The following is a 144,179-nucleotide window of genomic DNA, read 5'->3' as shown; positions in this document are numbered from 1 at the left end:
ATGCATTTATTTTTTTAAAAAAGCTGTGTCCAAAGATCTATGCATCCTGATGGAGACACAGCCCTCCCTGACCCTGGATTTCACATTCCTTCTGCATCATAAGATCTGTAATTTATTACACTCTCCAGGACAGAGTTCCCGTCTGCAAAGTGATTTCGAGAAACAAAGCTGATATATTGACAGGAAAGCAGCTTTCACAACAGCAGTTCTGCTGCCTCTGCTTCCTTAAAATCCTTTTTCATTCATTGGCCATACATATTTCTAACTGCCACAGACAGTTCTATTAAATGAACAGGAGGCTACGGGTGATGCACCGTCTCTTGGGCAAAGGGTTGGGGGAAAGCCGACAATTTTGGATCCTCCAAGTTTCTTGCATTTATTTATTGCACCCTCCCTCTTTCCTCTAAGGAACTTCAAGTGGGGTACATGGTCCGCCCCTCCTCCATTTTGTCCTCACAACAACCCTGTGAGGTAGGTTAGGCTGAGAGGCAATGACTGGCTCAAGGTCACCCTGTGAGTATCATAGTTCAAGTGGGATTCAAACCCTGGTCTCCCAGGTCATAGGCCAACACTCTAACCACTTCTCCACACTGGCTCTCTCCAATCTTAAGCTCAATTCTTGGCATTTCCACATACAGTTTGCAATTAAAAATAAATAAATCCTCAGGATAATTAATTGTATTTTAGTGCTAATTTCTCCTAAGAGAAATTGCATGCAATTTTGCCAAATGTACACATATATATTTTTTTTTTTGCTAAAGAATAATAATAACCCCCAAATATAATACAGTTGTGTATGGCCTTTTCATCAACATATACCTGTGTACCCTAATATGCGCATTTTTATAAATGCTGGAGAACTGAGCTGCAAAATTCAGAGAAGTGTGGAGTTCAAAGGATGGCTGTGTTTCATTCTGCATACTGTTTTGGACAGTGAGACTTGAGAAGGGTCTCTTTTAAATACAAGTGAATTGTAAAAAAATAAATCAGCTCCTGCGGTGTCAGACAATGGAGCTCTATGACAGGCTGAAATTCAACAGGCAAAGCTTTCTCTGTGACAATATCTGCGGCAGTAGTGACTTGTTTAAAGGCACAGGCACTTGTGCAGGAAAACAGGTGGAAAACCCTAAAATCAAACAGGCAATTTCCCCCCCTTCTGCGACTGTAACTCTGTAGCAGGGAAATCTTCACCTGTTGAGTTTCAGTGACGTTAAAGGCACAGTCGCTTTGGAACGAGAAAATGTGGCAGCCCTATCAATAACTATTTTGTGTTCTTATATTCATTCATTATCTCCAGACCAGTAGGGAAGGACAAACGGATAAATAAGCCTCTCCCATTTTCCATAGCCAGTCTGTGTGTGTTTTTTTCCAGCCTCCCCCTCAGGGAGGCAAATCAACAAATCCCAAAAGGTGAGTTTTAAGAAGGGGGGTGGGCACATTTGGGGCCAGAGATATCTCCAAGCTAGCTGAATGCCAAGATTAGCATTATTTGCCTCCTATGAGCAGAATGCTGGAAACCATTTTCCTGGAATTATCCAATAAGCATTTTCCCCCACATTCTTCTGTCATTGTTTTGTAGCACGGGGGTCAAAATGCACTCGAAACCTGGAGAGACAGAGAGGTAGAGTAGCCGTGTGTGTCCCATTTTACAGAGGGCAGCCCTCTTTTTGAAAGAGCCCTCTATTTTGCAGCCTAGAAACCCAACCATAGTCTGGTTTCAAGATAACAAAACTCCGGAAAGGGGGATAATGAGGAGCCTTGAAGTTGACCCTCCGCAGTTAACACCAGGATTGAGCAGCCACAAAAGTCATTTGGTTGCAGACTTCCCCACTGTGGTGAGATGTTTTGCATTTCTATTTCAAGAAGAGTCATTATTTCTAAATCTGCACCTCGCCAGAATGGTGCATGCTCTGTTTATCTCTCGCTTGGACTACTGCAATGCGCTCTACGTGAGGCTACCTTTGAAGGTGACCTGGAAACTACAACTAATCCAGAGTGTGGCAGCTGGACTGGTGACTGGGAGTGGCCGCTGAGACCGCATAACACCGGTCTTAAAAGACCTACATTGGCTCCTAGTGCGTTTCTGAGCACAATTCAAAGTATTGGTGCTGACCTTTAAAGCCCTTAGCAGTCTCGGTCCTGTATGCCTGAAGGAGCGTCTCCAGCCCCACCGTTCTACCCGGACACTGAGGTCCAGCGCCAAGGGCCTTCTGGTGATTCCCTCCGTGCAAAAAGCCAAGTTACAGGGAACCAGGCAGAGGGCCTTCTCGGTAGTGGCACCCGCCCTGTGGAACGCCCTCCAACCAGATGTCAAAGAGAACAACTACCAGACTTTTAGAAGCCTTTTAGAAGCCCAGCCAGATGGGCAGGGTACAAATAAATTATTATTATTATTATTATTATTATTATTATTATTATTATTATTATTGCCCTCCTGTCTTCTCTGAAGGCTTCCCATATAGGCCATTGTGGGGAACAGGTTTCTGGGTTGAATAGGACTTTGGTTTGATCCAGCACAGCAATGCTTTCCTGTTTATGGCAGCCAGCGAAACCCCTTTCCTATCCATTCCCAAAAGCAGCTGAAACGGACTCGCCAGGAAGACGAAAACACACAAGTCTGCCAGGCTGAGTCAGCCTTCAGCCTTCCACCAAACTCATAATTCTTTCCTCCAAGAAAGCTTTGGCAGGCGCCTCTGAAGATTTTGGAAGGAGAGGAGAGCCATCGTAGGCCCCTCATCTATCAAGACCACACAGGGTTCTGTTTCTCCGCTGGATATGGGCATTTGTTTGCCTGCCTTGGTCAGAAGGAATGAGCCTGTTGCTGTGGGTTTGCCTGTCAAACTCGGGGCCTAACAAAAGGGACGAGCCATTTTTAACGGCTCCAGCCTTTGGAATGTGACAGCCGTCAGAAATTGGGAGAGGGACAAAGAAAGCTAGAGGGATGTTTGGGATGTGCGTGTTTACAGTTTGAATTTAGACAGAGGCTTTGGCTCAGATGCTGAATTTGCCTAAAGCCAAGACCTTTCTTCTGCTTGAAGCAAAGCCCATTCACTCTGCTGCACTGCAGGACCAGCCCTGCTTTTCCTGATCTCTAAATGATGGCTCAGATATTTTGAGGGTATTGCTGCGGACTCATAAGCTCCCTCTTCCCTTCTCTTCTCATCTGTGGATTTTATCTCCCTGATTTCCTCCTCACCTGGAGTATTGTGTCCAGTTCTGGGCACCACAGTTCAAGAAGGACACTGACAAACTGGAACGTGTCCAGAGGAGGGCAACCAAAATGGTCAAAGGCCTGGAAACGATGCCTTATGAGGAACGGCTAAGGGAGCTGGGCATGTTTAGCCTGGAGAAGAGGAGGTTAAGGGGTGATATGATAGCCATGTTCAAATATATAAAAGGATGTCACATAGAGGAGGGAGAAATTTTGTTTTCTGCTGCTCCAGAGAAGCGGACATGGAGCAATGGATCCAAACTACAAGAAAGAAGATTCCACCTAAACATTAGGAAGAACTTCCTGACAGTAAGAGCTGTTTGACAGTGGAATTTGCTGCCAAGGAGTGTTGTGGAGTCTCCTTCTTTGGAGGTCTTTAAGCAGAGGCTTGACAACCATATGTCAGGAGTGCTCTGATGGTGTTTCCTGCTTGGCAGGGGGTTGGACTCGATGGCCCTTGTGGTCTCTTCCAACTCTATGATTCTATGATTCTATGATTCTATGATTCTATGATTCTTTTCTCTAACCACAGGGCCGTCTTAACCATTGGCGCTAGGGGTGCACAGCACCCGGGCACCGGGCTCTCAGGGGCACCAGGCTGAGAGTCCGGGGCTGAGCATTGAAGTCCGGGAAAGAGCCGCCGGCAGCTGAGCGCAGCAGAGAGCAGCAGAGCCCATCAGAGCGCTGTGGGCTCTTCTGCTGTGGGTGGCTCTTCCCCAGACTCCAATGCTTGCCCCCAAACTTATGCCAAGCCCCCCGCAGCAGAAGAGCCCGTGGCACTCCGACGGGCTCTGCCCAGCTCGGCTGCTGGCTCTTGCCCCAGCTGCATGGCAGCTAACTGTTTCAGCGCCACGCACGGAGCACTGTATAATGTTGTGAGAGCTGTGCAACGCATCCTGTTGCATGCGCCAAGCTGTGGGTTCCTTTGCTGGCTTTTCCAGTGTCGGCTCATGGTCCCAACATGGGGTGCCAGCGCAGAATGACAAGGAATGCAAGTGGCAGTAAGGAAACATCTCTGGACGGGATCCGCTGCGTGCCGACAGTGCCAGCGGCAGCAACAAAACCTGACGAATAGGAGAGCATGGATCCTGTCCACAGATCTTTCCTCCACTGCTGCTTGCATTCCCCATCGTTCTGCACTGACACCCCAAGTTGGGCAGCGCTGGGAGCATGTGCTGACAGCGAAAGGCAGCAAAGGAACCCGCAGTTTGGCGCATGCATCAGGATGCATTGCACAGCGCCCACAACATTACATGGTGCTCTGGGAACCACGTGTGCAGCCGAAACAGTTAGCCGGCATGCGGGGGGGCAGCGGGTGGACAACGCGGCGACTGTGCCACCTGACATTTTGTCCCACCCCAGCATGGAACACGCATCAATCTTCGTATGCCCCTGTGTGTGGGGCGCTGGCACCCCCGTTGGTTGGTGCTGTGAGTCCCTGCGTGCCGCAACCGTTCCAAAGGTAAACAACTATTTCCTTTTAAAAAGGTTGACAACTCTGGGCAATCTAGGGGTGCTGGGTGGATTTTTGCACCCCGGCACTGCATATTCTTAAGACGGCCCTGTCTAACCATATGAAACCATACCCTCTAACACGTTCAGGCCAAAAACTGGGACACATGTCACATGATCCACACAAGATCACAGCCCTGAAAAAAAGCACTTTTTTGAAGGGGGGCAAGATTGTGGCACCCAAAATGGCTGCCATGGTTTTGCATGAAAAGAAACAGCATGTCCTGGTTTTCCCCAGACAGTTGAGGGGTATACTTTAAGCACAGCATGCAAAGGGACAAACTATGCTTAGCTCAAAGACGGGAAGGCCTCTAGATGTTGTGCTGATGGGAATTGGGGTCCAATATCGGGAGAGCTCCCCCCCATTTTTGAACCAAGCATGGGTTTGCAAACTGTGGCTCAGAGGCAAGGGACTAACCATAGCTTGCCTGTGCCTTTCTCCTCCAACATTACAAGACTAGAAAGGAACTATAGATAAAAAGCAAATATGTGGATGGGTTCTGTAGTGTGGCTTGGGAGACAGAGATGGGTCTTGGGTCTGGACCAGTTGACGACCCCTGCAGTAAAGGATCTCTGCTGTTTGCGCATGCACAGTAGTGCAGGTTTGCATAAAATGGGATGCGCAGGTGAGATATTTGATTCAGTTCTCATTTAAAGGCAAACCTCCCAAATTTGTACTTTCAAAAACAATACAGTCATACCTCATGTTACATCCACTTTATGTTATGTTCTATCAGGTTACATCCCGCGGTGACCTGGAAGTATCAGAAAGGGTTACTTCCGGGTTTTGCTGCTCGCGCATGCGCAGACGTGCAAAATGATGACAAGGGCATTCGCAGAAGTTGCAAATTGCAACCTACGCATGCACAGATGCACCGCTGTGGGTTGCATTCTTTTCATGTTGCGAACAGGCCTCCAGAACGGATCCCGTTCGCAACCAGATGTACCACTGTACCATAAACCATAAGACAGGCATTCTCTGAATTTTGCAATGCAGCTCTCAAGCCAGATAATGAGTTCCAAAATGTATATACTAGGATAAACTGTGGGTCAAAATGCACCTATCTGTGAAAATAATATTAAAAATGCAGTCTATTGGGGGAAAATTGCTTTGCAAAACTGTGTGTTTCAGGGAAAACAGCATACAAGCATATGCATATTAGGAGAGATTTGCAGCTGAATTTTCAGGAGGCTGTTTTAAATAAAGAAATTTGCAGTCGGGTGAGGACATGATTAAAACTGAGTTTCAGGTGGTTAAAAATGAAAAAAAACAAAAATTGACAAATTTACCCATCCCTAGAGATGAGTCAGGAAGAATGTGCTTGCGGGGGAGATCTGTGAGCACAAACCCCAGCGCTTCCACTTCCAGCTGCAGTTGATGGGCAGCTAGTGAATAACCTTCCAGCTGCCTCTCCTCTTTCCAACAGTGGGAAAACAAGCTTTTGCAGGAACAAGCTATTACATCTCATTACGCCCTGATGGCTTGGCGCGTGCATTTTTTACATATAACCGACATGCAGCCTTAAGCAAAAAATAGAAGTTTACATCCCACGTTGTGGCCACCCTAAGCGAGCCCACACGGTCTTTTCTCGAAGAGAGAGGGAAGGAGGTCTTGACCCACAACAAATAAGGGTTTCCAAGGGCTTGTTTTGAAACAGCTGTTGGACTTTCCACTCAATGGCCTTCTTCGTTAGCTTGGAAATAATTAACAGCCGAAGAGGAGGATGTTTTTATCCCGTGTTCCTCGGGGGGTGGGGCGGGGCTAGCACAACAGCCTTGTTGTTATCCACCCGGTCTCAAATCACCTCTATCAATATTGCGCAGCCATTATAGTGGACTAATTTTAACCCAAATAGGCCCCTTTGAAGCACAGAAGAACAGGAAAAGTCGTTGTGCACAGGCCTCAATGTAAGCCAGGAAACAGACTGGAGTTTTGGAGGAGAAGGTTGCTGAGTATTCCTCGTCGCCTGGCAGAAACAACTCATTCGAACTAATCAAAGCTGTGGGATAGCTCAGTTGGTAGAGCATGATTCTCTTAATCCCAGGGTTGTGGATTCGAGTTGCATGTTCGACAAGAAGATTCCTGAATTGCAGGGGTTTGGACCTTCCAACTGTACAATTCTATGATTCTATAGCTCTGTAAGCACTTGTTTTCCATCTGCTCCACAGGTATACTTGTAAATGAGCCACGTATTACAAAAAGCCACTAAAACACTCCAGAGCTTTCTCTCACAGAGAATTTTGTAATTATTGCCGGGGTTGATGGCAGAGCAAGGGTGTACAACTGTGATATATAAAGCTTCTTGAATCAGATTAAACAGGCTGAACCATTTTGGGAGAAAGGGCATATTTGGAAATCTAAGAAATAGCTGTAGGCGTCACAATATCCCTGCTTCACAGAAGAAAAACTGGCAGTGTTCAGAAACCCACATGTGAGCAGGGAAAACACCAACAATGCCCCCCCCCAATGTAGGAAGCACCCTCCAAAAGCAGGTATTCCCACCAACCAACCAACTCCCCATATCTTAATTTTGTATTTTAGCTATTAAACAGCTGGTCTATGACCGTAATAATAAACTGATTGAAGGTTGCTGTGGTGCCCACGAGCACCATGTTGGGCCCCTCAGATTTGAGCAATTGCCCTGTGTTTCAGGGCCGGCTCAAGACATTTTGCTGCCTGAGGCAAAGGAGAAGATGGCACCCTTCCCCAAGAAAGGTACAGAAGCCAATCTGAATCTTCCTCCAATCTTGGTGAAAGGATGGAGTCTTTCACTGCAGCCAGCTAGTATAGGGGTTATAGGGTAGGACACCAGGCTGTACCTCCCAGCACCTCAACATCTGCTGCCTAAGGCAGCTGCCTCACCCTGCCTCATTGCAGGGCCGGTCCAGCTGTGTGTCTTCTGCTGTGCTAGATCTTGGCCAGTGTCTTGGTGGCAGCTGTCCAAGATCTCAAAGCAAGGGTTCCCACCCCCCAGTGAATTCCAAGATAAGAAACCACAAGAAAAAAGGCATCTACCTGTGCCAGAAGATTCCTTTTATGGCATGTAATGTCTTGAATGTGTACACTGGCTTCACTCTGCTGCCAGATCCAGCACGAGTTCCTCGTCCTCCATGCCCTTTCCTTCATATCTCCTTGCTTTTATGCCCTGATACCATCCCCTGTCGTCTCCACCACCATCAACCATCCAAAGGTCCTCCTTTCTTCTTCAGAGATAAGGAGACAGGAGGCTGTCTTACACAGCCTCAGACCACAGGTCCACGTGGATCAGTATTGTCTCCACAAGGAGTTCCCCAAAGGCTGCTCTTGGAGAACCTGTGGTCTGTGAGCTTCACTCAGGTGGTCCATGGCATGTCTGTGAAGAACACCTACAATCTGAATTCTGTGAATAAGAATAAAACACAGTGAATTGAAGCGGCAGTAGAAATACTATAAAAAACCACACAGCATCTAGCATGGTGCATTGAAGTTACTACAACAAGCAAGAAAATCAGGAAGGAAGTCTGTGGTGGTCAACTCTTCTTGGTTGGAGGTTTTCTAACAGAGGCTGAATGGCCAGTCATCATGGATGCTTTGGTTGAGATGCCTGTATTGCAAAGGGTTGGAAGAGATAACCCACAAGGTCTATTCTATGATGCTACGATACCCTCAGTGTTTTTCAAGTGGTCTGGGGAGAGGGTGGGAGTTTGGGAATTGCTGGTCTACAATGAGTGGCAGAAGCTCTCCGAGATTTCAGGCAAGAGAGCTCCACCCGCAGATGCTAGGTGTTAAGTTGTGGGTGAACATATCAGACAACACAGCGATTCTTCAAACAGCTCTTCTTTATTCACAGGCCAGAACAGAACTGAACTGAAGGGTTCAGCCAACCTGCTTATATAGAGCTCCACTACAACACAACAGTAACCACTTTCTGTAACTATCCAATCACTGAACGTCACTTTCAGTCCCTTATTTGCATATGTGGACCTGAGTAAAAATTATCTACAGTATCCCCCCTGCTGGCCCAGGGTGAGAACTTCAGTACATAACACTAGGAATCAAACCTTTGACATTCTGCATGCTAAGCAGATGCTCTACCTCTGAGCTATAGCTCTTCTGAGACCTCACCTTCTCCCCAGTGCTACCCCATATATCCAGAACTACGTTTCACAACACCTGGGTGGCGCCATCCCTTGCTATCCATCTTTCTGACATTCCTTTCCCAGTGCAGTCGTGGTTGCATGATGGGACTGTGGTTTGCTTTAACCAATATGCTGAAATTCCAGTCACACCAGTGGGCGTTGAGTGACACAACAGCAAACATCATGGGACAACAGGTGTACTTCTGTGTGCAAGGTCAAGAAAGAACCTTATGCAGGTATGCCAGGCCAAATTGCTCACTTTCCACCTGCAATTTTCTGGGTTAATGGGATTGCAAATGGATTTTCCCCCCTCGAAGCGATTCACATGGAAATGAGCACTAAACTTCTGCCATACTCCGCTAGATTTCCAGAGGTGCTTCTTCTAAGTAATGGAAATGTCAGGGAAATGGAACAAACGGCTGTGGGAATGTATCCTTGTGTCAATGCCATTTTGCAGAAACACACCCTTAAAAATAACACCAGAAGCCACCAGTCTGGAGATGGCCTCAGAGAGGTGGGACCACAAAGCACAGCCCTGAAATCATGTGCAGATACTTCAGAAACCAAAACAGCAGATGCTGAATTCGCCATGAGCATGCAAAAGAAAAAAAATATCTGTGGATTAAAGACCTTGTTTCCCTATCTTTAAAGCTTTCGTGTCACATATTAATCTTCCTAGTAAACAAACCTCACCATCACATTCGCGGCTCTGCTCTCCGGGTCAATAAAAAGACTTAGGAATGTACACACCCACACAGCATGTGATGCCTTCTGCAGGAGCCAACAATGGCATCTGAGAGTGGGTGTGCATTCACCATTTATGGAGTCAGGGAGGGGAAAAAGCCTTTCTAGAAAGAGCTTGCAAAACACTTAAGGAAGGTTGAACCTCCGCCCTTTCTTGCTGCTTAGTGGTGCCAGGTATATTATAGCAATTGTAAGGTCTCAAATATAGAATGAATGTTGATAATTGCACAAAGTAAACACACATACGTAAGTATATAAACCACATGTCTCAAATAGTACAGGAGAGCAATGCAAAAGCCATCTTGGCTCTCCTAAAGGCTCTAAATATTTCCTCTGCCCCCTTAATCCCCCTTGCCAGAGAACGCAGTTCCTGAAGGGATTCCTCTCCTATATCTATGAACCTAGTAAGGTAAAGGGACCCCGACCATTAGGTCCAGTTGTGACCAACTCTGGGGTTGTGGCGCTCATCTCGCTTTATTGGCCGAGGGAGCTGGCGTACAGCTTCCGGGTCACGTGGCCAGCAAGACTAAGCCACTTCTGGCAAACCAGAGCAGTGCACGGAAACGCCATTTACCTTCCCGCCGGAGCAGTACCTACCGTATTTTTCGCCCTATAGGACGCACCGGCCCATAGGACGCACCTAGATTTTTTTGGGGGGGAATAAAGGAACAAAAATTATTTCCCCCCCACCCACCCAGGCGCGAGCTTCCCCCGACCCCAGCCCCCAGAACGGGTCCCAGAGAGATGCCGAAGCTGCGTGCAGCTTCGGCATCGCTCTGGGAGCTTGTGCAACTTTCGGGAGCCCGGCACGGCTTCGCGCCAGGCTCCAGTGGGTTGTGCAGGCGGCTCCGCGCAACCTTAAGGAGCCCGGCGTGGCTTCGCGCCGGGCTCCCTAAGGCTGTGCAGAGCTTTCTGAAGCCTGTATTTGCCCAATAGGACGCACACACATTTCCCCTTCATTTTTGGAGGGGAAAAAGTGCATCCTATAGGGCGACTATAGGGCGAAAAATATGGTATTTATCTACTTGCACTTTGATGTGCTTCTGAATTGCTAGGTTGGCAGGAGCAGGGACCGAGCAACGGGAGCTCACCCCATCACGGGGATTCGAACCGCCGACTTTCTGATCAGCAAGTCCTAGGCTCTGTGGTTCAACCCACAGCGCCACCCACATCCTTCCTATGAACCTACTTTGTAATTATTTGTCACTGTTTGCCCAGATGCTCTGCCTTAAGGGAAATCTGACAGGGGGACTATGTAAAACTTGCTAAATTCTCAGGAATATCACACCTTGGCCTACCTGAGCCACAGTCACCCCACCTTAAGTGTGATGTAATTTCTGACTGTTTGTAGAGGGGATGTCCTTCTTCTCCACGTCAAAATGAAAACCCTTAAAAGAGATGTTTCTTCTTGGTTCTGGATCTCTCTTGCCTCCTTGCTAGGAGGGAAGGGAACTCTCTTTCAGTGTATCTGAAGAAGTGTGCATGCACACTGTTAAGTTGTGGGTGAACATATCAGACGACACAGCAATTCTTCAAACAGCTCTTGTTTATTCACAGGCCAGGACAGAACTGAACTGAAGGGTTCAGTCAGCCTGCTTATATAGAGCTCCAGTACAATGTAACTGTAACAATTTTCTAAAACTATCCAATCACTGAACGTCACTTTCGATCCCTTATTTGCATAACTATCTACAGTATCCCCCTGCTGGCCCAGGGTGAGAACTTCAGTACATAACACACACAAAAACTCATACCTATAACAAACTCAATTGGACTCTAAGGTGCTACTGGAAGGAATTCTTTTATTTTGTTTTGACTACAGCAGACCAACACAGCTACCTACCTGTAACTAGAAAAATAAAGATCTGCTTTGCTTTCACTGCATCCTGCCTCCATCCATTCATCCCTGACCAATCATGGACTTAGGGGACTCAGTCCCTTGAGGAGTCAGGCAGCAAAAGCCAAACACCCCTATTTTTCTATATCACAGGCTAGGCAACCTTTCCAGTACTGAGAATCACATGGCAGAACAACATGGGCTGGAAAAGAGTCAGTCCAGGGCTGCCCAGATGTGGTCCAAAAGAAAGCAGGGCATTACATTTGGCACCAGCTTGGATGCAGGAGTTGCTGGAAGGAGGTGTACAAGGTGCCATCCAACCGCCTTGGGGCCTCCACTCTGGATTGGTGCAGGCTTTGCTCCTTAGCCTTTTCATTTTCCAAAGATATTCTGCAAGGCAGCAGAGGTTTAGGAACAGAGTTTTCCTTCTGCTAGATGGGCTGCCTTCTCAGGTATATGAGCCCCATCTGCCCCTCACTAGATAGATGATGATAGATGATAGCTAGCTAGCTAGCTAGATGAGAGAGAGAGAGAGAGAGAGAGAGAGAGAGAGAGAGAGAGAGAGAGAGAGAGAGAGATGATAGATGATAGGTAGGTAGGTAGGTAAGAGAGAGAGATATGATAGATGATAGATAGATAGATGATAGATAGAGATAGATAGATAGATAGATAGATAGATGATAGATAGATAGATAGATATAGATAGATGATAGATAGATATAGATAGATGATAGATAGATGATAGATAGATAGATAGATGATAGATAATAGATAGATAGATAGATGATAGATAGATAGATAGATGATAGATGATAGATAGATAGATAGATAGATAGATAGATAGATAGATAGATAGATAGATAAATAGATAGATAGATGATAGATAGATAGATAGATGATAGACAGATAGATAGATAGATGATAGATGATAGATATAGATAGATGATAGATAGATAGATAGATAGATAGATTAGATAGATGATAGATAGATAGATAGATAGATGATAGATAGATAGATAGATAGATTAGATAGATGATAGATAGAGATAGATAGATAGATAGATAGATAGATAGATAGATAGATAGATAGATAGACAGACAGATTATAAATAGATAGAGAGAATGCTTTTTTCTGGGGGTACGCAGGGGTAAGCATTCCCCTAAACATTTTGTGAATCTAAGTTTGGCCTCATTGAGGGGCAGTATTTCAATATGAGTAGGAAAATGAGAGTACCCCTAAACTTTTTTTTAATAGAAAAAGCATTAGATAGATAGATAGATAGATAGATAGATAGATAGATAGATAGTGCCAGGTTTGGGGGCAGGCATGCAGGGGTCCCTCAAGTCAGGGTGGGAAAACTCCTTAAAAACTTTGAAATGCCTGCTCTGGAAAGGACGGAAGTTTAAACATCTCAGGCTGCTTTACACGTCCAAGAAACTTTCCGAGCGAATGTTGGGGAAGGAGTGTGTGTGTGTTTGTGGCGGCATTTGGCTTCCTTATCACAGAGGCTTTACTGTACGGTACATCTGTCAGCCCATGAAAAATCCAAAGCGAGATGGTAACATACACAGAACCCAAATGTTTACTCTCCTCTCTAAATGCACGGCCTGCTCTTAAGCTTAAGTAGACACACAGGAGATTGCAATGCACTAGAAAGGCCTTTGCGTAGATCATAGGGAAGATCAAAACTTGCCCGCTTGAAGCAGTTTGCACCTTTTTCGGTTCCTAAAAATAAATAAATCTCTTCCCCATTTAGAACTTAGCGAAATTATTTTTTTAAAAAAATATGTTTTGCTTTGTTTTTAAGGAGGAAGAGAGAAATAAGCATGCCCAGCACTGCCAGTCAGGAAATGGCAACAGTAGGCTTCTGTTGGCAATTGTGTGTGTGCCTAAGTGCATACCCCCCAACACTTCTCCGATGAAAATAGGGACATCCTATTCCATAATAATAATAATAATCATAATAATTTTATTATATATACCCCGCCCATCTGACTGGGTTTCCACTCTGCCACTTCCGACATATATAAATGTTGACATATATAAATGTTTATATATGTCGGGCAGCTTCCGACATATATAAAAACATAACAATACATTAAAAAAAACTTCCCTATACAGGGCTGCATTCAGATGTCTTCTAAAGATCTCCTTGGTTCAGGGGGTCACACAACTCCATACCCTCCAACATCTCTCTGATGAAAATAAGAACGTCCTAGGGAAAAGTGGGACATTTTGGGATCAAATAAGAAACTGGGATGGCTTTTGTGAATCAGGGCCTGTCCCTGGAAAATAGGGACCCTTAGAGGGCCTGTAAGTGCTTGCTTTGAAGTAGAGAGGGAGAAAAGGGAGACCTGGAACTTTTCTGTTGTAATTTATCGAGAGCGCCAGTCAGGAGAAACAGAAAAGGCAAAGTAGGAATGAAAAATATGTACTGAAGTTCTCACCCTGGGCCAGCAGGGAGATTCTGTAGATAGTTTTCACTCAGGTCCACATATGCAAATAAGGAATTGAAAGTGACATTCAGTGATTGGATAGTTACAGAAAGTTGTTACTGTTGGTTTGTATGAGCTCTGTAAAAGCAGTTTGGCTGAACCCTTCAGTACAGTTCTGTTCTGGCCTGTGAATAAACAAGAGCTGTTTGAAGAATCGCTGTGTCGTCTGATATGTTCACCCACAACTTAACAAAATAGACTAATCCCAGGACACCCAATATCATAAAAAGACCTTACTGGAACAGGCCAGTGGCTCACTCAGTGGCATTCTGTTTTACAGATGTCAACCAGGTTAGGAAGTCTGCCAGCAGGACCTCACTGCCACCTTACTCCTGAGGTTTCCAGGAACAGTTATTCAGAAACATACTGCTTCGGACTGTGGGGGTATTTTCTGGTGAGCTCTATTCACATACTGTTAAATTCTGGTTGTGTAATTGAAGGGGATTTGGTGTTCTGGCACAACAAACCTGCTTCCTCCCTGAATCAGACTTTTTGCACAAAATAATTTTTATAAAAAAAACACACACACCAGAAGCTTTTCTTTTGGGAATTATATGGGCAGAACTACTTAAATTGTATAGAAATTTATGTACATTACTACAGCAGCAGGAATGCTATTTGCCCCAAAGTGGAAAGAAGTAGAAGTCCCAGCATAGGTGGAATGCATCCAAAAACTTATGGAAGATGCAGAAATGGCAAAACTTACCGGAAGAATAAGAAATCAAGATAACAAACTTTTTATAAAAGAAAGGAAACAGTTTATTGAATATTGACAGATAAATTGCAAACAGATAAAAACATTAGCAGGATTATTGTAACAACCTGCAGTTTCATAAGAGTATATATTTGAAGCAGATAATTAAATAAGCAAATTAAATCAATTTGGATATGCAGAAGATATTTTTAAAAAATAATTTAAGGAACCGCAGAAAGAGGGGGAAGGAAGTCAAATTTTGAAACGTTAAATTGATTGTAAAATTAATGAAATGTATAAACTTGAAAAGTACTTTTAAAAACATTTTTTCCCCAAAGACTTTTTGCAACAAGGTAACAGTCAGGGGAAATGGGATAAACATCTGTTTGATGCCAAATTGTGTAACCTCCCCACAAACCAATGGGACGTGGTGTTCAATAAATAGCCAAAGCCATCGAACCTCCTTGCAAACCGAGCCAGAAGGAATGCTTGATAAACAGGTGATCTGGAAGCTGGCGCTAAAATGCTGATGAATTTTCATGGAGACTTAAAAAAAAAAAAAAAAAATTGCAAACTGATGTGGAGAACTGAGCTCAAGCGTGGTAGAATGAGAAGCTGAAATTGGCATGCCCATCCTATTTCGATCCTAGTCAGCTGCCCTTTGCAATCCCTCTCCTTCTGCATTGTTTTGATATTAGGATCAAGGAAGACAGCGGGGGAAAGCTACAGAATCTGCCAAGGCGGAAATCCTCGATGCTGAGAGGATTGGTGGAGCATTTTCCTTCCAAAGAATAAAGACGCCATTTCGCTGGGAGATTAAAAAGACCCGAGATATCAGCCAGGACTTGAATACTCAAGTCTTTTCTCCTCCTTTTCTTTAAGGGTGTCAGAATATTCTTGGCTCCTGCCAGCGTAGGTTTTAAGTTCAACCTTACAAGAACAGATAGAAGAGGCGATTAATTTTTATGAAAATGACAGGCCTCTTGTTCCACTGCATGCAGAGGAGTTTTTTCCATTGTACCATTTAGTAAACTCCTTGTGCCCTAAATAAAGGGGGGGGGGATGGAATCACAGAGTGCTTGCTCTGAAAAACATCAAAGTGAAATGAACTTTGATTTCGTATACACTGCTCCGAGCTCAAAGACTATCCTTCTTTGTAAGGTACCTGTCTGTAATAACTCCAAAAATCCTGCTCCTCCCCAACACTTTCGTGTTTCAAGTTGAAGGCTTTGTTTAAAGACGCAGACTGCTTGATCCAGACTGTCACTATTTTGTAGGAGGGATTCAGGTGCATACAGCTTGTTCCCTAAGTTTTATGGCAGTCGCACAGAATTTGGCCACCCTTAGTGTGATCTCTAGATCCTTGTTCTCTACCAGGAGTTTTAGACATTGAAGTTCGGACCCATTTAGAGATTTTGTATAACAGGAGTGATAAATGTTGTTGTTTAGTTGTTTAGTCGTGTCCGACTCTTTGTGACCCCCTGGACCAGAGCACGGCAGGCACTCCTGTCTTCCACTGCCTCCCGCAGTTTGGTCAAACTCATGCTGGTAGCTTTGAGAACATTGTCCAACCATCTCGTCCTCTGTCGTCCCCTTCTCCTTGTACCCTCCATTTTCCCAACATCGGGGTCTTTTCCAGGGAGTCTTCTCTTCTCATGAGGTGGCCAAAGTATTGGAGCCTCAGCTTCAGGATCTGTCCTTCCAGTGAGCACTCAGGGCTGATTTCCTTAAGAATGGATGGGTTTGATCCTCTTGCAGTCCATGGGACTCTCAAGAGTCTCCTCCAGCTCCATAATTCAAAAGCATCAATTCTTTGGCGATCAACCTTCTTGATAGTCCAGCTCTCACTTCCATACATCACTACTGGGAAAACCATAGCTTTAACTATATGGACCTTTGTTGGCAAGGTGATGTCTCTGTTTTTTATACCGAGCGTATATCCCCGTAGAAATGGCAGCATAACAAGTGCATATGGAAAATTTCGGTTTACACAATTAAAGGGGATGAAAGCGCTTTGTTGTCCGAGCACAGGGGTAACCAATGTTACCAATAGCACCTTAGAGACCAACTAAGTTTGTTCTTGGTGTAAGCTTTCGTGTGCATGCACATTTCTTCAGATACCCGTATGTAGGTTTTATTTTATTTGTTTTTGTCTTATATTTTGAAAATGTACATCCAGTTTTTTCCCTTTAATTTTTTTTTTTGGGGGGGGGGCTAAGCTTTAGCTTGTTCAGCTTATACATAAATCCAGCACTGGTCTAGGTCCACCCATAGTCTAATCTCTGTGTAAGCAAATCAAGATGAATGTTCAACTAAATAGATGGCCCCTCTCTCTAAACAAGTGAAAGGTTTCAATGTGATGGAACTGTGTCAGCTGCTTTGCTCCTAAATCTCAAGGTGCACAAGGCATGATAGCCAAAGCTGGCCTTCCCATTCAGCAGGTGGCAGTGGCCTGTTTCATGCATCAACATGATGGCGGGAGATGTCCTACATTCACCAACCAGCGGCAGTTTTCAATCTCGAGGGAAGCCCCATGCTGAGTGCATTGCGGTAGTCTAGGCGCAAGGTCAACCAGTGCACGAATCACATTAAAAGGAGCATGCATTGCTCAGGATGTTTCTCTGGGACATTATCGTTTGGGGCAGCCTGTTTCTACTCCTGAAACACATTGTTTTGCTCTTCTGTGGTTAGGAAAGAGCCCCTTTTTGCTCACAACTCAAGGTTAAAATAACTGGGCTGCTTCAGCCTCCAGTATTCAGAGAGAGCAAATGTGCGCCGGAACATAAACACTGCAATCGTGTACTAATAACACTTGGATAATGCTCCGTAATCCTCTGCAAGGTAATGCTTTGGTGCTGAGCCAGATGATCTTAATATAGCGAGCAAAGGAGTGATTGTTTGACTGGGAGCTGAATGAATTGCTGGCCGAGGGTTGCCAGATGTTCAGGATTGGGCTAGAGGGCACTCTGGCATCGACTGCAACGTCAAACGACCTTCATCCCTGATCTATCATCCACAGGACGAAAATAGCAGATTATCTGCAAGACACGAGTCCAAAATAGCATGCAAAGGTCCTGGATCTAAAATATACGGGACAAAAATATGAAGATGAGTGCATTCAGACACGGGAATGATTGCATTAGTTTCCATGGTTATAGAGCAAGAGCTTCTGTCCTGATTTTTTAACATTCCTTTTGCATTACATTACCTGTTGCATTGTGGAAAGGTGGCTTTTGGATTGATTTACTGCCATGTTGCATTAAATTTCATGCACATCAATGGGTATGGTGTGGATATAATTGAACATCTTGCCAACCGGCCTTGCCCTTGACATGCATTGGGCTTCTGTTCCTCCATGTTTTCCCCATGAAAGCAGCAGCAATTACGGTAACTGTATTATTCATTCGTTCATTCATTCATTCATTCATTCATTTATAGAGTGCCATTTATGTACATGGCTCTGTACAGAATTAAAATAGGAAATTGTACCTGGTGGAGGGGGGCAGGCATGCAATCTAAAACAGTATAAACAATAGGATCAAAATTAAGGAATATAAACAATACGATCAAAATTAACAGTTTACCGTAAGTAATTCAGAAGACATTCCACCAGATATAATAAATAGGTGTGCTGGGATGCCACTTCAATTTTCATCCTGCAATTTTTCAAGTTAAAAGGGTTGCAAATGGATCACCCCCCCCCCCCCCCGGAATTAATTAACACAGAACGGAATGCTAAACTTCTGCTAGATCTAAAGGTAGCTTTCCCCCCCGTAAAGCATGGAAAATATCAGGCCAGGAAACATTGGGAAAATGGCATAAAGTGTTTTCCTGTATGTAACCTACACAAATTCAACAAAGCAGAACTCACAACGCCTCCAAAATGTAACAACAATAAATGAAAACAACAACAACAATCTGTATGTTTCCAATAAAATGTGAGGAAGGTCCAGATTACCTAAATAATATAAAGGCCTGGATGAACGTCAAAACGTTCATCTGGTGCCAAAAGAAGACAAGCTGTATATGAATTTCCAGATTCCCAGATCATCCAAGTGTCCCGATTTTCCAGGGATAGCCCCAGATTTACAGAAGCTGTCCTGGTTTCTGATTTGATCTCAGAATGTCCCACTTTTCCTTAGGATATCCCTATTTTCATCAGAGAAATGTTGGGGGGGTGGAATAGGGCGTCCGTATGTTCACCGGAGAGATGTTGGTGGTTATGCATTCCCTGCTGCCATGGAATTATGGCTAGCTTATTGCCCTGTTCATGTGTCATATTTCTGAAAACCTGGAGAGCTGGGTGACTAGGTTGGTTGCCAAACTGCTCTGCTGTACATCACTGACACAGCTAACTTGGTGTGCTTTTCCTTTGCTCTGCTTGTGCAGAGATCCACTGCAAGTCCAAATATTGTTCCTTCCATCCTTCTGAGTGTGTAAATCAAGCACAACACTTCGATTCAGATCACATGCCTTTCTTTCTCTTCATTCTGGTCATAAGTCTGACCAAAGAGCAATCCCAGGTTCAGGTGGCAGCAAAGGGGAAGCCAATTGCTGATTATATTCTTGCAACGAATGACTAACCAAGAGAGAGAGAGAGAGAGAGAGAGAGAGAGAGAGAGAGAGAGAGAGAGAGAGAGGGTGCTCAGCATGACAACGTTTTCTCTACCCATTTTTGTAATCGGAAGAATCTTGAGGAAACGATATGGTTGGGCAAATGTGGCCATCTGAGATTTGATTTCCCCCTCCCTTTAGTATTAAATTCTCTTTTAGGCGCATGCTAGTTTGTTCATTAATCAAAAGAGCCTGCGGTGGAATTAGGGAAAAGGTGAACATTAAACTATAGCCAACGACTAGGGCTTGATTGCAAAGCAAACTGGAGCTGTCACATATCCTCCAACTGTCCTGATTTTCCAGGGATGGTCCCAGAATTACAGAAGCCATTCCTGTTTCATATTTGATCCCGGAATGTCCAGGTCTTCCTTTTCTCTCCCCTCCACATCTCAGAAAACTATTCAAAGTGGTGAAGAGATCAGATCAGAAACCTCCCATGCTTTTTGGAAATAGCAGCCTTTGCTGTGTGTTTGTGTAGCTGCAAAAACCTGTTTATACTGAAAATAAAATATCTGCACCAAATGAAGGAAATGGTGACGCCGACGTACAAAACCCTTCCTATAATTTTGAATTCACTTTAAATTCTTTAATTGCAATGCTTCAGCAGCCAACAATTTTTTAAGACACGCATGGAGGGTATATTCCTTTCTTGTAAACTGAGCCTTTCACTGCAAGCCTTTGCATGTCTACTCAGAAGTAAGTCCCATTGTATTCAATGGAGCCTACTTCCAGGTAACTGGGTAAAGAGTGTGCAGCCCTACACTGCAATTCTAAGCCTTTTTACTCAGAGGTAAGTCCCACTGAGTTCAATAGAATTTAAGGACTGATCATTCTCACAGATTTCATCATCATCATCATCATCATCATCATCATTGTTATTAATTTCCTGTCTTTTCCACAGGGACCTAAGGCAGCTTACAGCAAAAATTGTATTTCATTCCATTTATCTGTGGAAGGTTTGTACATGATTTTTCTTTACAACAATCCTGTGAGGTAGGTTCGGTGGAGAGGTTGCAATTGGCTCAAGGTAACCGATGTTGGTGTGTTTATGACATCTATGTGTGTGGCGAGATCAAATGTGGGAGAAGCTGATGTAGAATAGAGTGTCCTTATTTTCATCTGAGAAACATCAGAGGGTATGCTTTCAGGTCCCACACGACACGCTGCTTGACCTCACATGCAAAGGGGAAATGCACCGGAAAGTGTGGAATAAAAGTTTGCTTGACGCAGCATCATCTAACCTCCCCACAAACGAGCTGGAACAAATGCTCAATAAAAAACACCGTCTAAGCTCCCTGCAAGCTTTGGGCAAACGAATCAGAAGCGATGCCCAATAAACAAGTTGGCTGGAAGCAGCCCCAGTTCCTCCACAGGGCACAAGGGTTATGTTCTGCCCAGGGCCGTCTTACCAATAGGCGCTAGGGGTGCGGGGCACCTGGGCGCTGCGCTCTCAGGGGCATCAGGCCAAGAGTCTGGGACCTGAGAGTTGAGTCTGGCGAAGAGCCTGCCCATTGGTCGGAGCGCCGTGGCAAGCTCTTCTGTGCCGTGAGTTCGGGGGTGACCGAGCCAGCGAGACGCTGAGGCAACCAGCCGGCTCTGCCCTCCTGCACACCTGGGACTGGGCAACCGGGGTGGGGTGGGGTGGGGTGGATCTTTGCACCCCAGTGCCACATATGTTTAAGACAGCTCTGGTTGTGCCTCCAGTGTCAGAGACAGTATTCATCGAAAAATCAGAACTCCTATTAGAATAAACAAGTTTCGTTTCAAATACTGAAATTCTAAATAAGATGGATAGCAATGCGTAATGGAAAAAGAATTATGAAATCAGGTTAAAGGTGTGTGAAAGAAAGTAATAGAAGTGGAAAGAAATTGCAATTGAGTAGATTGGAAGTCTAACACAAAGGTGGGATGAGGGGTGGTGGATGGTGGTGGGAAAAGGAATTATCTGTGGGATTGAGTGAAGGTTAACCACTCAGTGGATTTGTAACTGGCTGACTGACCGAACCCAAAGGGTGCTCATCAATGGTTCCTCTTCATCCTGGAGAAGAGTGACTAGTGGGGTGCCACAGGGTTCTGTCTTGGGCCCGGTCTTATTCAACATCTTTATCAATGACTTGGATGATGGACAAACTTGACATGAGCCAACAGTGTGACGCGGCAGCTAAAAAAGCCAATGCAATTCTGGGCTGCATCAATAGGAGTATAGCATCTAGATCAAGGGAAGTAATAGTGCCACTGTATTCTGCTCTGGTCAGACCTCACCTGGAGTACTGTGTCCACTTCTGGGCACCACAGTTCAAGAAGGACACTGACAAAGTGGAACGTGTCCAGAGGAGGGCAACCAAAATGGGCAAAGGCCTGGAAACGATGCCTTATGAGGAACGGCTAAGGGAGCTGGGCATGTTTAGCCTGGAGAAGAGGAGGTTAAGGGGTGATATGATAGCCATGTTCAAATATATAAAAGGATGTCACATAGAGGAGGGAGAAATGTTGTTTTCTGCTGCTCCAGAGAAGCGGACACGGAGCAATGGATCCAAACTACAAGAAAGAAGATTCCACCTAAACATTAGGAATAACTTCCTGACAGTAAGAGCTGTTCGACAGTGGAATTTGCTGCCAAGGAGTGTGGTGGAGTCTCCTTCTTTGGAGGTCTTTAAGCAGAGGCTTGACAACCATATGTCAGGAGTGCTCTGATGGTGTTTCCTGCTTGGCAGGGGGTTGGACTCGATGGCCCTTGTGGTCTCTTCCAACTCTATGATTCTATGATTCTAGGTATGTTGAGGATATGTTGTAGGTATGTATGTATGTTGTATGAAATGTATGTTTGTATGCTCGTATATTTGTAATATATGTGTATTAATGTTGAATTATTTTAACAATAAAAACTTAATATTTTTTTTAAAGAGACAGTATTCATCTGACTGCCAGATGTTATAAATCAGAAGTATGGAGAGTGCTCTTGAGCTCTGTATCTGCAAGCAGAGACATCTGGTTAGCCAGAGTGGAAACAAGATGCTGAACTACTAGACGGGTCTTTGGCCTGATCCAGCAAAGCTCTCCTTTTCCATGATTGCTTTTATTTTCGTTTTCTGAATCACAATAAGCAATAATAACAACAGTAAAGAAGAGAAGAGTTCCACGCATGGAAGAAAAAGGAATCAGGGAGGAAGGAGCGGAAGTGTGCCAAAACCAGCATGATATCTCCAGACAATTGTCCTTCAGAAGCAAATTATCCAAGAATGTTTTTCCAAAGGAAACTGTGGCCACGAGGCTCTGTTTACGTTCTTTCAGACAGCAGAAAACAAGCCCAGACTGCGCTTCTGCTGCTTCCAAACCTTTTGAATTCCAGACCAGTTTTCCAGTTCATTTGGGCATTGTTTGTCTTCTTCTTTTTTCCCATTGTTTGTCTTCTTCTTCTTGAGCTCTGTAGCTGCAGACAAATGCATTCTTGTAATTAGAAATCCCTCTGAAATGCCTTGCGGTGGGAGTTTTCTAAAGCAGGCATCCCCAAACTCAGCCCTCCAACTGTTTTGGGACTATAATAATATAATAATAATAATAATAATAATTTATTATTTATACCCCGCCCATCTGGCTGAGTTTCCCCAGCCACTCTGGGCGGCTCCCAATCAGTGTTAAAAACAGTACAGCATTACATATTAAAAACTTCCCTAAACAGGGCTGCCTTAAGATGTCTTCTGAATGTCACATAATTCTTTATCTCTTTGACATCTGATGGGAGGGCGTTCCACAGGGCGGGCGCCACTACCGAGAAGGCCCTCTGTCTGGTTCCCTGTAGCCTCACTTCTCGCAATGAGGGAACCGCCAGAAGGCCCTCGGCGCTGGATCTCAGTGTCCGGGCTGAACGATGGGGGTGGAGACGCTCCTTCAGGTATACAGGACCGAGGCCGTTTAGGGCTTTAAAGGTCAGCACCAACACTTTGAATCGTGCTCGGAAACGTACTGGGAGCCAATGCAGATCTCTCAGAACCGGTGTTATGTGGTCCCGGCGGCCACTCCCAGTCACCAGTCTAGCTGCCGCATTCTGAATTAATTGCAGTTTCCGGGTCACCTTCAAAGGTAGCCCCACGTAGAGCGCGTTGCAGTAGTCCAAGCGTGAGATAGCTAGAGCATGCACCACTCTGGTGAGACAGTCCGTGGGGAGGTAGGGTCTTAGCCTGCGTACCAGGTGGAGCTGGTAGACAGCTGCCCTGGACACAGAATTAACCTGCGCCTCCATAGACAGCTGTGAGTCCAAAATGACTCCCAGGCTGCGCACCTGGTCCTTCAGGGGCACAGTTACCCCATTCAGGACCAGGGAATCCTCCACACCTGCCCGCCTCCTGTCCCCCAAAAACAGTACTTCTGTCTTGTCAAGATTCAACCTCAATCTGTAGTTTTGGGACTACAACTCCCATCACCCCTATCTAACAGGACCAGTGGTCAGGGATGATGGGACTTGTAGTCCCAAAACAGCTGGAGGGCCGAGTTTGGGGATGCCTGCTCTAGAGGAAGGGAGAGAGAAAGCAAGGCCAGCCTCAGCTAAAAGGAAGTTTTACTTCCCTCCATGTTATTTTTAACAGGACACAATGCCTATTGTTGGGTCTGGGGAGTGTGTGTGGGCAAAACCAAGTCACAAGCTTGGCTCATTTGCCTGGTGGTTTGAATGCCTCTTTTGATAGAAGTCAAGTGAAGGCAGAGAAGCACACAAGCGATTGTTATCCTTTGGGGCGATTTGAATCTGCTTTGTTGCTGAGTTGTTGCTGGGCGTGTTGCTGTTTTTTTCTCTGCGGAAATGATTGGGAAAGATCTGTATATATTCCTTTAAAGAGCCCACAGATCTGCTACACTCGAAACCACCCCTTCTTCCGTTCGGCACATCAGCCCATTTGTCTAGCTGCTGCTACCAAATGAGACTCGAAAAGAGGTCTTAATGGGGATGCAGGGCAAAGAGACACTCAGGCTGTGATGCCTTCCTTTTAGGAATTCCAGCTGCCGAAATCCCAAAGGAGCAGAAAAGACTATTTATGTATGAGACCACGGCAGCACAGATGTTACTGGCCCCGAGACGGAAAGGACATAAAGTCCCTACCAGAGAAGAATGACAGATCAAGTTGATGAACTATGCCAGGCACCCCCAAACTCAGCCCTCCAGCTGTTTTGGGACTACAACTCCCATCATCCCTAGCTAATAGGACCAGTGGTCAGGGATGATGGGAATTGTAGTCCCAAAACATCTGGAGGGCCGAGTCTGGGGATGGCTGGACTATGCTGAAATGGCTAAAATGACCGGAAGAGTAAAAAATCAAGAACACCAAAATTTTAATAAGGAATGGGAGGAAATTATAACTTATCTTGAAGACCACTGTAAACAGTGAAAATCGTTAGTAGGATTGGAATATCACTTGGAGTTTAAGGTTGATTCTGGACATAATGGAAGAAGCAAAGGGTTTGGATTTTCATAAAAGCTGCGAGAGGAACTGATTAATAATAGGACCCACAAGGGGAGGATGGAAGTCCAGGATTCCTTGGAATCTTGTTTTTATGATTTACCGTATTTTTCGCTCTATAAGACACACCAGACCACAAGACGCACCTAGTTTTTGGAGGAGGAAAACAAGAAAAAAAATATTCTGAATCTCAGAAGCTAGAACAGCAAGAGGGATCGCTGCGCAGTGAAAGCAGCAATCCCTCTTGCTGTTCTGGCTTCTGGGATAGCTGCGCAGCCTGCATTCGCTCCATAAGACGCACACACATTTCCCCTTACTTTTTAGGAGGGGAAAAGTGAGTCTTATAGAGCAAAAAATGCGGTATGTTTGATATATGTCTGTAAAAGTTTAAGCTGGAAAATAAATTATTATTTTTTAAAAAGAAACACTTAGGCTACTACCCCCACCTACCCCAATTAAAAAAGTTATTGGTCAAATACATTTCTTTTCCATAAAAAATTATTGATCTAAACACACACAAAATACAGTAAAAGTAATATGTACAACCAAGATAAATGCATACAGAAATAGAAAAATTAAAATGAAGATACCCTTGGGGAGGAAAACCAAAAAAGCAACTAAGAATGCAATACAACATTCAACTATCTGCCTTGGTAGTTCAATTGGTAGAGCATGAGGCTCTTAATCTCAGGGTTGTGGGTTCAAGTTCCATGTTCCTGAACTCCAGGGGGTTGGACTAGATGTCCCTCAGGGTCCCTTCCAATTCTATGATTCTATATATTTTTTTGGGGGGGGGAAGGGGTGAGTCAATTCAGTTCTCAATATAACGTCTTGGCGTGCTTATCTGCAGAACATGGGGTTTAGTGGGTTGTTTGATCGAGTTAAAATGGGAGAAAAACTTATACCATCTCAAATAAAGAAGATCGGGTTAATAATAATAATAATAATAATAATAATAATAATAATAATAATAATTTATTTATACCCCGCCCATCTGACTGGGTTTCCCCAGCCACTCTGGGCGGCTTCCAGCAAACCCTAAAATACAATAACCTATCAAACATTAAAAGCTTCCCTAAACAGGGCTGCCTTCAGATGTCTTCTAAAAGTTTAGTAGTTATTTTTCTCTCTGACATCTGGAGGGAGGACATTCCACAGGGCGGGTGCCACTACCAAGAAGGCCCTCTGCCTGGTTCCCTGTAACTTGGCTTCTCACAGCGAGGGAACCACCAGAAGGCCCTCGGCGCTGGACCTCAATGTCATCTAGCAGGCTCAGGGGACAGCCCATGATATCATGCGCTGTGTTCACCACCCTCTATAAAGACTTTCTGTCCGTGGCTGTCAAGCCAACGTACCACACTGTGATACAATATGAGAGGACACTTTCTATTGTGGACCGGTAGAAGGAGGTCATCAATTGTTGTTGAACATTGTTCTTTCGCAGGACCCTGAGGAAACAGAATCTCTGTTCGGCCTTCCTAACCACCTGAGTTATATTGTTTTTCCAAGTGAGGTCTTCACTATTAAGGACTCTCCGTTTATGGGTCAGATGTTCTGACAGTGCAATACTTCTGAAAGCCACCGCTCCCGGGAAGGAGTACCGTATTTTTTGCTCTATAAGAATCACTTTTCCCTCCTAAACAGTAAGGGGAAATGTGTGTGCGTCTTATGGAGCGAATGCAGGCTGCGCAGCTATCCCAGAAGCCAGAACAGCAAGAGGGATCGCTGCTTTCACTGCGCAGCGATCCCTCTTGCTGTTCTGGCTTCTGAGATGCAGAATGTTTTTTTTTCTTGTTTTCCTCCTCCAAAAACTAGGTGCGTCTTGTGGTCTGGTGCGTCTTATAGAGCGAAAAATACGGTAAATTTGGACTTCCAATGGGACGCCACTGACAATCTGGCAGCAGCAAGAAGCATTTGAAAAAAACACCTCTCCAGGGTTTCCCCTAAGCAATCAGAGACTGCGCCTGAGTGAAGCTAACTGCTCTCTTCATGCCTCTCCTGGTTCCGGGAGACCAGTGGAGAGGGGAACCTGTTACAACAGGAGGGAGAGACACCCTTGCCTCTTCACCAGCTGGACTCATCTCTGCCTCTTGGCCTCTCCTGCTTCAGCTTCTGTCTCCGATTCTGGACTGCTCTCTGCCACAGCCTCTCCCTGCTCACCAAACACTGTTACAACCTGCATCCAACCAGACTGTGACACTGCCTTCTGCCCCCTGCCCCGGCCCAAAGGTCACCAGCCACCATTGCCTGAAGCCTGCTCATCCCTGCTTGAAGTCATTGCACTTTACGGGAGATTTGTAAATAGCCTCTTCTTGATTCACTCACGGCATCAACCGAGGCCTTCCTTGGATGACCTCTGAGGATTTTGAGGTTAAAAATGCAATTGATTGGGAAACTCTGTACCTTTGCTTCTTATCAGCCTCTTGCTCAGAGGAGCAGGATGTTCTCGATAAGGCACCAGGAAGAACGGTGCATGTAGCAGAGTGGTAAATTGGAATAATCTGTCACATTCCCCCCCTTTTTTTATTAAGTTTGCTTGACAACATTACAGTACATTGTTATACAGTGGATGCTTGGGTTGCGAACGTGATCCGTGTGGGATGCACATTCGCAACCCGCAGTATTTGAAACCTGCATCTGTGCATGAGCAAAGCGCAGTTTAGCGCTTCTGCGCATGCGCGACCACCGAAACCCGGAAGTAACCTGTTCCGGTACGTCCGGGTTTTGGTGGTCCGTAGCCTGAAAAAAACACAACTTGAAGTGTCTGTAACCTGAGGTATGGCTGTATATGGTATTATGAAAAAAGAATACAAATCAGAGACAATTCTATACAATACATTCTTTCGTATGTACATAAGACTTCCAGCCACCCCCAATGTATTTACCTTTTCTATTTTCCAGCTGTATACATGGCTGTTACTTTAAACTAATTATGTAATCTTAAAATTTATTACGAAACCTTTTGCTTTAGTTTTATCTGTCATATATATAGAAATCATTCAAACACTGTCAGAGACGCCGCACCGCTATTGTATTTCATTAAATATTTCTTAAACGTATCCCACTTTTGAATAAAGTTTTGATTTATATTGCCTCTCAGCCTATTCGGAGGCTAAATCTGTCACATTTTTTAAAAGCCGTGTCTCCTTGCAGGGTTGTGCCATTCATGGCTGGGATTCTAGAAAGCCACCCAGTTCTTAAATCTTGGTAGTGGTTCCTGCAACCTCCACTGGCAAGGCGCTTAGCGAACTACTTTCACCTTGCAGTCTCTAAACCCACCAAATTAAGAAACTGCACTGGAAGATGCAGCTGGGAAAAGAAGGCAAAGGCTGGAGATCAGAGCCCCCGAAATCGAATTGAGCCAAAGGTTCCCTGCAGAGCTTATTTTGCTCAAAAGTGAGACGGTGGGGGAAAGTTTCCTATATCTCACATGGGTGGGCAGTGATCCTGCTTCTAGCTGCTGCCAGTACCCTTCACCGACTCTCAATGTGTCATTATGGTAAAGCCATACCAGAGTGAAGGCCACAAGAAGCATTGCCCTCACTCGGATTTGGCTTAATGATGGTGGCACAGAATCCCATGGTGTCTTTCTGATGCAGACGGTGTGAGGGGATTGCCTCTTCTCCTCACACTGTCTCTTTACATAAGAGAACCCTGCTGGCTCAGACCAAAGGTCCATTTGGTCTACCCCCATCCTACCCTTGGTCACTGAGCAAATTCCCCTCCAAATTCCCCAATCAGGATGGGCTGAGTCTTTCGCGCGAAAGAAAAATAGCACCTACACAAAGGAACTGGCTTGGTGCCCTGGTCTGTTTTCTGGAATTTAGACTGTGTTATATAAATATGATGATATAAATCATATAAATATGATGATAATAGCAAATGGGGCACATTTCAAATTATTATTATTTTATTTATTTATTTATTTATTTATTTATTTATTTATTTATTTATTTATTATTACCTTGCCCACTCTGGGCGGCTCCCAACAGAATATTTAAAACACCATAAAACATCAAACATTAAAAACTTCCCTAAACAGGGCTGCCTTCAGGTGTCTTCTAAAAGTCAGATAGTTGTTTATTTCCTTGGCATCTGATGGGAGGGCGTTCCACAGGGCGGGTGCCACCACCGAGAAGACCCTCTGCCTGGTTCCCTGTAACCTCACTTCTCGCAGGGAGGGAACCACCAGAAAGCCCTCAGAGCTGGACCTCGGTGACCAGGCTGAATGATGGGGGTGAATATGCTCCTTCAGGTATACTGGGCTGAGGCCGTTTAGGTCTTTAAAGGTCAGCACCAAGACTTTGAATTGTGCTCAGAAACGTACTGGGACCAGTGTTATACGGTCTCGGTGGCCACTCCCAGTCACCAGCCTAGCTGCCGCATTCTGGATTAATCGTAGTTTCCAGGCCATCTTCAAATGTAGAGCGCATTGCAGTAGTCCAAGTGGGAGATAATAAAGCAGGACATTGGATGGTTTAAAAGGGAGATGTGAGGAAAATACCCAACACCCTTCTGGATGTTTTTCACTTGCAACCCCTCCTTCTGCCCCGTTTCCCAACGCCTGGCTGATGCAACTCCCTAGGCCAGGTTACAAGCTTTCGTTCCCATGTTTCATTCTTGCACATGGAGGCACGCGCACCAGGTACAACGCCAAGGATGGGGTCGTGCTCCTGTGACCCTATGACACATGCCTTAAGATCATTCTGCAATCTGATGCAATCTGCAGAAACAGAGGCTGTCTTCCTGCTTGTACAAGTTTTAACCTTCAATGAATCCTTTAATTGCATATGATCCCCACGTAGCTGTGTACGTTTGTGGGTGTGTTTCTACAGTTCATCTTGCCTCTGGACCTTCTTGCTAATGCCCTCAGAAGCCTCCTTTTGCAAACCGTCACATGTTGGTTTGCTAAACCCCGTTGACTCAGAAATATGTCTGAGGCATTTTCAGCAAGAACTCATTCAGCCCTCGCTTCCTCCGGCGGGGCATATTAACCAACTCATTGAATCGCAGAATTGTCGAGTGAGGTTCCCTAAAAAGGAGGATTGGCAACTAAAGATGACAGGATATGCAGAGTTAGCAGGTCTAACAAGTAAAAATAAGAGAGCGAGAAGACCAAGAATATAAAGAAGAGTGGGGGGAAATTTGTGGAGTATCTGGAAAATAACTGTAAACAAGTGAAAAAGCTAGCAGCATTAAGGTAAATTCAACCGTATCATATATCATAAAGGGAGAATAAGGGGAGAAAGTGATTTAAACGGACATATATGGTATATGCAGAAATGGTGGAGAAATTAAAAGAACCAGGGAAGGTCGATAAGGGAAGTCATTGAATGTTTTTATTAAAAGAAAGATATAACAACAACAACAACAACAACAACAACAACAACAACAACAACAACAACAACAACAATTATACCCCACCCATCTGGCTGGGTTTCCCCAGCCACTCTGGGCGGCTCCCAACAGAATATTAAAAGCACAATAAAACAATTGAAAGCACAATAAAACATTAACGGTGGAAATGTATATTGAAAGTGAATGTGATTTGGAAATGTTAATAATGGAAATTACACACACATACACAAGATTGTCGAGTTAGAAGGGACGCTGAAGGTCATCCAGCCCACTCCAAATAGCACCAGCCACAGCTTCAGGGGAATCTTAAAATTTGCAAAAGTAAACTAAGGGGGAAAGAAAGCAAAGTCCCTGCCAGAGAGGAAGGGCAAACCAAGCTGTTGGACTACACCAAAATGACAAAACTGACCAGAAAGCTCAGGAACCAAGAAAACAAAAACTTCAAGAAAGAATGGGAAAAAATATAATTTATTTAGGAGGCCACTGTAAGCAGATGAAAACATTTGCAGGGTTTTAATCTCACTTGTAATGTAACAAACACTATGGACAATATGGAGAGATACAAAATGTAGATTATGAAATAATACGCAGTTGAAAATGTTGACAAGAGGACCCATGGAGGGGAATGGGGGAAGTCTGGAGATTCAGAGAAATCTCTAAATATGTATTTGGTATTGTTATAACTTTACACTTGTAAAATAAAAAAAAATTATTTCCGAAAAGAAGATACAATAAAAAAAATAGACCGGGGGGGGGAAGCTTTTCAGGGGGGGGGGAATGCTGCTCCTTGAGGAATTGTGCATGCAGGTTGACTGAGGGAGGGGCAGAAAACTGGAGGAGGGGGAACAGAATTGGAGTGTCCTGGAAGAAGGAACGACTGGCACGCTGAACAGCAGCTCTCCACACGCAGTGTTTTGTGCCCACCTCTCACTTAAGGTAAAGGTAAAAGTATCCCTGACCATTAGGTCCAGTCATGGCCGACTCTGGGGTTGCAGCGCTCATCTTGCTTTACTGGCCGAGGGAGCCGGTGTACAGCTTCCGGGTCATGTGGCCAGCATGACTAAGCCGCTTCTGGTGAACCAGAGCAGCGCACGGAAATGCCATTTACCTTCCCACCAGAGTGGTACCTATTTATCTATTTGCACTTTGATGTGCTTTCAAACTGCTAGGTTGGCAGGAGCAGGGACCGAGCAACGGGAGCTCACCCCGTCGTGGGGATTCGAACCGCTGACCTTCTGATCGGCAAGCCCTAGGCTCTGTGGTTTAACCCACAGTGCCACCCGCATCCACCTCTCACTTAGTCTCGTTATAAAGGAGATGGAAAGGCAGGTGATATGGATCTCAGTGTCAGTACGTCTTCATCGCAAAAGTGATGCCAGCTGGGAGCACGTGGCGAAAGCAGACAACTGAAGACACTGACAAGCCAATGGACAGGAAGCCAAGGAAAAGAACAAGCTACATGGAGAGATTCCTCTTGGATGTTATCCCCAATTTAACAGGGTTCCTCTGGGCTCCTTACAAGGCCTTTTTTACCTCCTTTGTTCTTTATCTGCATCCTTCAGCTCAGGTATGAGTTGAGTCTCCCAGTCTGCAGAAGGTATTTTCCTAAGGCAGGAATGGGCAAACTGCGCTCTTCCAGTTTTGTGAACTCCCATCAGCCCCTGCCAGCCTGGCCAGTGGTCGAGAATGATGGGATTTGTAGCCCTATAACATCTGGAAGGTTGTGGGTTCTCCATCCTTTTCCTAATGCACACATCTGAGACAATAAAATTGTTTCTGAGCTGTAGCGCGTCAGACTGCAAGTGGGGTTCCTGGGACCGACTGTCCCCTCTATACGGAAAAATAAAAATCACTGCATGTAGAAAGCTAGCCTGTCAAGGAGATAGGATTAGACATGCTAATTTTCTTAGTTAAGGGTTCCATTCTTTATTCATTTATTTTTGGATATGGAAAAGCATCATGCGAGTCTCTGCCTCTAGTATGAAGTGGTACACAATGTGGCCTAGATTCAGCAAATGAAAAATGGAGGGTTGCTTGTGCTTTGCAACAACAGGTGTATTTATTCTCTTAGGGTGGTGGTTACTTATTAAAAAAAAGATAAAGAAAAAACTGCCCAGCTCTGCAAGATAGGACTAAACGGCCAAGAGAGGCTGATAAGCATCTGAGTTACCGATTAACTCCTTTGCAAGATCCTGAAACTCTAAGATGAATAATCTGAAATGGAGACCAAAACATCAGGCTGTGCCAAAAGGGTTCAAAAGTTTACAAGACAAAGTTATGTTTCATAGATTCTTCACAGGGTGTAGCACTGTAGCTTATTGAAGTGAACAGTGCCACTGCCCTCCATGGGCAAAAATTCGCAGCAGCTGATATTTGCTACCGCAGAGCTGAGGGTTGGGCATCATATTTTGAGCAGGGATGAAAGACCTGTAGCTCTGCAAATCCTTCCTGGACTTCAGCTCCCACCCATCCCTGCCAATATGGTCAATGGCCAGGGATAATGGAACAGGGAGTCCAGGAACATCTGGAGAACCTGGGGTTCCTCAACCCTGATGCAGTGGAGTGGTAAAAAGCAGGCATGTGGTGAGAAATCTGCCCCAAGAACAGCTGCCAGTTGATCCACCCTTCTGGCATGGGATGGGCAGAGCTCACATTGTCGAGTTGGAATGGACTGGACCCCCTTGCAAGTCTGAGCTCATTCTGAGCTTTAACCTGCCCGGCAACTGTTGGCCCCTGTTGGGAGCAGGTGGTGCTGTGGTCTAAACTACTCAGCTTCGTGGGCTTGCCAGTCAGAAGGTCGGCGGTTCGAATCCCCATGACGGGGTGAGCTCCCTTTGCTCTGCCCCAGCTCCTGCCAACCTAGCAGTTTGAAAGCACACCAGTGAAAGTAGATAAATAGGTACCACTGCGTCGGGAAGGTAAACGATGTTTTCATGCGCTCTGGTTTCTGTCACAGTGTCCTGTTGCACCAGAAGCAGTTTAGTCCTGCTGGCCACATGACCCAGAAAGCTGTCTGTGGACAAACACCGTCTCCCTTGGCCTGAAAGCGAGATGAGCGCTGCTACCCCATAGTTGCCTTTGACAGGACTTAACCGTCCAGAGGGTCCTTTATGCATTTGTACTCCTCCTTTGTGACTCCCCCTTTCTTCCATTTCTTATACATGCCCTTCTTAACTCTCAGCTCTTCTGTAAGCTCCTTATGCAGCCACACCGGTTTCCTTAGACGCCTCCCACTTTTCTTCCTTGTTGGAACTGTCTGCATTTGGCCCTTCAATATTTCACCCTTAAGAAACTCTCACCCATCTGTCTCTCCCTTCTCTTTCCGACCTTGGGATCTCACCTTTGGATTTTTGAAATTGGCCTTCTTAAAGTCCAGAGTGCATGTCTGACTAATAATAATAATAATAATAATAATAATAATAATAATAAATACCCCAGCCACTCCGGGCAGCTTCCAACTGAATATTAAAAACAATACAGCATCAGAAATTAAGAACTTCCCTAAACAGGGCCGCCTTCAGTTGTCTTTTAAAAGTGAAATAATTCTTTATTTCCTTGACATCTGAAGGGAGGGCATTCCACAGGGCAGGTGCCACTACCGAGAAGGCCCTCTGCCTGGTTCCCTGTAACCGCACTTCTCGCAGCGAGGGAACCGCCAGAAGGCCCTCGGCGCTGGACCTCAGTGTCCGGGCAGAACGATGGGGGTGAAGACGCTCCTTCAGGTATACAGGACCGAGGCTGTTTAGGGCTTTAAAGGTCAGCACCAACACTCAGCTTTCCCTTGCCTCTGTATTGTGAAACCCAGGAGGACACAATCAATACTTACCAAGTTTTCAAGAACTTCCACTTCATCGATCAGTACTTCCCTGTTGGTGAGGACCAGGTCCGAGTTAGACGATCCCCTTCTTGATTCTTCCACCGTCTGGAAAAGGAAATTGTCAAGAGAGGCAAAGGAGGAATTTGTCTGACCTTACATTCTTGACAGAATTTGAGTTCCAACAAATATCATTATAGGAGGAAATACGAGGAAATTCACAGGGTGGGTATGACTCCTGAGAAAGCCCCTTGCCTGGTTCCCATCTTTAAATAAACAACAAATGTAAAGGGTGGCTGAGAAAATGTATATGGACTCCTTCAAACAATTTTTAAACTGTTCTATAAATGTTTATTATCGTGATCATCATCATGCAAGTTGGTTGATATGGTTCATAATTGGTGGATGAGCAGGCAAGATTGATTTGAATGCAAAGACTCACACATACCCTGCCACAATTTTTCCCCCTGGATGACCTTCTCGGACTTCTGTTACAATAAGGTCCTATGATTAATTGGCATCATTGTCGGTGACATCAAGGCAAAAACAGGAAAGAGAAGAGAGGGGAAAATATTTGCATGTCCTGGAATCCATCCTGTTGTTGCAGGTGTGTCGGAAAGAAGCGATTCAGATCTTCTCATGAGCCGGACATCTAGATGAATGGCGATGCTCGTCTTGTTGTGCAAACAGATACAAGAACAAATGTTCCTCACTCAAGAGATTAACCTAAAGATTTTCCCCAACCAAAGCAGGAAATTTCCGGTAAAAGCGTTCCTGACTGGTGGCCGTTTGGCCTCTGCTCAAAGACCACTACAGAAGGAGAGGCAACAGCTTCCTAGCCGATCCCATCGCAATTCTGGTTCTAAACGCAGCATAAGGGGTCTCTAGTATAGTATAGTACAGTATAGTATAGTGTATTTTAAAATGGGGTTTTAGAGTTTTTAGGGGTTTTAGAATGTTTTATGTAGTTTTGTAGTAGTTTTATGTAGTTTTGTAGTAGTTTTATGTAGTTGTGGTAGTTTTATGTAGTTTTATGTAGTTTTTCAATTTCATTGTTCTGCATGGGGCAATGACAATAAAGATATCGTATATCGTTTAACGTATATCGTATATCGAGCAGTTTGTGAGACCAGATCTCTGCTCTGGGATGAGGAAAGGCCAAACAACAACAACCTATTCATACCCCGCCCATCTGGCTCTGTTTCCCCAGCCACTTTGGGCGGCTCCCAACCGAATATTAAAAACACAATACAGCATTAAACATTAAAAACTTCCCTAAACAGTGCTGTCTTCAGATGTCTTTTAAAAGCAAGGTAGTTGCTTATTACCTTGACATCTGCTAAGAGTGCTAAGAGTCATTAGGAGACCCCTAGAGGTTTATCGGGATGCGGGTGGCGCTGTGGGTTAAACCACAGAGCCTAGGACTTGCCGATCAAAAGGTCAGCGGTTCGAATCCCCACGACAGGGTGAGCTCCCGTTGCTCGGTCCCTGCTCCTGCCAACCTAGCAGTTCGAAAGCACGTCAAGTGCAAGTAGATAAATAGGTACCACTCTGGTGGGAAGGTAAATGGCATTTCTGTGCACTGCTCTGGTTCAACAGAAGCGGTTTAGTCATGCTGGCCACATGACCCGGAAGCTGTATGCCAGATCCCTTGGCCATTAAAGTGAGATGAGCGCCACAACCCCAGAGTCGTCCGCAACTGGACCTAATGCTCAGGGGTCCCTTTACCTTTTAGAGGTTTATCAGTCCATCCATCTTCACTGGGGGGACTCTGGGAACTGTAGTTCTGCAAGTAGAATAGGCCTCTCCTAACATCTCGCAGCACCCTAAACAAGCTGCAGCCCACAGAATTCTTTGGGTGTTTAAAGTGCTATCAGACCACACGGCACAAATGTGAACTGAAGTCTTCTTTGCAAAGCTCTGGTTGAAAAGGAAAGATCCCCATTCTCGTTTTTGAACATGTTTCAGATCATAAACTTTTTTTTGAGGGTGTGTGTGTTGGACAGCGGTGGTGAGGGTGAGGAGGAGGGAGGGAACTGGGTGCATTTCAATAACTCAGACAGAAATAGATTGCAATTGGTTAAATCGTTTGGTGTATCCTAGGTTTTGTTCTCACAAACAGTGAAGCAGGTGAAAATCCTGGGTCCCCACTTCAGAAATGTAGTGTGTGTGAGAGAGACGGAAGAGGACTCCAATGGACAAATGCCCTTCCATAACAAATCAATCAACCCATCAATCAATTTTGCAGCTTTTCTTTCAAGGCAGGAGTCATCCGTGATCAAAGGAGCACAGCGCACTCTAGTGGACACAGCAAAATATGACAACTAGCTTTCGTTTATAGAGTGGACAGTACTGCCCCCTGGGGGTAAAATGGATTTATGGGGGGTAAGATGCATGGGGCAGCTGTGGGTGCAAATGATTCTCAGACTTCAGAAAGCTGGTATCACTTGACCAAGTTCCTCAAGTTGAAATTTTTATATATTCCTTAAATAAATACCAGGCAGAATTCCATGTCCTTTGAACATGCTCAGCCCTCGTTGAGCTGTTTTGGGTTTCCTCCTCACTTCTCCATTGGACCGGATCGACATTCCTAAAACAACTGTCACTGTTAACTGTTTGCTTAATTAATTGCAAGCCATTAAGGTGGTTATCAACTGATCCTAGCTGGCTCATTGATCTGACCATATGCTGAGCGGGTGTTTCTTTGTGTGCAGGAAGGGGAAGCAGAACTCAGCCAACAGCTGTGAACCTTGGCGAAACTGAGGCCAGGAGTTTGCAGCAATAAAACTGCAAGCACCTTTGCAAAGCTAAGCAGGGTTCAGTATGGTTTCAAATTGGATGGGTGACGGCGTGTGCAGAATCCTGCATTGCAGTGGGTTGGACAAGATGACCCTCATAGTTCCTTCTCATTCTATCACTCTATGAAGTCACAGTTACTGTAACATGCTCTGCGTTTTGAACATAGGAATATAGTTCGCTGCTTTATATGGAGTCATACTGTTCATTTATTATCTGCACTGACAGCAGCTCCTTCAGGATTTGAGGTAGGGGATGTTTCTAGCCCTACCTAGAGAAGCCGGGGATTGAATTTGGGACCTTCTGCATACAAAGCAAGAAACTGATGATTCTTGGTGCCAACAGATGTCGGGTAGGAGTCACCCCTGCTTTTTTAAAAAAACAAAACAAAACTGTACAGTTCAGAAAGGCCTTTGGAAAGTGTGTTTTTACAAACCACTTTGATTTTAGTACATCATTATGTCTATTTCTATCCTGCCTTTTCCCCAGGCCAGCACTTGAGCCAGAATCGATAGACGTCAATAAGGAAAAACTCGGTTTGTCCTCTCCCTCTGCCTTACCAATAATAATAATAATAATAATAATAATAATAATAATAATAATAATAAATTTGTACCCCGCCCATGTGGCTGGGTTTCTCCAGCCACTCTGGGTGACTTCCAACAAAGATTAAAAATACATTAAAATGTCACACATTAAAAACTTCCCTGAACAGGGCTGCCTTCAGATGTCTTCTAAATGTTAGGTAGTTGTTTATCTCTTTGACATCTGATGGGAGGGCGTTCCACAGGGCGGGCGCCACTACCGAGGATTTGGTTAATTCAATAAGAAACAATATTATTTTAATATTCATCTCACCCAAAACAGTAATGGGCTTCATTTTATACTATGCTTAAAATCATACTCAGCCAATTTTTATTGTACTTACTTGGTGTGTGGTGTGTGTGTGACACACACACACACACACACACACGTATATATGTAAAGGTAAAGGACCCCTGGACGGTTGAGTCCAGTCAAAGGCTGGGGTTGCGGTGCTCATCTTGCTTTCAGGCCAAGGGAGCCGGTGTTTGTCCACAGCTAGCTATCCAGGTCACGTGGCCAGCATGACTAAACCGTTTCTGGTGCAACGGGACACAGTGCCGGAAACCAGAGTGCACGGAAACACTGTTTACCGTCCCGCCGCAGCAGTACCTATTTATCTACTTGCACTGGCATGCTTTCGAACTGCTAGGTTGGCAGGAGCTGGGACAGAGCAACGGGAGCGCACCCCGTCACGGGGATTTGAACCGCTGACCTTCTGATCGGCAAGCCTGAGGCTCGTGGTTTAGACCACAGCGCCACCCGTGCCCACACACACACACACACACACACACGTTCCAGTTACAGATAGGTAGCCATGTTGGTCTGCCATAGTCAAAACAAAAAAAATTCCTTCCAGTAGCACCTTAAAGACAAACTAAGTTAGTTCTTGGTATGAGCTTTCGTGTGCATGCACACTTCTTCAGATACACAGTGTATCTGAAGAAGTGTGCGTGCACACGAAAGCTCATACCAAGAACTAACTTAGTTGGTCTTTAAGGTGCTACTGGAAGGATTTTTTTTTTGTTTTGACACACACACGTGTGTGTGTGTTTACCACATGGTGCCTTCTCTTTAATTTGCTTTTATTTTTTATTTTTTTTAATAACACCACCTTTATGGATATGCTATTGCCGTTTTTAACCCAGGTTTCTGTTGCATTGTATGTCACACTGCCTTGGTGTATTGTTATTAATTGAAAGCGCAGTTTATATGTAAGTAAATCAGAAAGATGTGTTCCTAGTTTATGGAATTTTCTTCCAAGCCAGTTTAGACTCCATTAAGCAAAGATTAGACAAACTCCAAGGAGATTAGGCCTATCCCAACCATGATAATACAACTGTACTATTCAGAGGAGGTGTATGATAGAAGTATTGTTTTTCTTTCCTCTCTCTCCCCTTGCATATGTGAGAGGGAGAAATCAGTTTAAAAAACAACATATGGCATGATTTTATTTTTTTCACAGGTATTGAGGCACATAGTCACTTTGTGCATTCTGTATCTGCAAATGTCTGGCACGTTTAAGACTATATAGAACTGTGAGGAGCAGGTTAGCAATAAATCACACAGCGCCAGTGAAGGCAACTTTTTATTCAAGGAAACAGAGATGGCTCTGGAAGGTACAGCAACTTGTCCTGGTGGATCTTGCCCCTATTGCGTGGACAGGCGGAGTCCCCCAAACCCTGGGCGCCCCCCCCCATGTGGAATAACAACTCAAGACAATCTGCTATGGGATTAAATTGGCCACAACTTGATTATATTTCAGATGTGGGTAGACCTTGGCTCAGGCATTGCGCGTTTATCCCTCCCAGTCCCCAGCCAGGGATCTAGGGAACATCAAGGTTATCCAGTATGTGTGTGTGTGTGTGGGGGGGGGGAATGGGCCGGCTCTGGAGAACATATGTTCAAGCAGAGATAGCCACCCCCGTAACGCCGCCGTCGCAGGGGAGAGCAATGACGACCTCTTGGCATACGGTCAAAGCCTCCCCTCAGAAAACCCCTTTAACGGGGAACCCTGGTATCGCCGCCGCAAAGGGGAAGGGGGCGTGGGTCACCGCACATGCCCCCCCATTCAGGAAGATGGACTAAAGGATTCCACCCAAGGCCTGATACTGCCAAAGTTGTGGCGCTTTGCTACGGGAAAGGCAATAGCTGCCAATGCAGGGGAAGCTCTGGAGCCAACGGAAGATTCCCAGGTAAGATCCTCCCTCTATTGTGTGGTCAGGTAGACCCTCCCCTAACTGGCCTGGTCTCCTTGGCAACACTTCCCCGGGCGGGATTGGACAACTGAGGTAGGCGGAGACCTCCAGGTATCCCACCTGGGGGAAGGCGAAGCCAAGCCTATGCTAATGAAGCCACACAGGGTCCAGGGGGGCTGCGCGCGTCCACGCAAAGGGCGCCCCCCCCATTTAATGTGGTGAGCGGTCATTCTCTAAGTCTCCTCCTTCCCTGGGTCCTTCTCCAGCAATCTGAGACTTTGTAGTCTTGTCTGTTTCTGCTCCTTGCTCTTCAGACCGCTACTGGTCCTGGGAGACCAGCAGGGAGGGGAACTGGTTTCAGGATGGGAAGACCCCCCTGGCTTCTGCAGCAGCCTGTCTATTCTCTGCCTCTTGACACCCCCTCCTCTCCAGCCTGCTTCTGATTTCTCTCTGCCACATACACCCCCAGCTCACTAACCCCTGTTCATCGCCCTGCTACCAATCCCCAAATACAGTCACACCGTAGATTTGTATAACGGCATCACTATATTGGCAGTTTTCTTTTCAGTTCCTTTCCTAACAACCCATAGCACGGAATCTGATTCTTCACAGCTGCCACACACTCAACGAACAATTTAACCAATTAACGGACCGAAAGCTCCTGCGGCCACCGAGCACAATTTATTTAATCAGACACCGAGTCTAATAAAGAGGCCTTCGAGAGGGATGGGTGATTACAATACAAAAATTTATTTGAAGTCATTTGCATCGTATTGAAAACCTCAACAATAAATAAGATGTCGCCAAATAAAACAAAGTGATCCTTCATTTGGAGAGAGAAAAGTGATCATATAAAGAGTAGTATAAGAAAGATAGATGAAAAGAAGACTTTGACGACAACCCTGGAGACAAGTGTCAAAGAAATTTGGCTTTGCTCAAAACACCCACACCTACAAATAAATACTTTAAAAAGATAATTTAGCAGGGACACTGCAGCGCTATTGGGCAACACCAGTAATTGAACCAGGTATTTTTGTATGCAAAGCTCTACTTTTGAGCTACAGTTCTTTCCTCAAAAGGGGAGCTTGCAGGGTCTGGCACCTGACCCTTGCCCCCACCGACATTTCTGTGATTAAGGTCACCAACTGATCAGGAAACCTATCTAGGCCTGCTCCTCTGCCTTTAACACCCGCTCCACCTTCAAAATAATTGGTGGGTAAAAGCTTCTGTGCAGAATGGAAAGTTGCAGCCAACAACTCAGGCAGACCCTGTTGAAATGGATTTAAATTAGGCAATTGAGTTCAATGCATCTGCCCATTGCCTCCAGTTCAAGTTGTTGTTAAAGGCACAAGAGCACAAGTAGGTGTGTGTGTATATATATATATATATATATATATATACACACACACACACACCTACTTTATATATATATAAAGTTGGTAACCCTCGCTGTGATCATAGCAGGAAGACAGCTATAGAGTGTTACTGGTTACTAGAGTTTTGCTGGAAAATGAGAAAACACTTTTCATTTTGACTGTCATATTAGCTTCCATTTTTAATCAATAAATCACTGATCACCTGGTATCAGAAAAGTGAGAAATGCTGGCTTTGCCGCCTAGAGGTAAAGAGAGACACAGTCTCCTCCTTCTCAGCCAAGGGGAGAACATGCACTTTCTGAATGCTTACGAAAGCTACTGGACTTGAATCTCACCCATTAAAGCAGGGCTGGTCTGTGACCACTGGACCTGCTTGCTGGGAGCCCATTTCCAAACAATACCCAAAGCCCTGCCTGCTTTTTAAAGGCTCAAATGTTGAAGCAAGGGATTTTTGGGTACGTGTGCCTGAGCTGCTTGGGAACTCGCAGCCTTGCCAAACCAGACACCAGAAGTATAAGCAGAATGTAGAAGAAAATTCTGCAAAAAGCAGCAACATGACCCAACAGGGAAGGGAGAAGGGCGAGAAATTATACCCACCCAACAAACACACCTTGATTTAAAAACGATAAGTCAACAAGTTTCTTAAGAGTGATTTCTTTCCTTAAAAAAAAAAAACAATACCACAGGTTCCGGAAGAAGAAGAAAACATTATGGAGGATAGCCAAATAAGCAGCTGTTTGAGAACGTTTTCTTTATGTTCTTACGCTCCAAGCTCTGCTGAGGTGGGCTGGTGAGTAGTTTGATTGGGCTAAGGGTGGCAGTTTGTCTCCGCTTTCTGGAAGGGGGTCTTGTGCCAGGACAGGCAGAAATCCAACCGGGGAAGCTGCTTCTCATCACAACATTTGGGAGCTTAGGGAAAGCTTTCCCAGTTGGACGTCTCCTTGTGGGAAACAAAGGCATCAATCTGACCTCTCACTGAGACTGAGTGAGGACAGTGCAGTCTCTGCCCCTCTCTAGAGAGCAGGGGTTGCTAACACACCCAAACACACAACCTGCAGCCCTCAGGGCTAAGTGAGAAAACCCATAACCGTTTCTGCCTGCTCGGATATTTACAGGGACATTCTGTGATCGGGACATCTGTGTGCTCAAAGGAGATCTCCTCCTTCCTACGAACTTCCACTTTCTGTCCTTCCTTCATTACTGCCTTCCATATGTTTTCATTCTCCCTACCAACCTAGAACTTTTTATCTTTCTTTTTTAAAGAAACACAATACATATATTCACATACTTGATTAAAAAAAACCCCTCAAAATACTGGAACAAGGAATACAGTAAAGGTAAAGGACCCCTGACCATTAGGTCTAGTCGTGACCAACTCTGGGGTTGTGGCGCTCATCTCGCTTTATTGGCCGAGGGAGCTGGAGTACAGCTTCCGGGTCATGTGGCCAGCATGACTAAGCCACTTCTGGTGAACCAGAGCAGTGCACAGAAATGCCGTTTACCTTCCCACCAGAGTGGTACCTATTTATCTACTTGTACTTTGATGTGCTTTCGAACTGCTAGGTTGGCAGGAGCAGGGACCGAGCAACGGGAGCTCACCCCGTCGCGGGGATTCGAACCGCCGACCTTCTGATCTGCAAGTCCTAGGCTCTGTGGTTTAACCCACAGCGCCACCCGCGTCCCGGAACAAGGAATAAATTAAGCCAATTTCACAATTCTGACCCAGTCCCAGATTGTGCTCAGGGTAAGTGCACCACCAAAACCAAGCCATGTGCCTCAGTTCTTTCTGTCTTTGTAGGGAAGGTTTTCCACATCTCATGCAATGATGAACCAAAGTTCCTTTTAAAGGGGAACGGGACATCAGAGACTGAAACTAGAATCTTTCACATGCATATCAAGTGCCTCTGAGCTCAGTCCTCCTCGGGTGCTAAATACAAATTGACTTATTTGGATGTTGTTCCGACCCTATAAGATCAGAGTACGAAGTTGAAAAAAACATTATTTCCAGTCTGTAAAATAGGGTTGCCAATTAATTGGGACAGTCTGGCCTGCTCTTGTGCATTTTGAGCAGTGACCCAGATCTGCAGGCGACGCTTCCCACAATATGCAGATAAGAATTAGCCGCTTGCGGATCATGTTGCTGTGAAAGGCACAGGCGCAGAGGCGGGCAAAAGTAACTGGCAACCCTGCCAGGGAATCGAAACGATTCTGGGGCAGACAATAATATCCTTGCTGCGGCACCCGTTTAGAACAGGTTTTGAACTACACCTGCGCCGTGAAAATAATGACGGCAACCCACTGGGGCTAAGGGTCAAATGGCAAGTTTTCAAGAGGCGTCCTTAAATCTGGCCGCTCTTGTTTTGAGGAAAAAGCAACCATCCTGATCCCCACGTCGTCCCCTTCCTGCTGAAATGCAGCTGGTTTATGCATTCTTATTTATTTAAAAATAATAATTGTGTTTATCCTCGGATGTGGGTTGCCCGTGAGAACTAAAAAGCCTTGCACGAGATCTGTCGGAGAGTTTTCCAGAAAGGGTTTCGCTCTCCTTTTTATAGCGACAATTAAAATAGATACGCACTATTTTTATTTTTTAAAAAAAGGAAATAAGAAGGTAGCATAACCACCTGGATTTTCAGGACAAAGAATCACTCTGACACACACACCCCAAGTCCCCTCAAGAGGTCCCACGACCAGCGGCACGAGGCGACTTTAACGTGGATCTGCCCATCACCGTTTTCTTGAAACCGCCACACGGCCGTCTTCCTCACAGTCTCACAATTAGTTCCTGTGGCAAATGCTTCATTAAGGACGGCTTCCCCTCACTTCATTCTCCAGAAGAGGATGCTTTCTACAACGTTCCAGCCCAATCTCTTCCCGTCACCTTCGCTTAAGGGCCTTGTCAACTGTGGAGATCATCCTTTCCTCTTTTCATTGTTTATAAGGTTCCTGACGGCGCGATCCTTTGCTTGCCTGCGCAGAAGTAAGCTGTATGGAGTTCGCTGGGGACTTACGCCCAAGTAATCCCATTCCCTGGCCATGGATCTCACATCTGCTCACTTCTCTGATGTAGCCCTTGAACAATAGCCTCCTGAGGTGGAGACAATTTACTTCCACTTCAGGACAATTTCACACAGGAGCCACCTACCACAGAAGTAAAAAACAGAAGCCCCCAAAAATCTTCTTTTTTAAATAAAAAAACCCACATTCTTTTAAAATAAGGCAAAAACGTTTCTCTCTCTCATAAACAAAACCGAAACCTGACTGTTGCTCGCGAACCTTTCAAGTAGACTGAAGAAAGCTGTCGATAAAAAAAATGATGACGGTAAGTAGCGTTGAACTTTGGTCAGTTATTTCCCTATATATATATATGTAAAAAAGGTTTAATCGAGAGATTTCAGTCTCGGTGAGAGCCGAACAAGACAAAACGACTCTCCCTTTTATATTCTTGATATTTCAGAAAGGCACATGTCAATGACAAAAATTTATAGAGATATAAAAATAACTTCATTTCTCTGATTGGTAGCAGAGTCGAAAGCGGCGAGAAAGACATTTTTAAAAGGTAAACAATAGTGACTAGTTTACTCCAGCTTCTTATATCTTCATTTTCAAACCCACCCCCAAATCTTTTCCCTCCTTAATTATGGCTATGAAGAAGAGCAAATACATTTCACACGGGGGGGGGGGGGGGAGGGGAAATCCACAGTAATAACTGGAAAGTGTTTCATTCAAAATTCCCAGCTCTTGGCAAATGGAATAATAGAATCATAATATTTTAGAGTTGAAAGGGACCCCCAAGGGCCATCTAGTCCAACCCCCTGCAATGCAGGAATCTCAGCGAAAGCTGGTGTCAATTTTTGCCGGCTGGTGACAAATGCACACTTGATCATAATGCAGTATGGGAGCTCAGAGGTCTTGCAAGGACGCTGCTTCTAGGAGAAGATAAAAAACAGAATTAGCTCCTTTTTGAGGTAATTGTGAACGGAGAGGGTGTTTCACATCCACTGTTGTCAGGAATGAAATCCAGCATTTCTTTCGCTGTGTTTTCGGTCCCAGAGAAAATGAAAGCTCAAGATAGGCGTTCTCAGAAAGACGAAAGGGGGTTAGGGGTCGGGATCTAACTTTAGTTTCCTTTAACTTGCACAAGGCAAGATTTACAGAGTGGAAATGTCTCACGAAAGGGAGAGTGACGAAGCAGGAAGAGGAATCCTGCCACATCCTTCAAACGTTGGTAAAGAAATCTCGGGAACCCAGCAATGCCGCTTGCAATCGGCAACCCGGCGGTCGTCCCTGGCTTTTTCGGCTAAGGCATGAGATACAGTCAACTCCGAGACCCCTTTTGTTTCGGCAAAAGTCTCTGTATTCCCCGTAAGTCAGAAATCACAGCGCTCCCTGTGACCGGGGTCATCTGCCCTTGAAAAAGCGTACTTTGTCGACCGAGGCAAGAGTCAACGTTACGTTGGATTCAAAATCCCCGTCGTGGACGCCCGTCTGGCGGAAAGCCCCGGCTGATGGGTTGTTTTCCCAATAGTGGTGCCAGTTCCCTTTGCTGTCGGCTCCGAAGCCGTAAAGGTCCACCTGCGGGGGACAAGAGAAAAGAACACTGAAGAAGTCTCGGCCTTCAATGTAGAAAGTGCTCTGCTTTAAAGCTCTAAACGGCCTCGGCCCAGTATACCTGAAGGAGCGTCTCCACCTCCATCATTCTGCCCGGACACTGAGGTCCAGAGCCAAGGGCCTTCTGGAGGTTCCCTCACTGCGAGAAGCCAAGTTACAGGGAACCAGGCAGAGGGCCTTCTTGGTGGTGGCGCCTGCCCTGTGGAACGCCCTCCCACCAGATGTCAAATAGATAAACAACTACCTGACATTTAGAAGACATCCGAAGGCAGCCCTGTTCAGGGAAGTTTTTAATGTGTGACATTTTAATGTACAGTGGCAACTCGGGTTGAGTACTTAATTCGTTCCAGAGGTTAATTCTTAACCTGACTGTTCTTAACCTGAAGCACCACTTTAGCTAATGGGCCCTCTTGCTGCCGCTGCGCTGCCAGGGCACAATTTCTGTTCTCAACCTGAAGCAAAGTTTTTAACCCGAGGTACTATTTCTGGGTTAGTGGAGTCTGTAACCTGATGCGTATGTAACCTGAGGTACCACTGTATTTTTAAACTTTGTTGGAAGCCGCCCAGAGTGGCTGGGGAAACCCAGCCAGATGGGCGGGGTACAAATAAATAATGATGATGATGATGATGCCAGAGGCCCATCTAAGTCCAGCATCCTGGCCTCAAAGTGGTCAACCAGATGAAGCTGACCTGAGCACAGGAGCCCCTCCCCACTTCCCAGAAACTAGTTTTCAGAGGTATTGATAGCTCTGTCCTCCACAAATTTGTCCTCTTTTAAAGCCATCCAAGTTGGTGACCACCTGTATCTTATATAGTATTCAATCTCTTTCCCCATTTCCATGGATGGAAGCCCTCTGCAAGCTCATGTGATGAGGGGAGAGCAGGAACGAGCTTCTTGACCCTTCCAACTCCATCTCAACCCCAGCTTCATCACCCTCCCCAAGCAGAGAAGGAGCCCTACTGCAGAGGTTCACCTTCCCAATATATCTCCAATCTCCCCACCACATGATAGTAATTGTGTGTGTGGGAGAAGAATGAATGAATCAGGTTTAAGTCATGTATAGTGGTACCTCGGGTTACAGATGCTTCAGGTTACAGACTCCACTAACCCAGAAATAGTACCTTGGGTTAAGAACTTTGTTTCAGGATGAGAACAGAAATTGCGTGGCGGCAGCTAAAGTGGTACCTCAGGTTCAGAACAGTTTCAGGTTAAGAACGGACCTCCAGAACAAATTAAGTTCTTAACCCGAGGCACCACTGTGCCTGAACAAGTTAAAGGACCCCTGGATGGTTAAGTCCAGTCAAAGGCAATTAAGGGGTTGTGGCACTCATCTCGCTTTCAGGCCGAGGGAGCCAGCATTTGTCCACAGACAGCTTTCCGGGTCATGTGGCCAGCATGACTAAACTGCTTCTGGTGCAACGGGACACCGTGATGGAAACCAGAGCACATGGAAATGCCATTTACCTTCCTGCCACAGCAGTACCTATTTATCTACTTGCACTGGCGTGCTTTCAAACTGATGGGTTGGCAGGAGCTGCGACAGAGCAATCAGAGCTCACCCCGTCAAAGGGATTCGAACCGCCAACCTTCTGATCGGCAAGCCCAAGAGGCTCAGTGGTTTACACCACAGCGCCACCTGCATCCTTGTGTACCTGAATAACCCAGAACTGACATTCAGCATCTATTTTTCCCCTCACCGCAGTGGTTGTGAGGAACAGGTCTGCTCCAGTAGTTTACTATTTGGTCCCTCTTCTCTCTCATTTTCTTTTCCATGCCAAAGGAGGAGTTTGAAAGCCTCTGCTTTTGATTTAAATCTAACCACAGTTCCTGAATCCGGCAACTGTGGTTTGTTTAAATGAACTGCGTGACCCTTGTTCACTCCCATTTGTTCTGTGAGGAGGAGGCTAGAAGCTTTCGTTTTTGCTCGGTTATCTGAACTTGGTTACATCTGAACTTGGAGAATTAGCCCATATTCACATCTCATTGAGAATGTGAATTATGTGCTGAATAAAGTGGCACTATTACTTCTCATGAATTGGAAGCGGTGGTTCTATGATGTCTGCAATGCTCACAAGCTCTCCAGGGATCTGGGCTTGGTTTAGAAAGTGGAAGCTTTCGTTCTCCCTCTTGAGCTGGCATAGTGGCAAACCACAGTTTCCCATGATGTCTACACCGAGCCCTAGCATTGCACCTACCTCATCGCAGATGTGAAGAGCAAATATAACTGACAGGAAGCCTGTTGAGGGGTATCTCCCATGATGAAGCAGCCAGTTATCATAAACGTATTTTATGAAGAAGGGGTGATAAATCAGGATCTGCACAGAATGAATCAACAGGCCTTTGTTAGTTTGGTTGCAGATAAAACACGGACACAAAAAAGGTTGCTAAGACAAGATACAAAATTGGACAAGGTTAGAAGTCGCTGAATTCAAGTGCAAAATTGCAGTAAAAGGTGGGGTTTCAAAATCAGAATTTATGTATTTGTTTACCTGCCTTATCATGTAAAAACCAGGATGGGTCAGAACATTTAGAACACGAGTGGCCCCCGTGGTCCTCCAAATGCTATTGGACTCAGCCTCCAACTCCTATCAGCCCCAGGCAATACAGTGGTACCTCGGGTTACAGACGCTTCAGGTTACAGACTCCACTAACCCAGAAATAGTACCCCGGGATAAGAACTTTGCTTCAGGATGAGAACAGAAATCATGTTCCGGCAGTGCGGTGGCAGCAGGAGGCCCCATTAGCTAAAGTGGTACTTCAGGTTAAGAACAGTTTCAGGTTAAGAACGGACCTCCGGAACAAATTAAGTACTTAACCCGAGGTACCACTGTAAACCAGAGCTTTCCAAACTTGGGGGACACACTTTTTAGACACATATCATTTTGCGACACAGGACGCAGGTGGCGCTGTGGGTTAAAGCCTCAGCGCCTAGGGCTTGCCGATTGAAAGGTCGGCGGTTCGAATCCCCGCGGCGGGGTGCGCTCCCGCTGCTCGGTCCCAGCGCCTGCCAACCTAGCAGTTCGAAAGCACCTCCGGGTGCAAGTAGATAAATAGGGACCGCTTTCTAGCGGGAAGGTAAACGGCGTTTCCGTGTGCAGCTCTGGCTCGCCAGAGCAGCGATGTCACACTGGCCACGTGACCCGGAAGTGTCTCCGGACAGCGCTGGCCCCTGGCCTCTTGAGTGAGATGGGCGCACAACCCCAGAGTCTGGCAAGACTGGCCCATGCGGGCAGGGGTACCTTTACCTTTACCTAATTCAGTTTTACTAGCAAACCGGAGGTTCAACTGACCACATTCCAGCAGCGTTCGTACGACACACCTACACACTGCAGCCGACACACTGACGTGTCACAACACACAGTCTGGAAAGCTCTGCAATAAACGAACTGCTCAAGGAAATGCTAGATGTGCAGTTCCCATCACCACCAGTAAGTGGAGATGCAGCCACGCTACTGAACTCCTAGCTTGGTTCCTGCTTCTTCTTATGGTTACAGGGTGGGAATTTTGAACAGCATCACTTTGCAAGTCCCCTTTGTAACTTTGGCTCATTCCCCCTGACATGATATGGGGTTTGTAGTAAGGATGGAGGGAGCTGTAAATTTTCTTCTGTTCCCCCCCTTTTTTATATGTGTTCATTCATAAATCAATTTCACCACATTTCTACAGTCACCTGAGAGATTAAAAAAAACCCCTGTACAAAAATCCTCCTTTAAAATGCATTTTGTTAAATGTTTCATTGCAAAGTAGGTACTGGGGCTGTGTAGTACGGCATCTGCTTTATTTGAAGAATACCCCGAGTTCAATTCTCAGCATCCCTAGGTAGGAGCTGGGAATGTCCCTTTTAAGGAAACACAAAACAAAAACACAGAGAGCAGCTGCCAGTCAGTGTAGACAATACTAAGCTAGATGGCTCCCAGTATGTTTCCAAGCACAATTCAAAGTGTTGGTGCTGACCTTTAAAGCCCTAAACGGCCTCAGTCCAGTATACCTGAAGGAACATCCCCCTCCCCATCGTTCTGCCCGGACACTGAGGTCCAGCACCGAGGGCCTTCTGGTGGTTCCCTCGCTGTGAGAAGCCAAATTACAGGGAACCAGGCAGAGGGCCTTCTCAGTGGTGGCACCCGCCCTGTGGAACGCCCTCCCACCAGATGTCAAAGAGAACAACTACCAGACTTTTAGAAGACATCTGAAGGCAGCCCTGTTTAGGGAAGCTTTTAATGTTTGATGTATTACAGTATTTTAATATTCTGTTGGAAGCCACCCAGCGTGGCTGAGGAAGCCCTGCCCGATGGGTGGGGTATAAAAAAGAAATTATTATTATTATAGTCTCAACTCAGTATAAGGCGACTAAACATTCTATTGCATAGTGGGTCCAACGGTCAAGAAGGGGGTTTCTGCAGTGTGCTGTAGAGGGCAGTGAGGGGCAGGTGGGGCTCATCCACCTGGAAAGGCAGCCCATCCAGGAGAAGGAAAACTCTGGTCCTAAACCTGTGCTGCCTTGTGGAATATTTGTACCAGAGATCCATTCTTAACCTGATGCATCACTTTAGCTAATGGGACCTCCCGTTGCTGCCACGCCACCGCTGCTTTGTCAGCGTTGCTTGTGCGGGTTCTCTGCTGTTCACTTGTGTGTCTTTAGTGGGAGAGAGGTTGGGGTTGGCGTAGGATGTGGTTGTTCCATTTGTGGTTGGCTGTGGTGGTCTTTGTTTTCATGTGTGAGTGGAGTGGGTGGGAGTTTTGGGTCAGGTTAGCCCTATTGATTTGTATGCTGTTGGTGGATTTTTGTCATTGTCTTGTTGGGTTGTGTATGTGATAAAGGGGAGCCATACCATGAAGGCGTCTTCTTCTATTTGTCCCCATGTCAGTTTCAGTTTATTGGTTAATTTTTCTAGTAAGGCTGTTTCCCATACTATTTGGTACCACTGGTCCATGCTTACTCCTGACAGGTCTCTCCAGTGTCTGGCTATGATGTTTCTGGCTGCTGAAAGCAGGTGGGTTATGAGTTCTTTGTGGTGTAGAAATCGGACCTTTGGTGGGATGGCATCTGTCCTGTGAAATTTCTTCCTGCTGCATATCAGATAAGCACCCCCACTATTGAAAAACTTCCTTTTTTAACAAGCCTTTAAACCGGGGCTTTTAATCCCACATTGTATCCATATTGGATTTGAAATCATTTTGATATAAGAAATTATTCTATGTAAGTTTTCTACTGCTGATACTTTTATTGCTCAGTTGCTTCAAGGTGTTTCCAGGGAAGTGATGCATAAATGGAACTAACTTTGTGTTTTGTGTTGTGTTGTGTGTGTGTTACAATTTAGAATATTCATTTAAACAACCTTAAAATATCAATGACTTCCCTTCCTCTCCTTCCATGTTTCATTCTGCATAATATAAATCCATATTTTATATAAACCAAACCCTTCAGCATTCCATTATTGCATTCATTAAAACATATTTATACTGCTGAATTTATCTTAATGCTGCCAATGTTTTCAAATGTACACAAAATGGAACTAACTTTGTAAGCAAGCACTGCAAATCTTAGAGAAGTTCCATCTATGGTTAGCCAGCTGGACAGCTCAGTTGGTAGAGAATGAGAGTCTTATCTCAGGGTCGTGGGTTTTGAGTCCTACGCTGGGCAAAAATTCCTGCATTGAAGGGCCGATCTTTCCTGATTCTACAATTCTACGGTTTGAAGGATCATCTGAATGTAGCCCATGCTTACACACGGAAGAACTTTGTGGCCAGATCAGAGCAATAACTCACCTTGCCTTTGTTGACTTTGATTTTGCGTGGAACTGGAATATATGTGCTGTCAAAGAAAATATATATGTGAGTCAGTAAAAGCAAGGTACACCCTGTGCAGCATGCAGTAAAAAATAATTCAAAAGTAAAACATCCACCCTTAGTTCTAAATCCAAAGTCTTGGCATATATGTCATTTATGAATGAGATACTAAATTAAAATGCCGAGGTTGTAGGTTTGCAAAATATAGGGAGGAATTCAGATCGCTATTCTGCCACAGTGCACTTCTGCTTGGAAGATGGAGCAAACTCCCATTAGGGCGTGTTTAATTTGTCAACTTTCAAATTCCAAAAAATGAGGGGATGCTAAAAGTGTGACATGGGAATTCGAAAGATATTTTGGTTCATTTAATATGATTTAGTTTGGCCTGGTAAGTAAAATGTGTGTAAAATGGCACAGAAATCATTAAAAATGATTGCCAAGTTACCTGTAGTTACATTATATATCAATATTATATTTATTTTTTTTTTTTATTTAGCATTACCTGACATTTTCAGAAGGTAAAATAAAAATTCTTTGGTTTTCCAAAAGCAATGCTTCTTCATCAAACGTAGACTTACCAAGCTAAATGTTGTCCAATCACAAAAATAATTGATTTGAATTCCTCACACCAAAAAACACACATATTTTTAAGACTCCTCACCAAAAATTTTTAAAAGTTAAGTTCAATTCCCTAAAATGGCATACCCTACTCCCCCATGTGGTGTCCTGGGGTTTTCTTGACCCCTCGCCCCACCAGAGCTGATCTAGGGCACATGGGTGCAGGACATACAAGAAACCCCCACTTGTGGGGGCGAGCCGGCGAAAAGAGGGCGAGCCCCCTCCGCGCTGGCCCTAAATAGGGCAAGCCACGCCCCCAGCCGATTGGCTGGCTGGGGGGGGGCAGGCCCGACGGGGAATCCCCTGCTCTCGCGGGGGCTGGAGCCAGCCCCCGCCTACGTGGGGTGGGCGTGAAGCCCGCAACCCCACCTCCTGGGGCAGGCCCGGAAGTGGCTTTGTGCCAGCAGGACTCATGCACCGGCTTCTGCTAGCACAACTGTTTTATATCCCTCCAGCCCATAGTCAATTTGCCAAAAGTTAAACACAGAAAGGGCATTAAACCTTAGGTGAGCAAAGACTGGCAGCTCCATGTCTCTCCACATGCCTTGTTCCTGAATGGCTAAGCTACTGTGATGTCATGGAATGTTCATTCCCTCCCTCTACTCCTCACAGCTGTCAGTCAACAGAATGCCCCCCCTTTCCCCAACCAAAGTTCTGTCTGTCCTGCCTCCATGGCAGAACACTCAGGTTTGCCGTGGATCAAGGAAGAAGTTCTTTCATCCCCAGAAAAAGTCAACGGCTGCTGTGAAACCCCCTCCCCTTTTTTAAAGACACATACATTTATTTTTTTATTTTTTTTACAGAAAAGAATTCCCTGCCATATATGTGGCATTCTGGTTTGGATGAAGCCGTTGCTAAAATCCATTTCTTTACCAAAGGGAGACTAATCCATTCCCTTAAACTTGGCTAATAAGAACAGAGGCTTTTGTCAATTCCCAAATAAAACCCTGGAACGTGAAACCTTTGATGAACGCTTCGGTTTGGGCTTATCCTGTCCAGGAAGTTTGCTTTGATTCTGTTACACTGTAAGCTGCCTAAATTTCTGTAGCCTTTGCTCCATCGCATTACATGCAGACATTCACGTTGCCTTGCTTCCTGCCGCTTGCATTTCACGGACAGCGAGATCAAAGGAAGGAAGCCTGACCCCTTCTCCTCCACCCCCCCCCAAAATAAATAAGGTACAATAGAGAGGGGGGGGAATAGAGGAAGTGCCACGCGGCACATTGTATCTCAGTATGCAAAACCACAACTTTGCATATCCGTTTCTATTTAACGATTTTCCTCTCTCATTTCCTAGTTCTGTTTAGCAAAAGGAGGCACTGTTACTATGATGAAATCTGTGTGTATTGAGAGAGAACATCTATATTGAAAGGGGGATATGGTGTGTTATTCTTATCCTGGCTAGTACGCTGTGGACGGCTTACTAATGGTACATGTGAACAGGATCTAGGGGTCTTGGTGGACCACATGTTTAACATGAGTCAACAGTGTGATGCAGCAGCAAAAAAGGTGAATGCTATTCTAGGCTGTATCAACAGAAATCTAGCGTCCAGATCAAGGGAAAGGATAAAGTAAAGGTAAAGGGACCCCTGACCATTAGGTCCAGTCGTAACCGACTTTGGGGTTGCAGCGCTCATTTCGCTTTACTGGCCGAGGGAGCCGGCATACAGCTTCCGGATCATGTGGTCAGCATGACTAAGCCGCTTCTGGCAAACCAGAGCAGCACATGGAAACGCCGTTTACCTTCCCGCCGGAGTGGTACCTATTGATCTACTTGCATTTTGACGTGCTTTCGAACTGCTAGGTTGGCAGGAGCAGGGACCGAGCAATGGGAGCTCACCCCGTCGCGGGGATTCGAACCACCGACATTCTGATCGGCATGTCCTAGGCTCTGTGGTTTAACCCACAGAGCCACCCACATCCCTGGTAGGGAAAGTATAGTCCCACTCTATTCTTCCTTGGTCACACCACACCTGCAGTACTGTGTCCAGTTCTGGGTGCCACAATTTAAGAAGGATGTTGACAAGCTGGAACGTGTGCAGAGGAGGGCGACCAAGATGATCAAGGGTCTGGAAACCAAGCCTTATGAGGAGTGGTTGAAGGAGCTGGGTATGTTCAGCCTCGAAAAGAGGAGACTGAGAGGAGATATGATTTGTTGTTGCTGTTTAGTCATTTAGTCATGTCCGACTCTTCGTGACCCCATGGACCAGAGCACGCCAGGCACTCCTGTCTTCCACTGCCTCCTGCAGTTTGGTCAAACTCATGTTAGTGGAGTTATGATAGCCATCTTCAAATATCTCAAGGGCTGTCACGTGGAAGAGGGAGCATGCTTGTTTTCTCCTGCTCTGGAGGGTAGGATGTGAACCAATGGCTTCAAGTGACAAGAAAGGAGATTCCAACTAAACTCACAGAAAAGCTTTCTGACAGTTAAGGGCAGTTTGACAGTGGAATAGACCCCCACGAGAGGTGGTGGAATCTCCTTCCTTGGAGGTTTTTAAGCAGAGGTTGGGTGGCCATCTGTCATGGATGCTTTAGCTGAGATTCCAGAAGACCATTAGCTTTTTTTTTGCTGCTGCATTTCTGGTCATGCTTGCTGGTTTTCCACAGCTGTCATGGTCCGGTTCACGGGCGATCGAAGTCCCGACAGGGGACGTCAGGACCGGGGGCAAGATGGCGGGGTGGGAGCAGGAACAGGAGTCCAGAAGCCAGGATTCAGGAAGCCAAGTGTCCGAAGGTCAGGAAGCAAGAAGTCAAGGGTCCGTGGTTCAAGAAGCAGGGAGTCAAGAAGTCAAGGGTCCAAGGATCAAGAAGCAAGGAGTCAAGAAGCCGAGATTCAAGGACCAGGAAGCAAGAAGCCAAACGCAGCAAGGCAGGATCGTGTTTCTGTGGCAAAGAGCCGAAGGGAAATGCTGACCTTATATCGCTTCCACCAGCTCTTGCCACCAGGTGCTGTGAGTTACCAACTGGCCTCACCTGTGCTGCCATGCCTTGCCTCTTCAGAACAAACTTAGGAAGGCCCCTGTCCTGCAGAGTCCTATTGGTCACAGGGCCCGGCTCCTGCACGCACACCTGACAAAAGGAATCTGGCTGGCCACTGTGAGAACAGGATGCTGGACTAGATGGGCCATGGGCCTGATCCAGCAGCCTCTCCTTATGTTCAGTGGGACAGGTCTCAAATCCCCACTCACGTATGACGCCCCCTGGGTGACCTTGGGCCAGTCACTGCCTCGCAGGGTTGTTGTGGGGATTAAATGAGATGGGGGGAGGATCACACAGGATGCCAACGTTGAGCTCTTTGGAGAAAAAGGTGAGATATAAATGCAATAAATAAAAATAAATGTCCTTGCTGCCAACAACAATGGCTGGATGAGGCCAAAGGCTCGTCCAATTCCGCATTCATTCTGTTCTCCCAACAGCCAGCCAGGTTCCTATGGGGTCATGACCGCTTGCTTCCCCCATATATCGTCGGTCTCAGCTGAGGCTCAAAATTGAGCTGCGCCTACTTTGGCTCTCTATGGCCCATTGCAGGGGGAAAGTGCTCTCACTTCATAAAAAAAACTCCCTGTCCATTAATCACGAGCCCATCTTCTTCCTGCTTGCCAGAGGCCCGCTCTCTACATTGTGTGCTCCTTGTGTTTTTAATTTCCTGGCTGGAACTCGGTGGGCTGCTGTGGCTTATAATAATAAGTATCATCCAGAAACTAACTTCAGGAACCTGCCTGATCTGATCGGCGGCAACTTCCAGATGCAATAAATGGAACAGGAAGGAGGCACATAAGAATAAATATCAGGTGGGTGTTGGAGGGCGAGATTGAACACCTTCTAATAGCCTGCATTTGCCAACAAAGGTCCGTATAGTAAAAGCTATGGTTTTCCCAGTAGTGATGTATGGAAGTGAGAGCTGGACCATAAAGAAGGCTGATCGCCGAAGAATTGATGCTTTTGAATTATGGTGCTGGAGGAGACTCTTGAGAGTCCCATGGACTGCAAGAAGATCAAACCTCTCCATTCTGAAGGAAATCAGCCCTGAGTGCTCACTGGAGGGACAGATCGTGAAGCTGAGGCTCCAATACTTTGGCCACCTCATGAGAAGAGAAGACTCCCTGGAAAAGACTCTGATGTTGGGAAAGATTTAGGGCACAAGGAGAAGAGGACGACAGAGGACGAGATGGTTGGACAGTGTTCTCGAAGCTACTAACATGAGTTTGACCAAACTGCGGGGGGCAGAGGAAGACAGAAGTGCCTGGCGTGCTCTGGTCCAGGGGGTCACGAAGAGTCGGACACGACTAAATACTAAACAACAACAACAGCCTGCATCAGCCAGATATAGAATAATAAGAATTGTAGAGTTGGGAAGAATTGAAGAGTTGGTTAGCCCAACCTGCTGCAATGCAGGAATCGCAATGGAAGAATCTCTGACCACAAGCTTAACATAAGTCAACGTTGTGATGCAGCAGCAAAAACAGCTAATGCTACTTTAGGCTGGATCGACAGAAGTCTAGTGTTCAGATCAAGGGAAGTAATGGTCTCACTCTTATTCTGCCTTGGTCAGACCACACCTGGAGTCCTGTGTCCAGTTCTCGGCACCACAATTTAGGATGCTGACAAGCTGGAACGTGTGCAGAGGAGGGCAACCAAGAGGATCAAGGGTCTGGAAACCATAGTCCATTAATTTCGTCTGCCATTCTTCTTTCGTCAGAATTTCTTCTTGTTTCCATTTCTGGGCTAACAGTACTATTGCCGCAGTTGTTGCATATAAAAACAATTTAACATCTTGCCTATTAATGTCCTGACCTATAATACCAAGTAAAAACGCTTCTGGTTTTTTTAAAAAAATGTATAATGGACTATGTATAATGTATTAAAGAACTATGTAGAATTGGACAAAATGACAGGAAGGATTCGAAACCTGCGGGACCAGAGATTTACAGAAGATTGGAAGAAGTATATGAATTATTTGAAGAGCAACTGTAATGAACAAATTACGCTAGTAGGACTACAAGAAGTTTTATAAGGAGAAATATACAAAGTGTTTACAAAGTAGGAAAAGATAGAGATATTGGTTATGAGTTTGAAATGTACAGTGGTACCTCGGGTTACTTATGCTTCAGGTTACATACACTTCAGGTTACAGACACCGCTAACCCAGAAATAGTACCTCGGGTTAAGAACTTTGCTTCAGGATGAGAACAGAAATCGTGCTCTGGTGACAAGGCAGCAGCGGGAGGCCCCATTAGCTAAAGTGGTGCTTCAGATTAAGAACAGTTTCAGGTTAAGAACGGACCTCTGGAACGAATTAAGTACGTAACCAGAGGTACCACTGTAATAGGGAAAATAAGAAATGCATACTAAGAGATTAGATTGGAAAATTTTCAGACAGGATTGATGGAAGTCTAAAAAATTGAATAAGATGTAAAAGTATGCTTAATTACTGTTGAAAATGATATGTTAAAAAACATATATATATATATATATATATATATATATATATATATATATATATATATATATATGGGTCTGGAAACCAAACCTCAGGAGACTGAGGGGAGATACAATAGCCATCTTCAAATATGTCAAGGGCTGTCGCATGAAGGATGAAGCAAGCTTGTTTTCTCATGCTCTGGAGGGTAGAACTCGAACCAATGGCTTCAAGTGATAAGAAAGACTAAACATCAGGAAGAACTTTCTGAAAGTAAGAGCTGCTCGACAGTGAAATGGACTCCCTCAGTTGATGGGCTTTCCTTGGAGGTTTGTAAGTAGAGGTTGGACGGCCATCTGTCATGGATGAGTTAGTTGAGATTCCTGCATTGCACAGGGTTAGACTAGAGTTCTTGCTTCCCTCTACAGTTCTACGATTCTACTATTCTGTGAGATCATATGAAGAGATCTGCCGGATCAAGTTGTGGGCTCACTATTACGTCCCTTGATCTAGATACTATACTTCTGTTGGTGCAGCCTAGAACAGCATTTGCTTTTTTTGCTGCTGCATCGCACTGTTGACCCAACGTGAGTGGTCCACAAAGACTCCTAGATCTCGTCCAACAGAACTCGCCCAACTTCTCATGGCCTCCTAGAACAGAGAAGACACGGCCACTTACTGGTTGATGGTCCCTGTGGTGAGAGCGCTGATGACCCAGCGAAGGTCCAGGGTCTTGAACGGGATGACTATCATGCTGACGTTCTCGCCCAGCTCCTTGTAGCTCTCAGGGTAGACAAAGTGGTGGGTCGTCTTGCTGCCGACATCAGACTCATAGCCGGCTGTGGGGGCTTTGTTCATTCTGTGTGGTCCAAGAGAAGAGGGGTGAGGGGGAAAGCAGGCAACACCAGGAGGAGGTACATGAGGCAGGTAGGAATCATCTTGCCATAGGTGGCAACGGCCGCTACTGATGGGCGCATTTGCAGGCTGGAGAAACTCTCCCCTTCCCACCTCGTAAGTCTCACGGCCAGTCCCTGCACCCTGAATGGACTTCAGAAAATTCTTCTGTTGGCTAAGGAAGGGTTCCTCTCAAGCACAGAAGTGCAATTGGCTCGACAGCTGCAACCATTCCTGGACTGGGAAAGACTGACCATGGTAGTTCATGCATTGGCTAGATTACTGCAATATGCCCTTTGTGGGGCTTCCCTTGTGCTTGACCAGGAAGCTGAGGTTAGTGCAAAACGCTGAAACACAGTTACTGACAGGAGCGAAACCTTGTCAGTATAGAACACTTGCCCAGAGATCTGTGCTGGTTCCTGATCTGCTCCCAGGTCAAGTTCAAGGTGTTACAGTTAGTATATAAAGCCATTAACAACCTGGGACCAGTTTACCTGCAAGATGTTGTGAACTGCCCTGAATCCTGTATACAAAAATTACAGTATACGCCATATAGGGCAGTATACAAAATTAATTAATTAATAATACCACCCCACTTGACTGCTTCAATCTGCGGAACTGGGACTGTTAAAGGCTCCATATAACACCTGTTCTGTATTTATGAGAAATCAAGCCCTTTAGTGTGGCAGAACCAACACTTTGGAACTCCCTGCCTATTGACACCAGGCAGAGAAACCTTTGCTGTATTCAATTTTGGCGCCTGCTAAAAACATTTTCCCTTTAGTCGAGCCTAACCAGACCTGGAGAAGGTTGAAGTATGTTTTAATCTGTTTTTAGTTTGTTGCCAATTTTATTTTTTTGAACGTTTTGAGCTGGTACAGTGGTACCTCGGGTTAAGTACTTAATTCATTCCAGAGGTCCGTTCTTAACCTGAACTATTCTTAACCTGAAGCACCACTTTAGCTAATGGGGCCTCCTGCTGCTGCTGCGCCGCCGGAGCACAATTTCTGTTTTCATCCTGAAGCAAAGTTCTTAACCTGAAGCACTATTTCTGGGTTAGTGGAGTCTGCAACCTGAAGCGTCTGTAACCTGAAGCACCTGTAACCTGAAGCATCTGTAACCTGGAGCGTATGTAACCTGAGGTACCACTGTATTAGCTTTGTCAACCCCATGCCCTTTGAGGTGCTTTTTTTTTTGTCTTTTTACAGTTAAGCAGCATTTAAATTGTATGAAACAATTGTATGTAAATAACTAAATTCAGCAGGGGGAGGAGAGGGGCCTTGTGGGTGCCAGAAACACCCTTGCGGCTACGCTAACAGGCACAATTTGGCAAGCCAAACCATCTTGTACACAAAGGAGAAAGGCTACAGAAATAGGGCCCCCACTCTTTTGGAAAACAGAGGGTCCCAGATTTGATCTCTGGCATCTCCAAGTACTGTACAGCTGGAAAGGATTCTTGTGTGAGATCCTGGACAGCTGTTGCCAGTGCTGTCAATTATGGGCTGGGTGGCCCAGCGGCCTGACGCCATGTAAGGCAACTTCCCCTGGTCCTGAGCCCGATATGGGTGTCTGTGCATTAGGTAAAAGGAAAGGGACCCCTGACCATTAGGTCCAGTCGTGACCGACTCTGGGTTGCAGCGCTCAACTCGCTTTATTGGCCGAGGGGGCCGGCATACAGCTTCCGGGTCATGTGGCCAGCATGACTAAGCCGCTTCTGGCAAACCAGAGCAGCGTACAGAAATGCCGTTTACCTTCCCGCCGGAGTGGTACCTATTTATCTACTTGCACTTTGACGTGCTTTTGAACTGCTAGGTTGGCAGGAGCAGGGACTGAGCAACAGGAGCTCACCCCGTCACAGAGATTCGAACTGCCGACCTTCTGATTGGCAAGTCCTAGGCTCTGCGGTTTAACCCACAGTGCCACCCGCGTCCATTAATGCCACCTAAATAACATGCTGGTAAGAAAGCCATGATGCCCACAAGTGGCTGGACCATGTTCATGGTTAACACAACCTTTCATCCTCTATAAAATGTTTGCCAGTTCTTGTGGTTAGGGTGTGCGCGTGTATTTAACTAAACTATTCCCTGGATCATCCAGAACTCTGCCATAAAGAGTTCACTCAAGGTTGCTTGGATTCGGGAAAAGGCTATGGCACCCTGAGGCCTCTGAACACGAGCAGAGCTGCTAAAAGAGGGTGCTCCCTACAGGTGAACAGGCAGACGGGCAGTAATGCAATAAAAAACCTCCCCATACAGTCTGCCTGTTTTCTTCAACTTAAACCGCCCTGGGTTTTATTTTATTTGTTTGTTTAAAGGTCAGCATATTGAAAGCAAATATCTATCTATCTATATCTATCATCTATCTATCTATCTATCTATCTATCTATCTATCTATCTATCTATCTATCTATCATCTATCTATCATCTATCTATCATCTATCTATCATCTATCATCTTCTATCTATCTCTCAGAATATTTATTTAATTTAAGTGGAACAACCAAAGCATTCCCAAGAGGCAGAGTGAAAGACCAGGCAAGAGCTAGTATCAATTATTGTACAGAAATATAGTAAAACCACAGATAGTGTAAGCCAAAGCCTAGGGCTTGCTGATCAGAAGGTCGGCAGTTTGAATCCCCGTGATGGGGTGAGCTCCCGTTGCTCAGCCCCAGCTCCTGCCAACCTAGCAGTTCGAAAGCACGTCAAAGTGCAAGTAGATAAATAGGCACCGCTCCGGAGGGAAGGTAAACGGCGTTTCCGTGTGCTGCTCTGGTTTGCCAGAAGCGGCTTAGTCATGCTGGCCACATGACCCGGAAGCTGTACGCCGGCTCCCTCGGCCAGTAAAGCGAGATGAGCGCCACAACATCAGAGTCGTCCACGACTGGACCTAACGGTCAGGGGTCCCTTTACCTTTTATAGTAAGCTGCCTTGTGCATATTCATACCAAGCTCAGTATTGTCTGCACTGAGCAGCAGCTGCTGTTCAGTATTTCAGACTGGTCTCTCTCTCCCCACCAGCCAGTGGTGTAGCTTTTTTGAGGGGGGGCACAGGGGGCACAGCTTCCGTCGCTGGGCTCCGTTGGAAACGGCTTCTCCATGCAGACCAGGAAGCGACCTCTCCGGACAACGGAATGACTTTCCTTTTCTTATCTCGGTGGCTGCAATCTCCTGGGTGATGTGGATGCCGTGAGGCAGTTGAATGTGCAACCCATATTTTGCCCGTTTCAAACGTCCCTCCATGTGGCTCTGGCAACCCATGCTACACCACTGCTCCCAGCCTTACATGGAGATGCTGGGGACTGAAGTTGTGGCGTTCTGCACAAAAACCAGGTGTTCTACTGCTGAGCTGCAACCTTTTTCTATGGAGTCAGTTCCCCCATTTGGTTGCAAATATTGAATTATCAGGTGAGGGGGAGGTGTATGCGAATCAGGAGTCTGCAGCAGCAATGGGCTGAAAATTGGTAAATGGGATCTTTGGTGAGGCTCAGCTCCAGAAGTCACCTATTTAAGCCTCACCGTGAAGACAATGGCTTCTTTCTTTTCTTTTCGTTACTTTCATTGGCAGAGAGCGGTCAGGCTAAGATCGCTAAGCCTTGCAACAGGGACTCACCTGAACACAAAGTCATGGTTGTCGATCTCCTGGCCGTACTGCGACTGCTTGAGGTTACCCGAGTTCCCCACCACGGCACACCGCCTGCATCGCGAACCGCTTCTCTCCAGGAGCTGGTCCGCGTCTCCAGGGATGAGCTCAAACAGCTCCTGGATGGTCTCATTTAAACCCTTGGGGTTCTTTTCCCCTTGCAGCTTCTGTAAAGAAGAACACACAAGTCACTGTGCGGCTTTCGGAGGGGCTGTGGAAAAAGGATTCCAGGCACAATTCAAAGTGTTGGTGCTGACCCCTAAATGGCCTCGGTCCAGTATACCCAAAGGAGCATCTCCACCCCCATCATTCAGTCTGGACACTGAGGTCCAGCTCCAAGGGCCTCTGGCGGTTCCCTCCTTGCAAGAAGTGAGGTTACAGGGAAACAGGCAGAGGGCCTTCTTGGTGGTGGCACCCACCCTGTGGAAACCCTCCCATAAGATGTCTAAGAAATAAACAACTACCTGACTTTTAGAAGACATATGAAGGCAGCCCAGTTTAGGAAGGCTTTTTATGTTGATGTTTTATGTGTTTAATATTTTGTGGGTAGCTGCCCAGAGTGGCTGCAGTATGGTCGCAGTATAAGTAATAAATTGTTGCTGTTACAGCAGTGTCTTGGCTTAGGAATCAATAGGCTGGAGCAGGTTAGGTGACACAAGAGGCATTCAAACGTGGTAGATATCACATTCGTTTCCTTGATTAAAGCTCCTGGAGAAACCGCCTTCTTGAGCGTCAGACCCACTAATGGTCTCAATCTGCTAAGCCTGTCTTCACATGCAGGGGAAATCCTTAATTCACCGAGGGTTTGAGACCCATCAGCTACCCTCAAGTGGTTTAGCCAGTCAGTCAAAGCCATTCCCAGGGTGTGGCCGCTGTTGCATGACTGCTTCTAAGAGCCACAGGTGAGATCGGAGTGCAGGCTGGGGACCAAAGGTGAACAAACTACCCCAGAAGGAGCACGGTGTGTCCCCCACCAGGGGAAATAAAGATCCCTGCATTCCCATGCACCCTATTTTATCCTCCTAACAACGCTTTGAGGTAGGTTAGACTGAGAGGCCCAAGGTCAGCCGGTGAGCTTCGTGGCAGAATGGGGATTCAAACCCTGGTCTCCCAGGTCCTAGTCCGACACTCTAACCTCTACACCACATTGGTATCCCTACCTAGATTTGCAATTTCCATAATATGGTGCTTTTATTTCCTTACGGGCAAATGTGAACATCTATTCTGCAGCTGTTTCCTACCCCCGCCCAAACCCAATTATAATGTGAAGTAAGAAATGAGCCAGCTGGTGGGACCACAGGCAACAGAAATCCGGTCATTGCCTCTAATGATACTGATTTTGGGGAGGATTGGCAGTCCCCCCCCCCCCCCCCGCTGTCAGCACAGATTTAACGGGCCTCTCAGATATCGGGAAAGCCACCCACGACAGAAATTTCTGATGGACAGCTTGCCACAGAAACCAGATACGATGCAGAACAAACCGTTTCTCTGATTGGTCACTAAAGCTGCCTCCAGGCTGTCAGTAATTTGCAGGAGGGATCCACATTGAGGGGATGAATGAATAACACAAAGGTTCAATGCCTATTGTTGACCACATCTGTGGCCCTCCAGATGCTTGCAAGTATCTATCGGGCCCTGCCCTGATGGCCAATGCTCAGGGATGATGATAATAATAATAGTAATAATTTATTATTTATATCCTGCCCATGTGGCTGGGTTTCTCCAGCCACTCTGGGCGGCTTCCAACAAAGTATTAAAATACAGTAGTCTGTTAAACATTAAAAGCTTCCCTAAACAGGGCTGCCTTCAGATGTCTTCTAAAAGTCTGGTAGTTGTTTTTCTCTTTGACATCTGGTGGGAGGGCGTTCCACAGGGCGGGTGCCACTACCAAGAAGGCCTCTGCCTGGTTCCCTGTAACTTGGTTTCTCGTAGCGAGGGAACCGCCAGAAGGCCCTCGGCACTGGACCTCAGTGTCCAGGCAGAACGATGGAGGTGGAGATGCTTCTTCAGGTATACTGGGCAGAGGCCGTTTAGGGCTTTAAAGATCAGCACCAATAATTTGAATTGTGCTCGGAAACGTACTGGGAGCCTCCAGCCAGAGAACCCTCTAGGGAAGCCTCACCAGAGGAAGACTAAATATCAGGAAAAACTTTCTGGCAGTAAAAGCTGTTTGACAGTGGAATGGTCTCCCTCAGGAGGTGGTGGACTTTCCTTCCTTGGAGGTTTTTAAGCAGAGGTTTGTTTGGGTATAGGTCAGGGACGCTTTAGCTGAGATTCCTGCATTGAAGGGTTGGACTAGATGCAGCTCTCAGATCCCAATTTGCCAATAGCTGGGAATTTTGAATGAAACTCTTCCTACGATTTTATCATCCTTACAAATTTGGCCACGCAAGGCTCCAACCAACCAAGGTGCACAACAATGCACGTACGAGGGTAAAGGAAAATGTAACACCTTTGTGAAAAACAACACCAAAAGATTTACATCGCATTAGGGGAAAATTGCTTGAAAAGGTGTTTCGTCTTGGTCAAAAGTGCATACAGAAATGTGCCTGTTTCTGGAGAATCCTGCACTAAAATGCTGGTGGTTCACGCATAGGTAAAGGTACCCCTGACCATTAGGTCCAGTCACGGACGACTCTGGGGTTGTGGTGATCATCTCGCTCTATAGGCCGTGGAAGCTGGCGTTTGTCCGCAGACAGCTTCTGGGTCATGTGGCCAGCATGACTAAGCCGCTTCTGGCGAACCAGAGCAGCGCACGGAAACACCGTTTACCTTCCCGCCAGAGTGGTACCTATTTATCTACTTGCACTTGACATGCTTTCGAACTGCTAGGTGGGCAGGGGCAAGGACCGAGCAACGGGAGCTCACCCCATCACAGGGATTTGAACCACCGACCTTCTGATCGGCAAGCCCTAGGCTCAGTGGTTTAGACCACAGCGCCGCCCGCGTCCCTCTTGGTTCACACATACACACCAATTAAAAATGGCTAGGGAAACTTTGGATGACTGAAGGCTGGGGGAAAAAACAACACAAGAAAGTGGGGAGACCCCAAGACAAATAGGTCTCTCTCCTCCACAGCTAGCTACTCACCAGCCACCACTTGTAGCTGTCTTCGGGCATGAAGGCATTCTGTGTGGTCAGGAAGGGTTGCATAGTTTGGTTGAACCTGTCGTCAAACCAGAGCGAGACCCCCTCTTCAGAAATGCACGTGTGGCAGCTGCAAGGCCTCCGGGAATATTTCATCAGTCTCCGAAACTGCTCCGAAAACTGGTAGACGAGCTGTTTGGGGTCCCAGGCGACCATGACCGTGTTGTGGCTGTAGTTCAGCAAGAACGACGTGATGGTGATGACAAACAATAAGGCAAGAGTAAACATCTTGAAGCCCCTCTTCCTGATAGCCAGCATCTTGACCCGCCGCCGCTGCCGCCTCCTCCTTAGCCCGGATGCTCGAGTGAAACGCCAGTGGCTGAGGCAAGCAAAAGCGGAGGTTTCCTTCCAGGGCTCTGTTTAGGCTGCAAACAGTAGCTTAATTGCCTTTATTGTCCAAAAGGAACAGCCCACATTGCTATGTCCTGGAGCGACTGAAACAGGACTGAATCCCTGATCATCTTTTATCTCCTTTTATGAGAAAAATAAAAGGCTCCATCCACCTTCACAGCTCTTTTTTCCTTCAGCTCTCCTCCAGCAGCTGCTAATTCCTCCAAAGGTTTAATGAAAGCAAACAACTGCAATTTTCTGTTTCTTTTTTTTTGCCACCCCGGCAGTTTGAGGGAGGAAATTATTAACAATGTCAAGGAACACTCCCCCACCCACCTCTTTGCTGTGTGGGAAGAGAGACCTTAAATGAAAAAAAAAGGCTTTAAGTAAGGGCGAAAAAATCACTTTTCCTCTGGAAATTATTTCATTAGGGCCGCTGATTAGCTCATTCAAAGGTTGTCGTTCCAGGCAGCTGGCAGTCAAACGCCTCGTCCACGTTACGATGCTGAAACTCCTTTTTTTCTACCTGGAAAACACAAGAGAGAAGGAGAAACTTCAACAGTGAGTTTCAGGGATCTTTCCATTTAATGGGAGGGCGCGGGTTTCATTTCCCAACCCCCCACAGCTTCAAATCAATGGAAATTAAACGTTTCTGCTGCTCCCAACACGGGATTCGTGTGCTGAGAAATTTCCAAAGAGGCCTTTTCAACATAATAAAGCCTACACTCTCTTGGAGGCTGAGCCACCGGTCGGCTGGGTTTTCTGCAACATATTCAGGATATAATCTGTGTTTTTGAAATTATAGTTTGCTGCATTTCGTGAAATCTACCCGTTACATTAAGGCACAATTGGTAGCACTTACCAACAGAAGAGTATTCATAACAAGCAGAAGTGGAACTCTGGAATAAATGGAGGGGAGCAGCCACAGCAAGGCTCCCGCACGAAAACAGATGGACGTACAAGGCTGTAGTTTGTTCATCTAGCTCAGGCTGTGCTGTCTACTGGGATAGTTCAGTAGGTAGAGCATGATAATGTCAGGGTTGTGTGTTTGAACCCCACATTCGGCAAAAGATTCCTGCATTGCAGGGGGTTGAATTATGTGGCCGAGGCCTCATCAGATGCTTTGCAATTTGCAGCAAGGGCCATGGCAGCAGATGTAGGAGTGCGCAGGCAGCTCTGGTTTAAACAGTGGCAAGTCAGAAGCCAAAACCAAGACCAGCCTGGCCAGCGAGCCCTTCAAGGGGGGGGGGGCAAGCTGTTTCAGGAGGGCCTGGAAGATGCACTGGTAGAGACCAGGGACAAAAAGAAGGCACTGCAATGCGCTCTCCGTGAGGCTACCTTTGAAGGTGACCCAGAAACTACAACTAATCCAGAATGCGGCAGCTAGACTGGTGAGTGGGAGCGGCTGCCAAGACCATATAACACCAGTCCTACATCGGCTCCCAGTACATTTCTGAGCACAATTCAAAGTGTTGGTGCTGAGCTTTAAAGCCCTAAACGGCCTCGGTCCAGTATACCTGAAGGAGCGTCTCCACCCGCATTGTTCTGTCCGGACACTGAGGTCCAGCTCCGAGGGCCTTCTGGCGGTTCCCTCACTGTGAGAAGCCAAGTTACAGGGAACCAGGCTGAGGGCCTTCTCAGTAGTGGCACACACTCTGTGGAACGCCCTCCTACCAGATGTCAAAGAGAAGAACAACTACCAGACTTTTAGAAGACATCTGAAGGCAGCCCTGTTTAGGGACGCTTTTAATGTTGAACAGACTACTGTATTTTAACACTTTGTTGGAAGCCGCCCAGAGTGGCTGGGGAAACCCAGCCAGATGGGAGGGGTATAAATGATGATGATGATGATGATGATGATAAGAAGAAGAAGAAGAAGAAGAAGAAGAAGAAGAAGAAGAAGAAGAAGAAGAGAGAAAGGAAAACTATTCTTCCTTTTGTCCCTACAGGGGCTCATCCAATGCTAGAGACCCCAAGAAACACCACCTGATGCTTCAAGCAATCCAACATCTGCTGGAGATCAGTGCAATAGAGCCTGTGCCACAACCACAGCAAGGCTTTGGCTGCTACTCTATTCTCTTTATGGTCCCAAAGAAATAAGGGAAATGGAGGGCCATTCTGGATCTCAAGAGGGTCCACTGATCTCCGAGCCACATCCAGGATCCCAATTCTCCCTACAGAGAAGACACTTAACACGGTAAGAACCGACATTCACTCACCATGCCTGGAATGAGAGATGTATGCAGCAGCTGCTGCCATCAGCAACAACAGGTAAGGTGGGGGAAGTCAAAACTTTGCCCACAGTTCCCCTGTTCCTGCAACACATACAGGACTTGGATATTGCCCAGCGGCCCTCTGCCCTCTCTCAAAGTCGATTCTGCTCACGACTTTGGATGAAAGTGTGGACCAGTGGGGCGCAGCAAGTCCAATCCTGCTTCTCCCCCAATTCACAACTTCACTCATATTCTATGACCAAGGCTGGTGCCTAAAGCTATTCCCAGGCAGCACTGTTGGAAACCATGCAACTTTCCATTTCTCCAATTTCCTTAGTAACTCGCAGACATACTGGAAAGAGCTTGATTTAATCCAGGTGTGCAAAGAGCTTTCTCTTCCCCCTCCCCATCCCTTTTAAATGGCTCTCGCAAGACAAATCACCACTGGGCTTGAGCCTAAACTTGAAGAATGTGGCTGCGAAAGGAATTTCACCAGGCCAAGCCAAATAACATCTGGAAGATGTGGGAAGGCCACTCCTCTGAGTCTGTGTGTCATTGTGTTTCATGAGAGAGGACCAGAGATGGCCACAGTCCATAAATCACAGGTGCACAGCCAGTTCTGCCTGCCCAATCCCACCCCACCCTGGTCCTGCGCATACCCAGCCAAGGAAGGCAAACAGCAGACAGTTAATTCTTTATTGACAAAAGCACACACTTAACAGCAGCTCCTAAGGTATACCAGATGCACACACACAGAATTACAGAATTGAGTTGGAAGGGACCGCGAGGCTCATCTAGTCCAACCTCCTGAAATGCAATAATCTTTTTGCCCAAAGTGGGGCTTTAACCCAAGACTCTCATGCTCTAGCAACTGAGCTATCCAGGGTTTCTGGCATCTACATGGCTGCTTTACAGTTTCATGCCCAGCACAGCCATCAAGAAATCTGTGGGACCACACACTCCTAGGCTTATGTACAGTGGTACCTTAGGTGGTGCTGTGGTCTAAACCACAGAAGCTAGGGCTTGCCGATCGGAAGGTTGGCGGTTCGAATCCCCGCGACGGGCTGAGCTCCCATTGCTCGGTCCCTGCTCCTGCCAACCTAGCAGTTCGAAAGCACGTCAAAGTGCAAGTAGATAAATAGGCACCGCTCCGGCAGGAAGGTAAATGGCGTTTCTGTGCGCTGCTCTGGTTTGCCAGAAGCGGCTTAGTCATGCTGGCCACATGACCCGGAAGCTGTACGCCGGCTCCCTCGGCCAATAAAGCGAGATGAGCGCCACAACCCCAGAGTCGGTTACCACTGGACCTAATAGCCCTTTACCTTTACCTCGGGTTACAGATGCTTCAGGTTACAGACTCCGCCAACCCAGAAATTGTACCTCGGGTTAAGAACTTTGCTTCAGGATGAGAACAGAAATCATGCGGAGGCAGCAGGAGGTCCCTTTAGCTAAAGTGGGGCTTCAGGTTAAGAACAGTTTCAGGTTAAGAACAGACCTCTGGAACGAATTAAGTTCTTAACCCGAGGTACCACTGTACACTCATCTGATGGAGTATGAATATACCACCTGAGACTTCTGCATGGAAGCTGCCCCTCCTGGTTCTGGGAGACAGTGAGGCCGGGGATGCCGATGGTTCGACTGGCCTGCCCCTTGCCTGCACAGCCTCTTCCTCTTCTTCCGATCCTTTCTGTGCCCTCATGTCCATCTGTGACTGCTCCGACTTCTGATTTGCGTGTGGTACAAAACCCCATAAATTGCCGGCCCCCCTCTCCTCTGTCACACACTCGCCAGAGCCCTGCCAGTCTTTCTCTCCCCTCCCCACACTTTTCTTGTTACTCCACACAGAGCTGAAACCTGCACAACTGGGTTTGGCTCAGAATTCCCCGGAATCCATTCAGCCGGGTAAAGAAAGGGCTTCTAAAACAAGAATGTCAGCCCTTGACATTTGCTCAGGTGAAACACAGGCGCTGCTGATTGCTCTCCCATGGAAAAGGAGGGAGACGGCTGCCTGCAGGGCTTCTTCCTGGAAAAGCTCTGAAAAATGCAAGTTTGACTGTAGTAAGCAAACATTCCGTTACACTCGAGTGTGACCAAGAAGCAAAACTCGAGGGCAGGGCTACGCAGGTTAAAACTGGTAGAACTGTGCAGCCCAGCCTAGGGTTGGTTCTTAATAGCTGTGATAACTGAGGACCACCAGGGGAGAAGTAGCAATTTGAAACACCTCTCCAATGGCCTTCCTGATTGCATCTTCTTTGCTTAACTTTCTCCCACAGAAGTGAATAAGGCCGTATCTCAAGTAACCTGCTCCTGAGCTGCAGAAGGCCTTATGTATTAGTACCGTAACCTTGAACTTGGCCCAGTCGCAGATTGGCTGCCAGCACAAATCCCACTAACAAGGTGTTGCATGCCGGCGGTATTTTGCGCCCACAAGCCGCCTAAGAGATTACGTATCATGAGACCTGTCTAAACTTAACTTCCTTACATGAAGACTATTGTTGCATGTATTGTGACTTGGTGAGTCACGAGCATGTGATTTCAACTCAAGAGAGTATTTTAAAACAGGCAAATTAATTGCTCTTGCCTTTAAGCTGCATTCTCTGCTGTGTTCCTTTCTTCGCCACCAAAGGCTGGCAAACAGGCTTTGCTTGGTTATTTGGGATGACAGCCCCTCACTGCCTTGCCCCTTGAATCAAACTTTGCGTGTGTGCGCACGCGCACGCACGCACGCGCGCGCACACACACACACACAGACCTTCTTTGCATCCTTATCCCCAAAGTTTTGTGGAACATTCTGATATCAGATGAGGCCAGCACTGAGGAAACGGATGAGGCCAGCACTGAGGAAACAGCAAAACAAGGGGAAAAAGCAGCTTCCTCTTGCTCCTGCCTAAATTCCACATGCAATGCTGTCAGCTTCTGCATTGGTTGGATGGACATAAATGCTTTAGCTGAGATTCCTGCATTGCAGGGGGTTGGACTAGATCCTCAGGGTCCCTTCCAACTCTATAATTCCCTTCCAGACACTCCAGCCTTCCTGTCCTCCTGCAGTCTGGTCAAACTCATGCTGGTAGCTTCGAGAACACTGTCCAACCAACTTTGTAACCAGAGGTTCAACTGAATAGAATCTGAATCACATGCACCACAAGGCCTATGCAGCCTCAACTTAAGATGGCTCCCCGGCCTGGCTTTGCACTGCAAAGTTTGCAGCAGCACGTGCAACAAAATGGCGTCCAGGATTCAAAAAACCCTCACCTTGCATTAACTAGCCACACACAAGGCATGCATGCTCCAACCCCCAGTCGTTCTTAGACTTCTTATTGGGTGAGCAACACAGCCAAGCAACACAGTTGGAGCCTCCCTCCTCCCTGGCCAGCAGGGAGGGAGGGAGAGGAGCTGCTTCCTTTGAAATTTAAGGGACATTTATGGGACTTCCATCAAAAAGGGACAGCAGCGGGACATGGCGCTGGAATAAGGGACTGTCCCTTCAAATAAGGGACACTTGGCAGCTATGCTGAGCATCATCTAGTCCAACCCCCTGCAATGGAGGAACATGCAGCTGTCCCTTATCGGGATCGAACCTGCAACCTTGGCATTGTGAGCACAAGGTTATAACCAGCGCAGCTATCTGAGCTAGTCTGGCAGCTGTGGGAACAGGATCCTGCACTTGATGAGACTCTGGCCTGCTCTAGCAAGGGTCTTAAAGTTGTGGGTTTTTTATTTTTAAGATATATTTGCAAAAAGGAAATCTAAAATTGAACAGAAGGAGAAGGGAAAGAAACTTTGGCATCTGACACTAACAGTAACATTTTGTTCATCTTGAGGCCCTGCTTAAAAGATTTCCTAGATAATAACAAAAAGTTGCGTGCAGGTTACGAAACTTGGTGTCTTCCTCAAAGGGTTGTCAGTACGCAGTCTTAACGCGACGCCTGCAGTTCATTTTCTGTGCCTTTGCGTCAACGGAAGACAGTGGTCACCATGTTGCTTGGCAACACAGTTATTTTCAAGTTGACAGCTTAATTAAAACCAATGAAGAATTTTGTTTGCAACAGCTGAGTTCCTTGGCCCCTCCCGGATACTCTGCTTCCTCCCAAGTCTTTCCTTTGACAGGAGAGAAGACAAGAGGCAGACCTGCCCCCTACGCATACAAACACCCATCGCCCCCAGTCACACAGCTGCAATTGTGTGGTCCAGCCTTGTTTTCTCACTGCAGAAAAGGCATTTGGAGTAAGTCTGCTTCCTCTCCTATCTCCCATTGTCATGCATGGTCCAGATAATCTTCCAGAGGTCTAACCTGTTACTTTTTAAAAGTCCCATAATTTCACCAGATTTGGTGGCTGGAAGAGGTTTGGTGCAGCTGGCACTTTACCTAAGTGTCGTAAGCTGTGGAGGGGTCTTCCACTGACATGAAAGGAGCCACGCACAACACTGCCGATACATATCAAGGCATGAATCCTGTTCTGTAAGTTCATTCATATTAAAACAAAATTCGACCGGATGCTTTGGTCCTTTGCTTCAGAAACTCATTCCTTTAATTAGGCTGCAGTAAGAGGCTAGGGTGCTCACTGGAAGGACAGATCCTGAAGCTGAGGCTCCAATACTTTGGCCACCTCATGAGAAGAGAAGACTCCCTGGAAAAGACCCTGATGTTGGGAAAGATGGAGGGCACAAGGAGAAGGGGACGACACAGGATGAGATGATTCTATGAGATGGTTGGACAGTGTTCTCGAAGCCTCCAGCATGAGTTTGACCAAACTGCAGGAGGCAGTGGAAGACAGGAGTGCCTGGCGTGCTCTGGTCCATTGGGTCACGAAGAGTTGGACATGACTAAATGACTAAACAAAAACAACAAAGAGACTAGGTATTCACTAGCTTCTTTGGCCCCAGATTATGCTCTCAAGACACATGTGGCCACCCCACCAATGTGGCTTAGCACATCTTGGCCTGGTCAAAGCCTGGATGCATGACCACTTGGGAACTACATGTACCCTGCCCAGGGTTCCATGTTGGATGAAAGCTGGGCTATAAATGGCAGGAAATGATTTTTAAAATCAAGGACACCCCACAGTACCTCAAGGATCATCATCTGAGGCCCTTCTTCAAGTGCCTTCTCTACGAGAGGTCCAGAGGGTGGCAGCACAAGAACAGGCCTCCACGTTTGTGTGATGCTCTCCCCAGAGAAGACTCTCGGGCACCTTCATTACATATCTTTATGCACCAGCGAAAGAAAGTTCCTCTTCTCCCAAACCTTTGCTGTTTAAACAATCTAAGGCCTTTTAAACTGTGCGTAGGATGGATGAGCTCTTGTTTTGTTTGTTATTATGTTATGTATTTTTATACTGTAAATTGCCCTATGATGAAGGGCGGTATAATAACAGTAATATATCCAAATATTTATTACAGGTGTATCTAACTGATTTATCACTTATATGTTTGCTGCCTGACAGATGGAAGGGACCCCCCCCACCCAATGTCTCCTGGTAAACAACGTGAAAAACAGCCATGCTAAGCGGTACCTCAGAGCCAACTCCGTTTTGCTTCTCCTGCTCCAGAATAAAAATAAATTCCCTGGCAAGTCTTTTCCGCTGTTGGTTTTGACCTGGAACAACGTATCGGGGCCAGGAACTGGCAGAGCCTCATTCATCACAATGAAGAGGATTGAAAGGCTTTTAGAATTATGCGCCGAGCATCCGAGATGTTAACCGTTTGAGTAAATCAATGGTTATCGCATCTTATCAGTGTACAGGCTCCTCGTAACAGGCTTAGACCAGCTAGCTGGATAAAAGGCTCTTTTCCCGCCGGTAATTTAAGCCGAACATGGGAGAGCTGGCATGCCCTTATTCTTCATGAGCTCAGCGGGTCTGTTGCTGTCAGATGAAATAAATGGCCACCCTCTCTTCCCTCTAACGCTCCGAGAAGGATTCTGGAGAAATTTAAATGGAAAGCAGACATTCTGCACCCTCAGGACACAGCAACAAAACCGCCCCCTTCTCTTTCGCAGTTTTATCTGTAAATGAAACCAGTTTGCAGCAGGCAATCGAGGCTTGGGGGGCCCCATACATACAGCAAGATCTGCCACTCTGCATGAGCCATTTCAGCCTGTCTATCTTTTGGGTTGCCAATCAGGGCATCTAGGCAATACCAGGCGAAATGGACCAGTTGTCCGACTCTATCTCAAGCAGCTTCACATATCTATGGAATTCACTTTCCTTAGGAAGTAGTTGTGGCTGCCAATTGGGAATGCCTTTAGAGGGGGATTAGATACATTCTTGAATTATAAGGCCACCAACCAAGATGCCTAGGTTCAACTTCCACTCTGCTAAGAATTGCAAGCGAGGGGAAGGCTGTTGTGCTCAGGTTCTGCTTGTGAGCTTCCTAGAAGCATCTGGTCAGGATCCTAGAATGGCCTGATCCAGAAGAATATTCCTTATCTTCTTACGTTAACTGCAAGGAAAGGGATTGACATATCCCTCCCCCACAGGCCCATTTCAATGTTTGGGGCTACAGTCCAGTGTTATAAACTTAGATATATAAGCTGGGCACTGAATGGCTCCTTAAACCAAGGTTACAGTTGTGACATTAACATATGAGAGTGCTGGAGGTGAAATAGTTAAACAAGTTACCCAATCAGAACCCAGGGGGGTGGAGTCAGAGGGACTATAAAACCAGCTCTGGGAGGGGCGAAGGGGGAGTTTGCTGGGTGGTTGGTTGGAGCGGGAGTGAATTGGGATAGAGTTTGTGGGAGGTTGAGTTAGTGTAGCAAAATAAGCTGAGTCAGGAACAGTTAGGGGCTAGGAAGAGAAGTAAATATCTGAGAGGTGGTTTAGTGAGTGAGAGCAGGTAGCGGAAGTTATAGGTCTGGATAGGCAACCCATGATTGTAATGGACCGATACCATTTATGAAACCACATGCTTGTTAAACTGCAATAAATAAACAGAAGTTTATGTTCCAATTTAAACCTGACGGGACTCAGTATTGTACCAGGTAGGGCCTGGGTGGTGGCAGTAGGAAATAAAGTGATGGCACAGGGATCACTAGACGGTGAAAAGTCCGGGGACCCTGTGTGATCGCCACAACAGTTGCCAAAACTGAATGTCTAGTTGCCATTTGGGGCAAGACAGCTCTAAATTCTTATTTTTCAAATGATAGACTGACTGTGATTGATCCTCAGTTAAACAAAGGACAACCTTGAGCTAGGTGAAGAGCTTTGAAAACTTCAAGAAGAAACATCACTTGATCCAGGGTCTGTCCACATATATAATGGCCTATTCCAACCTCTTTTGCTTAATGGTGACACGGGCCATTCATAACTTAGGAATATTCTTCTCGACTGTGAGCAGGGCAGCTGGGTAGGGCAAGTGAAGACAAGCTAAATCAATTAGCTATAATGTTGTTCACCGCTCCTGCTCAAGCTGCACAGAAAGAGCATTCTGGTTCCTGAAATTCAGTCCGATTGTGCAGATAAAATATAACGGAGAGAATTCTACAGGATATGGTATCAGTGTGTGACAATAGTCAAGATCCAATGATCCCCAGGCACGCACCTCCAGATGGTGGCGATGTCAGGAGCCATCCTGGCACCCAGGCATCTTCACTTAGTCATGAGTGGCCTACAGCCAGGTGCAAGATGTGCCTGGCGCCTGGCTAATTTCGAACACTGCTACAGTCCCTTGATGGAGATGGCTGGAGGTTATGGCTTCCTAGAGACATAAACACATGTGGCATTTAACACAGGAGAAATGGCTCCATGCCAGTGGCTATGTTTGACCTCACTGTTGGAGGCACTGTGCCCCCGTATTGTGCTGGGAATCGCAAGTAGAGAGACAGTTGTTGTACTCTGGGTTTTGCCTATGGGGTGCCCAAAGGCTTCCGGCTGGCCACTGTGAGACCAGGCCCCCAGACCAGATGGGCCTTTGGCCTGATCCTGGTTCTTCTATCTAAACGATGCCTCTTTTCGCCAGCCCCACAGCTTCAAGCTTCTTTCACAAGAAGGCGTCTCCTTTCTAACACCCAATGGGGGAAATCTCGTTGCAAGCAGACCTCAGGAAACCAGCCAATTACGTTGAGAGGGTGAAAAAGTCACGCAGAAGTGACTATGGCATCTGTTTGGCCCATGAACTGGGCGTCACCCACCTTGACTCCTTTATCCTTTCCAGCTCTTCACTTCCATTTTCATGCAGTGCCAGCCTGGGTTGGCAAGAGAAAAAACCCACTAACACCTGGCAATTAACCAAAGACCTCCAGAGCAAACCTTGCCAGCTGAGCCTTTGCTCCGATTTGGGGCATTAATGTTCTTGTTTTTTAAAAAAACCACCACTTTCCTGCAGGGCGTGTTGGCCCAACTTTGACGGAAGGCCATCTGCACGCCAGGCTGCCGATATCTACTAAGCCAGCCCTAATGCTGCGTGTCATCTGTTCCTCTGTCTCCCTTGCACCCATGAGATAAAAGGACAAAGCCAAGGCATTAGCAGAAGCCCCTGGGAGAAGCATCTCAAATTTGCAGCCTGCTGTGTACACCCATTTGGCGGGCATGGCGCCTTGGCAGCAAAAGGACTTTGGATGCTCTCACATTCGGAACAGCAGGGGGGAAAGAGACTAATCTGGTTCAGTGTGTGCCATGTACACCTACTGAGCTGGTCTGCTTAGGCCAGACAGCAGGAACGGCTCTTGGAGGTCAAACACAGGATCACAGGAAACTGCCTTATATATAATCAGACCACTTGCTTATTGAGCTTAGTGCTGCCTACACTGACTGGCAGAAGCTCTCCAGGGTTTCTTGCAGAGAGTCTCTCCCAGTGCTGCCTGGAGGTGCTGAGATTTGAACTCAGGAACTTCTGCTTTCAAGGCAGAGATGCTCTACCACTGAGCTACCGTCCTTCCCTAAGGTCCGGGGCAGAGACATTTCCTTGCTACTTGAAAACTCAGCTTTCCGACTGACGAAAAGTTAAAGGTCGGGCTTGGGAGGGAAATTTGGGGAAAGTTACATCCTGCCGAGGGGTAGAAACTACTCTGGAGTGTGTTAAACATCTTGAATAATTGCTATTACAGATAATGTTTAGCTATTTTTCTATTCTTTTATATGACAGTGGTACCTTGGTTCTCAAACGTCTTGGTACTCAAACAACTTGGAACCCCAACACTGCAAATCCGGAAGTGTTCTGGTTTGCGAGCTTTTTTCAGAATCCGAACATACTCCGTTTTGAGTGCCACACTCCCATTTTGAGTGTTACGCCGAGGTGTGTCTGTTTTTGCTATTTATTTTGCGTTTTTGTGGCTCTTTTTGTGTGTGACAGTGTAGAACCCAGTTCAGCAACTGATTGACTGACTGTGTGACTGCAGTACATTGTTAATTGCTTTAATTTCATGGATCAATGGACTCGTTAGACAGTAAAAATCATGTTAAATTGCTGTTTTAGGGGTTGCTTTTAAAAGTCTGTAACGGGTTAATCCATTTTGCATTACTTTCTATGGTGCGCCTTGGTTTTGAAATACTTTGGTTTTGGAACGGACTTCTGGAACGGATTAAGTTTGAGAACCAAGGTACCAATGTATATGATGTAAATGAGATAAAGGGTTTCTTTTTCTGCTTTTTAGTTCTTTCTTATTGTTTTTAAAAGTCTGGAATGGATTAATCCATTTTGCATTATTTTCTATGGGAAAGTGCACCTTGATTTTGGAACCCTTTGTTTTTCGAACGGACTTCCAGAACGGATTAAGTTTGAGAACTAAGGTACCACTGTATATGATGTAAATGAGATAAAGGGCCTCTCTTTCTCTTTTTTAATTCTTTCTTATCTGTTCTTTTTCTTTTTATATATATAATTGTGTTTTGCAGTATTCTATTTTCTTTTCCTTTATTATTATTATTCTTTTAGGATATACTGCTTTTTATAAACGTGTTTGGATTTTAGGACTTAATGTTAAAAACCTTCAATAAAATTGCTTTTTTAAAATAATAATTTAAAAATACAGTTTTAAATGGAGATGCTGGGGACTGACCTGGGAAAGTTGTGCATGAAAACCAGGCACTTCCCCCTATCCTTCTACGTAAACAGTCCCACGTACCACCGCTGTGCAGAAGATGTCACAATCCAAACCCACATCTCCAACCTGCCCTTTCCAGATATGCTGTGCTTAATCTCCCCAGCCGTACCTCTGCAGGCCAAATCTAGGGGCACACATGCTACTTCCAAGCGAGCTTGTTATTAACTTCCAAACTCAAGTTGCCCATCAGTTACGGGACAGATAACGGAGTGCAGCAGAGGCCAAAGATGCAAGGAAGCGCTGGATGTTATGTAAGCGGAGCATCAGAGACAGAAAGTGCTTATCTAAGCTTCCAGCTAGCTTGTTTTACTCCTCTCCATCTCCCCTTTTGTTACAAGAGACTCTTATCTGATCTCTCCTCGTATTTATTGGGTTCTCTAACCCTTTCCTTGCCCTCTTGTGCTCTAAAGTTCCACTGAAAAGCTCTCCAACAGCTCGCTACTTGGAAACCGAAATATTACGCTGCTAAACTGGGACAAGAGTTACAACCTAATCCTTAGGAGGGGGCGGGGAAGAAATAAATGAAATACCCCGGAAAACAGGAACATAGAAAGCTGCCATATACTGAATCACACTTATTGGTCAATCTAGCTCAGGGGTCAGCAAACTTTTTCAGCAGGGGGCCACTCCATTATCCTACAGACCTTGTGGGGGGCCGGACTATATTTTGGAAAGAAAAAAATATGAACGAATTCCTATGCCCCACAAATAACCCAGAGATGCATTTTAAATAAAAGCACACATTCTACTCATGTAAAAACACGCTAATTCCTGCACCATCTGCGGGCGTATTTAGAAGGCAATTGGGCTGGATCCGGCCCCCGGACCTTAGATTGCCTACCCATGATCTAGCTCAACTATGCTCAACTGAAGGAGCTCAACTAAAGGAGCGTCTCCACCCCTATCGTTCTGAGGTCCAGCACCGAGGGCCTTCTTGCGGTTCCCTCACTGCGAGAAGCCAAGTTACAGGGAACCAGGCAGAGGGCCTTCTCAGTAGTGGCACCCTCCCTGTGGAATGCCCTCCCACCAGATGTCAAAGAGAACAACAACTACCAGACTTTTAGAAGACATCTGAAGGCAGCCCTGTTTAGGGAAGCTTTTAATGTTTGATGTATTAGAGTATTTTTTATTTTATTTTTTTGGAAGCTGCCCAGAGTGGCTGGGGAAGCCCAGCCAGATGGGCGGGGTAGAAATAAATTATTATTATTATTATTATTATTATTATTATTATTATTATTATTATGCCTACATTGGCTGGGCAGAGATAGTAGTGGTGGTAGTTGTCGTTTGCCAACTCCCAAAGCATCACAAGTTCCCCACACCAGCCCTAAATTATTCTCACCGCTTATTATGATGTCCTGTTCTGGACTGACAGACTATCAATGGTATTTAGGTAAAGGTATACCTGACTGTTAAGAGACGCAGGTGGAGCTGTGGTCTAAACCACAGAGCCTAGGACTTGCCAATCAGAAGGTCGGCGGCTTGAATCCCCGCGACGGGGTGAGTTCCCGTTGCTCAGTCCCTGCTCCTGCCAACCTAGCAGTTCGAAAGCACGTCAAAGTGCAAGTAGATAAATAGGTACCGCTCCAGCGGGAAGGTATATGACATTTCCATGCGCTACTCTATTTTCTCCAGAAGTGCTTTGTCATGCTGGCCACATGACCCGGAAGCTGTACGCCGACTCCCTCGGCCAATAAATCGAGATGAGCGCCGCAGCCCCAGAGTCGGCCACAACTGGACCTAATGGGCAGGGGTCCCTTTACCTTTACCCCTGACCATTAGGTCCAGTCGCGGACGACTCTGGGGTTGTGGTGCTCATCTCACTCTATAGGCCGAGGGAGCCAGCGTTTGTCCGCAGACAGCTTCTGGGTCATGTGGTCAGCATGACTAAGCCGCTTCTGGTGAACCAGAGCAGCGCACGGAAACATGATATTTGAATGGCATTTTGAATGAGGGAGAACAAAAGACTCTCTGTCCCATTTCTGCACTGCACACATAATTCCATCAATATATATATAAATAAAATTTTGGTATGCACACATATTTGGTGTGTGTATTTGGGGTACCATAGGAAGGAGGGGCTCTCTCATGATTTAATTCTGCAAAGATTTTATTGGGTGGGTGGGAAGATTATTTCCCTAAGGCCGCCACTCGATGATCCCCCTGCTACTACGATTTTTGCTCACCACGTGGGTGGTATTCTAAAGAAACCAGATTAGCATACATTAGAGAAGCAGTAGGCATGGCATTATCGGAAATGGGGAAATACATTTGAGAGTCACATTCAAAGGGGATTTGCACATCACAAAGCCCCCAGTGTGGCTTCCTGGCTGCGAATCCCAAAGCATATTAAAAATGTTAATGCTGAATTAGGTAGATGGCGATAACTTTGTTGTTGGTGAGGGATCTCAGGGAAGGGAAAATGTGTGGACATTAAAATAAAAGGAATATATAAAAAAATGGGTCCTTCTGCCTGCTGTGATAGATGCCAATTTTTGTTTTCCTTCAAAGCATGAAGGTAATGCGTGCCATCTCTGTTTTGACAGGAAAAGTCCCTGCCACACACACACACACACACACGGACGCACGCACACAGTTAAAGATTTCCAAGGACCTTGTATTCATACAGGCACAGATTAGAGGAAGAAAGACTTTAATTGAAATGCCGCACACAAGGAATTAAAAAAAATAATGTGTTGATTAATGTTTGCAGGAGCACTGGAGAAAAAGCTGCCTGCAACTGAGTCCTACTCATGAGGAGACTGGCCAAAATTAATGACCATAAGTTAGTCGTGTCCATTAACTTCAATGGGTCTGCTCTGAGTAGGGCTAGCATGGAATACCATTCCCCCGAATGGGAAGCCCGAGTCCAAGTTAGAGATGTGCACAGCAGGAAGGGAAATCTACCTGGCCCAATGAAGGTGGAAGGTTAGTTCAGGGAGAGTTTTGTTGGGTGCTAAATTTTATATGTCTCCGTGTGTAATAATAATAACAACAAAAACAACAATAATAATTGTATTCCAACCTTTCTCAAAAGATCCCAAGGTGTTATAAGTGTTATAAAAACACTTAACAGAACATCAATGGCAAAAACATAATGCAAGACATAATGACACACAGCCTAATAGTAAAATCATCATCCTAACAGTCCTTACACAGGCCATAGATGATTTAATAGCCATAGGCCTGGGTAAAGAGGAATGCTTTTGCCTGGCACTTAAAGAAATGCAGTGATGGTGCCAGGAGAACCTCTCTGGGGAGGGCATTCCACAATCGGGGAGCCACCACAGAAATTTCTTCCTATATGGGAGCCAGTTGACAACAGACACACTGTATTATGTTGAAGAAAAATGACTTAAGGTAAGGATCCTTAGGATTGGGAACTATGCTAGTGGCTACAGGGAAAGCTAAGAAAGTAAGGAGAGCCCTATTGGATCAAGCCAAAGGCTGCATCCAACTAAGTTCTACTCACGAGTAGACCCATTCAAAGTAATGGGTCCCAAGTTAATCATGGCCACATCTTTCAATGCCAAGTGCAACTAATATTGGATATAACCTCCCAAAGGCTCATCTGGCTCAGGCTTCCCCAACCTGGTGACCTCCAGCTCCCACCAGCCCCAGCCAGCAGGCTGGTCCACCATCCTGTCTCCCCTACAGAGGCCTCCAGGGAGCCTGGACTGGTCACAGGATACTGACTTGTGTTTGTGTGCGGACAAAAAAAATGAGATTGATGGCTCTGGGAAAGGCAATGTGGCAAGCTAGAATCCTGAGCAGGAGGATGAACCCACGCTGCAACATTTTGTTGTGGGCACCACTTGAGTAGATCGATGGTGAATCCTCCTCGAATCAGTTTCCCCCACCCCCGCCCCCAATTTTAAAGCCGTGGGTCCTAGGAAGGGGGCGGACTGAGCTCTGGAGGTAGAAGAGGCAGAAGTGGACTGGATTTGGAGAGGTTCTTTTGCTAAAGCTAAAACTCTTCTTCTTTGCTACTTTCCTTTTGGCCATTTTGCAATCTCTGCCCGGGGAAGGACTGCTCCTTTAACATTCAACAGCTCTTCGCCCCTCCCTCCCTTTCCACATGGCAGATTCCAGGACGGAGGCTCGCTTGCCGAACCTGCATCCAACTCGGCATTGTGAGAACACAAAGGGTCCCATTTACCTTGCCAGCCTCTTTCACTTGGCTGCTTTTCCGAACACTGGGCACACTGTTGATGGATTTTCTCCTGCCACGGCAGGTCACCGCTTCTTCCCCTTGTTTTTGCCAAAGCCGCTCTCCAATTTCGCTCTATTCTCCGGTGAATATGCGGTTCTGCAGCAGAGGTGATGTGGGCGCAGACTGGGGGTCTTCGTAGATCTGCAGGGGTGGACGGTAGGGAATTTAGCACTGCATACAAAGATCAAAACATGTATCAGGAGCAAGTATCTAGTCTCTGTTGACTATGAAAATAAGCTTCGAAATCTATAGGCCTGGTGAAATTTCAGAAGGCACCTGTAGAAGGGAGATCTAAATTAAGATTTCCTATGGAGAGAAGAAGCAAAGTAAATTCACAGGTTGTGTGCAACTTTTTCACAACCTTATGTTCCTGTAGCTTAGTTAGATGAACTTTTGTCAAAAAAGCAAAGAAATGAACTGCCATTTTCAAATCTCTTGAAAATAGGTCACCCTGAAATCAATAAATCTATTTTTGTGTATGTAACTGTATAATGTATTATGTAATATGCAGTGTTTTTCCCCCTAGAAAAATAGGTGCTGGTACTCACCATGAAGTTGTTGCAGTGAGTGCCATGCTTTTTTATAAAAGAAATGCCGGTACTGAGTACCTATGAGTACCCCTTGGAAAAAACACTGGTAGTATGCATAGCATGTACACGAAAAATGGAGCTTGCAAATTTTCTGATACTTGTACAATGTTTTGTACATTGTACATCACTTCTTATTGCTTAGAATAAATCAAGGGTCCTGTGCGATATTGTATATTGCCACTGAAAGAAGTATTAAAAATTTAGAAGTTTAGTTGTGTGCCCACAAGGCTTTCTATATAGACAAATTTTTGGATTCTACTAGAATATTCCAAACAGCTTTAGGACGCTCCAGGCACTATAAAAGTTCTTAAAAGTTCCATAAAGTTTTTAAAAGTGCTAATACGCATGAGAAGTAGCTTCACATATGCGGTGATTGAAACTTTTCATTTCAGAGTGACCTTTTACACAACTGAGAAGAATTAGTTCCCTTTTTTCCCAGTGTTTCTAAGCAAAGGTTCATCCCTTTATGATTCAGGAAATCATTTTTTAAAAAGTCAAAAAGTTAAAATCCTAGCATGCACGTTTAGCAGAACTTAGACGGGTCATCTTTCACCGGAAAAGAATTTGGCACTGCTGTTTGGCACACAGACTTGTACGTGTATTTTCTGTGCTGCCACAGAATTGTGGCCTGTTCACAGTCCTGGTGCTCGAATTTCAGAGCTCAGGTTTTGGGGACTTTTCCTTGTACCTTAATAAGGAATTGGCTTGGTCCCAACTACCTTATAACCTTGGCAGGCGATGGGACTTGTCTCAGGGGTTTTGACAGTGGTTGATGGTCACAACTGCTAGCCCGCCAATGCAACCTGATCCTAATACTACACCCCCCCTCCACCTGCAGCCAAGATGGTGCAGCTGAGTTGTGTAACAATTGCTATGTCGTGAAGCCAGAGGAGGGGAAAGGCACAGCCTCCACTCTGATCTCTGGAGGCTGGCACAGCACTGCCAACCCAAACAAGACCCAGAGCAGACTGGAGATTTATCTCTAGCCCACCATCCTGCATCACAAAGTGGCCGAACGTTGAGGACACCCACAAGCGGAAGGGCACAGAAGGCAACAGCTCTCTCCTGGTTCTCGTCTCCATCACCTGGTATCCTAATGTATACTGCCCCTCTCATTTAGAACGATAGAATCCTAGAGTCGGAAAGGACCCCATGGGTCACCTAGTCCAGGAATGTCCAACAGGTAGATCGCGATCTACTGGTAAATCGCGGGGTGTTCCTGGTAGATCCTGGGGTTGAGATTTCCATTCCACCTTAAGGAGCAGTCGTGTGGAACTGTTGCGTGCCACATGTCTGTTTACATTCCAGCACAGCTTGCTGGGAACTTCCGTTGTGTATAGCTTTTGCTTTTCCCATTCTCTCTGAGAAGACGAGAGAGAGGCAACATGTTTCTTTGTCCTGATTTATGATTAATAAATCTGTAGTTGGAGTATGCTTCCACAAGCCTCACGCCTATTCTGTGTGCGCAGTTCAATCTGCTGATAGTGTGCCCTGGCTCTGAAGCCAGGGTCACTGATTTACGTCGGAGCAGAGGCTGGCGGTTTTCGCAGCGGGACGGCTGGAAGGGAACAGCCCAGCTGGGGCTTGCCAGCTGGCCTCCCGGCCCTCTGCATGTCAACAGCTGGTTGATCTCTGGCCCTTCAGTAATCTCCTAAAAAAAAAAGCTCCACAACTTTGGATAGATCACTGCCAGTCTTTTTATACTGTGAGTAGATTGCAATCTATTGGGAGTTGGACGTCCCTGATCTAGTCCAACCCCCTACAATGCAGGAATGTGCAAGGTAAAAAAGGTAAAGGCGAAGTCCAGTCAAAGGCGACTATGGACCTGCGGTGCTCATCTCACTTTCAGGCCAAGGGAGCCGGCGTTTGTCCACAGACAGCTTTCTGGGTCATGTGGCCAACAGGACTAAACCACTTCAGGCGCATCGGTACACCGTGATGGAAAGCAGAGCGCACAGAAAGGCGATTTCCCTTCCCACTGCAGTGGTACCTATTTATCTACTTGCACTGGCGTGCTTTCGAATTGCTACGTTGGCAGGAGCAGGGACCGAGCAACGGGAGCTCACTCCGTGGGGCAGGGATTCGAACCGCCGACCTTCTGATCGGCAAGTCCTAGGCTCTGTGGTTTAGACCACAGCTCCACCTGCGTCCCACCTGCAGGAATATGTACCCATATGGGGATGAAACCCGTGAAGCTTGGCGTTATCAGCACCATGCCCTAAGCAACTGGGCTAACCAGCAAGGCTAAACAAGGCAGAACACAGACATTCCACTTGGTGTCATAACTCACAATGTGTTCTCTATTTATTATACCGCTATTCATTTGGAAAAAGAGAGTGGTTTAAAACATAAAACTGTACCATAAAAAGCCGTATAAAAAGTTTAAATAGCCCTGTTTTTAATTTTTTGAAAATGCCGTCTAACCTGGTTATCACCTCCGGCTGCCCATCCTGTGGCAAGGGGTTGAATCCAAAGCTAATTCTGCTTAGAGTAGACCCACTGAAACTAATGGACATGACTGAGTGCCGTAAGAACATAAGGTGAGTCTGATGGATGAGGTTAATGGCCCATCAAGTCCAGCAGGACATGAATTCATAAAGTGTGGCGTAATGGCTTGGAGTGTTGGACTAAGGCCAGGGAGAGCAGAGTTCGAATCCCTCTCAACTCAGCCATGAAGCTCTCTGGGTGACCTTGAGCCAGTCACCATCTCTTAGCCTAACCTACCTCACAGGGTTGTTGTGGGGATGACATGGGGAGTATGCTATGTAGACTACCTTGAGATCCTTAGAAGATAAAGCAACTGTGATAAAGAAATAAATAAGGCAGAGGACCTTCTTGGTGGTGGCGCTCTCCCTGTGGAACACCCTCCCAATAGAGGTCAAGTAGATAAATAGCTACACACTTTTAGAACACATCTGCAGGCAGCTCTGTACAGGGATGGTTTTTTATTGGTTTATATTTTATTGTGTTTTTGATATTCTTGGGGGAGCTGCTCAAGGTGGCAGAGGCAACCCAGTCAGATGGGTGGGGTACCAATAAAATAATACTGACAGTAATAATAAAGGTGGTGGCCATCATTAATTAGATACAACCCAATAAGCCTCACACAGCAGTGACATAAAAGAACTGGAGTTTAACGAAACAGAAATTCATGTGTTCAGGGTAAAACACCCCTACATGAAATGTATAAGAAGAAGAGTTTGGATTTGATATCCCACCTTTCACTCCCCTTCAGGAGTCTCAAAGCGGCTAACATTCTCCTTTCCCTTCCTCCCCGACAACAAACACTCTGTGAGGTGAGTGGGGCTGAGAGACTTCAGAGAAATGTGACTAGCCCAAGGTCACCCAGCAGCTGCATGTGGAGGAGCGGAGACGCGAATCCGGTTCACCAGATTACGAGTCTACCGCTCTAAACCACTACACCACACTGGCTCTCCACATACTTTCCACATCAGATAGACACTATCTTCATTGTGTTTTCAGCATCTGCTGAAGACATTACTCTTTAAAGAAGCCTTCTTAAGCGGAGATTTGTGTATCAGTCAGTACAGTATCCGTATTGGAGATTCTATCTATCATCTATCTATCTATCTATCATCTATCTATCTATCTATCTATCTATCTATCTATCTATCTATCTATCTATCTTTCTATCCACACACACACAACTGCAAACACATATACATATACATACTGTTTATATACATATACAGTGGTACTTCTGGTTGTGAATTGGATCCGTTCCAGAGGCCCGTTCGCAACCTGAACAGAACGCAACCCGTGTCTGCGCACGCGTGGGTCACAATTTGCTGCTTCTGCGCATGCGTGTGACATCCTTTTGCGTGACCGGCGAAACCCGAAAATAACCCGTTCCATTACTTCTGGGTCGCCACAGGAAGCAACCTGAAAATGCGCAACCTGAAGCAAATGTAACATGAGGTATGACTGCGTATGTATATGTGTGTGTGCGCGCGCGCGCAATTGCTTTAGGGAATAATAGAGTGGCCCTGACCTGCTGCTCCATCTCCAGTTCCTAATCAGAGAGTAACACACACACACACACCATCTGACTTGCTCTTTTGATCCCCTCCCTTTTGGTCCTGCTTAAAACCATTCCCCTTCACAACCCCTCTGGGGGATTTAAAAAGCAGCAGCAGCAGCAATAGCAGCAATTTCTTCCAAAGACGTTAACATGGCATTCTCAGATGTCTCCCATGCATAAGCCGTTTCCCTTCCCTCCTTTATTTACTGCTAGAAGGCTCTTATGTTTTGAGCCTCGGCAGCCAGAGGAACAGAATCCCCAGTATGTGCGGTTGGTGGGATGTTTGTCTGGCAACGGGGGGAAGGCTGCCGAGTTCCCCTTTTGCCAAGTCTCTTGTGTCTCCTTTGGCACCGTCGCCAGGCATGGCATGAAAGCAGGCAGGGGAGACCTGCTAAAAAGCAAGTGCGGTGGCGAGATCTGAATAGACAATTGTCCAGGCACTCGATGAACAAGATGGTTGGCAAAATAGGAGAGGGCCCAGCTCGGATCAGGTTCTGTATGCATTAGTTTGCTCTTCTGGCACACAGGTCAATGGGAACCTATATAATTTCATTGCACTTATTTTTAGACTCCAGAGTCATTACCGCAGCTATCTTCACAATGGGTTGCATGCAACTAAATTACCGCACAGACAGAATGACTTCTGCCAGGTGCAAGGGATCTTCGGCCTCCTTCTGCGCCCTGCTAAATCCACTCTGGGGGATCCCCTGGCCCTCTGGAGAGGATTTTTAGGCGGTGGCAGGGAAAGGAGGAGGAAAAGGAAGTTCCATTGTGTTTGTGGAAAGATTTCATTGAATACAACCCAACGTTCTTGTAAGAAAGACCAGCCTTTATCATCCCAGTATCACCAGCATCACCAACTCGATTTGCATGCCACTTTTCCAAATTATTCTGACAGGGGGTCACAAGAACAGCAAACAAATAATCAGTGTAGATGCACAATGGAAATGACATTTGCCTATAACTATCACTACACAATACAGAATTTGCAAGCTGACAAAACATTGCAAGCAAAATATCCCTAACTGTGATGAAAGGAATGCCGTAGGGTAGCTCATTGATGAAGCATCTGTGTTGCACTGAGAAAGTCCCTGTTTCAATCCCCGACATCCCTCTGAAGCCCAGCAGAGCTTCTGCCAGTCAGTGTAGACAACACTGAGTGAGATGAACCAAAGGTAGAAAACAGCTTCATGTGTCCCAATCATGCACAGACACAAATCCACCCTAACTTGCAAAGGTATCAGCGGTGGGAGATACATACAGATAGGAAGATGCAACAGTTTGATCTAAACAATTCAGTCCAAAGTCTATCAAAGCAACAGCATTACAGTAAGGCAGCGGAAAGCGCTGGAGGCTTATTGATCTCAATCAGCCTAAGAGCAGCAGAAATCATGCTCACATTTTCAATCCGCAGAGCCACTCATGAAGCCTGCCGACACGCACAAACAATGGCTAAGCAGGCTGTCTTTTGCGTGGATAAGCTTGCCTCTCTGCTCCCACCTGGGGCATCCTCTAGCAGAAACTCCTCTTTCTCTAAAGTTTTCCCGGAAGCAAGATCCCAACACAGACATGCATGCACACTAAGCTGTGTGACACAGGAGCAGCCTTTGTAGACGGAGTAAGTCAGGGCCCCGCCTCCCAGGCAAGGTGGAAATGAGCTAAGTAGAAGCAAGGGCCACGTCTTACAGGGCTCATGTTACAGAGACAATGGTTTGCCTGTACAGTGGTACCTCGGGTTAAGAACTTAATTCGTTCCGGAGGTCCGTTCTTAACTTGAAACTGTTCTTAACCCGAGGTACCACTTTAGCTAATGGGGCCTCCCGCTGCCGCTGCACGATTTCTGTTCTCATCCTGAAGCAAAGTTCTTAACCCGAGGTACTATTTCTGGGTTACCGGAGTCTGTAACCTGAAGCGTCTGTAACCTGAAGCGTCTGTAACCCGAGGTACCACTGTAATTCTCCACACACCCCACTATAGGACTGATAGGGGCCTCAGGTGTTGGCGATCAGTGTTAGAAATTCAGATATATAACCTAGGCGCCAAATGGCTCCTTAAACCAGAGTTACAGTCGCCAAAACAGAATGCCTGGTTGCCATTTTTGAGCCAGGCGGCCTGAAAGTCGCATTTTCCAGCATGACTTTGGGGGTACCTAAAATTCATTCTGATTGTGCAGATAAAATGTAACGGGTAAGAATTCTACAGGATGTGTTGCCAGTGTGTGAACACAGTCCAGATCCAAGGATCTCCAGGCATGCACCTCCAGATGACATCATGTGCCATCCTGGCGCCCAGGTATCTTCACTTATTCACAAGTGGCCGATTGCATTTTGCACCTGGCAGATTTCGAATGCCGGTGGGGATGTAGATCTGGAAAAGGCACTTTGCATGGGCTCTTCTCCAGCAGCAGTCTGGAAGCACCCAAAATATATCCAGAAATTGCCCATCTGAGATAGCCTTCAGCTGTTTGGAGCATCGTGCTTATGCCAGCTAGCAGAGCAGAACATGTCCGTGCAATGCTTTAGCACACATTGAGTGTGCAACTTAAGTCACAGAAATAGTTTACTGATAGCAGGCGCCCCCGAAACAGAAACCAACACCGGCCTTAGCAATATTATTGGGCAGCAATTGGATATTGTTAGCAATGTTACTGGGCAGCAACTGGAGATCCCTCTTTTCTCCTGTTGCAAATGCCAATTGGTCCTTAACAAACAAACAAACTCCTCTCTTTCTCTCTCTCCAGTTTTTTAACAGCACTTGAATTGGCTTTGTGCTGTTAGGGAAATCACTGCAAAAACAAACAAACAAACAAACCATCTCTCCCTCGCCTTTAAAGAAAATCAGTAATTGGCATTACGATGGAAGGTCCCCGGCATTAATTATAAATAAATCTTAGATTGGCTATAATAATAGTCTGGATTTACAGCCCCATCTTGTACGCCGATGCTTAAACCAGAGAGGTTGTCAACTTGATGCATGTCAGAGGCCCAGAAAGTGTGGGTACTGCAGTTTGTGGTTTATGGCCTATTAAAATGAATGTGTAAGTAGCAATAAAGCAAACAATTACTTAGCAGAAAAACAAACTCTCCAGCCTTTATAAACTGATGACACTGGGCTGTGTTTTTAGTTGCCTACGACTGAGCCACCTGCTTTGGTTTAAGCGGAAGCACCCGTGTTTTCTCAGGCAGTGTTTTCCAAGGCTCTTTGCCAGGTTGACTTGTCAGCTCTAGAAATCGAAAATACACGGATCTGGGCAGGGCCTGGGGAGCGGAGGAAAGAAGAGGTTTGGTGATGGAGTCAGAAAGCTTTTGGTGGAACCAGAAACGGAAGAAAAATCTATCCATCTACTGTTTGTTTTAAAGCACAGTTTGTGTATGTTTATTATTATTATTATTATTATTATTATTATTATTATTATTATTATTATTATTATTATTATTAATGTTTATTCTTTAAATTTCCCCTAACTGGCAGCTTCATCCTCTCTGTCTCTTTTCTGACATTGTAATATCATGAAGTTTAGCTGGCAATATATTACGATGTTGGAAAGCAGTTATTGGCAATCCCTAGTTGTTTTACTGCACTATACACATTGTAAATTGCATTAAGGCTTTTCCCCCCTGTAGTATAAAACGACATACAGTGGTACCTCAGGTTACATACGCTTCAGGTTACAGACTCCGCTAACCCAGAAATAGTGCTTCAGGTTAAGAACTTTGCTTCAGGATAAGAACAGAAATCGGGCTCCGGCGGCACAGCAGCAGCAGGAAGCCCCATTAGCTAAAGTGGTGTTTCAGGTTAAGAACAGTTTCAGGTTAAGAACAGACCTCCGGAACGAATACTTAAATACTTAACCTGAGGTACCGCTGTACAAGCCGAATAAATCACATCAGGTAGGGTCAGGCTCAAGTCTGGAATCAGTTTTCTTTGCAATTCAGGAGAGAGAGTATTGGAACTCAGCTACATTAGTAAAGAAACAGCGATCTGAATGCACTATAAATATGCTACAGTTGATGGCGCAAGAGAGCAGGAAATTTAAAAGCACTGTTTTCCATAGAGATTTTTTCTTTTGTTATAACCATCTAATTTCTGACTAATTGAGAAGCGGTTTTTTCCCTGTGTCTAGATCCACACTTGCTCTGTTCGCTGAGACACATCACTGCAATGTACAAGCTCTTCCTCCACACACACATTTATCATAATTATTAGCATTTTGCCATGATCAAACAAGTAAGGCATGTGTTAAGTGGCCAGTAATGTAAGGGTACTTCTTCACTGCTTAAACATTGCTTGGTTCAGATCTTGGAACGGGAGTCCAATTAAAGGCTGAGTCAACATTCTTAAAAGCTGGAAGCAAGTGTTTGACAATGCCAATCAAGGGAAATGTGAGTTTCAAATGCTTCTCGATTCTCTCCCTCGCTCAATTTCATCTTCACATCAAATGGCAGCTGTGGTGAAACACAAGTCCTGGAAATTCTGCTGGTTCTTATCTCTGAGTGGAGTTTGAAAAACATGGGATGATCTCATACCCCCTTTCCTGACTCTTTCAACCACCCAGAAAGGGAAAAATCCTAAAATACATTAACGTGTCCAAGCTGTTATTGTAAGAGCATAAGAAAAGTTGTGGCAAATCAGGACAAAGACCCATCTAGACCAGCGTCCTGTTCTCAAAGTGGAGGTGGAATACAGCCATTGTGGCTACTGCCAGCGCTCTCCTCCATGACTTTGTCTAATCCTCTTTTAAAGCCATCCAAATCGGTAGCCATCGTTATCACTTTAGACTTCCCCCAGAAAAGGAGATGTGACAGCTGGGCTTTTATCCCACCATATTTTCCACTCAATCAATCAATCAATCAATCAATCAATCAATGAAATGTCTGAATGCCACAGAGTCCGTAATTGATTGCATTTCCAAGGAGGAAGAAAAATGCAATTTCTTCCACTCTGCCTAGAAAGGCAAACAAACAAATGGGAGACTGCACTTCTGTTGATGCAGCCTAGAATTGTTGTTGTTGTTGTTGTTGTTTAATTGTGTCCGACTCTTCGTGACCCCATAGACCAGAGCATGACAGGCACTCCTGTCTTCCACTGCCTCCCACAGTTTGGTCAAACTCATGCTGGTAGCTTCGAGAAGACTGTCCAACCACCTCGTCCTCTGTCGTCCCCTTCTCCTTGTGCCCTCCATCTTTCCCAGCATTAGGGTCTTTTCCAGGGAGTCTTCTCTTCTCATGAGGTGGCCAAAGAACAGCATTAGCTTTTTGTTGCTGCTGCATCACACGATTGGCTCAATGTTAAGCTTGTGTTCCACCATGATCCCTAGATCCTTTGCACATGATGGGAGTTGTGGTCCAATAACAGGACTGGCGGGCATCCTAAAAGAAGCAGTGGGGTCATTGTCATCTCACCCACTGGGTGCTCCTGTCCCATATCCAACCCTCACCTCCAAGTGTTACACATAACATCTGCAAAGCATCTAGCAGGGAGAAGGCCCATTGGCCAAGAACCACATGACCACATTGCCTTGTGGGCTCTTGCAGCATGAACTGGACTTGTATTTATTGGTTTTAATTTCCGCAGCACCAACATACTCTTCATACGTCTTATACAAATGTGAAGCAGGTCTTGCAGCCCCAAAGTCTCCCAAGGCTCAAACCTGAGACAAAACTTTTATGTCACCTAAGGCACAGTGCTCTTTAATTTCTGGTGGCGTATTTATACATGCTGAGGGCAAGGATTGAATAAAGTGCATGTATAAACACACGCCATGCTTATCACTTTCACTGGCAGAACATCTACCATGATAGATGGATAAGTGTGCAGAGCAAGAGTTGCATATTGCTAATATCTTTATTTAAAAAAAATAAAGTGCCATTGGTTTTCAAACAAACACAAATACAATAACCTTTAAACACTTATCCAGCAGTACATCTAATGGTGCTTGTTTATCCATTGTCTCTAGATAGACACTTACACATTCGACATTCAAACATATTACTTAACATAACCTCTCGACTGAGAATATTGAGCAGTTGGTACAAGGTGGTTTGGTTTTGGCCATTAACATAGTTAAAGAAAGGGGTCCATGTTTCTTGGAAGATATCTCTATTTGTTCTGTCTTTAATTGCCCTCTTGTGCCTGGTGAGATGCCTGGATATTGCTGTATCCCATATATTATTTCCCCATATATTCAGGAGTATTTCGGTCTCGGTCTTCCATTATTGAGCTATGGCTAAGTGTGATGTGGTAAGAAGCCTACTAGTTTGCTGGGGTGCAGGATGGAGCCTAAGTCCATGTCCAAAGATAGCAGGGCTAAGGCAGGATTTGGAGAAAGGGGGAGAATTGCAGGTATAATGAAGAATGCTCTATTCCAAAAGTTTTTAAGGCAAGAGCATTCCCACCAAACATGAATAAATGAACCAAGCTTTCCCCAGCCCTTCCAACAGAAAGGGGGAAAGGAGGGATTAATTTTTGCCAGCCTGACTGGCATCCAGTGCCATTGGAGGATGACCTTGATCGAAGGCCTCCTGTAAGCGAGCAGAGATGGTTTTGAGTGGGGTCCAGGTACCCTCCCATCTGTGATCTTCAACTGGAAGGCTGATTCTGGTACAATTTGAAGGCCTCTAGAGCTCATACACCCACACCCGCTTCATGATCTGATAGATTCCTGTATATTAGAGAAGCAGCACCCTTCAGGTCATATGCTGACCTGCTGCATAAGCGTTCAAACAAGGCAGGTGTGAGTAGGCCGTCTCCCCCGCACTCCAAATGAAGTGCAAAAGAAAGAACCTGAGCTACCTGAAACCAGGTAGTATGAATGCCTTCTAATGTACCTCGCAGTTCCTCTTTAGATGCTAAGACCTTGTTAGTGAGGTTCAGCATGTTTAAGGTCAGGGAATGTCACCCAAAACTGGTGTTTCATTTTTACCCATAGTGACAAGGATCCACTTTAAAGGAAGGAAGTGAAGGGGTGAACCGGGGTGGTGAATAGCAACCATTCAAAATTAAAACTGGCTAATATATCAACCAGAAGGGATGCGGGTGGCGCTGTGGGTTAAACCACAGAGCCTAGGACTTGCCGATCAGAAGGTTGGCAGTTCAAATCCCCGCGACGGGGTGAGCTCCCATTGCTCGGTCCCTGCTTCTGCCAACCTAGCAGTTCGAAAGCACGCAATTGCAAGTAGATAAATAGGTACCACTCCGGCGGGAAGGTAAACGGCGTTTCCGTGCGCTGCTCTGGTTCGCCAGAAGCAGCTTAGTCATGCTGGCCACATGACCCGGAAGCTGTACACTGGTTCCCTCAGCCAATAAAGCGAGATGAGCGCCGCAACCCCAGAGTTGGCCACGACTGGACCTAATGGTCAGGGGTCCCTTTATCTTTATCTAATATATCAACCATCATCAATGAATGCATACCTTTTTACTTATTTCTCACAGTGGCCCTCCAAGTGCACCATAAATGCAGGGGGAGATAGTTGTTAAGGCAGTACGAGAAAAGGAAGTAAAAGATGGGTTTGAAAACAATGCAAAATTAATACCGAAGACAAACATGTTTTCATCCAGCTGCAAAAAGCATGTCAAAACGAAAAGGTCTTTGTTTCCGGAAAGTGCAAAGTGCTTGACGCATCTCAACACAGAACAAGTGCTCCCAGTTACTGTGGAGAATGTGTCTGATGTTTTAGCATCTTGTTGGTGATGGAATGTTGCAATCAGATAGATCTTTCCTATGGTCCAATGCAGAGGTTGGATGGCCATCTGTTATGGATACTTTAGTTGAGGTGTCTGCATTGCAGAGGGCTGGAATAGATGACCCTCGGGGTTCCCTTCCAACTCTACAATTCTTTATCCTTTTCCCTGCTCAGCAGTTTCTGCCTCTTCATGCACCATCCCTGAGGGATGTAGGCTCTGCCAGAGTCGCTTAAAAATGACAACACCCGGCCTCATTCATTACAAAAAGCTGGATTTCGCTTAAAAAAAACAACAGGCAGGAAAATTCTGCCCTCGCTAAAGAGATGCACAGTGAAATAGATTGTAATCAATTCGGCGCTACCTCAACCTTGACAAGATGATCCATCACCTCGGCTCGGAGTGAGAGTGTGTGGAAAGAATAAGCCCAGCAGAAGATTAGAGAACAATTAATCATCAAAAATTAATCAGGGTATTAATTAAGCACTGTATCCTATTTAAGTACAGGCCGGTATGAGGTTTCCAGTCCCAACTGCCGATGACATCAAAACAGCAAGCGAAAGCATAATGCAAAAAAAAAGGGGGGGAGGGAACAGTAAGGACAGGAACCAAGTGGAACACAGCAAAAAGAGACAGCGCAACTCAAAAGGTTATTTTGCTTGCACAACTGGTAGAATCAGGTATTAAGCAAAGGCATTCGCTTACAAAAGACGTGGTCACTTAGGTGGGCTTTAAACGGGGTTTATATAAATTCGAGGGCAGTAAGCTTAAGACGTCGCAATACAGTCATACCTCGTGTTGCTTTACGTTCATATTGCGTCTTTTCGGCCTGCGAACGCGGCAAACCCGGAATTGTATACTTTTGGGTTCAGCCGTGCGCGTATGTGCAGAAGCATTTTGCACGCTTCACACATGTGCAGAAGCGCTCTATCGCGCTCTGTGCAGAAGCGCCGCTCTAGTTGCGGATTTTTCGGGGTGCCGTTTGCACCCCGGAACAGATCGTGTCTGCAACAAGAGGTACCACTGTATATCACCAGCTAAATGTCAAGATATATCACAATGTCTGAAATAACAGTGGAGCTATGTAAAGGCACTGGATTGCTGCTGCACTAGCTTTGCTAGTGATATTTATGTTTACTTTCAACTGATCAAGTATGTGCACGTTTTATTTATTTTTTAGTTTCATTTTTAAGTTTACAGGGCGGTTCAGGATATAAAAACACGTAACATAGTAGCAAGTAAAAACAATACCCAATGTGGGCAGTGGTGAAAATTTTGTTTCATTTTTTCTGGCTTCTGTTAAGTAGGGATAGGATGTTCTGCGGGCAGAGTATTTCTTTTCAGGTGCTCAGTAGAATATATAATGCATTGTTATCCATCTCCAGCCTTCCGGATAGTGCAAACTAAGAATGTAAGCTGAGGTCTGTCTGTTTTTGCCATTTATTTTGTGTTTTTGTTTTTGCGACTTTTATCTTTGTTTTTGTGACTGCGTGGAACTTAGTTAGGCTACTGATTGATTGATTGAATGTATGACTGCAGTACATTGTTTATTGCTTTCATTTCATGGATTAATAGTCTCGTTAGATAGCAAAATTCACGTTACAATTATTGTTTTAGGGTTTGCTTTTAAAAGTCTGGAACGGATTAATCCATTTTGCATTACTTTCTATGTGAAAGCGTGCCTTGGTTTTGGAACGCTTTGGTTTTGGAACGGACTTCCGGAACGGATTAAGTTCAAGAAGCAAGGTACCACTGTACATCCTTTCTATGGTGGTGCTGAGGGGTTGCCCGCAGCCTTCAACTGGTGTCCAGCATGCAGAGCGGAGCAGAGAGAGAAGGCCGCTGGCGCGCCGGATCCAACTCTTGCACAGCCTCCAACTGGGCCTTGTCCAAACACCATTCTGTCACCCCCGGTTCTCCTGAGCTATGACACAGCCAAAGCCAAACTACCTTGTAAATTACCACAGATCTAAAAGGGAGGTACCTATTTACAAAGGGCCTTGCCCAGGGTGGATTTGATTTAAATCAAATCGATTTAAATCACTAATCAGTAAGAATTTATTTAAATCAATTTTTTTACAGAAAGACTCATTCTTGCTGGCATAATCTTAATATTTACAACCAAATGAAGGTTTTGTTTCCAGAATAAATTTTCAGAGCAGTTTTTACCGTTTTATCAAAAATTACTGATTTGGTTATACTATTAGAAATAGACAGATAATTATGAAATTATTGTGAGGTTCGGTAAGTTAACTGTTTACATCTGGACAACTTTTCTGCTGTACTTTATTGGAAGGAGATAAATAATCACTTCCTTAATAGCAATTTAAACAATTTATTTACCGCATTTTCCAGTGTATAGGACGAGCTTTTCTGACCCAAAAATGAGGTTCAAAATTTAGGGTCGTCTTATACACGAGTAGAGCTTAGGGGGGGACGGGCAAACGTTTTTTGGCGCGAGCCCGAGATTTTAAGTGGCGATTGGCCGCTTGATCATTTGGAGAGGGGGGTAATGCCGAAAATTGCTCACCCGCTGGAACGCAGCACGCAACCGCTTGCGTCGCAACTGCCGATCACCGCCATTAGCCCTACCGATTCCGCTGCGGCAGCCAATAGACAGCTGCCCTTGTCGCCAATCACGTTCCCGCTTGCCGCGACAAGGGCAGCTATTGGCTGCGGCAGCAGAATTGGGAGGGCTAATGGTAGCGATTGGCAGTTGCGATGCAAGCAGTTGCATGCTGCGTTCCAGGGGGTGAGCGATTTTCGGCATTCCCCCCAAATAACCCTCCCCCAAAGCTCAATTTTAAGGCCCCCCAAAATAGGGGTCGTCTTATACATGGTGGCGTCCTATAGACGGAAAAGTACGGTAACTAAAACCAAAACATTACAGCGTATGTATCCATGTTTGTTAGCTGATGTGGCTAAACAGGTTTTTTGGTTGTTGTTTTTTTAAAAAACTGAGTTTTAGCACACATGAAAAACTTAAATCCTTATTTCCTGATGAATAGCCTTTGGGCTATAATGTTAACTTAAATAGGAAACTAGCTTTAGAAAGATTTTTCCTCCAAAAGCATTTTATTTTAAAAATCCAATTTAAATTTAGAAAAATCTGAAGTAAAAAAACCCTGATTTTATATTAATGTTTTTATACTGTATTTTATGCTGCTTTTATAATTAAGTGTTTTAAATTTGTTGTTAGCCGCCCTGAGCCCGGTTTTGGAACCAGGAAGGGCAGGGTATAATTATTATTATTATTATTATTATTATTATTATTATTATTATTATTATTTTATTTTATTTTATTTTATTTTATTATTATTTTATATATATTGGTTTTTATCCACCCTGGCCATGCCTCAGGCCACTGGAATGCCTGAGCAGCATGAGTTTTAAATCCTTATTTCCTGATAATGTACTATATGTACTGATAATGGATTATAATGTAACTTAAATAGGAAACTAACTTTAGAAAGGTTTCCCCCCCCCAAGCATTTTATTTTAAAAATCCAATTTAAATTTTTAAAAAAATCCAATTTATGTAAAAGAAAATATCTGATTTTTTAAAATTAAAAAGAGATATATATTGGTTTTTCTGCCTCAGGCCACTGGAATGCCTGAGCGGCGCCTCAAATCCCTTTAGCAACAAAGTATCTGTTTCTTCGCTTGGTCTCAGACGTTAGGCCTCAGCAAGGCCTGGCCTGCGCCTCAGCCTGTAGGCCCAAAGCCTCCCGCTTCCCTATTCCCATTTTTTTAAAAAATAATGTTCTGAGGGGAGCCACAAAGGGCTAGTTTCCGCCATGAGCTCCGGAAGTCGCTCTTTCCCAAGCCTGCCTACCTCATGGCGCCTCATGGCTGAAACCAGGATGAAGGAGGAAGTTCCGCCATTTGAGTCGCTCTTCTCTCGGGCGGCCATTTTCTCGCTGCGACAGACCATTGATCCATTCAGCTCAGTGCTGCCTACACTGACATGGGTTGCCCAATTGTTTCAAAAAGTGGGACGCAAAAGTGGTTGCGAGGGGGGTGGGCAAAGTTGTTGAGTTTTTTTTATTATTTTTGCAACACCACACAAGAAGAATGACACTGCCAACATGGATTGCCACACATCCAGATTTTCCCGGACTTTTTTTTGCAATTTTCGCTCCTACACAGTATTCCAGCTATGTCCGTATGGCAACGCTAACACTGGCCAGCAGCAGCTTTTCATATATATATATATGCTTTCGTAGATTTTCACGGGTACAGGAATGCAGGTTTTGGTGTCCTCGGGTGTCTTCCCGTGTAAAAGTTGGGGTGTCTAGGCGACGTTTCGACGAGGTCTCACTCGTCATCTTCAGGCTGGTGCTTTCGGCTTCTTGTTACTGGAACAGAGCAGGATCTCAGTGTTTGAGTTCCTATAAATACTGTTGAGGGGGTGTGGTGTATAGCCTCCACTGTTCTGGGCAGAGAGGAACAGAACAGTGGAGGCTATACACCACACCCCCTCAACAGTATTTATAGGAACTCAAACACTGAGATCCTGCTCTGTTCCAGTAACAAGAAGCCGAAAGCACCAGCCTGAAGATGACGAGTGAGACCTCGTCGAAACGTCGCCTAGACACCCCAACTTTTACACGGGAAGACACCCGAGGACACCAAAACCTGCATATATATATATATATATATATATATATATATATATATATGCTTTCGTAGATTTTCACGGGTACAGGAATGCAGGTTTTGGTGTCCTCGGGTGTCTTCCCGTGTAAAAGTTGGGGTGTCTAGGCGACGTTTCGACGAGGTCTCACTCGTCATCTTCAGGCTGGTGCTTTCGGCTTCTTGTTACTGGAACAGAGCAGGATCTCAGTGTTTGAGTTCCTATAAATACTGTTGAGGGGGTGTGGTGTATAGCCTCCACTGTTCTGGGCAGAGAGGAACAGAACAGTGGAGGCTATACACCACACCCCCTCAACAGTATTTATAGGAACTCAAACACTGAGATCCTGCTCTGTTCCAGTAACAAGAAGCCGAAAGCACCAGCCTGAAGATGACGAGTGAGACCTCGTCGAAACGTCGCCTAGACACCCCCCAACTTTTACACGGGAAGACACCCGAGGACACCAAAACCTGCATATATATATATATATATATATATATATATATATATATATATATATATATATGCTTTCGTAGATTTTCACGGGTACAGGAATGCAGGTTTTGGTGCCCTCGGGTGTCTTCCCGTGTAAAAGTTGGGGTGTCTAGACACCCCAACTTTTACACGGGAAGACACCCGAGGACACCAAAACCTGCATATATATATATATATATATATAAATAATTTTTATTGATTTTAACATATAAATTATAAAATGTACCACGAAACTTATCACTTATACATTCTTTTTAGACTTCCATCAGCTCCTCTGATAATCCACCGTTTTATCCACTTCTTAGCTTTATATTGCCTTTAAGTCTCTCAACAAATTATCCTTCCCCTTAACTATTTTTGCAATACTTCCAATAAAACTCCTCACAGAACTTCTTGCAAACCTACAAACGTCGTCTGATCTTCACAAATACTTTTCAAATAGTCCGTAAATTTACTCCAGTCTTCTGTGAATTTCTGGTCCCGCCAGTTTCGAATTCTTCCTGTTAGTTTATCGGCCGGCAGCAGCTATTCAGGGTTTCAGACAGGAAGCAATCCTAGCCATACTAGGGAAATCCCAGAGAAGGAATCCATGTGTGTACAACACAGACGCACTACTGCGGAGAATGGAGGGACGCTCAGCAGAATCTCTCTCATACCACTTTCCTGGTTCATATGCAACACGACAGCCCTGCGGTGTTGCTGCAGGTGTTCCTCTAAGATAGCTGCCACCACCTTGCCTTTCTCAAGAGACAATGGAGTGTGCCTGCAGGGGTGAAGTCAAACCAATGGAGAATCACAGCGCCTGCTGTGGCTGCAGAATCATAGAAGAGGATGAGGAAAAAGATTTGTCCATCATAATGTCGTAAGCCAAAAATGGCTTATCTCCTGAGTTTATGCCAATAAAACCCAGAAGTCTGAGGAGTTAGGAGTCCATTGCTGTTTCTTGCAAAGCAATAGGTTACAGCACTGCTCCTTTGGGGCCAGACACTGCTCACCTTTCTACCTGTTTTGACATTTTAAAGCCAGTGGGATGTTAACTGTGCGAGAGACAAACTGTAGATTAAAAAAAAAAATCACAAGCAGAGACAGAGAGCACCGGCGGAGCCAAATTCATCCCCTTGATTACGGTCCCAAAGAAAATCACCTTCCTGCAGCCAGTGGCGTAGCGTGGGGGGCGCAGGGGGGGCCAGCCGCACCGGGCGCAACATCTGGGGGTTAGGGAAATCCACGGGTTAGGGGGCGCAAATCCACGGATTAGGGGGCGCAAATTACTTGCCTTGCCCCGGGTGTTGATAACCCACGCTACGCCACTGCCTGCAGATGAGATTTGAATCGAGAAAGGAGCCTCTAGGAGCACAACCCACCCCTGCAATCCGACTGCTGCTATTGTACATTCTTAAATATGCACCACGTATTCATGGTGTCGCATCTAATTTTTAAGAATGTGGCCCAGAATTGCAGCTTAGAACTGCCACCCGCCACACACACAGAGAGAGACATAATACGGGAAGGGCTGTAGTGCAGCGGCACATGCCCCCCGCATGCAGAGCTTGGCTCTGGGTTCAATCCTCAGCATCTCTAGGTGGGGTTGAGAAGGACCCTGCAGAGCTGCTGAGCGTAATACTGAGTTGGTGCGCTGGTGGCCTGACTCAGTAGAAAACAGCTTTCTATGTTCCCTAATTGAAAAGGAGGAGGCTCTGCAGATTTGTAAGCCTGCCTAGAGAACATCAATATCTAGTTATGACTTTTTCAGGAACAGCTGAATTAGGAAGAGTGTTTGTGTGTGTGTCCAGTGAAATGAATCCCTTACGAACAGCAGAAACAAACATTTTCATTTGGATCCTATGAAACAAGAATGCCCTCTATGTTTTTCATGGCGCCCAGCCACCTCCATCAAAAAGGAAGGCTCTATCGTGAGCATACAGTTTTCACTGTTCACATCTCTCTCCCCTGCGCCCCCCCCAACTCCCCACAAATGAATATATGCAGGCATTATGTAAGTGCCACTCAGATTTTGGTCCAGACAAACCTAGCACATCATAAACATCAGAAGGCTTGTTAGCTCCATTTGGGGCCAAAGCAGAGGATTTAAAGTGTCCGTCCCTCTCAGGGCATTCTCCTTTGTAATGCATCTCCCTTGAGCAGTAAGATATCCAAACGAAACTTGGTCTGTGTGAATGGGATGCAATTCAAAGGCCTGGTCTGCCGTCTCACTAAGCAAAACCATGAACACTTGAGCATGAAGATTCTCAAGTGGAGATCATGGCTGCTTCCATCTTCCCGGTCGTTCCCCTCAATTGAGCTATGCCACGGTGTAACTTAGCAAAATCAGGCTTGCGGTTTAGCTTTTTTCCAGCCTAACCCAAAGCTGAAACCAAGGTTTTTCTTGTGGCAGGGATGGGAAAACTTATTGGCTGTTGCCAGATCTTTTATCTCCCCCCTCTATTGGCAAACTTCTGCATTTAGGCCAAGCCTGTGCAAGTTGACCCTCCATTTCCCAGAATTCCTTGAGGGAAGCCAGGACTGTTTCTGACGATATGATACTGTTAAATGTATAATGCAAACGGGGCCTCGGTTTCAATAAGTCCCAGAAAAGAGCAATGCACCCTGGAATGCAGTAATTTTGCATTAATTTCACAGCGAAGCTTGGTTTGCGAAAGCCACCCACTCTACTGAGCCTCATGTTCCAGGCAGCCAGTTACCATGAAGTAAGCCCCACTCAAATTTTGCTGTTGTCACAACTGGTATAAAGTGTGTTTTCTTTTTTTCCTCCTTGGCAGCCCATGCCATTTGCTTTTGTCTCATCTCCTTCAGAGACTCGGTTCCCAGCCTTGGCAATTTCACTAAGTGTTGTGTGGTTTGTTGGAAAATCCACAAAGTGCATTTCACAGGAAACTAACAGTACTCGACTACAGCAAACTGCAGATGGAGGGAATCCACCATATGCTAAAAAGACTCTCAATAAGCCTATGCATGGAGGCAAGACCTAGGACTGAGTTATCAAGGGTGCAATTTAAGGGTGTCTCCAAGTAGATGCTCTTTAGGCAGTAAGCCATCAAAGCACCCTATTTTATTTCACCTTGGGAAAGCAGGGGGCAGGGGGTCAAAGATGCCAGGCTTTCTTCGTGATTCTGCCAGTTGCATTGAAGTGGGGCTGACAGAAAAGGAGACACATTTCCTTTACAGAGCCTGAGATGTTTATATTGCGGAAGGCATTGCATTAAGTGGCCTTTTTATTCCCAGCCACGCAAAATGAGCAAACGCAGCACTTCCGAGCTTATCTTTTGGCACCGCTTCAGAGAACGAGGAGACAACCTGAGCACCAGCGTCTGCAGGGATGTTTGCCTTTGAGGTTTGAATGTTTGAAACGCGGAGCCAAGGCCAATATTAGGATAGCATCTAGCGCACAGTGTGAACCCTAGCGCATGATGTGGACAGTTTCCCAGAATCCCTCGCAAAGCAGAAGAGTTTCCACAAACAGACATGGGGGGAATGTAGGCACAAATCTGGAGATTTGAAAACTACCTTCGCTGATACGGTTTATAAAGAGAGCATTAGGCTAACTTGCGGGGGGGGGGGGGGTTACATAAACAGTTCAAGTCTTATTCTCACTTCTAGTTTCTGCTACCTCATACGGATGCCCCACACTTCCTCATGGTAGGCTGGGTCTAATTAGGTCAGCCTGGGTTAAATAATTAAGAGCACCCAACCGGCCTAATTTGAGAAGCAGGTGCAGTTTTTAAACAGAAATAACACTGTCTTTGCCTTTGGTATCTGAGATAGAGGGGGAGGTATCAACTCCACTCATTTTGTTAGGGGGCGGATTTGCGTTTGGCAACCTGACTTTCCTCTCGCTTCTCCACCCATGCCTTCCCCAAGTCTGCTTTGGGTTAGTGGGAACCATGGGACATATTTAGGGGGTGCACAGGACCCCCCTTATTATATCTAAGTTACACAATGCCACTAGTTTCTGCTGGGACGTTATTATGATATTTTGAAGGTTTTGTAAAGAATAGCATGGAATCTTCTCAGCTGCTAAATTTTGATTGCTACGTAGTTAGAAGGACAGTAAAACACCAATACTGAAAATGTGTGGCTTAAAATCTGGAACACGGTAGAAATGGCAAAGGTTACAGGGCACATTCAGTCACTTTACGAAGAATAAATATGGATTAGACGTTAACAGCTATCTTCCTTTCCAGCTAACATAAAATGCCATTTATGAGTGAATTATTATTGCAGTCAATGATAGTATTTATGTTCCTCTATCCTACACTTTATTATACTTTATCATTTTAGTGTTCTGTAGAACACTAAACACTTTAAATACATGTTAATCTAGAAATAAATCAGAATAAAGATATACTCATATGGAATGATGTTGGGTAATTTATAGGTGTGGCCATTTTTTTGGAAAATTGAGTGGAAGTGATTGTGTAATTAGAATCAGCCCGTTTTGGTATATGTCATATGATGGAGATAGCCAAGGTGGTTCTCTCCAGATGTTGTAGGAGTACCGCTACCACCAATCCCAGCCTGCATGGCCAATGGTCAGGAATAATGGGAATTAAATTCCAACATCTGAAAGGCACTTCGTTGGCTATGCCTGATGGATTAGATGAATGACTGACATCCTTGATTACGGATATAGTTTGAAATATCTGTATATATGTACACATTCACACACATATGTATTTGGCTCAGAAAATCCCATTGGCAGCCTTGGCAGAGAATAATGAAGTTGTTAAGGAACTTGCACCTGTCTTGCAGAATAAACCTCAATGGCCATATCGACAACTGGACGTCATCCAGAGCAAATGGTTTTACCTCATGGCCCCAGGACTTTAGCTCCTGTTAATAAATTAAATCATCTAGCCAAATGGCTGAAACTTTAATATCTTTTCCTTTTTAAAAAAAGGAAAGGAAAGGAGCAGGAATCTGTCGTCAAGCCAGTTAGCCTTGTTCAAATGCAGAATGATTTTCCTGAAATAAACTTTCTAATGAGTGACATGACAAAAAGCCACTTGGGACGATTCCAATGCATCTCGTAACAGAAACGAAGAAGGACTAAGCTGTGTCAACCTGGTTAAGGCCCAAGTTTGGGAAACCCTGGTATAGACAGCACTAAGCCAAGGTGACCAATGGCCTGATTATGTATAATGCAGTTTCCTGTGTTCCTTTTTCTCTCTGCAAGGGAACTGAAACCCAGGAAGAACTAAAGTGCTTTCCCACTTTGGTATGAGCATCTACCAATACGCCCTCACTCCCGACTGGGTTATTTTCCTTCCGTTCATTACAGATCCCTTCAATACACTCCCCTCATTACGGAGTCTAAATCATTTATCAGTCTACAGCATTAAGAGCAGCCAGGGTACATCTGCTCGTTGAAAATTGCTATCGTTCATCACAAGACTGTCCTATTTGAGTGACTCTCGGGGACATGTAAAGGACCCCTGGAAGGTTAAGTCCAGTCAAAGGCGACTATGGGGTGCGGTGCTCATCTCGCTTCAGGCCAAGGGAGCCAGCGTTTGTCTGAGAACAGCTTTCCAGGTCATGTGGCCAGCATGACTAAACAGCTTCTGGCGCAACAGGACACCATAACAGAAGCCAGAGTGCACAGAAATGCCATTTACCTTCCTGCCACAGTGGTACCTATTAATCTACTTGCACTGGCATGCTTTTGAACTGCTAGGTTGGCAGGAGCTGAGACAGAGCAACGGGAGCTCAGCCCGTCGCAGGGATTTGAACCGCCAACCTCCTGATCGGCAAGCCTGAGAGGCTCAATGGTTTAGACCACAGTGCCACCCGCGTCCCCGTGTGCAGCCCCAGTTAATTTCAAAGTGATGCAGACCGCGTAGGATTTTTCATTCATGTCGGGACGGAAAAGCCGCCCTTCCTTCCTTTCCCAGGAAGTATTTTTTTAAAAGATAATGAAGAGTGCTAGAGCAGAGAGCAGCGGTTTAAATAGGCTTGACTTGGCTAAGTGCATGACAGCTGCTTACAAGTCCAGGAGTAGAAAATGCCCCAAGGAAGATAACCAACAATTTCCCGCCCCCTCGAGTCAAAGTCCTGGGATGTTCAGTGCTCAAAACACACATTGCCTCCAAGAGTCTATGTTCCAGCAACACACACTTAACCTGAAAGGCAAGGCTGCAATTTGGCAACTCAAACCGACTCTTACTGTGCTCCAAAATCCTTTTTGCAAATCTTGACTCTTGCTGGAACAAGCAGCAATTCTCTTTATTACATTTTGTTGCTGTCTTTTGTTTGCCTTTGCTGCACAAAGAGAAAGAAAGGCCTGGCACTTGGGGATATATATATATATATATTTCTACGAAAGCATATATATATATATATATATATATATATATATATATATATATATATATTCAGAATACCAAGCACAGTGTGTGCAGATTTTCCCATGCTCAGTCTGTCCAATGGGAATAGTGGTAATATAACACACAGGGTGGTTGCAAAAGACTGTGCCAGTTTCAGCTGCTTGGATTTCTTTTTCCATTCTCTTGACTTGCTCTGCACTATAAAATGTTTTGATTCCTCGCTAAAGCCTTCAAAATCCGATTAGATTCATTTGAGATCAGTTTTATTTATTTATTTTTTAATCATTCCGACTTTGTGTTATGAATGGAAGAAGAGTCTGCTAGATCAGGCCAAGAATTTGCCCCGTCCTCTTTTAAAGCTATCCAAATGGTGGCTCCACCTCACGGCAGGGGGCCCGCTGTGGCAAGGGACCCTGGGTATTCTTATTGGGTGACACAGTCCAGCCCCATAAGACAGCATAAGCTCTTGGTCAAGTGGGTGGTGCTGTGGTCTAAACCACTGAGCCTCTTGGGCTTGCCAATCGGAAGGTCAGCGGTTCGAATCCTCATGATGGGATGAGCTCCCACTGCTCTGTCCCAGCTCCTGCAAAGCTAGCAGTTCGAAAGCACACCAGCGCAAGTAGATAAATAGGTGCCGCCGTGGTGAGAAGATAAATGGCGTTTCCGTGCACTCTGGTTCCCGTCACTGTGTTCCGTTGCGCCAGAAGCGGCTTAGTCCTGCTGGCCACATGACCCAGAAAGCTGTCTGTGGACAAATGCCGGCTCCCTCAGCCTGAAAGCAAGATGAGCGCCACAACCCCATAGTCTCCTTTGACTGGACTTAGCCATCCAGGGGTCCTTTACCTTACCTTGGTCAAGTCCTAACAAGGACTTGGTCAAGTCCTAACAAGATCAAGTCCTAACAAGTGACAAGGAGGAAAACATTTCAGAAATCTACGTGCCGATTCAGTTCTCATCTGTACAACTTGCGGCCCACAAACTGAATGCCAAGAAGCTTGAAAAACCTCCAGTTTTTATTTCCAACAAGGAACTATTGAAAAATGGAGGGAGTACAAAACAGGGCTGGTGAGCTGCGTCTGGTACGATGGGCCACAAATCGTGCAGGCCTGAACTTTAGGCTGCACCACCGAGCATGCAATTGAATGACCCTTTTGCCGTAGAGTCACCGGCATGATCTCACGTATGCCAAAACATGTTGCTTTCCACCCAGAGCCATACCTTGCAGCCTCCAGAAGAGACAGATTTAGTCTCGTCCCTCTGCACTAGAACATCTCTGTTGAATGTTGATGTATTCTGGGGAGAGAGAGAAAAACACAAATATAACGTAAGTTGGATATTTTTAGGGTTCAGATTTACTCCAATTGCTAGAAGGCACATTTATAAATATCCACACACTCTGACGACCTATTTCACCCCGTTCTGCTTGCACAAAACTTGCACAGAGGTTAAAGTCAGACTATGTTAGGTCTTTATGGAGTGGTTATTCGACAATCACTCTTCATCTTTTTTCCATATTTTTCCATTGATCATTCCTTCATCCCACACTTTTCGGCTCATCACCGCAAAAAGTCTGTCTGTGTGTTTTTAAGTGGAACTTTTGTGCAAGGGCAGTGGTTTTCAAAGGGTGTATACCACACTGATGTGGCAAGAGAGAATGACAACTGTGGTGGGGAGACACAATACAATCAGAAACGTTTAAACATTTCAATGTAGTATAGGATCAAAATAAGTTTATTTATTTGCAGACCTAATATAAATAAGATTACCCGGCAAAAACAAGCTCACATCTCTCATTGAGTATGCATACATACTCAAGAGATGGAAAGGACCCCAATCTAGTCCAACTCACTGCAGTGCAGGAATATTAACTAAAGCATCCCTGACAGATGGACATCCAACCTCTGCTTAAAAACCTCCAAGGAAGGAGTATCCACAACCTCCCATGGGAGTCTGTTCCACTGCCAAACAGATCTTATTGTCAGAAAGTTTAGTCAGATTTTCCTTTCTTGTAACTTCCTTGGTTCGAGTCCTACACTCCGCAGCAGGAAAAAACAAGCATGCTCCCCTCTTCCACGTGACAGTCCTCGAGATATTTGAAGACGCCTATCGTATCAGTCTCTTCTACCATCTCAGAATTCTGCCATGTCATTCTGATGCATCTGATTGGAAAGGCTCTGGTTGCACAGAATTAGGAAGTCGAAAAGGGTTTATCTTGCTCCCTCACTTAAAAAAATTAAAGGGGGAGGGGGAGCTTCCTGCTGTTTGCACACTTCCTGCAAGTGCCACGTAATAGTCACTCATTCCGCACATGTAAGAAGTTGGTCGTTTAGTGTGCGCCACTTTGTAATTCCCTGCCTACTGAGATCAAGCAAGCGCCTTCATTGTACTGTTTCCAGTGCCGGCTAAAAGCATTCTTGTTCAGGCAAGCCTACCCAGATGTTTCGAATTAATCTGCTTTGAATTTGCCATATTTCAAAAAGGAAAAACCAGGACACCCCCCAAAAAATTGAGCTTAGGAAGACCCCAAAATGACTGAGCTTTTTTTTAAGGAAACCCCCCAAATTGCTGAGCTGCTGCTTCTTTCTTTTTTTAAAGGAAAACTTCAAATTTGTTCAGCTTCTTTTTTTACAAAACCACCCCAAAACCCTGGATTTTTCTATTGACTAGTCTAAGATCCAGGACAAATCTCTCCCCTGACATCAATTTCACCTTTGAAATCCCGGTGATGTTGGGACGTATGGCGGCCCTAATTTAGGCAAACCTACAGATGTTTGGAAAGCTGAAGTAATTTTAATCTGCTTTAGTATTTAAAAACTTTTCCGTGTTTTAAAATACGACTGAGTTTTTCACAATTTTAATACCCTTTTGTTACCTTCTTTGAAGTTTGTTTGGGTTTCGTTTTCACAATCAAGTGATGCATAATTTTTATGAAATAAATCCATAGTGCAGAGAGAAAGGGTTTGTGAAGTTTCCTCTCCCACTTGCAAGTTTAAAGCGTGCGGAGGGAGATTCTGGTGTGGGTGACATTTACAAAACGAAACAAAAGACACCTACTCTGCAATCTGATATTCTGCAGTTGAAAACACGGATGCTCATCCTGTACAAGGGGCAGGCTGTCTCTTAAAGCAAAATAAACAACTTACAAATCACCAAGACTGTCCCCCCCCCCTTGCTTAAGGCTCTGCCTGCAGGGATGCGCCCGCCCCAACTGTGTTAAACGTGGCTGTTCTTTGGTATGAAATGTGCAGCACAGAAAATTCCCGTTTCCTTAATGTATGCATTGACTTGCTTGCACTGCAAAGCCCAATTCTGAAATCCTGAGTTGAAGTTTTCTATAAAGTTACTATAGTGACAAACTCGCATGCATTTAATGACTGATAAACCACCCGTTCATCAACGCTTCTCCCACCCACCCACCCCTGGCAATAACCACCTTCTAAATGCTTTTGAGTTTCAGCTACTCTATAATAAGCAAAAACAGATCCCAGGAGAGATTAAACATCCCCAAGTCATTTAAAACTAAACTACTGTGGTCAGTTTACTAACCCAGCCTCCTTCAGAAAGCCATTGCAGGCCAGGATATTGCAGACAAAAACCACAACACACACACACAGAAAGAGAGAGCGAGTGAGCAAGGAAGGAAGTACAATGATAGTAATTGCAGCTTTTGACACTTGAGGTGTGTATTTTTAGGACCTGCTTATTTTGTGACTGTTAAGTTGCGTTAAACTGCATTTAACATTGTGTTTTCATGTTGTAACCCGCCCCAAAACCTTAGGGTGAAGGGCATGTAAAGCAAATTAATAAGAATAATTTGTAAACAGTGGAGATGGCTAAATCAGCCGGTGGTTTGGGGGTTTGCGAATAACAGGAGAGCCACTGGTCACAGCACCCTAAGCTTTCGTCTGTTGAAATGTTAGAGGTCATGAGCCGCATCTGTGGCTCAATCACAAGTCCATTCCCTGATACCTCCAAGTACAGCAGCAATCTTCTCCCTGATTCCCCAGAGAGCTGCTGTTGTAGACCAGGAATTGCCAATAGGGCACCCCAGAGATCTTGCTGGGTCAAAACTCCCACTAGCTGATGACCAGAGATGTCATAATTCAATAGGATATGGAGGGCACAGCATTGGTTTCCCCTGGTGTAGACAACAGCCAGGATGGTGCCTGACATCTCCACCATCTGGAGATGCATGCCTGGGGATCCTTGGATCTGGACTGTTTGTATACACTCACCCCCCTGTCCTGTAGAATTCTATCCATTATATTTTATCTGCACACGCAGAACGAATTTCAGGAACCAAAATGCTTTCTCTGTGCTGCCTGAGCAGGAAGAGTGAACAACATTCTCCTTCTCGGTAGTGGCACCCACCCTGTGGAACGCCCTCCCATCAGATGTCAAAGAAATAAACAACTATCTGACGTTTAGAAGACATCTGAAGGCAGCCCTGGTTTAGGGAAGTTTTTAATGATTGATGTTTTAATGTATTTTTAATCTTTTGTTGGAAGCCGCCCAGAGTGGCTGGGGAAACCGAGCCAGATGGGTGGGGTACAAATAATAAATTGTTGTTGTTGTTGTTGCTTCTCTTCACTTACCCCAGCTGGCTGCCCTGCTCACGGCTGTGAAGAATATTCCTACGTTATGAATGGCCCGTGTCACCATTAAGAAAAAGAGGCCAATATATAGGTGGGCTGTGATTTTTTCTTCCTTTAAGTTCTCAAAGCTCTTAACCTAGCTAGATGTTTAACTGATAAGTCGGTCGTTCCTTGTCCAAAAATGGCAACAGAAATTCTGTTTTGGCAAGTATAGCCTTGGTTTAAGATGCCGTTTGGTGCCTAGTTTATATAGTACATCTGAGTTTCTAACACTGGTTGAACTAGACGGATCAACAGTGGTTCAATCATAAGGCCACCTACGATATTTGCAGTCCTTTGGGGAAGGGCGCAGTGTTTGTCATGTGAAAAGGTTCCTAGATCAGTCCCTAACGAAACACCCCTGCATGAAACTGTGGAAAGCTGCTGGAAGTGTAGACAGCCCTGATCTAGACGGACCAGCTACCTAACTCAGCCTCATACGTCTTTCACATGCAAGCAGTATCACGCCCCACAGTGCTTGCTTGGAGTCGTCTGCTCATGGGTGCAGGATAAATCATGCAGGTGGCCACTTTGCCACCAGTCACAAGCAAATCTAGGTGTTTGGGGGTGGGGGCGGGACATCGGCCAACAGGGAACATGGGGAGCCAAGCACAGAACAACCCGTCCACTTCCTCTATATCAGCACAAACAATTCTAAAAACATCACAACTGCCTTGTCAGACCAGTGCAGAAATCTATATAGTCCAGAGTTCAATTTCCAGCATCAGTCAGCTTCTAGGAAATTCAAGAAAAGGCCATGAATGCAGTGGCGGACCTACATTTTTGTGGCCCCAAGCTTGAATTTTCAGGGGGGCCCCATCGCAAACCATCAGTGAGGTTTCGGTAACCACTTTTATCTCCTTCAGTGGGGCTGTTCTACCAGAATTTTCTTTTTTTAATGTAACTACTACATCTCAGATTTTGATTAAAACTGCTGAACTGAATTATCTCATATTACATGGAGCACATTTTACAAAATACTCTTTTTCTGTTTTTTCTAGCAACCTATTCAAGTACAGTTTCATTGTAAGAGAGCTTCCTTGCAATGCCCTTTTCTAGAGGCAATATGCATCAAGTTAAGTGCTCTTCAGCAGAACAGACAACTTACCAAGACAGTTCACCTTTACGACATCTATGCTACCCACTCTCAAACTTTGGGATTGTTGAAATAATAATAATAATAATAATAATAATAATAATAATAATAATAGTCAAATTGAGTTGTGCAACTGTAATCTAGTCTATTAGACACCCCTTTTTTAACAAGGAAGACTGAAGTCTGATCTGGGGGACACCCCCCCCCCCAGATGAGGGCTCCTAAAGCTTAAGATTTGTTAAATTTCATAGCAGATTTGCCTCTGCATGAATTTAGGCAGGGAACTTTCTTTCAGTTGTGTGAGGGTCAGCTTCTCAGGGACCAGATACCAGGGGTATTCCGTGCTCTTTGTTCATTTCAGCGGGTTTACTCTGAGTAAAACATAGTTGAATACCACCCTATGCACCTTGACATGTGCAAACATGCCCGGGAGGCAGATTCGAGTGGCTTTTCAAACGCTTCCGTCTTCTTCAGCTTCCTTCTCAGGATTTATTTCCATTTATGCCAGAGGACTCTCAACTCTAAGAATATGCTGATTTATTCCTCCTACCAGCTCCCGGCTTCTTGTCGGGGGAGATTGCTAGCTGCCTTCAAATTAAAGCCCACAAGCTTATGATGTCTATCGGGGGTCCATTTCCTTTTGAAGGCCCCCCGCAGAGCCCTCCATTCAAGCGATAGGAAATTACACGAGTCCGACTGACTGGAGAACATGCAACTTTTACACCTGTGAAGTCCGAGGTAACTTCAAAGCAAAGGAGGTCCTGGCTTTGGAATTCGAAATGAGCACTACTTATTCAGTAAGGAAATTATTGAGAGTGGGCACAGAAATCCCTATGCTGAAAGGTACATTTCCTTATGGGAGACAGAGAAGAATCTAACAATGTGCTAGTGCCTCAGTTCCTCTTCTGCAGAACTGGGAAACAGGTCAAGTCACCTCCTTGACTTCAGAAATATTTTTAAGGAGCTGATGAAATGATGTCCTGGTAGAAGAATGGTCCTTAGGGGGGGCAGGTTATTTAGTGGTCTTTTATATGGAAATCAACCAGAAAGGATATAGTGGCAATTCATTCTCTCTCTCTCTCTCTCTCTCTCTCTCTCTCACACACACACACACACACACACACACACACAACACACACCTTGACTGTTCCTCCAGTCTGCAATTTTATTGTGGGTGTTCTCTGCAACTTGTTCTTCCCACAAAAACAGTGTGCCTTTGGTGGACTTATATTCTCCACTTTAATGCTACCACATTATCACTGTCTGCACGCCCTGCAAAAGTTTATTACACTCTGTCATTAACCCTCCCTTCTACTTGCATTTCCTCAGCTAAAAAGCCCCCAAAGCTGCAATTTCCCCCCTTGCAAAGCAGTTGCCCCAGAGATCCCTGATCATTTTGATTGCCCTTTTCCAACTCGGCAGTGACTACATATCCAGTTGCCACTCGAGTGTTCGGTAATCAAACACCGAGAAATCAAGTGGCGAGCCTGAAGATGGGAATCAGAGAAGAGCCAGCAAGCACACTTGGAGAGCTGGGAGCGTGTTTTCTGCAAGAAACCGCAGAGAACAGCAACGTTCGGGAAAATGGAGCTTGCAGATTGTTATGAAAAAGTGCATGCATAACTAACAGAGGGGGGGAAACAAAGAATCAGAAATGTAAAACATATATTGACAGAGTCTGAAAGGACTAAAAGGACAAATATACAGCGCAGCACCAAAGGGACAATAACGTATGAACTCCTACAAATACTCCCTTTACAGATAATAAATATACGGAAGAGTAAATGTATTCTCCACCTGCGAGTTCCATTGTTAATGAGAATAAAGGTTCCATGGTCTGAAATAAGCCAGATATTTGCACATGCAGGTGACACCGAGAGACCATGTGCCTCAATACTTGTATAAGAAATAAAATAATAAAAACATGTGAGATTGTTCAAACGCTGTCCTTTAGATACTTTTAGCTCGTGAGAGATCTTTTCAAGAAGAGAAAACTGGAGATCCTCTCCAAAGAGGAATAATTTAAAATATTGCACTAGGCAAAACAGGTTGGCTTTGCACCCTTTCGATCAAGGGTGGGGAATACTTCCAATCCAAGGGCCACATTCCTTTTGGAACAATGTTCCAAGGGCCGCATGACAGTGGTGGGCAGAGCCACAAATGTAGATTCTACCTCTGTACTGCTGGCTAGTTTTGACACAGACACAAACATTTTTTTTAAGCATCCTTCTCTGTCCTCCAGACAAGCAAGAGCAGTTGAACAATCAACTTCTCATATGGTTTAACATTCCATCCCTCTTCCAAGGGAACTCTGGGAATTGTAGTTCTGTGAAGGACAATAGGCAGGCCTCCTAACAACTCTCAGCACCCTTAACAAACCACAGCTCCCAGGATTCTTTGGAAGTCATGACTGTTTAAAGTGGTCAATGCTTCTTTTCAAATTTATAGCACAGCTGGGCCCCACATGGGATTTTCTGCACCCAGCCTTTCAGCTGAAATCTCATTTCATCAAATTCAATGTTTTCCAAACAAGGTGACTTCCGGTTACCAAAATGGCTGAGATCAATAAGCTCACTGGTTTTGGATCTTTTACCTTCACAGAGATGTCTTTAAAGGATTTTACTCAAAACAACAAACAGGTGTAAACAAGCAACAAACAGCTGCTACAAACAGGAGGCAGCCTTCCTGCATTTACAGGAAAAGTTAGCCGGGAACATAATGGGGTGGTGTTTGGGTTTTTTTCGCCTTCAGGAATGGTCAAAGCACCCAGGGAGGCTGCAGAGTGCAAAGCACCAGAGATGATTTGCAGAACGAAAGAAAGCACACTCACAATGAAGCCGAACGCTGGAAGATTCAAGAGAGGTAAAATGAAGCATTTCTTTATGTAGTACATACAGTGGTACCTCGGGTCAAGAACTTAATTCGTTCCGGAGGTCCATTCTTAACCTGAAACTGTTCTTAACCTGAGGTACCACTTTAGCTAATGGGACCTCCCGCTGCCACCACGCCGCCGGAGCACCATTTCTGTTCTCATCCTGAAGCAAAGTTCTTAACCCAAGGTACTATTTCTGGGTTAACGGAGTCTGTAACCTGAAGCGCCTGTAACCCGAGGTACCACTGTAGTTAAACTATGTAACGCCCTCCCACAGGAGGCAGTGAAGACCACCAATTTTGATGGCTTTAAAAGAAGACTAATTCAAGGCGGAAAGGGCTATTGGTAGCTATTCTCTGCCTCCACAGTTTGAGGCAGCAGTGCCTCTGAATACCAGTTGCTGGAAAACACAGGAGGTTGGGTCATTTGGCCTGATCCAGCAGGCTCCACAGAGCCTAGGGCTTGCTGATCGGAAGGTCGGTGGTTCAAATCCCCACAATGGGGTGAGCTCCCGTTGCTCGGCCCCTGCTCCCACCAACCTAGCAGTTCGAAAGCAGTCAAAGTGCAAGTAGATAAATAGGTACCACTCCGGCGGGAAGGTAAATGGCGTTTCCATGCGCTGCTCTGGTTCGCTGGAAGCAGCTTAGTCATGCTGGCCACATGACCCAGAAACTGTCTGTGGACAAACACCGGGTCCCTCGGCCTATAGAGCGAGATGAGCGCCGCAACCCCAGAGTCGTCCGTGACTGGACCTAACGGTTAGGGGTACCTTTACCTTTACAGTTAAACGTACCAAAAACCCCGCTCCCCATCCATGAGAATTTCACTGAAATTTTGGATAAGTTTGCAGTTTCTTTTCTTATTAATTAATGGAGAACAGTTAGGGGAAGAATGCCATATTTTGGGGGACATCATTACTTCATATAGTTGTTTAACAATACCAGTGAGGCAATACATCTCCAAGATATGTCTCATGGGCCTGCCCTGTTTATAAGAATCGAAGTTCCTATTCAGTGCTTTGTTGCTGCCGGAGGGAAACAAAACAGTCTGGGAAGGGAACCCACACAAAGCGAAAGAATGCCCAAGACTGTAAGAGGCCTCTTCTCCTGCCAAAATGGTTTCTGCCGCAGCAATGCTAGGTAATACCACTCTCAGACTGCCTGGAACCAGCCAGGTGGAGGAGAAATAATAATGGGGATGGGAGACGATGACAGTTTGGAAAGGGTATCAGCAAATTGATTTTGACAGCTGTATAGGAGAAGGATTTTTAGTATTCACAGATGGATATGACAGCCCCATCATAAAGTGCGGGGGGAGCACAGAGAGACAGAATTTCCATTTCCTTGGTTTGAAGTGCTATTGTCAAGTAGCTGCTTAGATATACAGCAGCTGGGAAGGTTACGGCGAGAGGATGGAGAGATCTCCCTCAGCAGAACCGTGTCCAAATGTTTGGCTGGTCACAAAGTTAGTTCTGCTGTGCTTCCTGCAAAATAGGGGTGGAGAGCCTCTGAACACCCAGACATCGCTAGGCTTCTGTTTCCATCATCTGCAACCAACATGAGCCAATGGTCCAGGATGATTGGAGCTCAAGCAACAACACCCGGCGGGTCAGAGAGTAATTAGTAATTGGTCCCTTTGTGTCCTGCCTTTCCTCAAAGGATCGCAAGCATCTCTTCCTTCCCATTTTAGAAGAAGAGGAGGAGGAGGAGTTTGAATTTGATATCCCGCCTTATCACTACCCGAAGGAGTCTCAAAGCGGCTAACATTCTCCTTTCCCTTCCTCCCCCACAACAAACACTCTGTGAGGTGAATGGGGCTGAGAGACTCCAAAGAAGTGTGACTGGCCCAAGGTCACCCAGCAGCTGCATGTGGAGGAGCGGAGATGTGAACCTGGTTCCCCAGATTACGAGTCTATCACTCTTAACCACTACACCACACTGCCTCTCACTGACTCTCTACACCTCTCACTGGCTCTCTTTATCCTCACACCACTTCTTGTGACCTTAAACCCTGGGTATCTTAACCCCCGGATCGCCTGACTACATTAACTGATATACTCCTGACCAGGCATAAGCAAACTCCAGATGTTTTGGGACTACAATTCCCATCATCCCTGACCACTGGTCCTGTTAGCCAGGGATGATGGGAGTTGTAGTCCCAAAACATCTGGGGGGCCGGAGTTTGCCTAGGGGCTGGACTGAACCTTGTATATGGGCTCTACCCTTCTGTATCCTCAAGTACTCGACTGGTTAACTGGCTTCTCCCTCCACTGAGCTCCGCCATGGCTGGCAGCACCGGACTACGATATTCTCCTGCTTTGACCTTAACCAAATACTTCAGTATCCCAAGCAGGAAGCATTCTTTACGGAGCTTGGTTTTTGCAGATCACAAAAGCTCACAATGGTGAGCACTTCTTGTGGCAGTTTGGAGAGCTAGGAGTTGCATATCTGCTATTTCTATCTCGTGCTGGAGGTTTTCTTTAAGGGGGGGGGAGCAATTGTGCTCTCTGCAGGCACAGGGAAGTCCTGATGAATGCCATTCTTCAGGCTCATGTTGAGTTAGCAGCACATGAAGCAGAAATACAGTGGTACCTCGGGTTAAGAACTTAATTCGTTCCGGAGGTCCGTACTTAACCTGAAACTATACTTAACCTGAAGCACCACTTTAGCTAATGGGGCCTCCTGCTGCTGCCGCGCCGCCGGAGCACGATTTCTGTTCTCATCCTGAAACAAAGTTCTTAACCTGAAGCACTATTTCTGGGTTAGCGGCGTGTGTAACCTGAAGCGTATGTAACCTGAGGTACCACTGTATGTCTTATTTTTTCCACCCAAGAACAGAACTTTGATTCCCTCCTACTGGTCAGTGCTTTCAGACACACTGAAGTTTCATTTTTTTTAACTGAAGTTTTTAAAAAAATATTATTGCCAATTGGGCATGTTTTACCCAAAACAATGGGGAAGTGGGTTATTATTATTATTATTAATACCTCAGCCACTCTGGGCAGCTTCCAACAAAATATTAAAATACAGTAATGCATCAAACATTAAAAGCTTCCCTAAGCAGGGCTGACTTCAGATGTCCAGCAGGGCTTAATAATAAAAATAATAAATTTATATTCCGCCCACCTGACTGGGTTTGCAAGGGGTTGGAATCAATGACCCTTGTGGTCCCTTCCAACTCTCCAACTCCTTGATTCTATGATCTAGTTCAGCACATTGGCTGCCCCTGACATAAAGACCGTCCCAGATAAACCCACCCTCCCTGAAAAGTTGGCTGGAGAGGGAAGATTCTGTTCTCTGGGTCCTGAGAATGGCAGAGGCATGGCTGGTTGGGACAATGGGTAGGGCCCCTATCACAAGGCCCTTATCAGAAGACGGGGCCTTTGACTGCGGAACTCCTTGCCACAGGATAACTGGTTGGCTCCCTTGCCTTTGTTGTCTAGCACGCGTCATTTTGCTCTTGCAGGCGTCAGAGCTTCAGGGACGAGTCTGCCCCCCCCCCCCTGTTTTTACAAGGCTTCGGTTTTTAAAGCCATTTTTATCTGTTGCTGTTATTGTACTGCACTGTCATTGTTTGCTTGCTTCTTTACACTTTGTCAACCTTAACTGTTAAGCTGCCCCTGGCTCTGCACTGCAGCAGATGGGTGGAGTCCACATCTTTTCATTAAAAAGCGACTCTGGCGAAAGAAATGCAATGGTTTGGAAATCTGTCCATTTTGCCCGAGAAAAGCAAAGCGGGCAAAAGACTCATTGTTTCTCCTTGCCACTATCTACCGTATTTTTCGCTCCATAAGACGCACCTGACCATAAGATGCATCTAGTTTTTAGAGGAGGAAAACAAGAAAAATACACATATTCTGAACAAAACAGTGGGTGTATGATTTTTGTGGTTCATGCTGTGGCCACAGACATGTGATTTGACAGTGAGTTTGGGGTAGCCCAATGCAAAAAATCCTGAGGATCCATGTGGATCTGTGCTTTGTAACCACGTTTTTGCACGAAACAGTGGGTGTGTGATTTTTTTGGTGCAGGCTATAGCCATGGACATGCTGGTGAATTTGGGGTGACCCAATTCAAAAATCCTGAGGATCCATGTGCTTTACCTCCCCCTTCCCAGGCAGCCTCCTTTATCACTAGTGTCCTTTATCTCCCTCCCAATTGCTTGCCGATAGGCTTTGTTTCAACACCCACTTCCCTCTTTCTAAAAAAAAAAAAGACAATCTGCTTTTTGCCCCTAGGCAATTGGGCTCCAGGGACCATACATTCGCTCCATAAGACGCACAGACATTTCCCGTTACCTTTTAAGAGGAAAAAAGTGTGTCTTATGGAGCAAAAAATACGGTAGTTATTTTTCCCATTTTGGGGTCTCTGCCTGTTTGCCTAAATTGATCACGCAGCAGAACTTGGTCTCCTAATCTTTGGCCAACGTGACTTATAAACATTCTTCAGGAGGCGAATGGGCATCTTGAGCACAGATCCTAGACAGACTCGTTCTCCTTCTACAGCAATGGTCCCCAAACCCACTGGTTCTGCAAACTCACCCCCAGTGCCCCCTACCCTATAAAAAGAATTATTCAAACAAGCCCAGTAAGAAAGATAACAGCGCAGCAAAATTCAAAACAGTGAACAATTAATTGCACATTTATTCAAAATCCAATTAAAACGATTTAGTTCCATTCTTCTGCGGAGTCTTGCAATCGATCTTTGGATATGAGGCTCTCCAATTTCTCTCCAGAGTTCTGTGTTGTTTGCTTCCCGCACCCACATATTGTAAGCCCTCCTGCTAGTCTTAGTCCACCCATCGCAGAGGACTTTCAAAAATTTAGGGTCTCCACACTAACACTGCATTATTCCATCGGCCTGAGTCACTTCTCATCACATTTTGATGATGTTCCTAACACTCCACATTCCATGGCATGTTGTGTTGCCCTTCAGCTCTTCGTGGTTCTCTGGTCGTTAGTTTAATTAATTCAACAAAACTGATGAAAACTTGATCCACAGAAACCAGCTTCTCAAAGGCACCTCACTTAAACTCCCTTGCCTCTTATTGCCCTACTAGGAAATCCCTGGGGTGGGGGGTGGGGCGGTACTGTACCAATTTAGGAACCACAGATCTAAGTGATCTTACAGATCTATACAGGGGCAGGCAGGCTTTTGGCCATGGATAATTATCCTAACGTTCTGAGTGGACCTTGTATCCGAGTGGTTTAGAAGCAGAAAAGGGAAAGGTTGCTGATCTCTGGAGCGCTTGCAACATACATTTCGTCAGGGGAGGCAGCAAAGAGGCAAGAGAGACAGGTGAGCAGATGCAAAGACGTGCACTCAAGTTCTGCTTTGCAAATTGTGCCAATACACCATAATGGCTTTATTTGCCAGTATCCAAAGCAAACCTTGCCCAAGGTTTGTAACAAAGTCCATAAGCTCACAAGACTAGAAGACCTGCTCCCTGCTGCATGACCCATTTCCACCTGGCCTAGGAGGCGGAATCCAGACTCGCCCTGAAAAACCAAGAGGCTCTTGGGAGGCAGGTGAGACATTGCTGGAACAGCTCTTGGATTGGGGCAACTGGCTAAAATGTTTTAAACCGTTTTAATTTTGGTTCCTCTGTTTTGTTTTTTGTTGGGTTGGGGTTGGTTCAATGTTTAGTTAGGGCTGGCAGTTATTTTAATTTGGGTGTAACTAAACTGATCATTAGGGACACGGGTGGCGCTGTGGGTAAAACCTCAGCGCCTAGGACTTGCCGATCGAAAGGTCGGCGGTTCGAATCCCTGCAGCGGGGTGCGCTCCCGCTGCTCGGTCCCAGCGCCTGCCAACCTAGCAGTTCGAAAGCACCTCTGGGTGCAAGTAGATAAATAGGGACCGCTTACCAGCGGGAAGGTAAACGGCGTTCCGTGTGCTGCATTGGCTCGCCAGATGCAGCTTCGTCACGCTGGCCACATGACCCGGAAGTGTCTGCGGACAGCGCTGGCTCCTGGCCTATAGAGTGAGATGAGCACACAACCCTAGAGTCTGGCAAGACTGGCCCATACAGGCAGGGGTACCTTTACCTTTACCTAAACTGATCATTACTATTTTGTTTTTATTATTCTACTGATTTATTTATAGTCTATATAAGATATTCTGCTTTTTAATGTTTGATGTTGTTATGTTTTTATATACAGTGGTACCTTGGTTGTTGAACAGCTTGGCTCCCGAACAAATCAGTTCCCAATGCCTCAAACCCGTAAGTGTTCTGGTTTGCAAACGTTTTTGGGAAGCCGAACATCCGATGCAGCTTCCGACTGAGTGCAGGAAGCTGCCGCAGGCAATTGGAAGCTGTGCCTTGGTTTTCAAATGGTTCCGTGAGTCGAATGGACTCCCGGAACGGATTAAGTTCAACAACCAAGGTACCACTGCATTTTGTAAGCCACCCAGAGTGGCTGGGGAAACCCAGCCAGATGGGCGGGGTATAACTAATAACAATTTATTAATTATTAATTATTATTATCATTATTAATTACTACTACTACTACTACGTCCCAACCCATATTGCTTTGCTTCGCTCCAGGAAACCATGATCACCAGTAAGCCAAGGACAAACTCTGGCTGCATCATAGTTTCTTGAATTTCAGATTCAACTCTACACTAGGAATTGTGGTTTGTTTCCTCCAAGCACGAGTGAGGAGAAGAAATATGGGTGCACACATAAGCCAAACTCTACGGATTTCCATGACATGTAAGCACAACCTTGGTCTGCCAAAGCTTTGCCACTGAGCTATTGGAAAGAGGAGCTTGCAGATCAGGGATGGAGAATCTTTTGAGCCTCGGGTTGTTGTTGTCCGACAGTTTCTTCCCGTTATTCCTGACCGTTGGCCCTGCTAAACAAACACACCCACACCACAATCTGCTAAAACTGGGCACACGGCACAAGCGATGCAGAACCTGGTGCTCCTACAGGTCACTGCCCCTGTCCCCGCCCCAGCTATTTCTGTTTGTTCATTTGTGGCCAAGAACTGCTGATACCAAATCTTAGGACTGGCAGAATGCCCAGGGACACGGAATAAGCCAGCAAAACCATCTGCCAAACTAAACGTTATTTGTGCATGTGTCCGAACTCAAAAGTTTCCTGAGATAACGGAGATTGCGGGAGATTGGGGAACTTACAGGGGGAGATCTGCGTGTGTTTAACCCCTCCAGCGCATGATACACACTAACTAAAACGCCCACCCACCCAGGAGAGTATTTCTGCACCGGCTGAGCTCGAGAGTTTTGGAGTCTGCCCAGAACATGCCCTAACTGCTAGGTTGGGACATTTGCTGTGGAGAGAATCAGCTGTCTGGGGGAGGGTTAAGCAACGCCCCCCTTCCACATCCCAGATGTCCCCTGCAAAAATGCCCCCCAGGACCTACATCAGGGCTGCACAGGAATCGCAAGATCGGGAGCTTCGTTTTTTCAGGGTTTTGACAACTTGGCTCCGTCCGTGGATGCAGAATGTAGCCATTGTGGTGGCCAGAAGCCATCGATAGAATTTTCTCCCATGATTTTATCAAATCCTCTTTTTTTAAGCCACACATGGTAACATGACAGCCATCTCCAAGTATTTTAAAGGGCTGGTGCACAGATGGAGCAAATCTGATTTCTGCCGCTCTGGAGGGCAAAACCCGAAGCAATGGGTTGAAATTAAAACAAAGGGATTTCAGTTAATGTTGCTGGAATCATAGAATTGTACAGTTGGAAGGGAACCTGAGAGTTCATCTATCCAAGCCCCTTGCAATGCAGGAATATGCAGCTGTCCCATACGAGGATTGAACCTGCAAACTTGGCGTCATTGGCACCATGCTCTAACCAACTGAGATATCCAAAAGTTCCCTGGCGAAACAGTGGAACAGGCTGTCTTCCAAGGTGGGCTCTGCTTCACCAGAGACATTTAAGCAGAAACTAGACAATGGACTCTTTGCATGGTCGGGGTTCGGCTAGATGACCCCTGAGGTCATTTCCACCTCTGACATTTTATGACCTAAAAGGTATAGGGACCTCTGACCATTAGGTCCAGTCATGGCCGACTCTGGGGTTGCGGTGCTCATCTCGCTTTACTGGCTGAGGGAGCCGGCGCACAGCTTCCAGGTCATGTGGCCAGCATGATTAAGCTGCTTCTGGTGAACCAGAGCAGCGCACAGAAATGCCGTTTACTTTCCCGCCAGAGTGGTACCTATTTATCTACTTGCACTTTTGACGTGCTTTCGAACTGCTAGTTTGGCAGGAGCAGGAACTGAGCAACGGAAGCTCACCCCATTGCGGGAATTCGAACCACCAACCTTCTAATTGGCAAGTCCTAGGCTCTGTGGTTTAACCCACAACGTCACCTGCATCCCATATTTTATGGCCTAGGATTTCCTAGTCTTGTGCTGCTTCTGGCAATGGAAGATTGCCACTATCTTGACCTCGGCACTACCACAAATATACCTGAGTTAAGAGCACTGAGAGGCTAGTACAGAGACTTCCTTCCAAATTCCGCCACCATTTCAAAACCCTGCTAATACTGCCTTGAGAAAGCTACGCATAGAGCTATGATCACAATTGCCCCCCGCCCCCATTTCTCAATATCACATCCCACTGGAAATGGAGGCAACAGATCTAATTAGACGGGGGCGAATTTTGGAAAGGAAAAAGAGACGAAACCTAGTGTTAATGAGGTTGCTTCGGCTGAAATTACACCTCGGAAATTAACATCAAGGCCAATCATACATACATCCAGGGAATTAGGCTAAACCTTTCGTGAAATTATGTTCACATACGAAAGAGGTACATGCATGAAAAGATCAGGCATATTTTATTGGCTTTAATTAAAATTCACTGAATTACAGAGAACGACCATAGCTCAGTTTGATGTTTATATGCTGACGTTCTCAGGTTCAATCCTTGAAAGCAGGCTGGGACCAACCTCTCCCATAATAATTTGTTGCCTGCCTATCAAAGCAAGCCCCGCCATGGGTCAAGAATGCAACTGGAAGAGGAGAGTTCTGCAGAGGCCAGATACAGAATGGTGAGTAAAGAAGTGTCCTATTTACCATCCTCTGGACCTCCTGGGAAAACTCTCCAAACCAAATGTTCTGTACAAGGCCCAGGGATGGCTGGTGGGATTGGGCGGGGGCCAGTAACAGCCCCTCTAAACTCCTGGGCCCTCAGCCACTGTCTCGCCTGGCCAGCCAGTGCCGTCAGGTCTTCCTGCTGCCAGCTGGAACCAGATGTGAGTCCAGTGTAGCTGACTGAGGGCAGAATGGTCCACAGCTGTGGGCAGTCAAAGGATGCTCCATCAACCTTGGCACCTGCCCATAAAAGCAAGTCTAGAGTCGGAGACTAGGGAGATGTTGGGATTGTGAGTATGTGATCTGAGTTTGTTTTGGCCCTGGGTGAGTGCCAAAGTGGATGGGTGGAGCCCTGGGTGAGAGCCAGTTGGCTGATAGGTCCTGGGTACCAAGGTGTTTCAAAAAGAGGAAAAATTCGTAGCGGTATGCACCTATCAGTAATTTGTGTTGATTGTTTTCTTGTGCATTTTCATAACATTTGTTGCTGCTTTAGGTTTCTGTACACTGTTTAGGGAAACCTTTGCATATTAAGTGTTATAGAAAAGGTCTAAATAAATTAAACGAATGAACTTGGAGAGCTATTGCCAGTTATAGTAGACAGCTTGGCTAACGTGATGTCAAACTGATCCCGATGCAAGTTTGGTAAGTTATTTTAATATACACAGGTATTCTTCAATGAAAACATAGTTGAATTTGCTGAGAAATTTGACTCAATTTCATTTAGGACGAAGGTAAACACTTCAGATGAATCTTCTCCAAATCCATTTGGAATCAAAAGCTAACAAATTGCTACAACAATGGATTTAAACACAGGCAATTTTAGCCTGAGGCACATTTTTATGGCCCCTTATCCGAAGGGAAACAGATATCCTCGAGCTTAGGAACTTTACTTAACAACTTAATCGATCAAGTTTCAGAAAGTTGTGGGAAATGCTGGTCCATGTGTTATTTTTCTTGGACTTGACTCTACAATTCCATTCAGAATTTTAAAGTCATTGCAATGTCTACCCCAAGAGACGTTCAGCTGCAAAGTTCTGTGAATGCCCGAGAAATTAGACATGAGTAATCGTGCCTCAATAAACTTTTACGGCAGTGTTGGCTCTCCAGAGAAAATGTGACATCCGAAGAATGTAGGAAATTGCCTGCAGTGTTTGGTTTGTGATGAACCCACGCATAGGATTACCAAGACTATCCCCAAGAGGAATTGGGGAGGAAGTAAGATAAGAACATAAGAGCCCGTTGGATCAGGCCAACGGCCCAGCTAGTCCGGCATCCTGTTCTCACAGTGGCCAACCACAAACCCAAAAGCAGGACCTGAGTGCAACAGCACTTTTGGTTTCCAGCACCTTGTATTCTGGGACATGATGCCTCAGCCAGTGCTGGTACACCTTGCCGATTAGTTTCCTACTTCAAAGGGAAGTGTACCGAGTGCTGCCACAGGCTGTCTTGCCAGAGTGGTGCATGCTCTAGTTATCTCCCGCTTGGACTACTGCAATGCGCTCTATGTGGGGCTACCTTTGAAGGTGACTCAGAAACTATAACTAATCCAGAATGTGGCAGCTAGACTGGTGACTGGGAGTGGCTGCTGAGACCACATAACACCGGTCTTGAAAGACCTACATTGGCTCCCAGTATGTTTCCAAGCACAATTCAAAGTGTTGGTGCTGACCTTTAAAGCCCTAAATGGCCTCGGCCCAGTACATCTCCACCCCCATCGTTCTGCCCGGACACTGAGGTCCCGTGCCGAGGGCCTTCTGGCAGTTCCCTCACTGCTAAAAGCCAAATTACAGGGAACCAGGCAGAGGGCCTTCCTGGTAGTGGCACCCGCCCTATAGAACGCCCTCCAACCAGATGTCAAAGAGAAAAACAACTACCAGACTTTTAGAAGATATCTGAAGGTAGCCCTGTTTAGGGAAACTTTTAATGTTTAATGTTTTAATGTTTAATAGACTATTGTATTTTAATATTCTGTTGAAAGCCACCCAGAGTGGCTGGGGAAACCCAGCCAGATGGGCGGGGTATAAATAATGACTTATTATTATTGTTGTTGTTGGTGGTGGTGGTTGTTGTTGTTGTTGTATTTATTATTTGACCTATAAAGCCTTAAACGGCTCAGGCGCACAATACCTCAAGGACCACCTCTTTCCATATGAACCTACCCAGACCCTGAAATCATCTCTGAGGCCCTCCTTCGTTTGCCTCCTCCACAAAACGTTTGGAGAGCGGCCGCACGAGAACGGTCCTTCTCTGCAGTGGCTCCCTGTCTGTGCAATGCTCTCCCCAGGGAAGTTCGCCTGGCACCTTCATTATACACCTTTAGGCGCTAGGCAAAAACGTTCCTTTTGAACCAGGCCTTTGGTTGATCTGAATTACATCCTATGCCCTTTTAAAATGTGGCTCTTGGGGGGGGGCTGTTACTGGGTTATTGTTTATATTTTGATTATATATATTGTGAACCACCCTGAGACCTCCGGGTATAGGGTGATATATAAATTCAATAATTGAATAAGAATACCAACACCCAGCAAAATCTGTCACTTAAGGGATATCCTCCAGTTTACTTTTGAATATATAGCTCAGTCGACAAAGCATGAGACTCTTAATCTCAGGGTTGTGGGTTTGAGTCCCACATCGGGCAAAAAATTCCTGCATTGCAGGGGTTTAGACTAGATGACCCTTGAGGTCCCTTTCCAGCCCTACAGCTCCATAATCTACCCAAGAGGTTTTCAGTATCTGCACGGAATTGGAAAAAAAATGAAACCAAGCAAAGTATACATGCAGATTGCAATCACAGAGGAAGCCAAACCAATCACTGAAATCCACGACTGTTATCTCAGCAGTAAAACAGGTATATTTCATTGCCTTATACATCGAAGGCCATAATAAATATACCATTACTTCTGCTTTCCACCCAGAGTTTCGGCCGTCACTGCTGGCAGCTAACCACATAGTTCAGTGGTTAAATAATCGTATCACCAAGGTTGATAAAAGGTATTTGCTTGTTTCAACATCTTTCGATCTCAGGTTACACCACAAAGGAAATGTTCAATGTTGTGCTTGGCTCTTTGTGGAGATGTAGCCTTTCCTTTACAAAGCAGGCATGTGATTGGGATGGAATGGGGAAGAAACTGCCTGAAAATAAGTAGATCTACATCATGGATCATGATTAATGTTATGCTTTATGGGAAAAGTGAGCTTAAGTTTCTATTTACACAAATAGTTGCTTTTAGCGCGGGGGGGGGGGTGCTTTCTTCCCTCCCCTTAACACAGGACTGAGAAAACTGTGGCCCTCCACAGGCTCTTACTCTTATAAACTGTGGCTCTTACTCTTATAAGCATCACTCAGCATGGTTTGTTGTTGCTGTTTAGTCGTGTCCGACTCTTCATGACCCCATGGACCAGAGCACACCAGGCACACCTGTCTTCCACTGCCTCCCGTAGTTTAGTCAAACTCACACTGGTAGCTCCGAGAACACTATCTAACCATCTCATCCTCTGTCGTCCCCTTCTCCGTGTGCCCTCCATCAGGGTCTTTTCCAGGGAGTCTTCTCTTCTCATGAGGTGGCCAAAGTATTGGAGCCTCAGCTTCACGATCTGTCCTTCCAGTGAGCATTCAGGGCTGATTTCCTTAAGAATGGATCGGTTTGATCTTCTTGCAGTCCATGGGACTCTCAAGAGTCTCCTCCAGCACCATAATTCAAAAGCATCAATTCTTTGGTGATCAGCCTTCTTTATGGTCCAGTTCTCACTTCCATACATCACTATTGGGAAAACCTTAACTATACGGACCTTTGTTGGCAAGGTGATGTCTCTGCTTTTTAAGATGCTGTCTAGGTTTGCCATCGCCTTTCTCCCAAGGAGCAGGCGTCTTTTAATTTTGTGGCTGCTGTCACCATCTGCAGTGATCATGGAGCCCAAGAAAGTAAAATGGTCAGGAATTGGCAGAGTTGTAGTTCAACAGCTGCGTGGCCGTAAAAACATAGATTCCCTCCTAGATCAGGCCAATGGCCCATCTAGTCCACTATCTTGTTCTCACAGAGGCCAACCAGAAGCCCGCGAGAAACCTACAAGCAGGATTCAAACACAAGAGCTCTCTCCTTTCCTGTAGTCTCCACCAACTAGTATAAGGGTTCGAAATTAGCCAGAAGCCAGGCGCATTTGGCACCTGGCTATTGCCTACTTGTGACCAAGTGAAGATGCCTGGGTGCCAGGGTGGTGGTCTGACATCTCCATCTGGAGGTGCATGCCTGGGGATCAGTGGATCTGGACCGTTTGTATAAACTAATACCACATCCTGTTCTATTTTATCCGTTCTATTTTACCTGCACAATCGGAATGAATTTCAGGAGCCAAAATGCTTTTTCTGTGCAGCCTGCGTAGGAACGGTGAACAATGTTATAGTTAATTGTTCTCGCTTATCTTCACTTACCCTACCCAGCTGCCCTGTTCACTGTTGTGAAGACTATTCTGACGTTATGAATGGCCCGTGTCACCATTAAGAGAAAGAGGTCGGAAAAGGCCAAAATATATGTGGACTGTCCCTGGATCAAGTGACTTTTCTTCTTTAGGGTTCTCAAAGTTCTCAACCGGGCTCAAGGTTGCCATCTGAACTAGCCAGATGTTTAACTGATAGTCAATCACAGTCAGTCCATCATTTGGAAAATATGACTTTAGAGCTGACTTGACCAAAAATGGTAAATAGACATTCTGTTCTGACAACTGTAATCTTGGTTTAAGGAGACATTTGGCACCTAGCTTATATATCTGAGTTCCCAGCCCCCTATAATTTTTATTAAATTTTCTGTTTTACATTTTAGAATATTCATTTAAACAACCTTAAAATATCAGTGACTTCCCTTCTTCTCTTTCCATGGTTCATTTTGCATAAGATAAATCCCTGCATATTTTTACATAAACTAAGCCATTCAGTATTCCATTATTACATCCATCAAAACTTATTTACGCTGTTGAATTTATCTTAAGATACATATCGGAGTTTCATGGCAACTTCCTGTATGGCACTGAGTTGAACTTCCTCAACAGAAATGAGTAACTTATTATGCTACGGTTTCATTCTTCCTGCTGTGATCCTGCCCCCACCCAAAAATAAATAAATAACTCCTCCTTAAAGATGTTGACTATAAGAGTTTACCTTTGCCTTTAATGAGAGGGCAATGAGGATTTGCATATAAACATGGACTGGAAATCAAAGACAATATGAATTTGTGGTTATCTTTTCTTTTGAAACAGGGCAAATATCCAGGAATATTATTCCTAGAAACTCTGAAAGATTAGATTTGAAGCTCTGATTGAATCATAGACTCATAGAATTGTAGAACTGGATGGGACCCTGGCGGCTTAGGAGGTTTCATCCAATTCTCAGCTTCCAATATGCGGTCACTGTTGTATGCTTCGGTCATGCAGATATACCAAGCACGCCAAATAAAGTTTATAATTAATTCTGGAAAATACAACTGACACAGAATGGAACAGAAAGATGTTATAATTTGCTAATTAACTACATAAGGGATATTACTTCAGGAAGAAGAGTACACAGAGGTTTTAATTAGTGTCTAGAGTTAAGAATCTCGGAGACGTTCATAAATTTACATGTAATGACAAAAAGAAAGCCATTATTATTATTATTACCACTTGATAAATTGGCAGGCATTGAAATTATGACTATCCAAAGTATTGCGCAGAACAGATATATTTGAAGGAACATTGAAACTCCGAATTACAAATAGAAACCTAGAGGTCAAAGGGTAAAAGCACAATCTGACATTTGCTTACTCAGAAGTCAGGGTAAGGGTGCATGCACCGAATTGCAGCTTTAACTGAATTGTCACAAAACTGACTGAGTAGCCAGTCTGTTAGAAATCACCCAATATATGCTGGGTCTTACATACTAAGCCTGCACTGAAAAGAGTTTGGATTTTAAATCACAGCCAAGGCAGAGACTGCCTTCAACCTGAAGGCTTTCAGGATGAAGGTGTTTGTTGTCGCCCGATGTTGAGGATGAGAAGAAGCTCATTCTGTTTCTGAGCTTCTAAAAGCTTCTAATATGTTGCGAGGCGAAGGAACTCAAGTGTTGTGTGTGCAGCCCAATTCTATACAAAGATTAGTAAGCCCATTCTACAGACACATGTAGTTGTATTATACTGTAAATCACCGTATAAGACGCACCAGACCATAAGACGCACCTAGTTTTTGGAGGAGGAAAACAAGAAAAAAAATATTCTGAATCCCAGAAGCCAGAACAGCAAGAGGGATCGCTGTCCCTCTTGCTGTTCTGGCTTCTGGGATAGCTGCGCAGCGTGCATTCGCTCCATAAGACGCACACACATTTCCCCTTACTTTTTAGGAGGGAAAAAGTGTGTCTTATAGAGCAAAAAATACGGTAACCTGATCCGAGGCAGAAAGGGTATTGTTACGTCCAAAAACATAGCCACTCCAAATGGTACCTTTTTATTTCCATTATTTGTGTGCATTTAGGGACATAAGACCCATTAAGTCAACTTGAGAATTTTGTTTCTCTTCCTCCCACTTCAGACAGACTTTGCCAGAAGTTAAACTTACATTTTTTTAAAAAAAAATTTCTGGTTTTTTTTTTTTTAAAAAAAATATAAGCTAACGATTGTTGGCAAATTTGTCAGCTTGTCAACCTCTTCTCAAAAATCTGTAATTAGAGCCTTTCCCCCATTAAGTATGAGCCCAGAAGGCAAATACATAATTACAGGCATTTTCTACCAATATATTAGACACATGAGTCACTTGGAAGCATCTGGTCTGCTAGGGCTCCTTGGCATGCCTGTTTTTGAGCATGTAAATATGTATGAATGGGTAAAAAGGCATTTTATTGGCTTAACTGACAGAACACAGAAAACAGAACATGCACCTTTTGTAGGGGGAGAAAACTGGAACGTGTGCAGTAGAGGAGAGCAACCAAGACGATCAAGAGTCTAGAAACTGAGTCTTATGAGGAGTGCTTGAAGGAGCTGGGTATGTCTAGCCTGGAAAAGTGAGACTGAGAATAGATACAATAGCCATCTTCAAATATCTGAAGGGCTGGCGCATGGAAGAGGGAGCAAGCTTGGAGGGTAGGACCCGAAACAATGACGATGATGATGATGATGATGATAATTTTATTTATACCCCACCCTCCCATGCCAGAGACGGGCTCAGGGCGGCTAACACCGGTAAAATTACAGTAAAAACATAATAGTGAGGGGGGGGGAACCAATTTAAAATACAGGTTAAAATACAATTTAAAATGCAGCCTCATTTTAAAAGTAGCCCATAGATCAAAACCATAAGGGGAGGGAAACATAATGGTCCGACTGAGTCCAAACCAAAGGCCAGGCAGAACAGCTCTGTCTCGCAGGCCCTGCGGAAATATGTCAAGTCCCGCAGGGCCCTAGTCTCTTGTGACAGTGCGTTCCACCAAGTCGGGGCCAGTACCGAAAAGGCCCTGGCCCTAGTTGAGACCAATCTAACCACCTTGTGACTTGGGACCTCCAAAATGTTGTCATTTGTGGCGTACCAGGAGAGACGGTCCCATAGGTACTAGGGTTAAAACCAGCACCTTAAACCTGACCCTGTACTCCACCAGGAGCCAGTGCAGTTGGTAAAGCACTGGATGAACGTAATCCCGCAGCAATGACCCAGTAAAGAGCCTCGCCGCAGCATTCTGCACCCGCTGGAGGATCAGCTTCAGGGGCAGCCCCGCGTAGAGCGAGTTACAATAATCAAGCCTAGAGGTGACCGTCGCATGGATCACTGTGGCCAGATCAGGGCGAGAAAGGTAAGGGACCAACTGCTTGATACGGCGGAGGTGGAAAAATGCCCCCTTTGCTGTGGCTGCAACACCTGTGCCACCATGGAAAGGGAGGTGTTCAAGGTTACACCCAAGCTTCAAGTTACAAGAAAGCAGAGTCCGACTAAACGCCAGGAAAAAATTTCAGCCGCTAAGAGCTGTTTGGCAGTGGAAGGACACTGACAAACTGGAACATGTCCAGAGGAGGCCAACCAAAATGGTCAAAGGCCTGGAAACGATGCCTTATGAGGAACGGCTAAGGGAGCTGGGCATGTTTAGCCTGGAGAAGAGGAGGTTAAGGGGTGATATGATAGCCATGTTCAAATATATAAAAGGATGTCACATAGAGGAGGGAGAAAGGTTGTTTTCTGCTGCTCCAGAGAAGCGGACACGGAGCAATGGATCCAAACTACAAGAAAGAAGATTCCACCTAAACATTAGGAAGAACTTCCTGACAGTAAGAGCTGTTCGACAGTGGAATTTGCTGCCAAGGAGTGTGGTGGAGTCTCCTTCTTTGGAGGTCTTTAAGCAGAGGCTTGACAACCATATGTCAGGAGTGCTCTGATGGTGTTTCCTGCTTGGCAGGGGGTTGGACTCGATGGCCCTTGTGGTCTCTTCCAACTCTATGATTCTATGGAACGGACTCCCTCGAAAGGTTGTGGGCTCTCCTTCTTTGGAGGTTTTTAAGCAGAGGTTGGATGGGCCTCTGTCCTATGGTTGCTTCACTTGAGATTCCTGCACTTCAGGGGGTTGGACTGGAGGACCCTCAGGGTCCCTTTCCAACTCTGATTCCCTAGTGCTTTAAAGATATGGCGTGGATGTGGCCTAAGACAGGCATAGGCAAACTCCAGCCCTCCAGGTGTTTGGGACTACAATTCCCATCACTCCGACCACTGGTCCTGTTAGCTAGGGATGGTGGGAATTGTAGCCCCAAACATCTGGAGGGCCGGAGTTTGCCTATGCCTGGCCTAAGAGTTCCTGGATACAGTGGTACCTCTGGATGCGAATAGGATCCATTCCAGAGCCCAATTCGCACCCTGAGTTGAATTTAAGACACAACTGAGCATCTGTGCAGGTCACGTTTTGCTGCTTCTGCGCATGCGCGTGACGTTATTTTGAGCATCTGCGCATGCGCGAGCAGCGAAACCTGGAAGTAACACGCTCCATTACTTCTGAGTCGCCATGGAGCGTAACTTGAAAATGCTCAACCTGAAGCATATCTAACCCGAGGTATGACTGTACAGTGGTACCTCAGGTTAAGTACTTAATTCGTTCCGGAGGTCCGTTCTTAACCTGAAACTGTTCTTAAGCTGAAGCACCACTTTGTCTAATGGGGCCTCCTGCTGCTGCCGCGCCGCCGGAGCATGATTTCTGTTCTCATCCTGAAGCAAAGTTCTTAACCTGAAGCACTATTTCGGGGTTAGCAGAGTCTGTAACCTGAAGTGTATGTAACCCGAGGTACCACTGCATAAGCAATCTGCCAGGGCAGTTCCTCATTCTCCCTCTACTAGACCAGCCTCTACTGATGCCATAAAAAGCCTTCAGACTGGAGACACTTGCTCCAGTTTTACTGCCACTGAATTGGATCCCAAGATTCCCCTCCCTTGCTTGGAAGGCGGAAATCTCTTGATCCCAGCCATTGATTTAAAGAAATAAGAACAAGCCTTGTGTTGTCAACATAAAGTGAAATTAAATGTCTTGTTCTTGTAGGCGCAGCCAAGTAGTCTGGATACATAATCCTACTGTAACCTTCAAGGCTTGGAAACCAGACAGCTTCCCTTCCCCCTTTAAAAAAAAAGATTATTTTAATCTCATTACTTTTAAACCAGTTTCATGGTTTTTTGGGGAGGAGTGGAAAGGGAGGGGGCGAGCCAGGATAACTGGGCACTCCACGTTTTTCTACAGCAAGAATTTTCAAGCAGGCGTCGAACCTCCCCTCCCCTCCTCCCGTCCTCTTCTGAATACCAGGCACAGCACTAGATTCTTTTGATGGGAAAACCACTTAACATGATTACAATCAACTTCAGCTCGTGTTTCCTCTCTTCGCAATCTACATCCAAACGTTAAAAACTTGGTTTGGCTTCAACCAGCAGTTGAATCGGTCGCTGGGAGGGCTTTGCAAAATATATATTATTATCTCATTTTTCATCCTTGGACCTGTTTAATCTGAGAACACAGGGAGTGGGGTTAAGGAAGGAAGGGAGAGAAGGAATATCCTTCCTTCAACACACGGTTTTACCGACATCCATCATGGCCGCCCTCTGTTCCGCCATCTTTCTTGAAAGCCAGCACCTCTGAAACTTTCGATTCATGTCACCCTTTTTTCCCTATACAGTGGTACCTCGGGTTACATACGCTTCAGGTTACAGACTCCGCTAACCCAGAAATAGTACCTCGGGTTAAGAACTCTGCCTCAGGATGAGAACAGAAATCGTGCGGATTCCCGGACCTCCATGGGCCAGATTGAGAAGGCGATTGGGCCGCATCCGGCCCCTGGGCCTTAAGGTTGCCTACCCCTGGCCTAAGGCCTAAATCTAGAGAAAGATTGTGCCAGGCGAGCTCATGGCTGCCAACTTTTCCCTTTTCTTGCAAGGAATCCTATTCAGAATAAGGGAATTTCCCTTTAAAAAAGGGAAACGTTGACAGCTATGGGCGAGCTTCCCAGGGGAAGGCTTTCCACTAGAAGGGACCAACAACTGAAAAGACTCATTCTGGCACTGCCAAATCCAGACCACCTATAGAAGGGCACTCAGAGAAGGTCCTATCTTGTATGGTCCAGGTCTGACCCCAGTGTGTTAGATTTATTCTTTCTAAATTAGTAGGACCTATGACAGTGAGTGTGGTGGTGACAGGAGACGGGGTGTGTGTGTTATAAATTGGCAAAACAGAGAAATTGATGCCTTGGGGTCAAAATCCATGTTGAATCATTTTTTTCCCCTTAAGGAAATAAAATGTGAGTGTGACAAGTGGACACTTAAAGGCTGGGGGGTTTTTGCTTCCCAGAACACTAGAATCCATTGTTTCTTGTCTAGATTGTGAAAACTGAGTGTTTCAAGTGTTCAGAGATCCCATTAGACCAAAGTACTTGGGTTTCTTCAGCATTAAGGGCAATGAAGTCAAGCAGAGCTTTTGCTTGATCTGCTACTCTCCTGTATGCTGTTGAAGTTAATGAGATTGAAATCAGATTAAATGCGGATCAGGACATGGGAAGCCTAACACGCCGGGGCGCTTTTTGAAAGTGATCCCTTCCATCACGGCACAAAAGATAACGTGCCAGTTGTTCCACGTAAAAGTTGCCACACTTCCAAAAACTCCTTCCACGGGAACTGCAGTTTGCTCTGGGCTCTGGGAAATTAGCACCCTGAACAAACTACACTTCCCAATACTTTCCATGAACATTTAAGTGGTTTAAATGTGTGATGTGGGTGTGACCGTAGTCAAGCTGTTCTTTAGCGCCCACTTCAAAACCTGACAGTTTGACCCTTATTATTTTTACCTAGCAGGGGAATGGGGAACCTGTAGCCAAACACTGATGAACTACAGCTCCCGGCATCCCTGACCATTAGCCATGCCACCTAAGGACTGGCAAGATCTGGAGACCATCATCTGGAAGGCTGCAGGTTCCCCATCACTGAATCAGCACCCCGCGTAAAATTTCTCTCCATCTCTTTCAGTGCAAGGACTGCCTAGATGTGGGGTAGCCAACATGCCTACTCTGGATATTTTGGACCACAACTCCCAGCCAGCGCACAATGGCCAGAGATTATGGAGTTTGCAGGCAAACAACTCATTAGCTACCCCTGATGTAGTTTCTCTCATTTTTCTTCTTTTGAGAAACTGGGGAGTTCCTTTTAATGATGGAGACGGACTTGGATAGTCACTGCTTTTTGTAGTTCCAGGGAAGAGGAAATAACCATGGTTGGGTTTCTCCTTCCCAACAGTATTAGGTTCCAAATGGCTCCTTAAACCAGGATGGAAATGGAATGCCTAGTTGCCATTTTGGGGCCAACTTCTCAAGTTTGCTTCCCCAGGAAAAGGGGGTTCCGTTTTACTGCCTCGTTCATAGAACACTTGAGAGTTTCTTTAGAATTTCTCTGAGTTTGGGGTTTTGAGGCTACCTTGCAGATGGTGTGGGTGTTTCTCCTCCACACACAAACTATGCTCTCCAGCCCTCTAGCCTTCTGGATCTGCGAAAGTCTCGTGACAGGAGTTGTTGCCTGACATCTTCCCCCTGGGCCTCAGCTGAATCAAGGGCACCCAGGAAGGCTTGAAAGTGCAGACAACTGCAGAGATGGCTTGCAAAACTCCCAAAGGGACACTTGCAAAAGTTACGTAAGCACAATGAAAGCCACGAGAAGCTCACCAAATTTTCAGATGCACTTTGTTTACTCCTGAACTGATGGCGAATGGAGAGGAATTTTTGGCACAGCACTGCAATAGGCCTTGCTGCAATCTCATTCTTGCGAAGAATAAAAAAAGAGCCTCATTTGAATGTCTTGTTATCTCCTCCCACCTTCTGCTTGAAGACGCAGAATCATGGTCTGCAACCAGCCAATTTTCCTCTAACCCTTGGGTTCCCCCTCCTTTTTCTTTTACCTTCTAGCCTGATGCAAGAGATCGGTAGCACTCAAAAGCACTTAAATTCATTCTGGCGGTCCGTACTTAACCCAAAAAGTCTGTAACTGGAGGCACCACTTCTGCACATGCACACGGGGCGAAACCCGGAAGTTACGTATCCAGAGCGGTACGTAACTCGAGGGTCCACTGTACACTGATGTGTAATAGTTTGGTTGGCTTAGTAAAGGTATTGCCCTCATGTGGAATTTTGGAATTTTACCATATGCTAGCGGCCATCTGTGAACCAGGAAGAAGAACCCCTACTCAAATGTCATCTTTGCCATGTTTTCTCCCTTTCCACCTTAGTTCTCACATCTAGAATATGGGGATAACAGTACTGATCGAATTCTGTAGGTGTAAATTCTGTGCTCCAAAGGGAAGGACAAGAACTAATAGGTGAAAATGTGGGGCATGAGACTCTTCATCTTGAGCCCCACGTTGAGCAAAAGATTCCTGCTTTGCAGGGGGCTGGACTAGATGTCCCTCCTGGTCCCTTCCAACTCAACCATGAACATAATCATGAAATTTATTACGGTCAAAGACCAGCTTGAGAAACACATATGGAACTACAATCCCAATAGCAAAACAAACATTTAAAACAATATACAATAGATTTTAAGTTTAAAAGTGTGACAGGCATATAAACACATAAAAACTTTAAAATAGACCACCTTAGAGAAATGATCCAAAGTCGCCCATGGGTCTGGGTTTAGGAATGTTCTTAAACTAGATTGAATCGGGGGATGGTCTGCGCCTACAGATCTGTCCGCAGAATCTGGTGACAATCCAGGTCATTGTGGTCTTTGCCTAACAGGAGGAGGTCGAATTTTTGCTTTACCGGTCAGTAAGCCTCACCATCAGGGGGTCAATGGTTTCTCTACATGCCTCATTGTAAAAGGGACATCTAAAAAATATGTGTTCAGGGCTTCCTATATCCCGCAATGGACAGGCGCAAATTCTCTGGTCACCAAGTCAACCATTCTATGGTTCTATGAACTTGTAAGGAAGAGGTTCCTGGCTAAACATAAGTGCAGCAGGCTCCTTTGACGGTGGGCGGACTCTTTGCTGTAGGGAGTTCAGAATGGCCCTCTTATCAGGAAGCCTGAAGTCTCCCGACCCAGCAGCCTATCAAAAGAAAAATGCAGCCATCAGCCTACAAGGGGCAGTGTGCTTTGCAGCTGCTCCATAACACCCACTAATACAGCCCATAGCCGAGGATGGGGGAGCTCACATTCGGCAGATTCCCATCGCCTCCGAAGATTTGCTCGGCATGCGTTCCTAACAGAGGAGAGGCAAACCTAATAATCAAACCGTGTTCGTTATCCAGCAGCCCTCTGATCAAGACACACAAAGCCTCCAGGCCAAAACAGATGCATATTTAGCCCGTGGTACCCAGTGATGGGCTCCTGTGGCTATAGAGCTCTCGGCCAAGTTGAGACGGGAAGAGGGATGCTGATCTGCAGCCTAAACCTGAGAAGCCCCTTGATTAATTTATCAGCGGCTACGAACACTAGAGAGACCATCTGCTCGGTGAGAGACCAGAGCCCAATCTGCCAGCGATTTCCAATCTTAATTGCTGAATTAAAAAGGGACTTAATAAGAAGGGAGAGCCGCTTCCTAGACCGTCAGCTGAAACTTGTCGTTTCGGGGAGGGAAAGGATGGCTGTACTTCGAAGGGAGGGGGGACCTCCTTCCGTGCCGTTTTCTTTGCCGCTTCTACAGTCTCTGCACATGGGATGAGTTCCGCCACTTATCAGAGCTCGCCCGTCTGCCACCGTCTTCCAGGGAAACAGTCAAGAGCTCTGCACAAACCCAGAAGTGTGCCGATTTACTGACTGAAGCTGCCTTATACAGAAGTAAGACCATTGGTCCAGATAGCTCGGTCCTGTCTACAGTGACTGGCAGGGTTTGAAGCAAGAGACTTTCTCACTCCTATCAGGAGTTGCTGGGACTTGATCCTGGGAACTTCTGCACACAGAGAGCATGCTGCAGCTTGGGGCCCCAGACTGGGCAGCAGTTGAGAAAAACAGCAGGTGCCCAGAGGGTGTCAAATAATAATATAGTAATCATAATTTATTATTTGTACCCCACCCATCTGGCTGGGTTTCCCCAGCCACTCTGGGCGGCTTCCAACAAAGATTAAAAATACATCAAAATGTCACACATTAAAACTTCCCTGAACAGGGCTGCCTTCAGATGTCTTCTAAATGTCAGGTAGTTGTTTATTTCCTTGACATCTGATGGGAGGGCATTCCACAGGGCAGGTGCCACCACCAAGAAGGCCCTCTGCCTGGTTCCCTGTAACTTGGCTTCTCGCAGCGAGGGAACCGCCAGAAGGCCCTGAGAGCTGGACCTCAGTGTCCGGGCAGAACGATGGGGGTGGAGGCGCTCCTTCAGGTATACTGGGCCGAGGCCATTAAGGGCTTTAAAGGTCAACACCAACACTTTGAATTGTGCTCGAAAACGAACTGGGAGCCAACATGGGTCTTTCAAAGCAATCACACCCTCTTTGCATTCTCCGCAATCCTAGGTGTGCAAGGCCTGGCTGCAGGACTGGAAAGGCACTCTGCACATGATCAGGAGATCAGGATGTTGTCCCACACAGGAAGCATCAAGCAGCTCATTTCAACTGAATGTCAAATCCCATCGCTATAATTACATCGATCCCGTGTAAGAAAAGGATGTTAGAATCATAGAGGGTCATTCAGTCCAACCCGCTGCAATGAAGGAATCTCAACTGAAGCAAGAATGACAGAGGACCACCCAACCTCTGCTTAAAAACCTCCAAGGAAGGTGAGTCCACCGTCTCCCAAGTGAGATGAACAGCTCTTACTGTCAGAAAGCTCTTCCTGGTGCTTCGTCAGAATCTCCTTCCTTGTAACGTTACTGTCAGCAGGGCTGTGCCTACTTCTTATCCGGACAAATTCTTAGAACTAGAAGCAAGAAGTGAAACTAGCTAAGAGCAATGCTTTTGCACTGAAGGGGCTGTCTCAAAATTCATGCATGCGAAAAGAGGAGGAGAGCATCAAGTTTTCAGCTGCTCAGAATGAATAATCTCCAGTATGAGATCTGCACTGGCCAGGAAACTGATCTTTTGTTTTACAAATATGCTGAATATCAAATGTGAACAAGAGCTTCAGGGGGGAACTGAAGACTTATATGTAAAAAAAAAAAAAATCCCTAGAAATGTGAATTGAAGAGCCCTAAGTACAGAACTTCTCCATGAACTCACAAACAATACTATACATCACAACAGTGCAGTGAAGTAGGTTAAACAGAGAGAGAATGACTGACGCAGTGAGTAGTGATTTGAACCTGGGGCTTCTCCAGTCCTAGTTCATCATCATCATCATCATCATCATTTTTTATTTGTATGCCGCCTTTCCACAGTTAAAAAACAATGTTCAAGGCTGCTTACAGCATAACAAGATTTACATAGTTACAAAAGTCATAAACAATAAATAAACCACATCAAAAAAATACACAACCAAATGGGAAACAATTTCCACAGAGCTAACCATTAGGCTATAGGGCCTCTCCCATAACACTGACCAACCTTACTTGTTGCAAAGCATACCAGGGCAACATTTTTTTTAAAAAAAATCACATTGCTGTCTAGAGAATTAACGTCATAAGATCTTGATTCTCTCACCGCTGGACCACAAATACACATATCCCAAGGTTAGGCAATATTGAACCACTAGTGGACTAGATTTCTTTTCTTTTTAAACTGCTCTATTTAGTAAGCATTCCCATCAGCTAACTGTTAAATACTCGAGCAGTAATTATGTCCAGGAGGATCCCTGTACAGCAGGTTTTCTAGTTACACTTCTCCCCCTGCCTTAACGCAAAGTTAGGTTGGAGTTGTTTGTTTTTTTAAAAAAATGAGATGACCATTTATTTATTTAAAAGCATCCCAGAGTGTCTTACAAACAAGCAATTTAAAACAAGGCGGCCCCTGCCCTCGGTTTTCTGGTTTTAAAAAGAACACAACACACAAGGCAAAAGGGACAGGGAGGGCAGAGGAGTGGGAAGCGCTCAGGTACCATTTCTTAAAGATCAGGTCTTATTAAAACTTAGCAATGCTGTTGAGTCCAAGAATATTTCTGCTTGGACATATTGGTGTTCCATGAACATACAGACACATCTCTGATGTGCTATTCCTAACAAATAAATCTTGAATAATATTTTCCCGCACTGGGCTAAGAAAATCTAAGCCTTTGTAGCAAGAAAAAAATGGGAGTGCCTACCCAATAGACACAGCTGCAACCTCTAAATGTGAATGTATGATTTCAGGACAACACAAGATTCTCAAGTTAGTATTTGTAGACTTTTTTAAAAAGTGTTGGGGCGGAACCACTCCTCCCGGAAGCTGCACTTCGTTTCCTAACACACTTCCAATTTTTGTACCTCTTTTAAAAACTCTGTATATTTCCACTTGCAACAGTTATTGCTCACTATGAGGCCATCAGGGAAAGAAGCTGGGGTGAACATCTGATAGCAAAAGCTCCAGATACCAAATATCACTTTGTTAGGAACTTTCTTAGGGAGCACTCTGAAGATCTGCATCTGCCAGAAGATTCCCAGCTCAGCTGCAGATACGCGTGTTTTTACCTTGTAAGTTGCTCTCATCCTGGCTATAAACTGAAACTGGTTGAGGCAACGCTGCTGTAAATCCAAAAAAGGGAGGGCATGGATGGGGCAGGACCAGGCAGAAGGGACTTAAACTGGATCTCAACTCTGCTCAGCTCAATGTGACCAGGAACAAGGGTTAAGGTAAAGGTACCCCTGACCATTAGGTCCAGCCGTGGCCGACTCTGGGGTTGCGGCGCTCATCTCGCTTTATTGGCCAAGGGAGCCAGCATACAGCTTCTGGGTCATGTGGCCAGCATGACTAAGCCACTTCTGGCGAACCAGAGCAGCACACGGAAACGCCGTTTACCTTCCCACTGGAGTGGTACCTATTTATCTACTTGCACTTCATGCTAGGTTGGCAGGAGCTGGGACCGAGCAACGGGAGCTCACCCCATCGCGGGGATTCGAACCGCCGACCTTCTGATTGGCAAATCCTAGGCTCTGTGGTTTAACCCACAGCGCCACCCGCGTCCCTACCCAATTAAGTTGCTGTAAAGACAACTTGAGTAATATGTGTGAATTACTTTGAACATCAACATTTATTTCTCTTATTTGGAATGATTTATACGCCACCGTTCAACACTCCCAACTTACAAGAAAAAAATAAACAGACAAAAAAGTAAACAGCCAGAAAGGGCTTAAAGGAATTCTCTAAATGTCACGTACATTATTTGCAATCGCCAGTACATGGTCTTTGAGAGAGAGCAATCTCACCATCCCATACATATGCATACAGAATTTTACTTGTATGCTGCATTACCACAGTTCAAACCGTGCTCAAGGCAGCGAGCGACGTGAAAAAAATACATAGCTGCGACATAGCATGACAAAAGCAGTCATACTGAAGCACTGAAGGAAAACCCCACTTTTTACAACCCTGATTGCAAGTTTTTGGGACTAACTGGTCAAAATCAACACACAGAAGCGCTCCGTGCCTTCAGAGAAGCTGGCGGAACGCAAACTGGTGTTGAGCTGCTGCAAATTTACACCGGATCTAAACTCCATCTGGCAGGGGAGGCTATAGGAGGCTAAGCCTATGGAAGAGGGGAAACAAGGCCTTAAAGTGATGTTGGAGTCTCATCGCCCTTCGTTTAGCCCACGTTTCGCCAGGACCAAGCTCTGCCTCGGATGAGAGAGTTAAGCAAGCTTGCAGAGCACCTGAGCCGGGAATCTCCCAGCTCAGTGGGAGATCTGTTGGAATCTACCGTAACCAGCTCATCCCTTCAGATCTTGCTGTAGGATGGCTCTCTTAGGGCTGCAATTCCACTTTAGTCATACTCCCGAGTAGACACATTGAAACAAACAGGCACGACTAGCTTCGAGCCACTAAAGGTGGCAACTGCAAGTATAATTCTGACGGCAACAAACTATGCACCACTGAATGGTTTTACCTGCCACACATCAGGAGCAGAAGGTAAAGTCCAGGGACCAAAGGGTCACCTGAGGAGGTGAGGGGCTGGTTTCAAGGCAGGCTGAGACACAACCTACTCATTTTTTACTATTATTATTTCAAGGTGGTGTACACGGTTCTCCTCCCCTCATCTCATCCTCACAGGTTAAGCTAACAGATGGTGACTAGCCCAAGGCCACGCAGTGAGTTTCATGGCTGGGGGGCTGGGGTTCAAACCCCGATCTCCCAGGGCTTATCTCCCCGCTCCAGACCTATTTCTGCAGCCGGAGGCGGGGAACTTAGCGCTGGAGTTGCAGAAAGTCTTCAAAGTAGAAACACGTGGCGGAGCTCGCTTCCTGCGTCAACAGGGTCGCTTCCACAAAACGGATCGCCTCGCCGCGTTTCCGCAGCCAGCGCGAAGTTAACTTCCTTTCCCCACCGCACCCTTTTCGGAAACCGGACGAGCGAAGTTTGCAACTCTGCGCCCCTCACCCCCTTCTCCAAACCAACCCCTCTGGAGAGAGAGATCCCCGGCCCCTCGCTCCCTATCCAAGGGCAAGGATCTCCCCCTCTACACACACACGCCTTGCGCACCCCGCTACTTTCTCTAGAAGTAAAACAGAAGGGGAGAAGAGATAAGGAAAGGAAGGCGCCGAGGCGCCGCTCGGACTCCGGACTCGCCGGCCACCAGGCGGGGGCGGCAAACAGCCAACCCCTTCCCCAAACCCCCTGAAGGGCTAAGCCGAGAGAGAGAGGGGCGGCAGACGGAGAGGCCGGACCCAGGAGATGACTGGAAAGCGACTTGCTCGCCAACCCACCCACGCCTCGCGCGGCTGCTGTTTTAAACCTAGAGGGAGAGGGGCGAGTGAGCAGCTCTAGGGGGACGAGACTGCCCGGCTGACGGCACAACTCCGGCGTCTTCCTCCGACACCGCGCCCCGAGTCTGTGCGCCGGGCGCGGAGATCCTTTCTTGGGGGGTCGCGGAGTCTATGGAGCGCGCTTGTCCCGTTGGGCCGAGTCCGGAGGACGAAAAGGTCGCCTCTCCCCTTCCCGTTAGCCCTTTTTTGAGACATACACACACAGGCAGGCACACCCCTCTCTCGGCGAGCTGGGCCCCCACTTCCCGTCTCTCTTAAAAATCCTGGTTCATAGGAAGAGGTCCCCCACTCCACTCCGCTACATCACGTCCCTGCTACGCCCCGGCCGCCGAGCGGCTTGACCCGAGACGCGGGACCCATTCCGGCTTGGAGATCTCCCCTCTCCAGAAACAGATCCCGCCTCAACCGGTGGACACAGCTCCTTTTAAGCCCGGAGATACACAAACACACACCCCCGACCCCGTCGCCAATTCTACTCCTCTACCTTCGCCCCGCCGATGCGAGAGTCCCTTTCCCCGCCTCTCCCCCTTTCTCAGCGGATCCGGGAAGGAGAGATCCCTGGCGCGCAATGCCGCCGGGCACTCACCGCGTCCGGAGAGGCTGCTGGCGCCGCCGCCGCTGCTGCTGCTTCCCGGCAGCTCGCATCGCCTTTGCACGCCGCCTTCTCCTCCTGCTCCTCCTTTGTCCTTCCAAAGTACCCGCCGCCGCCGAGCCACGACGGAGGCACCTCCCCAATCCTAGGCAAGGAGGGGGAATCCTCTTGCTCTGCTCTGCTCTCCTCCCCTCGCTCTCGTTCCCGGGGCGGCAGCAGCGGCAACAATGCACTCTCCCGGCGCTGCCTCGGCTTCTTCCTTCCTCCCTTCCTAATATAGCGCTCCCTCCCCGAGAAAGCCACGTGGATGGGAGAGGGAGGCAGACAGACGTCGAGAGAGCGAGCGCGCAAAAACGCACAGGCGAGGGGCGCAGCGCAGGCTCCTCCTCGCTCGCAGGCAGGGACCGAGAGAGAAGGACAGCGGGAGGGCGTGTGTGTGTGTCGGTGCTTTTAAAACATCGACCGATCAGAGCCCTCGGCTGATCTGGCAGGAGAGAGAGAGAGAATGTGGAACGAGTTAAAGGGGGCTTTGCGCCAGGCAGAAATAAATACGGCCCATGTGGGACTCAGCAGGTTTCTGGCACGTGTGAGAGGGGAGGGTTCCCGGGCCCGGTTTAATTTATTCCTCGGCCATGTGTGGAGAGCGAAGGGTGGAGTTACAAGTTGCTCTCTCCCTCTCTCCCCCCCTCCCCGGCTTTCTAAAACTAGCAGCTGGATGATAATCCAGTCCTCAAGAGAGCGAGAGTCCAGTTTGCCAAAGTTCCCGTCTGGCAGTGCCGTCGCAACAGCCGTCTTGTTTCCAAAGCAGCCCCGGAGAAGCCCCCTTGTCGGTTTTCGCAAAGGCTGAAAACAGTGGGTTGTGCCCCGCGCGAGGCCAAGAGACTTCTCCCTCCTCCTTCGCCTCGGGCAATTTAGTCGGGTGCCAGATCCCCCTGGGATCAGTGGCGTAGCGTGGGGGGTGCAAGGGGGCCGGCCGCACCGGGCGCAACATCTGGGGGGGCGCGCTAATCTAGTGGAAGAGACTCGAGTGCTAAAATCCACGGGTTTGGGGGCGCAAATTACTTGCCTTGCCCCGGGTGCTGACAACCCAC

At 45.8% G+C, this 144,179-nt stretch overlaps 1 protein-coding gene across 5 annotated transcripts; it reads right to left on the bottom strand.

Annotated features, from left to right (window-relative positions):
• Positions 1 to 40,154: 40,154 nt before the first annotated feature.
• ST3GAL1 (ST3 beta-galactoside alpha-2,3-sialyltransferase 1) lies at positions 40,155 to 143,524 on the bottom strand. 5 transcript variants are annotated; one of them, XM_081918953.1, is made up of 9 exons: positions 142,981 to 143,524; positions 106,713 to 106,787; positions 81,657 to 81,851; positions 64,859 to 65,771; positions 61,739 to 61,935; positions 57,917 to 58,096; positions 51,180 to 51,225; positions 47,609 to 47,728; positions 40,155 to 45,376 (listed from the first exon to the last, which is right to left on the bottom strand). In XM_081918953.1, the coding sequence occupies exons 4-9, from the start codon at positions 65,171 to 65,173 to the stop codon at positions 45,203 to 45,205; spliced, it is 1,032 nt and encodes a 343-aa protein (XP_081775079.1). In that variant the 5' UTR covers positions 65,174 to 65,771; positions 81,657 to 81,851; positions 106,713 to 106,787; positions 142,981 to 143,524; the 3' UTR covers positions 40,155 to 45,202. The 5 variants fall into 5 exon arrangements, with proteins under 5 accessions (XP_081775079.1, XP_081775078.1, XP_081775080.1 ...); XM_081918952.1 differs by having other exon boundaries at positions 143,083 to 143,524; XM_081918954.1 differs by lacking the exon at positions 142,981 to 143,524 and adding an exon at positions 110,411 to 110,596.
• Between the last annotated feature and the right edge of the window lie 655 nt (positions 143,525 to 144,179).

Source organism: Podarcis melisellensis (genome assembly GCF_964234715.1).
Source record: "Podarcis melisellensis genome assembly, chromosome: 7".
NCBI classification, from domain to species: domain Eukaryota; kingdom Metazoa; phylum Chordata; class Lepidosauria; order Squamata; family Lacertidae; genus Podarcis; species Podarcis melisellensis.
This window is presented reverse-complemented; position numbering and strand designations above follow the sequence as displayed.

Excerpts from the sequence above, each read along its gene's own strand:
- ST3GAL1 (XM_081918953.1), bottom strand. The coding sequence starts at position 65,173 with ATGCTGGCTATCAGGAAGAGGGGCTTCAAGATGTTTACTCTTGCCTTA. Across the intron at positions 61,936-64,858 it reads ACAGCTACAAGTGGTGGCTG|AAGCTGCAAGGGGAAAAGAA; the intron begins GTGAGTAGCTAG and ends TCTTCTTTACAG. Across the intron at positions 45,377-47,608 it reads CTCTTCACATCTGCGATGAG|GTGGACCTTTACGGCTTCGG; the intron begins GTAGGTGCAATG and ends TGTCCCCCGCAG.